The sequence below is a fragment of the Lepus europaeus genome, chromosome 11 (genome assembly GCF_033115175.1).
Source record: "Lepus europaeus isolate LE1 chromosome 11, mLepTim1.pri, whole genome shotgun sequence".
NCBI lineage: Eukaryota > Metazoa > Chordata > Mammalia > Lagomorpha > Leporidae > Lepus > Lepus europaeus.
Genome location: NC_084837.1, coordinates 51,410,387 through 51,550,456, shown reverse-complemented (window position 1 = coordinate 51,550,456; position 140,070 = coordinate 51,410,387). Strand labels below are relative to the sequence as shown.

The 140,070-nt window shown below is 49.9% G+C and overlaps 5 protein-coding genes and 1 pseudogene across 11 annotated transcripts in view; 5 read left to right on the top strand and 1 right to left on the bottom strand.

Annotated features, from left to right (window-relative positions):
- The window catches only part of LOC133770482 (olfactory receptor 6E1-like), a 23,170-nt gene extending 7,387 nt beyond the window's left edge, over positions 1-15,783 (top strand). The window contains exons 2-3 of the mRNA XM_062206589.1: positions 13,840-13,966; positions 15,707-15,783. Of these exons, the coding sequence (XP_062062573.1) occupies positions 13,840-13,966; positions 15,707-15,783 (204 nt within the window). The remainder of the gene's footprint in view (positions 1-13,839; positions 13,967-15,706) is intronic.
- Positions 15,784-32,959: 17,176 nt separating this feature from the next.
- Positions 32,960-33,072, top strand: LOC133770853 (U2 spliceosomal RNA; annotated as a pseudogene).
- A 15,203-nt stretch (positions 33,073-48,275) lies between these two features.
- On the top strand, positions 48,276-54,840 carry OXA1L (OXA1L mitochondrial inner membrane protein). Its single transcript, XM_062205465.1, has 10 exons — positions 48,276-48,357; positions 48,775-48,936; positions 49,550-49,760; positions 51,451-51,594; positions 51,836-51,921; positions 52,086-52,250; positions 52,428-52,532; positions 52,614-52,776; positions 52,859-52,939; positions 53,017-54,840. Exons 1-10 carry the CDS (start codon positions 48,295-48,297, stop codon positions 53,160-53,162), a joined length of 1,326 nt encoding a protein of 441 aa, XP_062061449.1. The 5' UTR covers positions 48,276-48,294; the 3' UTR covers positions 53,163-54,840.
- Positions 54,841-54,966: 126 nt separating this feature from the next.
- Positions 54,967-108,251, bottom strand: SLC7A7 (solute carrier family 7 member 7). Of its 5 annotated transcripts, none has more exons than XM_062205460.1 (11): positions 108,138-108,251; positions 89,611-89,729; positions 88,023-88,566; positions 63,988-64,113; positions 61,991-62,135; positions 59,179-59,302; positions 58,484-58,587; positions 58,101-58,197; positions 56,045-56,194; positions 55,664-55,847; positions 54,967-55,448 (listed from the first exon to the last, which is right to left on the bottom strand). In XM_062205460.1, the coding sequence occupies exons 3-11, from the start codon at positions 88,519-88,521 to the stop codon at positions 55,342-55,344; spliced, it is 1,536 nt and encodes a 511-aa protein (XP_062061444.1). In that variant the 5' UTR covers positions 88,522-88,566; positions 89,611-89,729; positions 108,138-108,251; the 3' UTR covers positions 54,967-55,341. The 5 variants fall into 5 exon arrangements, with proteins under 5 accessions (XP_062061444.1, XP_062061443.1, XP_062061447.1 ...); XM_062205459.1 differs by lacking the exon at positions 108,138-108,251 and adding an exon at positions 107,331-107,537; XM_062205463.1 differs by lacking the exon at positions 108,138-108,251 and adding an exon at positions 91,042-91,083.
- MRPL52 (mitochondrial ribosomal protein L52) lies at positions 107,616-111,704 on the top strand. 3 transcript variants are annotated; one of them, XM_062205468.1, is made up of 6 exons: positions 107,616-107,916; positions 108,024-108,081; positions 108,160-108,227; positions 110,856-110,926; position 111,148; positions 111,536-111,642. In XM_062205468.1, the coding sequence occupies exons 1-6, from the start codon at positions 107,706-107,708 to the stop codon at positions 111,640-111,642; spliced, it is 516 nt and encodes a 171-aa protein (XP_062061452.1). In that variant the 5' UTR covers positions 107,616-107,705. The 3 variants fall into 3 exon arrangements, with proteins under 3 accessions (XP_062061452.1, XP_062061450.1, XP_062061451.1); XM_062205466.1 differs by lacking the exon at position 111,148 and having other exon boundaries at positions 107,821-107,916; positions 110,856-110,920; positions 111,536-111,704; XM_062205467.1 differs by lacking the exons at positions 107,616-107,916; positions 108,024-108,081; positions 108,160-108,227; position 111,148 and adding an exon at positions 108,314-108,396 and having other exon boundaries at positions 110,856-110,920; positions 111,536-111,704.
- A 2,107-nt stretch (positions 111,705-113,811) lies between these two features.
- Positions 113,812-123,108, top strand: MMP14 (matrix metallopeptidase 14). The gene is made up of 10 exons (XM_062205458.1): positions 113,812-114,212; positions 117,830-117,978; positions 118,247-118,369; positions 118,701-119,008; positions 119,510-119,671; positions 119,836-119,996; positions 120,159-120,297; positions 120,425-120,575; positions 120,997-121,112; positions 121,371-123,108. Exons 1-10 carry the CDS (start codon positions 114,105-114,107, stop codon positions 121,700-121,702), a joined length of 1,749 nt encoding a protein of 582 aa, XP_062061442.1. The 5' UTR covers positions 113,812-114,104; the 3' UTR covers positions 121,703-123,108.
- The last annotated feature ends 16,962 nt before the right edge of the window (positions 123,109-140,070 follow it).

Below are 140,070 nucleotides of genomic sequence, written 5' to 3'. Positions count from 1 at the left end.
TGGCAATTTGTTTAGCTGTACCTTAGAAGTGAGTCTTTAGGAAAGTATGTAGGACTATACTGCTTTAGTTATGAACTTCATACATTTCAAAATTACAGGTTTAGGATCTTGGTAATTCTTCCCACCATGCCCGTCCTCCCACCTACACTCCCAGCCCCCTTTCTCTTCCCTTTCTTATTCTCTTATTCTTTATTAAGATCTATTTTCAATTTACTTTATACATATATGATTAACTCTAAACTAAGTATAGAGTTCAATAATTCATATGAAAGAAAAAAGATAAGGAAAATATTATAAAGGAAAAGATAACCAAAAATATAGAAAAGGGGTTCCTCAACAGTGAAGAGAAGGGCTGTTCAAAATCATTGCTTCTCATAGTGTCAATTTCATTTCTACATGTTGCCTTTTAGGTGCTCTATTAGTTATCACAGGTCAGGGAGAACATATAGAATTTATCCCTTTGAGACTGGCTTATTTCTCTAAGTATGATGTCTTCCAGTTTCATCCATTTTGTTGCTAATAACCAACTTTTTTTTTACTGTTGTGTAGTATTCCATGGTGAACATATCCCATAATTTATTTATCCAGTCTTCAGTTGATGGGCATTTCCTATTGCAAAATGAGCTGCAACAAACATGGAGGTACACATAGCTCTTTCATATGCTGATTTCATTTCCCTTGGGTAGATTCCCAGGAGTGGGATGGCTGGGTCATATGGTAGGTCTATGTCAGATCTCTGAGGTATCTCCACACTGTCTTCTATAGTGGTTTTACCAGTTTACCTTTCCAACAACAGTGGATTAGGGTATTTTTTTCCCCACATCCTCACCAGCATTTGTTGTTTGTTGATTTCTGTATGAAAGCCATTCTAACTGGGATGAGGTGAAACCTCATAGTGGTTTTGATCTGCATTTCTCTGAAGGCTTGCAATCCTGAGCATTTTTTCATGTGTCTGTTGGCCATTTGGATTTCCTCTTTTGAAAAGTTTAAGTACTTTTCCCATTTCTTAACTGCATTTTTTTTTATTTTGTTGTTGTTGAGTTTCCTGATCTCTTTATATATTCTGGTTATTAATCTTTTATCAGTTGTAGAGTTTGCAAATACTTTCTCCCATTCTGTAAGTTGTCTCTTTGCTGATTGTTTCTTTTGCAGTGCAGAAGCTTCTCAATTTGATGTAATCCCAAACTCAATGTCTTGTAGGGTTTCCCCAATGTCCTCAGATAATTTGATGGTGTTGAATTGTAGATCTAGGTCTCTAATCCACTTTGAGTGGATTTTGGTGAAAGGTGTTAGACAAAGGTCTTGCTTCATGCTTCTGCATGTGGCAATCCACTTTTCCCAGCACCATTTATTGAAGAGACTGTCCTTGCTCAGGGGTTATTTTAGCACTTCTGTCAAAGATTACTTGGTTGAAGATGTTTGGATTGATTTAGGATATTTCTGTTCTGTTCCATTGGTCTATCCATCTGTTTTTGTAACACTATCAGGCTGTTTTGATGAAAACTGCCCTGTAATATATCTTGAAATCTTTTGTTGTGATGCCTCTAGCTTGGTTTTTGTTGTATAAGATTGCTTTAGCTATTCGGAGTCTCCTGTGTTTCCATATAAATTTCAACATCATTTTTCTTGTATCTAATAAAAATGTCTTTGGTATTTTGATTGGTATCACATTGAATCAGTAAATTGATTTTGGTAGTATGGACATTTTGATGATATTGATTCTTCCAATTCATGAATACGGAAGATTTGCCCATGTTTTTGTATCCTCTTCTATTTCTTTCTTTAATGCTTTGTAATTCTCATAGTAGAGATCTTTGACATCCTTAGTTAAATTTATTCCAAGGTATTTGATATTTCTGGTAGCTATTATGAATGGGCTGATCTTGGAAGCTCTTTCTCTGCTGTAGCATTGTCTGCATAGAGAAAGGCAATTCATTTCTGTGTGTTGATTTTATATCCTGCTACATTTCCAAACTCTTCTATGAGTTCCAATAGTCTTTTAGAGGAGTCTTTTGGATCCCCTATATATAGAATCATGTCATCTGACTTGTTCCTTCCCAATTTGTATCACTTTGACTTCTTTCTCTTGTCTAATGCTTTTGGATAAAACTTCCAGGACTATATTGAAAAGCAAAGGTGAGAGTAGGCACCCTTGTCTGGTTCTGGATCACTGTGGGATTGCTCTCAACTTTTCCCCATTCAATAGGACACTGGCCATGGGTTTTTCATATATTACTTTGATTGTGTTGAGAAATATTCCATCTATTCCCAATTTGCTTAAAGTTTTATCATGAAAGGGTGTTGTATTTTGTCAAATGCTTTCTCTGTGTCTGTTGAGATAATCATATGATTTTTATTCTTCAGTTTGTTAATGTGATGTATCACATTGATTGATTTGCAAAGTTGAACCACCCTGCATACCAGGAATAAATCCCACTTCATCCCAGTGGATGATCTTTCTGATGTGTTGTTGGATTTGAATGGCTAGTATTTTGCTGAAGATTTTTGCATCTATGTTCATCAGAGAGATTGGTCTGCAGTTCTCTTTCTCCTTTGTATTTTTTTCAGGTTTAGGAATTAAGGTGATGCTGGCTTCAATTGTTTTGAATAGCTTGAGAAGAATTGGAGTTAGTTCTTCTTTAAACATTTGGTAGAATTCAGCATTGAAGCCATCCAGTCTTGAGCTCTTCTTTGTTGGGAGGGTCTTTATTATTGATTTGAGTTCTGTTTGGTTATTGGTCTGTTTAGGTTTTCTGTGTCTTCATGGCTCAATTCAGGGAGGTCGTATGTGTCAAGGAATCTATCCATTTCTTCTAGGTTTCCTGATTTATTGGCATACAGCTCTTTGCAGTAATTTCTGATGATTCTTTTTATGTCTGTGGTGTCTGTTGTTAAAATTTCTTTTTCATTTCTGATTTTGCTAATTTTGGTCTTCTCTCTCCTGTTTTTGGTTAATTGGGCCAATGGTGTGTCAACTTTATTTTTTTCAAAAAATCAGCTCTTCATTTTGCTGATCTTTTGTTTTATTGGTTTCTATTCTGTTGATTTCTCCTCTAATTATTTCTTTCCTACTAGTTTTGGGTTTCATTTGCTGTCGTTTTTCAAGGTCCTTGAGATGCACTGGTAGCTCATTTATTTGGTACATTTCCAATTTCTTGATATAGGCTCCAATTGCTAGATACTTGCCTCTTAACACAGCTTTTGCTGTATCCCATAAGTTTTGATATGTTGTATTGTCATCTTCATTTGTTTCCAGAAATTTTGATTTTGATTTATTTTGATTTCTTCAATGACCCCATTGTTTGTCCATGAGCACCTTGTTCAGTCTCCATGTGTTTGCATATGCTCTAGGGATTCCTGAGTTGTTGATTACCAACTTCATTCCATTGTGGTCAGACAATATGCATGGTATGATTTCAATTTTTTTGAATTTGCTGAGACTTTACAAACTTTTAACAAATTATATCCAATATATAGCAAAAAGATAATACATTTTTGACCAAGTGGGGTTTATCCCACAAATGTACAATATAATATTACTTTTTAAAAATCAGTGATTGATTTTCCTACGTGCTAACAATAAGGAATCAGAAAAATGAAAACTTTTTGAATACCATTTATAAAAGCATAACAACATATGAAATGAGTGAATCTGACAAAAGATGTGCAAACCTTATACATTAAAAAAAAAACTATAGTACTGAAAGAAATTAAAGACCTTAATAATAAAAGGGAAATATATATGTTCATCTGTTGGAAGAAATAGTATCATTAAGAAGCCATTTTCCCCAAGTTTATCTATGAATTTGACATATTCCAATTAAAACTGCAGAAGGGTCTTTTTTTGTAGTTTTTGGCTTTTTGTATTTTTTGAGAGGCAGAGAAAGAGAGATATAGAGACAATGCTCCTCTTTGTAGATTCATTCCTAAAATGCCCACAAGAGCCAGGAATTCAATCTAGGTCTCTCACACGCATGGCAGGAATTCAATTACTTGAGTCATAACCACTGTTTCCCAGGGTTTGCATTAGCAGGAGGTTTTTTTGTTTGTTTGTTTGTTTGTTTGTTTTTTGGACAGGCAGAGTGGACAGTGAGATAGAGAGAGACAGAGAGAAAGGTCTTCCTTTACCCTTGGTTCACCCTCCAATGGCCGCCGCAGCGGGCGCACTGTGCCAGTGCACTGCGCTGATTCAAAGCCAGGAGCCAGGTGCTTCTCCTGGTCTCCCATGCGGGTGCAGGGCCCAAGCACTTGGGCCATCCTCCACTGCACTCCTGGGCCATAGCAGAGAGCTGGACTGGAAGAGGAGCAACCAGGACAGAATCCGGTGCCCCGACTGGGACTAGAACCCGGTGTGCCGGCGCCGCGGGTGGAGGATTAGCCTATTGAGCTATGGTGGCACTAGCCTAACCAGCATCTTAACCACTAGACTAAATAAATACCCCGAGAAGTCTTTTTTTTTTTAAATTAATGATATGATTCTAAAATTTATATAGAAATTAAAAAAATCTAGACTAAACCAATTTCAAAAGATTACAGAATTTTGATAATTATTTTGGTGATGGTTTCTTGGAAATATATATATAATGTCAAAATTCATCATATTATGAATTTTAAGTAAGTGAATTAGGGCACAGGTATTTGACTAGCAGTTAAGCCACCAGTCAGAAGGCCCACATCCTATAACAGAGTGCCTGGATTCAAGTCATGGCTTTGGTCCCTGATTCTAGCTTCCTGCCAGCATACACCTTGGAAGGCAGCATGTGATAGCTCAAATAATTAACTCCCTGCCACTCACATAGATAAGTTCCTAGATCCTAGCTTTGGCCCTGCCAAGTCCTGCCTTTGCAGGCATTTGGGGAATGAATCAGCAGATGGAAGCTCTCTCTATCTATAATCCATCTATATATCACCTCCCTTGTGTGTCTCTCTGTGTCTCGAATTAAAAAAAAAAAAAAGGCATTCAAACTGTGGTTAAATTCACAAAGACCAAACCCAGATAGTTTTAAAGGCAGGCTTTATCATTTGTAGCAATTTTTTTTTATATTCCCAAAATTCTATGGCACTCCTCCCAGCAAGTAACGGACTCTGTTCTATCTCTTCCCCTTGAACCTGGGCTCTGGATCCTTGAGTAACAGAACACATTAGATGTGACACTATGCCTGTGTCAGGCCTTTTTTTTTTAAAGCTTTTATTTAATGAATATAAATTTCCAAAGTACAGCTTATGGATTACAATGGCTTCCCCCCCCCCCATAACTTCCCTCCCACCCGCAACCCTCCCCTTTCCCGCTCTGTCTCCCCTTCCATTCACATCAAGATTCATTTTAAATTCTCTTTATATATAGAAAATCAGTTTAGTATATATAAAGTAAAGATTTCAACAGTTTGCCCCCACATAGCAACACAAAGTGAAAAATACTGTTGGAGTACTAGTTATAGCATTAAATCACGTTGTACAGCACATTAATGACAGAGATCCTACATGATTTTTTTTAAAAAATTGATTAATTTTCTATGTAATTTCCAATTTAATACCAAGTTTTCTTTTTTCATTTTCAATTATCTTTATATACAGGAGATCGATTCAGTATATACTAAGTAAAGATTTCATCAGTTTGCACCCACACAGAAACACAAAGTGTAAAAATACTGTTTCAATACTAGTTATAGCATTACTTCACATTGGACAACCCATTAAGGACAGATCCCACATGGGACGTAAGTACACATTGACTCTTGATGTTGATTTAACAATTTAACACTCTTTTTTATGGCGTCAGTAATCCCCCTAGGCTCTAGTCATGAGTTGCCGTGGCTATGGAAGCCTTTAGGGTTCGCCGACTTCGATCTTATTCCGACAGGGTCATAGTCAAAGTGGAAGTTCTCTCCTCCCTTCAGAGAAAGGTACCTCCTTCTTTGATGGCCTGTTCTTTCCACTGGGATCTCACTCACTAAGATCTTTCATTTAGGTCTTCTTTTTTTTTTTTTTTCCCAGAGTGTCTTGGCTTTCCATGCCTAAAATACTCTCCTGGGCTCTTCAGCCAGATCTGAATGCCTTAAGGGCTGATTCTGAGGCCAGAGTGCTATTTAGGACATCTGCCATTCTATGAGTCTGCTGTGTCTCCCACTTCCCATGTTGGATTGTTCTCTCCCTTTTTGATTTTATCAGTTGGTATTAGTAGACACTAGTCTTGTTTGTGTGATCCCTTTGACTCTTAGACCTATCAGCGTGATCAACTGTGAACTGAAATTGATCACATGGACTAGTGAGATGGCATTGGTACATGCCACCTTGATGGGATTGTATTGGAATCCCCCTGTGTCAGGCCTTGACCTTGAAATCCTGGCAGCTTTCCCTCTCTGTCTTGGGAATGCTTGCTTTTGGAACTCAGCCACCATTCTGAGACAATGCCAAGTGGCCACACAGAAGGGTTACATGTAAGTATGCAGCCAACAACCCCACTGAGGTCCCAGCCAACAGACCATCAACTGACAAGTAACGAAGCAAGCCTTGGGATGATTCCAGCTGCATCTTCCCCATCCTAGCCTCTGAGCTGCCCCAGCTGTGGTTACCTGGAGGAAAAATAAGCTAGCCTACTAAGCCCTGCTCACATGACAGATCCTTTTACTCAGTGTGAAGAGGTTGTTATGCAGTAAGAGGTAACTGAAATGTTATTCTGTTCCTACCCGCTGTCCCAGACGAAAAAAAAAAGAAAAAAAAAAAAAAGACCAAATAGGGAACACTTTCTGTCTCAGTCCATTTTGTGCTATTAAAATAGAATATCTAAGGTCACTTATAAAGGACAGAAAAATAAAATTCTTGAAAGGCAGAGTTACAGAGAGAGAGAGAGAAAGAGGGAGAGAGAGAGAGAGAGAGAGATCAGAGATCTTCCATCTGTTGGTTCACTCCCCAAATGATTGCAATGACTGCAGCTTGGCCAGTCAGAAGCCAGGAGCCAGGAACTTCTTCCAGGTCTCCCATGTGGGTTCAGGGACCCAAGTACTTGGACCATCCTCTGCTACTCTCCCTAGCACATTAGCAGGGAACCAAATAGGAAGTGGAGAAGCTGGAACTGGAACCAGTACCCATATGGGATGCTGGCGCTGTAGGCAGCGGCTTTATCTGCTACACAATGCTGGCCCCAGAAATTATTTCTGACAGTTCTGCAGGCTGGGAAGTCCAAAGTCAAGAGGAGGCCTGCACCTGGCAAGAGTCTTCTTATCGTCATCCCATGGCAGAAACTGGAAGGGCAAGAGAGTACACAGGAGAGAGATCAAACTTGTAGCCTCCAGCTATTTTATAATTGACATTAGTCCATTCGCTGAGGGTAGTGTCCCTGTGACCTAAACACCTCCCATTAGGCCCCATCTCCCAAAACTGTTGCATGGCAGCTAATTTTCCAACACTTTTTGGGGAACACATTCAAGCCATAGCCTTCCTCCATCACATTTTATAAGATTAGCCTAAGATTCAGTATGTTTCCAATAAAACCCTCAAAATAATATTTTTTTTCTTTTTCTTTTTCTTTTTTTTTTTTCTGACAGGCAGAGTTAGACAGTGTGAGAGAGAGACACACACAGAGAAAGGTCTTCCTTTTTCCATTGGCTCACCCCCTAAGTGGCTGTTACGGCTGTTGCGTTGCAGCCAGCACGCTGCGCCGATCCAAAGCCAGGAGCCAAGTGCTTCCTCCTGGTCTCCCATGCGGGTGCAGGGCCCAAGCACTTGGGCCATCCTCCACTGCCTTCCTGGGCCACAGCAGAGAGTTGGACTGGAAGAGGAGCAACCAGGACAGAATCCAGCGCCCCAACCAGGACTAGAACCCAGGGTGCCAGCGCCACAGGCAAAGGATTAGCCTAGTGAGCCACAGCACCAGCCAAAATAATATTTTCAAGAAACTTGACAAGCTTACTCTAAAATTTGGATGAAAGCACAAATGAACTAAGGATAGCCCTAAACTAAAAACTAGTGGATACAACCTGCTAGAAAGTATTTATTGTGTTGCGAATTTTAGTAAGTGTGATATTGGTACAGAGATAGACAAATGGAACAGAATATAAAACCCAGAGGCATCATAATATTTTCAGAAACTTAATTTCAGATACAGCTAGTACTATAAAATTATAGGGAAAAAAAGAGTGCTGAAACCATTTATTTTAAATGGTTTCAGAATGGTGGCTGAGTTCCAAAAGCAAGCATTCCCAAGACAGAGAGGGAAAGCTGCCAGGATTTCAAGGTCAAGGCCTGACACAGGGGGATTCCAATACAATCCCATCAAGGTGGCATGTACCAATGCCATCTCACTAGTCCATGTGATCAATTTCAGTTCACAGTTGATCACGCTGATAGGTCTAAGAGTCAAAGGGATCACACAAACAAGACTAGTGTCTACTAATACCAAAGAATTAATAATAAAAAAAAAGAAATTAATTACTTAAACATAAAAGAAAAAAATGAAACTTTAGAAGATACTATGGAAGAATGTCTTCATACTTTGATGTAGGGACCAATTTCTTGGGACAATCACAATCATAAAGAAAAAAATACATTAAGTTCAGCTACAACAAAATTGAGATAATATTCATCTAATGACAGAGAGAGAGTACACCAACAAGGGTGGGCATTTGGCATGGTCATCCCTTGGGATGCCTGCATAACCCACAGCCTAATAAACTCTGCAGAAACACATGCACAGCACATGCACCCTGGAAACATGCAACAATACTCACAACAGCACAGATAGAAATGGGGGGGAGGGGATAGCAGCCACTGAGGGCAGATATTTGAAAACAATCCAAATGTCTGCCCACAAAGTAATGAATAAAGTCATTTCCACACAGTGGAATACTATACTCATACAGCCATGAAAATGAATTAATTATAGCCAAACACTTTAACGTAACTGACTTTCAGGAACATAATACTGTAGTTATAGAACAATATACACAATTTGATGCCATTTATATAAAGTTAAAAAAATTTACGATTTATTTATTTATATGAAAATCAGAGTTACACAGAGAGGAGAGGCAGAGAGAGAGAGAGAGGTCTTCCATCCGCTTGTTCACTACCCAATTGGCCGCAACGGCCGGAGTTACAGACAGTGAGAGGGAGAGACACAGAGGTCTTCCTTCTGTTGATTCACTCCCCAGATGGTCGCAATGACTGGAGCTGCACTAATCTGAAGCCAGGAGCCAGGAGCTTCTTCTGGGTTGTTCTTTTTTTTTTTTTTTTTTTTTTTTTTTTGAAAGGCAGCGTGAGAAAGAAAGAGAGAGAGAGAAAGAGAGAGAGAGAGAAACAGACACAGAGGTAGAGAGACATTTTCTCTCTGCTGATTCATTCCCCAAATGCCTGTTATCTCCAGGGCAGGGCCAGGCTGACACCAGGAGCCTGAACTCCATCTGGGTCTGCCAGGTGGGACTTGCAGGGGACCAAGTCATTGAGCCATGCTTCAGGCCAGCGCTTCAGGCCAGAACGTTAACCCACTGCGCCACAGCACTGGCCACAAAAAAATGTTTTAAAAATGGGGCTGGCGCTGTAGCGCAGTAGTTTAATCCTCCGCCTGCGGCACCAACATCCCATATGGGCGCCGGTTCAAGTCCCGGCTGCTCCTCTCCAGTCCGGCTCTCTGCTATGGCCTGGGAAAGCAGTAGAAGATGGCCCAAGTCCTTGGGACCCTGCACCCACGTGGGAGACCAGGAGGAAGCACCTGGCTCCTGGCTTCAAATCGGCACAGCTCCAGCCATTGCAGCCATTTGGGGAGTGAATCAACAGAAGGAAGGCCTCTCTCTCTGTCTCTCCCTCTCACTCTCTGTAACTTTACCTCTCAAATAAATAAAACCTTTTTAAAAAAAAGTTTTAAAAATAAAAATATGTTGTTTAGGAATATACACACATGTATATACAGAAAAACTATAAAGGCATATGTTATGGCATGGCAGGTTAAGCTGTCATCTGCAACACCTGCATCCCACATCTGAGTGCCAGTTCAAGTCCTAGCTGCTCTGCTTTCCAATCCAGCTTCCTGCTAACTCATCCTAGGAGGCAGGGAAGATGGCTCAATGACTTGGTCCCCTGCAAGTCCCACCTGGCAGACCCAGATGGAGTTCAGGCTCCTGGTGTCAGCCTGGCCCTGCCCTGGAGATAACAGGCATTTGGGGAATGAATCAGCAGAGAGAAAATGTCTCTCTACCTCTGTGTCTGTTTCTCTCTCTCTCTCTTTCTCTCTCTCTCTTTCTTTCTCACGCTGCCTTTCAAAAAAAAAAAAAAAAAAGAACAACTCAAAAGGAAAACTTAGGGAAAGATAAACACAAATCAAGATTGTAATTAGCTTATGTTGGAGAGGAAAGTGGGCCTGGGAGAGGAGCCACATGGGACATTAACAGTGCTGATAATGTTCTATTTCTTCAGTTCAGTGGTAGGTAAGTGTGTGCTCACTTTACTCTTGTTCTTTTATCTTATCTCTAAAATATAACATTTTTTGTTATTATTTAATGTTTAGGAAAAGAATTTTAAATTAAAATCCCCAACAGAGGCATTTCAAGCCAAAATAAATAATGGTGTAAACCTTACTGAGAACTTACTTAATCACACAAGAAAATTTCAAAAAATGTTTATGAAAATGGAATTTTAAAAGTTTATTTTCCGGGGGCCAGTGTTATAGTACAGTGGGTTGGGCTGCTGCCTGTGACACCAGCATCCTTTGGCCAGCGCCACGGCTCACTTGGTTAATCTTCCACCTGCGGCGCGGGCACCCCGGGTTCTAGTCCCGGTTGGGGCGCCGGTTCTGTCCCGGTTGCTCCTCTTCCAGTCCAGCTCTCTGCTGTGGCCCAGGAAGGCAGTGGAGGATGGCCCAAGCACTTGGGCCCTGCACCCGCATGGGAGGCCAGGAGGAAGTATCTGGTTCCTGGCTTCAGATCGGCGCAGCATGCCAGCCGTAGCAGCCATTTGGGGGGTGAACCAACGGAAGGAAGACTTTTCTCTCTGTCTCTCTCTCTCTCTCTCACTGTCTAACTTTGCCTGTCAAAAAAAAAAAAATTCACCAGCATCCCATGTGGGTACTGGTTCACATCCCAACTGCTCTACTTTGATCTGGCTCCTTGCTGGTAGCCTGGGAAAAGCAGAAGATGGCCCAAATGCTTGGGTCCCTGCACCCACGTAGGAGATCTGGAAGAAGCTTGAGGTCATCTGAGGAGTGAACCATAAGATGGAAGATCGATCTATGTCTCTTCCTCTTTCAGTGTAATTCTGACTTTCAAATAAATAGATAAATCATAAAAAAAAAAAAAAAAGTTTCTGGGGCCGGTGCTCTGGCATAGAGAGTAAAGCCGCCACCTGCAGTGCCAGCATCCCATATGGGCGTCGGTTCAAGTTCCAGCTGCTCCACTTCCGATCTAGCTCTCTGTTATGGCCTGGGAAAGCAGCGGAAGATGGCCCAAGTCCTTGGGCCCCTGCACCCATGTGGGAGACCCAGAAGAAGCTCCTGGCTCCTGGCTTCAGATCAGTGCAGCTCCGGCTGTTGTGGCCAATTGGGGAGTGAACCAGCAGATAGAAGACTTCTTTCTCTGCCTCTCCTTCTCTAACTCTGACTTTCAAATGAATAAATAAGAGAAAGAGAAGAGAAAAAAGAAGAAAAGGCAGTTACACAAGCAATGTATCATTTGAGCCTTGTAACACCTGTTTGACATGCCTTTTGTAGCATTATGAACCCCCATTTTTCAATATGAGACAGAATCTCAGAGGTTAAGGAAACATGCCTAAGATCACACACAGCTGTTGGTAGGTGGCAGTCAGAACTTGAAGCTAGACCTTCCAATTCCAGGTCTGGCACATCCTCCAGTGTATAGTGCTCCTCACCTTTAGAGCAGAGCATGGAGGCCAGGGCAGGAAAGGGGCTACTAGAGGGGATATAGCTTCAGGGGAGGAAATGAAGATGATTTTAGCCATTTTCATGGCTTTGTCCAGCACTAGGCCTGAATCAAATTCACTGCAGGCTCCCTGCCTTTGCCACCAGGAAAGAGAACCCTCTAGCAGCCAGGGGAGTACTGTTCATGGTGCTACTCATTAAGAGTCAGAAAGCAACACACCTATAGGCATTAAAATGCTATGAGAGGGGGCTGGCACTGTGACACAGCATGTTAGGCTGCCGTCTGCAGTGCCAGCATCCTAATGGGTGCCAATTTGAATACCAGCTGCTCGGTTTCCAATCCAGCTCCCTGCTAGTGGTCTGGGAAGGCCTTGCAGAGGATGCCCCAAGTCCTTGTGCCCCTGTACCCACTTAGGAGACCCAGAAGAAACTCCTGGCTCCTGGCTCCTGACTCTTGGCTTTGGTCTGGCCCAGCCCAGACTGTTGAAGCCATCTGGGGAGTGAACCAGCAGATGGAAGATCTACCTATCTCTTTCTCTCTCTCTCTCTCTCTCTCTCTCCCCTCCGTCTCTTTCTGTAACTCTGCCTTTCAAAAAGTAATTTTTTTAAAGATTTATTTATTTTATTTGAAAGTCAGAGTTACACAGAGTGAGGAGAGGCAGAGAGAGAGAGAGGTCTTCTATCCGATGGTTCACCCCCCAATTGGCCGCAATGGCCAGAGCTGCGCCGATCCGAAGCCAGGAGCCAACAGCCAGGAGCCTTCTCCGGTCTCCTACATGGGTGCAGGGGCCCAAGGACTTGGGCCATCTTCCACTGCTTTCCCAGGCCATAGCAGAGACCTGGACAGGAAGTGGAGCAGCTGGGTCTTGAACCGGCAGCCATATGGGATGCCGGCACTTCAGGCCAAGGCGTTAACCTGCTGTGCCACAGCGCCGGCCCCAATAAACCTTTTTTTTTTAAATGCTATGGGAGTTCATTTTGTCAGGAGTAGACTTTCAAATTTGTTGATAATATTCGATATGCAAAATCCCAACCTTTCTCCAGAGACAATATTTTAACTGTGCACAAGGGATACAGACCCAAAGGGCCTGTTGAGACATATACCGAAGATAAGAAGCAGCCCCATGCCTCCAACTCAAAATTATCTCCACTCACTTGCTATTGAAGAATCCCTGGTTTTCACAAGCTTTTCTTTGGGAAATTAATACCCATATTTAATATCTCTAAAAGACATTGTACTAATCACAGAATTGCAATGAAAATTGCCCTAATCACAGAATTTATCATAGAAAAATGTTAAAAGAGATAATCTGGCCTTTGCTTTGAAAACAGCCAGGGCAAAGGACTCTCTAGTAGGGAAGCAGACTCGCTCACTGTTACACAGGTCATTTAATTGCTAGGGTCAATAGACAGAGTGTGGCTCTCGGGTCTCCAAAGGAGACCTAAGGAAATACCACTCTGTCCATAAACATCTATCAGAAGTACAGCTGCCAATCCTAACTCACATGGTTCCCTCAGCCTCCAACTGACTTTAGCCTCGGATTTACCAAAAACTGACCCTGAAATTTGCTGGACAGGAGCTTGGCATTCCCTGTCGAGTTGCTTCTGGATCTGGCCCAGTGCTCATCCTGACTCTACTTTTCCTGCTGTAGCAATGAACCATTAGCATCTTGCTCCAGCCAGCGTCCAATGTGTGCATGAACTAGTTTTTACTTCTTTATTCTCCAGTGACATCTACCCATGGTCTTGCTTTGCTGTGGTGGTCAGAGTGATATACATCTCCCTAGCTTGAGTTAAGGATGTCCCAACTCTTGCCCTCTAGAGTTACACAGAGTCAATCTGAGCACAACAGCCATCAATCCTTTGAGAACAGCTGCCACGCTCTCCCACCATCCCGTAAGGCCTGCCACTGAAGACTGGACTTCATCGGGCCCAATAAGAATTTCGATGACTTTGTGATTTTTGTCCTTATACAGTCTGAAAAGGGAACAGTAAACACATTTGTGCCCTCTTTGCCCCAGCATCTATTCAGCCTTACTATTTCGACACCAGCACCTTCTGATACTACTTCTCCAGCACAGCTGAGGACTTCTCTGGCCATAGGTACTGTTCTATGCAGGCTCCTGTCACAGGAAGCTGCTACTCATGAAATCTCCTTTAGGGAGGTTGCATTCAATGCTACTTGGGAGGCTTCTAAGCAAATGCCCTTAAGTGAGTCCAAAGCATTCATCTTTCCAGGACAAAGTCCTGAACAGACTGAGAAGTACCTAAAGTCTCCTCCTGTGAGAAATCATGGCATAGCAGCCTGCCTTCAGTTATTCCCAGTAACTTAAAAAAAATTTTTTATTTATTTATTTAAGAGGCAGAGTTACAGACAGAAAGGTCTTCCATCCACTGGTTCACTCCCTAAATGGCCACAACAGCCAGGGCTGAGAAATCTGAAGCCCGGAGCTTCTTCTGGGTCTCCCACACAGGTACAGGGGTCCAAGCACTTGGACCATCTTCCCAGGCCATAAGCAGAGAGCTAGATCAGAAGAGGAGAAGCTGGTACTTGAATCGGTGCCCACATGGGATGCCGGTGCCACAGGTTGAGGTTTAGCCCATGACACCACAGCACTGGCCCCTCCCGGTAGCTTTTGACCTTACAGATTTTCTACCACTTCAAAAAAAAACACATAAATTTAACTTTCATCAATTTTCCCTTGAAAATGAATCTCAATATCAATCTCCTCTCTCCACCTCCATTGCTCCCACCTAGTTCAAGTCTCTAACAGTTGTCATGGATGATTGCAAATGGTCTCCACTTCCTCTTCCTCACCCTCTTGTGTCCATCTCCAACCCATCCTCCACACAGCAGTCAGAGTGAACTTTATAAAATGTAACTGGGTCCAATCACTTCTCTGTCTAAAACTCATTAGCTTCCCTTTGCTCTTCAAATAAAATGCAAATGCTTTACCTTAACCCTCAATGTGCTTTGGTGATTCTCAGGTCATTTGATTTTCTAAGAAAGATGCCCCAGTTGACCTCAATTCCTGCCTGGTCTGGCCCAGGGCTAGCTGTCCAACAGCAGCTCCTGTCCTTGCCCCCTCACCCACCACCCTCCAGCCACACTGGGGGACTTTTCACCTGCTTTGCTCAAGTCAGGTGCTTTGTCCCCAGCTCTCATAGCATGATGTGTTCAGCTCACTCTTCAGAAATCAACTTAAATGTCATTTCCCAAGGAAGTATTCTGTAACCCTATATTTATATAAAATCCTCTCCTCCATTATTTTCTATCTCAATATCCGTTTGTTTCACTTAAAGCACTTCAAATTTAGAGCTCTAAGCCCATCACTGCAGCTCAATAGGCTAATCCTCCACCTGTGGCGCCAGCACACCGGGTTCTAGTCCCAGTCAGGGCACCGGATTCTGTCCTGGTTGCCCCTCTTCCAGGCCAGCTCTCTGCTATGGCCCAGGAGTGCAGTGGAGGATGGCCCAAGTGCTTGGGCCCTGCACCCGCATGGGAGACCAGGAGAAGCACCTGGATCCTGGCTTCTGATCAGCGTGGTGCGCCAGCCGCAGCACGCTGGCCACAGCACGCCGGCCACAGCATGGCGGCCACGGTGGCCATTGAAGGGTGAACCAACGGCAAAGGAAGACCTTTCTCTCTGTCTCTCTCTCTCACTGTCCACTCTGCCTGTCAAAAAAAAAAAAAAAAAAACCACCAAATTCAGAGCTCTATAAACTCCCTAAATACAGCAACTTATTTCAGGTATAGCATAAAGTTGATACCCAATAAATTTTAATGAATGGTGTGACTTCGTGCTATGTAAATATCTGTTCACTCGGTTATTGTTGTTTCAGCATTCTTTTGCTTCCTACAGACAGGAAAACAAGCTCCCCCTTCGTCTGTTTTTACCATTGCCTACTTCATCTCTTAGGGTTCTCTTCTCTCAATTTTTTTTTTTTTTTTTTTTTTGACAGGCAGAGTGGATAGTGAGAGAGAGACAAAGAGAAAGGTCTTCCTTTTTGCCATTGGTTCACCCTCCACTGGCCGCTGTGACTGGCGCATCGTGCTGATCCGAAGCCAGGAGCCAGGTGCCTCTCCTGGTCTCCCATGCGGGTGCAGGGCCCAAGCACTTGGGCCATCCTCCACTGCCTTCCCGGGCCATAGCAGAGAGCTGGCCTGGAAGAGGGGCGACCGGGACAGAATCCAGCGCCCCAACTGGGACTAGAACCTAGTGTGCTGGCGCCGCAAAGTGGAGGATTAGCCTGTTAAGCCACAGCGCCAGCCTCAAATGTATTTTAAAGTTTCAACAACTGAGTGGAATACCTCTCAGCTTAATCCCCAGAGACCTATTATTTTACTTCTGCCTTAATCATATAAACAACTTAGAGAAGAAAACTCAAGTCAAGGCCCAGCTAGCTACTCAGTCTAGCAGACTTTTTCCCTACTGGGTTGATCCTACTGGGGCAGGAGGCCGAAGGACAGAGTGGCTCTCTTTCCCCACTCCGCTGCTCACTCTTGTCTGGTTGGAGTAGACCCCAGGACAGGAAAGAGAATTGGCACTGAGGAGACTCACAGAGACACTACTCTGGGTTCTCTGCCTAACACATTCCTGAATCCTGGCTCCATCAATAACATCTAGGTGGGAACTTCCCTCTGGATTAAGTGTCCCTGCCCCCAGAGAACTGTGTGGAATCTGCAATCAAAAATGTCATTCAATCCTTGGAAGTAGGCCCTATACCCCATGGTCTTTACCAACTACATGTAAACAAAACCTTCCCTGCTCAGTCAACATTTATCCCATGTTTTTAATATAATCATTGCATAATATAATCCCCAACTTGTAGAGCTGAATATAATTTATAACCAAAATTATAAAATATTCTTAGATATTTCCCAGTGCCTTAGTCTTCCCTCCATACCCTCCTTTTTGGCCCCTCTTTTAAGCCATCTAACCCTTTGATGTCCAATCACTGTGCAAGATGGGGGACAGGAAACAGGAGTCAGTGCTGGAGGAAGACATAGTGGGAGGTTGAGCGGTATAGTTTCTTTTCTTGTTTGTTACTTTCATTTTTACTTATTTGAAAGGCAGAGCTACAGAGAGAAGTTGTTTCATCTGCCGGTCTACTCCTTAAATGCCTCCAACAGCTGAGACTGGGCCTGCCTGAAGCCAGGAGTCCAGAACTCCATCAAGTCTCCCACAGGGGTGGCAAGAAGCCAAGTACTGGTGCCCCCACCTTCTGCCTCCCAGGGAGGCAGACTACAGGCGCTCCACGTGGCAGCTTAACCCTGCACCACAATGCCTCCACCTGTGGAGTGTGACTTCTAACTGCATCTCTGCAAACAGTACTGCCCAGCATCAAAACGATGACACTGTGAACAAAGTTATCTAGTTACTTCCTACAATGGTCCCGCAACCAACTAATCGACATTTACTCATTGAGTATCTGTGATATGCCTAACATTCATTCAACAAAACTACATGTTGTCAGGACCCGTGTTAAGTGCTGAACACAAAAAGTATTAAAACATGGTCTCTACTCTCAAATAGTTCATTTCTGCAAGGAAAACAAGATGGACCATCAATACAGTTAACTGAAGTGCAATCTAAGTTAAATCCTGTGGTACTAGCAATGCGTGTGTGTAGACAGTAGAATCTAAAATACACTGAAGTTGTTTAAAAAAAAAAAAAAAAAAAGCTTCTTAAAAGAGGGAGCGCCTGAACTGAGCCTTAAAACAGCAGTGAATAACAGATAAGCAAAAGAAAGGAAGGCAGGCACCCTGGGCTGTGGGAACAGCGTTGGCAAAGGCCAGAGGCTGAAATAAGCCCTAAGAGCTTTGAGAGCAGTGAGGAGATGGAAGGGACAAACAGGCTCTTCATTAGAGCCACAAACCAGTTGAAATCTCTTCGAAAGGAACGGGCAAAATTTGGTTCAGATATTGTGTGTGGGTTATGACTCTTTAAACTGTGGTTCGCTTATAATTAAACCATTGTCTCTAGTCATTGTTAGAGGCTACTGAGAAAAGCCAGTTACCCCATGCTAATGTATAACTGCTTTGTTTTATGCAAAATAGCAGCTCCAGTCTAAAAAAAATAGCTTCGTGCCTCTATTCAAGTGGAAATGAATACCTCCCTCTGGTTGGATAAGAGAAATTCAAAGGCTTTAAGATCACAGAGCCTTTCCTGGACTCACACAGGCACAGCACCATGTAAAGTTCTCTCTCCCTCCTGCAGCACAGGGAAAGGAAGAAAAGGCTCAGCGTGCAGGGAGGCCTAAGATTAGGCCCTGCCAACCCTGCGCAGGCAGCTGATGCAGGCAGAGGCCCCCACCACTCCGGAAGACAGAGGAGAGGGGGTGCCTGAGCTACCCTGCTGAGGTGGGGGGAACAGAAGGGCTTCTTCCAACAAGAGCCAGACTGAGAGGAAAGATACACCACGAGGAGATGCTTTCCTCTACAAACCCAGAGTGAACAAATAAAGAGAAACATACAAATAAGAGAAACCCACAAACATATTCTACTCATTTTTTAAGACTTAAATAACAAAGATAAAATCACTGACATATAATGGCTACTTAACTACCAAGGCTGTCTAAAGAAGAGAGTGAAAAGAAGTCGGAGTGTTGAGTATGTTCAGAGAGAAAATGGCAGGGATTCAGCGTTCTCTGTGCCTCCACAGGAGAGCTCCTTAACAGGGTGTCTGTTATAATGACTCTTAGAACGAAACATTTTCTGGAGCTTTCACAGTAAGGAAGATCCACTCAAAACAACCCACTGTGGTAGGGAAAGCAGAGTGTGCGTGTGAAAGATGCCATGAAAGCTATGCATAACTAGAAGTTATATGCATTGCTAATAGGACCACAAAATGATACAATCACACTGCAAAACAGTTTGAAGGTCTCAGAAAGGTAAACATACACGGCCAGAAACCGAGGCTCATTTGGCTAATCCTCTGCCTGCGGTGCCGGCACCCTGGGTTCTAGTCCTTGTTGCCCCTCTTCCAGGCCAGCTCTCTGCTGTGGCCCGGGAGTGCAGTGGAGGATAGCCCAAGTGCTTCGGCCCTGCACCCACATGGGAGACCAGGAGAAGCACCTGGCTCCTGCCATCGGATCAGCACGATGCGCCGGCCGCAGTGGCCATTGGAGGGTGAACCAACGGCAAAGGAAGACCTTTCTCTCTGTCTCTCTCTCACTGTCCACTCTGCCTGTCAAAAAAAAAAAAAAAAAAATTAAACATACACTTATCATACAACCCAGCAATCTCACTTTGGGGAGGTGAACCAGCAAATAGAAGATCTCTCTTTCTGCCTCTGCCTCTCTGTAACTCTTCTTTTAAAATAAATAAATAAACCTTTTTTAAAAATCCTACATTGTAAAGAACTCAAAAAAAGATACATGCAGGGCCAGCACTTTGCTGTAATGGGTTAAGGCACCATCTGCAGCACCAGCATCCCATATGTGCACCGATTCAATTCCCAGCTGTTCCACTTCCAATCCAGCTCCCTACAAATGCACCTAGAAAAGTACTGGAAGATGTTTGGGCCCCTACACCCACATGGGAGACCCAGAAGAAGCTCCTGACTCCTGGCTTCAGTCTGGCACAGCCCCACCCATTGTGACCATTTGGAGAGTGAATCAGCAGGTAGAAGATCTCTCACTCTCTGTTTCTCTGTCTCTCTCTGTCTCTCTCTCTGTCTCTCTGTCTCTCTCTCTCTCTCTCTCTCTCTCTAACTCTGCCTTTCAAATAAAATAAATGAATCTTAAAAAAAAAAAGGGGGGGGGGGAGGAAAGAGGAAGAAGAAAAGTTGTTGGCTGGCTAAGTCTACTAGGCCATAAAATGTCTGTGGCTAATCCAGCATTTAAAACAAAACAAAACAAAACAAGGCCGGTGCCGTGGCTCACTAGGCTAATCCTCCGCCTTGCGGCGCCGGCACACCAGATTTTAGTCCCGGTCAGGGCGCCGGATGTCCTGGTTGCCCCTCTTCCAGGCCAGCTCTCTGCTATGGCCCTGGAGTGCAGTGGAGGATGGCCCAAGTGCTTGGGCCCTGCACCCCATGGGAGACCAGAATAGGCACCTGGCTCCTGCCTTCAATCAGCACGATGCACCGGCCGCAGCGCACAGGCCATAGCAGCCATTGGAGGGTGAACCAACAGCAAAAGGAAGACCTTTCTGTCTCTCTCTCTCTCACTGTCCACTCTGCCTGTCAAAAAAAAAAATTGAGAGAGGCAGAGAGAAAGAGGTCTTCCATCCGCTGGTTCACTCCCCAATTGGCCGCGACAGCTGGAGCTGCACCAATCCAAAGCCAGAAACTTCTTCCAGGTCTCCCACATAGGTGCAGGGCCCCAAGGACCTGAGCCATCTGCTGCTGCTTTCCCAAGCCATAGCAGAGAGCTGGATAGGAAGTGGAGCAGCTGGGTCTCAAATCGGGACGTATATGGAATGCCGGCACTGCAGGTGGTGGCTTTACCGGTTACACCACAGCACTAGCCCCTAAGAGTGACTTTAACTATTCTCCTTGTATATCTGTATTTTCTAGCTTTTTCACAGAACTACATTGTTTTGCCAAGCAAAGGAATTCATGATTATTAATAGTATATACTTTTCTCAAAGAGTTGCTATGAGGATAAAATAGGATAACACACCTGAAAACCCTTTTAGTACAATAAAGCACCATACAAATGTGGGGTGTCCTTCCCAGCCACTTACTTAAAGAACCCATCTTCCTGCTGTGCTCTACTTTAGGTTATCTCACAGTGAAGAAACACCAAACAGTTCAATCTTCTAGTAGCCAATCTATAGCAGACCCATTTCCCCACCTATCCATCTTGACCTTCACTCTTTTTTTTTTTTTTTTGACAGGTAGAGTTAGAGAGAAAGAGACAGAGAGAAAGGTCTTCCTTCCATTGGTTCACGCCCCCAAATGGCCACTACAGCCGGTGCTGCGCCAATCCGAAGCCAGGAGCCAGGTGCTTCCTCCTGGTCTCCCACGCGGGTGCAGGGGCCCAAGTACTTGGGCCATCCTCCACTGCCCTCCCGGGCCACAGCAGAGATCCGGACTGGAAGAGGGGCAACCGGGACTAGAACCCGGTGCCCATATGGGATGCTGGCGCCACAGGCGGAGGATTAACCAAGTGAGCCACAGCGCCGGCCCCGACCTTCACTCTTAAACGTATGCTCCTGGGTCCGGCGCTGTGGCACAACGGGTTAATGCCTTGGCCTGAAGCGCCGGCATCCCATATGGACACCAGTCAAGACCCAGCTACCCCACTTCCGATCCAGCTCTCTGCTATGGCCTGGGATAGCAGTGAATGATGGCCCAAGTCCTTGGGCCTCTGTACCTGCGTGGGAGACCCAGAACAAGCTCCTGGCTCCTGGCTTCAGATCAGCACAGTTCCAGCCATTGCAGCCAACTGGGGAGTGAACCACCAGATGGAAGACCTCTCTCTCTCTCTCTGCCTCTCCTCTCTCTGTGTAACTGTGACTTTCAAATAAATAAATAAATAAAAATCTTTAAAAAAAACATATACTCCTATAGTGAGCAAACCCCAGTGCGTTTCATTTTCTAATATACCAATACATGAGAAACCCAGTGATATTCCTGTAATAAAGGACTAAATTTCCAATTCTCCCTCTCCTTTTCCTAACCCCTCCAATGACTCTGCTATGTCACCATTCACATCCTACCCTCTCCACTGCATCCACATCCCCATTCCATTACAGATCTGCCCATCTATAACCTCTCGTTTTTATTATTTATTTATTTATTTAAATAGCAGAGTTAGAGAGAGGGAGGGACAGACAGAGATATCTTCAATTGGTTGGTTCACTCTCCAAATGGCCACAGTTTATTTGGGCCATCAGCAGCTGCCTCCCAGGGTGTGAACTAGGAGGAAGCTGTATTGGAACAGACCCAAGACTAGCACCCAGACACTCCAATATGGGACGTGGGCATCCCACCTAGCAATCTTAACTACCACACCAAACACCCTGGGTGGATCTTTTTTTAATGAGAATTAAATATGAATTTTTTTTTTAAGATTTGTTTATTTACTTGAAAGTCAGAGTTACACAGAGAGAAGGAAAGGCAGAGAGAGAGAGAGGTCTCCATCCAATGGTTCACTCCCTAATTGGCCAGAACAGCCAGAGCTGCACCAATCTGAAGCCAGGAGCCAGCCGCTTCCTCCAGGTCTCCTTCGCAGGTGCAGATGCCCAAGGACTTGGGCCATCTCCTACTGCTTTCCCAGGCAATAGCAGAGAGTTGGATCAAAAGTGGAGCAGCCAGGACTCGAACTGGCACCCATATGAGATGCCAGCACTACAGACAACGACTTTACCCACTACACCACAGTGCCAGGCCCTAAATATGAATTTCAAATAGCTTAGTTCAATTTTTCTTGGCAGGTAAAACTCTCTGGAGTAAGAAGAATTGAGCCAATCACAATGAATGAAAAGCTCTCGCAGATACTGGGTCACATCAGTGGATTGTTAGTATCCATGAAGAGCAGTTTAAATTCTGCAGTAGGGTGCACAGACATTGGCAATGACCAAGACTGCTCCAGCTCACAAAGCAAATTTGTTAGATAGGATAGGCAGAGACTTCCAGACCCTGGATAGGCAGGGCCTGCACTACGCCCCTCATAAGCAGGAAGCAGTTACAGAAGAGATGATTCAACGTCCATCAACTTCTCTTAGGATTAAGGGATAAAGTCTCTGAGGGGGAAATGAAGTAGGCAGGCATACAGGTTAAAATCGATTAGGTTTGTGAGCTGGAAGACCACGCCTTCGCCATGCCCCTGTGGGACCTCATGCCTTTGCCATGCCTTCACCATGCCCCTACCTGGCCACACCTGAGTGCCCACTGACCAATCAGGTTAATAACCACTCCCCTGTGGAGTGGGTTAAAAGCCTGGGACACGGTGTGTCTGCCCTCTCTTTTTTTCCCTGGCCTCTTGCCAGGAGGGGGCTGGCTGTAGCCCTGCACCTCCAGGGCGCATGGCCTTCAGACCACCTGCCCTAGGCTTCCTGGCCTAGATGCTCCTCCACGTGGCTGGTCCCTGGTGCTTAGTATGATCCCAGATTTACTCCTTTCTCTTTTAGATAAAGCTCTCGCTCTCCTATGCATCTTTCTCACTAAATAAAGGCTTAAAATGTAACAAAAAATAAATAAAATAAAAATAAATTCTGCAGTGACGCCATGGTGAATTCATAAATGGGACTGAAGAGAGAACGTTAGCTGGACTCAGAAGTTATTTTTATTTATTTTTCCCCCAGAAACCTGGTATTTAAGGTATACAAACTTCATGCATTTCATATATACAAATTTAGGAACATAGTGATTCTTCCCACCATACCCACGTACCCACTCCCACCCTTCTTCCTCCTCCCTCTCCTAGTCGCATTCTTATTTTTTACTATGATCTATTTCCAATTAACTTTATAAACAGAATATTAACTCTATACTAAATAAATATTTCAACAAATAGTATAATAGTATAAAAAAACTGTTCCTCAACAGTTTTTTTATTTCTCTTTTGATTTCTTCTATGACCCACTGTTCACTCAGGAGCATGCTGTTCAGTCTCCATGTGTTTACACATGTTCTGGACTCTCAAGTTGTCTATCTCCAGCTTCATTCCACTATGATCAAAGAATATGCATGGTATGGTTTCGATTTTTTTTAATTTACTGAGACTTGCTTTATGGCCTAGCCTGTGGTCAGTCCTAGAGAAAGTTCCATGCACTGGTGAGAAGAATGTGTATTCTGCAACTGTACGATGAAAAGTTCTGTAGATACCCGTCAGGACCATTTTGGTCTGTAGCATCAATTAACTTGTTTCCTTACTGATTTCTGTCTGATTGATATGTCCATTGCTGAGAGTGGGCTATTGAAGTCCCCAATATTATTGTACGGGAGTCTATGTCTCCCTTTAGATCCATCAACATTTCTTTTAAATAGCAGGTACCCTGTAATTAGGTGTGTATACATTTATTATTATCACATCTTCCTGTTGAATTGATCCCTTAATCACTGCATAGTGCCCTTCTCTGTCTCTTAACAGTTTTTGTGTTAAAGCCTATTTTGTCTGATATTAATATGGCTATAACAGCTCTTTTTTGGTTTCTGCTAGCATGGAATATCTTTTTCCATCCTTTCATTTTCAGTCTGCGTGTATCTTTGTTGGTGAGCTGTGTTTCTTGTAGGCAACAAATAGATGTGTTTTTTTTTTTCCATTCAGCCAGTCTGTATCTTTTTTTTAAAGATTTATTTATTGGCCAGCGCCGTGGCTTAACAGGCTAATCCTCCGCCTTGCGGCGCCGGCACACCGGGTTCTAGTCCCGGTTGGAGCGCCGGATTCTATCCCGGTTGCCCCTCTTCCAGGCCAGCTCTCTGCTATGGCCCAGGAAGGCAGTGGAGGATGGCCCAAGTCCTTGGGCCCTGCACCCGCGTGGGAGACCAGGAGAAGCACCTGGCTCCTGGCTTCGGATCAGTGAGATGCGCCGGCTGGATGCGCCGGCCGCAGCGGCCATTGGAGGGTGAACCAACGGCAAAAAAGGAAGACCTTTCTCTCTGTCTCTCTCTCTCTCTCTCACTATCCACTCTGTCAAAAACAAAAAAAGATTTATTTGACAGAGTTACACAGAGAGAGGAGAGGCAGAGAGAGAGAGACAGAGAGAGAGGTCTTCCATCCAATGGTTCATTCCCCAGATGGCCACAATGGCCGGAGCTGCACTGATCCGGAGCCAGGAGCCAGGAGCTTCTTCCGTGTCTTCCATGTGGGCACAGGGACCCAAGGACTTGGGCCATCTTCTACTGCTTTCCCAGACCATAGCAGAGAGCTGGATCGGAAGTGGAGCAACTAGGACTCAACTGGTGCCCATACAGGATGCCAGCACTGTAGGAGGTGGCTTTACCCAACATGCCACAGTGCTGACCCCTAGTCTGTATCTTTTAACTAGAGAGTTGTGGTCATTTACACTGGTAAGTAATGACTTGTCCCTGCCATTTTTCCATAAATATTCCTATTGTTTACTTTGGATTTTCTTTGTACCTTTACTGTGAGATTTTCTACCTTCATCTTCCTTCATAGTTATGACCGTGTTTCTGTGTGTAGCACATCCTTGAGCATCTTTTGTAGGGGTGGTGACACATGCTTTCAATTTCTGTTTGCTATGAAAGGTCTTTATTTCACCTTCACTCATAAATGAGAGCATTGCAGGGTACAGTATTCTGGCTTGATAGTTTTTTTCTCTTAAGACTTGGAATATATCTCACCATTCTCTCCTACCCTGTAGGGTTTCTAATGAGACATCAGCTGTGAGTCTAATTGGAAATCCTCTGAAAGTAATCTGGCATTTCTCTCGTGCACATTTTAGAATCTTTTCTTTATGTTTTACTGTGGAGAGTTTGACTACAGTGTGTTGTGGTGAAGATCTTTTCTGGTCACGTTTATTAGGAGTTCTATGTGCTTCCTGTACTTGGATATCCCTTTCCTTCTCCAAATTAGGGAAGTTTTTTTGTAATTATTTCACTAAAAAGGGCTTCAAATCCATTCTCTCTTTCCACACCTTCAGGAACTCCTAAGATCCATATGTTGGGCTGTTTGATAGTACCCTATAGATCTCCAACACTGGCTTTTAGTTTTCTAATTTTTTTGAGTCTGACTGTAAAATTTCCAGCAATTTGTCTTCTAACTCAGATATTCTTTCTTCTTCCTCACCAATTCTGTTGTTAAGGCTTTCCACTGCCTTTTTTATTTGTTCTATTGTATACTTCATTTCCAATATTTCATTTTTTATCTTTAAACTCTCAATTTCATGAAAAAAATTTTCATTCATGTCATATACGGATTTCTTTAGTTCATAGATTTGCTTCTATCTAATCCTACAATCAATTTTTTGAATTCTATTTCTCGCATTTCTTCAATCTCTTCATCTTCACATTCCACTGTTGAAATGTGGTTGCGTTCTTTTCGTGGCTTCACCTTGTCTCCCTTATTCTTGTTTCTTGACTTGCTACCCAGAAGTAATTTTTTATTTTTTTTAAGATTTATTTATTTATTTGAAAGTCAGAGTTACACAGAAAGAGAAGGAAAAGCAGAAAGAGAGAGAGGTCTTCCATCCACTGGTTCACTCGACAGTTGGCCGCAACAGCCAGTGCTGCACCAATCAGAAGCCAGGAGCTTCCTCCGGGTCTGCCATGTGGGTGCAGGGGCCCAAGGATTTGGGCCATCTTCTGCTGTTTTCCTAGGCCATAGCAGAGAACTGGATCAGAAGTGGAGCAGTCAGGACTTGAACTGGCACCCAAATGGGATGGCAACTTTACCTGCTATGCCACAGCTCCGGCCCCCAGAAGTTATTTTTCCAGAATGGACCAGCTCAATCTCACCCATCTCAAACTAATGTAGAGGAGAACAAGAATGCTCTCCATACATTTTTATTAGTAACTAATAATAGGCTAATGCTGTCTATTGGAGGATCAAGACAAAAAGCTGATTAAATTTATTAGGGTAGTTTTGACTAAGGAAGTCACTGCAGCCTAACTGATGATAATAATCACGACCATAAACTGATATTTATTAGATGTTTATCATGTACCAGGTACTGCTAATAAACTTAATGTGCTGAGGGCAGTGACTCTACTTTAGAAGTGAATAGATGTCATAATACATTTGTCCAAATGCTTCAAATGCACAACACCAAGAAAGAACCCTAACGTAAACCGCAGACTTTGGGACATAATGATGTATTCATGTAGATTCATCAGATGTAATAAATGTATCCTTTTTCAGGATATTGATATTGAGGGAAACTACGCAGGCATGTTAGCAGGGGAAATCTCTGTATCTTTTATTCAGTTTTTCCAACTAAAGAAACTAAAACTGCTCTAAAACATAAAGTATATTCAAAAAACAAACAAAAAGAAGGAAAGAAAACAATAAAGTAGCCCATGAGCATAATGAAATAGAGGTTAGGGGCAGGCACTGCAGCATGGCAGGTTCAGTCACCACTTGGGATGCCCACAACCCATGTTAGAGACCTAGTTTGAGTCCTGACTACTCTGCTTCCAAGCCAGCTTCCTGCTAATGTACCTAGGAGGCAGCAGACAATGGCCAACTATGTGAGTTCCTGCTACCCACAAGAAAGACCCAGATAGAGTTCCTGGCTCCTGGCTCCTGGCTTCAGTCTGGCCCAGGCCCAATTATCATGGGCATCTGGAATTTATGGAGGAAACAAGCAGATAGAAGATCTATTTCTCTCTCTCTGTCTCCTCAACCTCTCTCTGTCATTCTTTCAAATAAATAAACTTCTTTAAAAAGAAATAGGATTTAGAGACTTTTAATTTTTGTTGTTGTTATAACTAATTATTTACGTGAAAATCTTGATCTTGTTAATGCTGACATAATTACTTACCTATTTGATGTATAATGGTCTCAGAAAAATGATCCTAATATTATTAGTAATAATATAAGGATTGAACACAAATACAAAAACAAAACTTTGTTATCTCACTTAGACCATATCACAGCCCCATGAGGTACTTTTACAGACTGAACAAACAAGGGAACTGAGGTGCCTAAAAGGTAATTGACAGGGCCGGCACTGTGGTATAGCAGGTAAAGCTGCCACCTGAAATGCCAGCATACCATATGGGCACTGGTCCAAGCCCTAGCTGCTCCACTTCCAATCCAGCTCTCTGCTATAGCCTGGGAAAGCAGTAGAAGATGGTCCAAGTCCTTGGGCCCCTGCACCCGCATGGGAGACCTGGAAGAAGCTCCTGGCTCCTGGCTTCAGATCAGCACAGTTCCAGCCATTGCAGCCAATTGGGGAGTGAACCTTTGGATGGAAGAACTCTCTCTCTCTCTCTCTCTCTCTCTCTCTCTCTCTCTCTCTCTCTCTCTCTCTCTCTGCCTCTCCTCTCTCTGTGTAACTCTGACTTGCAAATAAAATAAATAAATAAATCTTAAAAAAATTTTTTTAGGCCGGCGCCGCGGCTCACTAGGCTAATCCTCCGCCTTGCGGCGCCGGCACACCGGGTTCTAGTCCCGGTCGGGGCACCGATCCTGTCCCGGTTGCCCCTCTTCCAGGCCAGCTCTCTGCTGTGGCCAGGGAGTGCAGTGGAGGATGACCCAAGTCCTTGGGCCCTGCACCCCATGGGAGACCAGGAGAAGCACCTGGCTCCTGCCTTCGGATCAGCGTGATGCGGCGGCCATTGGAGGGTGAACCAACGGCAAAAGGAAGACCTTTCTCTCTGTCTCTCTCTCACTGTCCACTCTGCCTGTCAAAAATAAATAAATAAATAAATAAATAAAAAATTTTTAATGTAATTGACATCCCTAATGACAAACACCTAGTAAGTAGGTGGTACCTTCTAGATACAAACCCAGAAAGTCTGAGACCATCCTAAGGCTTAGCCACTGTTCTACACAGCCAGACATTTAGTTCCTGGGTGATTCCTACCCACTGTTAGAAACCAATAACAGCATTTTACGGACTGTTAGTTACAACTACATAAAAAAATCATTCTACTTAATATATGCTAATTGGTGACTTTGCTAATTGCTGTTATCTGTTTACTGGTATGATCAAAGTTTTTATAATGATAGATAAATGTCACTAAACTTTTTTGATTTTGACTCCAGATGATCAAACTCTTTCTAGTTTATTAGCTAAAACGTGGGGTTTCAGAAGTTTATTGACAAATGAAGAAAGCAATGGATATCATTACAGTGAGCTGAGGAAAGATCGCCTGGTGTTCTTCTGCCCTCCAGAGGCCATTTTGACTCTAGGCTGGGGCTAAGGGCCTGGTTAGGGTTTGAAGATGCCAGAGAAATCTAACCTGAACACAGGGCATCTGGGAAGGTCAAATTGATTTCTAACCATTCTACAATGTGCATCCACTCCAGGACGGATCTGAAAACCCAAATCCCATCTACACTCCAACCAACCCAGCTTTTCTATGGCAAGCTCACACTCTGGGAAGCAGCACTGATGAGAACCATGATCCCCACAAAAGTAAGTTGAGCTTTTTCTATCATGATGGTTTACCATTTCTATTATTTCCCCTTCTTGTCTGGTCCTGCTGATTTCTTCTCCCCTATTTTCACTGAGCAACAATAAATCCTGCAAGCATTAGTCATTTTAAATTATAAAATAGCCCAACATACTGGAATATCTTAAGGTACCAGACTTAGCATGCGTATTCCAAAAAATGTAGAATTCTAAGGATCCAGAAGAATATCAGAATGGCTCTCCCACTTCCCTCTTTCCAGCCATCATCCCTTGAAAAAGGCAGCATAGCCACAAAAGAGACAGCCACATGGAGACAGAGAGCCTGGGCAAATGCTAGCCATCAGTGCTGGGACTGAGAAGTTGACAGTACCAAAAAGGGTGGTCAAGGAGGTCATCTATGTGATTAGGAAATAGGTTACATACATGAAGATTAAGCAAATAAGTATATATTGAGGATGAAAGCCAGAATTAAGATGATTGAGGGGGGCCAGCGCCATGGCTCAATAGGCTAATCCTCCACCTGCGGCACCGGCACACCGGGTTCTAGTCCCGGTCCAGGCTCCGGATTCTGTCCCGGTTGCCCCTCTTCCAGGCCAGCTCTCTGCTGTGGCCCAGGAGTGCAGTGGAGGATAGCCCAAGTGCTTGGGCCCTGCACCCCATGGGAGACCAGGATAAGCATGGCTCTTGCCTTCGGATCAGCGCGGTGCGCCGGCAGCAGCACGCCAGCCACGGCGGCCATTGGAGTGTGAACCAATGGAAAAGGAAGACCTTTCACTCTGTCTCTCTCACTGTCCACTCTGCCTTTCAAAAAATAAATAAATAAAAATTTTTAAAAAGATGATTGAGAGAATATTTTTGGACCTAATGAGTGAGTGAAGCTGAGATATTAACTTAGAATTGGAAACATCAGTGTGAATTCAAATATGATATATGATACACAGATGGATGGATAGTTGAAGAGAGAGAGAGACGAATGTTAGGTAGAATCAATGCACATGATACCCTGGTCATTCTAGTCACAATGAGAATACAGATTTTGGTGGTTTTTTTTGTTTTGTTTTGTTTTGTTTACAGGCAGAGTTAGACAGAGAGAGAGAAAGGTCTTCCTTTTTCCGTTGGTTCACCCCCCAAGTGGCTGCTATGGCCGGTGAGTTGCAGCCGGCGCGCTTTGCGGATCTGAAGCCAGGAGCCAGGTGCTTCCTCCTGGTCTCCCATGCGGGTGCAGGGCCCAAGGACCTGGGCCATCCTCCACTGCACTCCCGGGCCACAGCAGAGAGCTGGAATGGAAGAGGAGCAACCGGGACAGAATCTGGCACCCCGACCGGGACTAGAACCCAGGGTGCCGGTGCCACAGGCGGAGGATTAGCCTAGTGAGCCACGGGGTCCTGGCTTCGGATTGGCGCAGCACACCAGCCGTAGTGGCCATTTGGGGCATTAACCAACGGAAGGAAGACCTTTCTCTCTGTCTCTCTCTCTCTCTCACTGTCCACTCTGTCAAACAAACAAACAAACAGAAATGGAAAGGTTGAAACTCAGAGAAATGAAGTAGGTTGGACATGGTTTATCCAGCAAGTATTGTTCAGGGAAGAGACATATCAGGAGTACTAGTTTCTGATAAGATAGTCTACTTTGGGAGCAGCACTGTGGCATAGCAGGTGAAGTCACCACTTGCAGTGCTGGCATCCCATTTGGGTGCCAGTTTGAGTCCCAGCTGCTCCACTTCCCATCCAGCTCCCTGCTAATGTGTCTGGGAAAGCAGCAGAAAATGGCCCAAGTCCTTGGGCCTCTGTGCCCATGTGGGAGACCCAGAAGAAGCTCCTGGCCCCTGGCTTCAGACTGGCCCAGTTCCAGCCATTGCAGCCATTTGGGGATTGAAATCAGTAGATGGCAGACCTCTCTCTCTCTCTCTCTCTCTCTCTCTCTCTCTCCTCTGCCTCTGCTTCTCTGTAACTCTGCCTTTCACATAAAATAAATAGATCTTAAAAAAAAAAAAAAAAAAGGAAGACCTTTCCTTCTGTCTCTCTCTCTCTCACTATCCACTCTGCCTGTCAAAAAAAAAAAAAAGATTGTCTACTCTGACCAGTTTCCGACACAACTAAATATCCAGACCTCCCAAACTGAGGACTATTCCCTGGTTGATTTCAACAACACAGGACAAAATTACACAAAGCCTCTCTGAGCAGCAATCAGCTTTGGGTGACACCACTATTTCTTCATGCTCCCATCAAATTGCAGTTGAAGTGTTAGAAATGAAGTTCAGTGGAGTTACTTAAGCTGTTCTGGAAAGGTTAAAGGATGGGAAGAAAATCACATGTTATACTAAGAACACCAAGAAGAGAGTTTAAGAAAGAAGGGTAACCAACAATGTCAAAAGCCATGGAGAAATCTCAGAGAATGAGGGCTGAGAAAGATCCACCACAACTTATAATTAGAAGAGAAATGCCTTCGGTGATCAGAATGAGTGACAGGGACAGGGGCTGAGGGAATAGCAGAGGTCAAGAGACCAGAACAAGGAGTGACTGCACTGAGAAAATGGAATTGTGTCCTTAAACATGTAACAGTAAAAGGATGAGAAAAACAGGATAAAAGTTACAGCAAGGTCATTGAAGGCTTTTTGGTTTGGGAGGTTTTGGTTTGTTTGTTTAAAGCAAGGGAAAGAAAAATGATGTCCACATACAGAGGAGAAAAAGGAAATTAAAGATACTTAAGCTAGGGGCTGGTGCTGTGGCACAGCAGGTAAAAGCCCCACAGGCAGTGCCAGCATCCCATATGGGCACTGGTTCAAGTCCCGGCTGCTCCACTTCTGATTCAGCTCCCTGCTAATGTGCCTGGAAAATAGCAGAAGATGGCCCAAGTCCTTGGGTCCCTGCTCCCACATGGGAGACTAGAAATAAGCTCCTGGCTTCAGATTGGCTCAGGTCCAGCCATTGTGGCCATTTGGGGAAGGAACCAGGAGAAGGAAGACCTCTCTCCCTCTCTGTCTTTCCCTTTCTCTTTCTGTAACTCTACCTTTCAAATAAATAAATAAAACTTAAAAAAAAAAAAGAGTAGATTACAGGGGCTGGCGTTTGGTGTAGTCATTAAGGCACCACTTTGTATATCCATACCCCATATCTGAGTACCTGGGTTTGAGTCCTTGCTCTGCTTCCAATACAGTTTCTTGCTGATGGGTACCCTGAGAAGCAAAAGATATTGGCTCAAATACGTGGGTCTGTGCTGCCCACCTGGAATGGAGTTCCTGGCTCTTGGCTTTGGCCTAGGCCAGCCCTGGAGTAAACCAAAGGATGAAATAACATTTTCTTTCTCCTTCCCCCTCCCCCTACTCCCTCCCCTCCCTCGCCCTCATGCTCTGCCTATCAAAAAAATAAAACAAATGAATGAAACAAGAGTGACTATAAAAGGGACTGGTGCTGTGGTGTAGTAGGTTAAGCCTCCACCTGCAATGTCAAAATCCCATATGGGCACCAGTTCATGTCACAGGTGCTCCTCCTCCAATTCAGCTCTCTGCTGTGGCCTGGGAAAGCAGTGGAAGATGGCCAAGTACTTGGGCCCCTGCACCCACATGGGAGACATGGAGGAGACTCCCGGCTCCTGGCTCCTGGCTCCAGCCGTTGTGGCCATTTGGGGAGTGAACCGTAACTCTGCCTCTTAAATAAATAAATAAATAAATAAATAAATAAATAAATAAAGTGAGTACAAAACAGAAAAGACTTAGAACTATGTAAACTTTACATGTAATGGAGACCTAAATTTGTATATATGAAATGCATGAAGTTTGTATTCCTTAAATCAAATTTAAAAACAGAGGCCAGAGCTATGGTACAGCAGGTTAAAGTCCTGGCCTGCAGTGCTGGCATCCTATATGGGTGCCGGTTCAAGTCTCGGCTGCTCCACTTCCAATCTAGCTCCCTACTAATGTGCCTGGAAAAGAAGCAGAGAATGGCCCAAGTCCTTGGGCCCCTGCACCCATGTGGAAGACCCGAAAGAAGCTCTCTGGCCATTGCAGCCATTTAGGGAGTGAACCAGTGATGGAAGACCTGTCTGTCTTTCAAGTACATAAATCTTTTTAAAAAATTTTTAAATATAGAAATATGACACACATCGCTTCTCGGCCTTTTGGCTAAGATCAAGTGTAGTATCTGTTCTTATCAGAAATATGACACAAAGCCAGCAGTTAGCAGACGTTTGAATAAATTGATCACATGCACACACACGCTGCCAAGTATAGAGAGAAACAGTTCATCAATAAAAAAAAAAAAAATCTCTCATCACGTGTACAAATTTCTACATACCACTCTGGCACTGGTAGTAGACAAGTAGAACCCAAAGATAGAAGGGGATGAATCACTATTCAGTGTGACCTGGAGGCTTTTCCCAGTGGTCCTAGAGGAAAGGGCAAGAGCTCCGAGGAACCTGAGTTTGTACTTGTAAGGATAGCCCCAATGTTGGATAGACTTTGGAACATAGGCTGGGCAAGAATTTAAGAGTAGCCAGAAAAAGAAATTGGTATGAGCTACATTTATCAATGCTTTCTCACAAATTGATCAGTGTATCTTCAAATCTATGAATTGTTAAACCTTTTGCTGCCTCTTCTTCATGAGGCTATTTGTAACTATCAGCTCATCTTACCACACCATTCACCCACAAGATTCAGGCAGTTGCATAGTTTGTCATTGAATCAAGACTGGCAGTGTCAAAAATATTTTGCTATCTCATCTCTCCCACAAATGCCAGTGCTGTATCTCTACCTTTCTTCAAGGAAAGAACCAGCCCATCCTTGGATAGGCACTGTCACTGCAAATTCAATATATTCAAAACCAAACTTGACACCTTTCCAAACAAAAATCATCTCTACTTCTGTAACACTCAAGGTCCATTTAGAGACAGAAATCATACCAATTATTTGAACAGAGAGAATTTAATATAAAGAAGTAAATAGATATAAAGTTGTCAACTATGTAACTGAACAGATTAAAACAGAACTTTAGGGGGTAGGCATTGTGGCACAGCGTTGGCTAAGCCAACACTTGGGACACCTGCATCTCCTACTGGAGTATCAATTCAGGTCCTGGCTAGTCTACTTCCAATCCAGCTTCCTACTAATGTGCCTGGGAGGAAGCAGATGGCGACCCAAGTACTTGGATTTCTGCCACTCACATAGACCTGAGTGGAGATCCAGGCTCCTGGCTTCCACTTGACCCAGTTCTGGCTGCATAAGCATTTAGGGAGTGAAACAGTGGATGGAAGATCAAGGTCTCTCTCTATCTCTGTGACTCTGTCTTTCAAATAAGAAATAAATATTTTAAAGAGAGAGAGAGAAGACTCTAAAGGACCACAAAAGTAATAACTGCAGAAAGCAGCTACCACTCCTAAGGAGAGGAAGGTAGATTTATTAGGACTTGGAAACTTAGAGAAGGGTCCCCACAGAACTGAAACTCAATAACCTGAGGAGGGGGCACCAGCCACCATGTATTGATATCTCGGGGGGTGTGGGGTACATGACAAGACTGGTTCTGCAAATGTTGGGAAACTTGGAAAGGAGATGGCAGCTACTGCTGCAACAAGCACTGCTGGTGTGAGAAGTGCTGCGGGGATGCTGCTCACGGGAAATGCAATTAAAGAGGAAGCCCACACGGAATGAACAGGAGGGAGCAACTCTCTTCTCCCTCCTCTAGCTTCTGAGTCTCCCTCTAGCACCCCTCATTAGCAGAGTTGAACAGGCAGCGAGCTGGTAAGGCAGAATACCAGCCCCAACATCACAGAGCAGTTGGGTTTGGAGCTAAGAGACAATAACTTCACAACTGATACAGCTTCTTAACTGTATTAACCCGGGTTTAGCCAAGAAACAGAACCACTTGGCCGGTGCTGCGGCTCACTAGGCTAATCCTCTGCCTGCGGCGCCGGCACCCTGGGTTCTACTCCCGGTTGGGGCGCTAGTTCTGTCCTGGTTGCTCCTCTTCCAGTCCAGCTCTCTGCTGTGGCCCGAGAGGGCAGTGGAGGATGGTCCAAGTGCTTGGGCCCTGTACCCACATGGGAGACCAGGAGAAGCACCTGGCTCCTGGCTTCGGATCGGTGTAGTGCTGGCCATAGCAGCCATTTGGGGAGTGAACCAATGGAAGGAAGACCTTTCTCTCTGTCTCTCTCTCTCTCTCTCACTAACTCTGCCTGTCAAAAAAAAAAAAAAAAAAAAGAAAGAAAGAAAGAAAGAAAGAAAGAAAACCACTCAAAGTATTTCAGAGGAATTTTACTACAAGGATTTTGTACATGGGTAATAGGAGAGCTAAGAAGCCAAACAGGACATGGTGAAGCAATCAGAAATTGGCAACAGCAAGCAGCTACTACCTTCTAGCCTAGATGGATAATGGGAGTCATGGGATTACAAGAGCCCAGAATCTAAGGGCATCCAGAGGGCACCAGAATCATGGCAAGGTGCACATGCAGGAAACTGGGATCACGGAGAGAAAGGCTGCCAGGCCAAGGAGAAGGAGCTACAGCTGCCAGGAGTGGAATAGAGGAAGCAGAGAGAGTGGGAGAAATGCCCTAGATTCTCTCTGCTCCCTCTCCACATTCTTTTGCCAGGGACTTTCATCGCCAGAACCCATCCAGAAGCCAGAGGACACGAGAACCTGGGCAATGAAGTTTCCATGCAGTACAAGAGAGAGAGCAGAAGGGCAGAAAGGGGGCCAGTGCTGTGGCATAGCGGGCTAAGCTGCCACCTGAAGCACCGGCATCCCATAAGGGTGTTGATTTGATTCCTGGGTCCTTCATTTCCAATCCAGCTCCTTACTAATGTGCCTGGGAAAGCAGCAGAAAATGGTCCAAGGGCTTGGGCCCCAGCACCCACATGAGGGACCCAGAAGAAGCTCTTGGCTCCTAGCTCCAGCCTGGCCCAGTTCCAGCCATTGCAGCCATTTGGAGAATGAACTACCAGCTGGAAGATTCTCTCTGTAACTCTGCCTTTCAAATAAAAATAAATAAATCTTTAGAGAGAGAGAGAGAGAGAGAGAGCGAGCAGAAAGGGATGAGAGCACTCAGGAAAATAAATGACCAGTTCACTAATGTATTCATTTGGGTCAGTGGCACCACCATTTTCCAAACTTCCCTGCTCAAAATCCCTAACATCTTTAGTTTTCTCAACTCCAAGTCCCACATTCAGTTAGTCACATGATCTGAATTGTTCTTCTTTTTTTCTTTTTTTTTCTTTTTTTTTTTTTTGAGATTTATTTATTTATTTGAAAGGCAGAGTTACAGAGAGGCAGAGGCAGAGAGACAGAGGTCTTCCATCTGCTGGTTCACTCCCCAAATGGCTGCAAAGGCCAGAGCTGGGCCGATCTGAAGCCAGGAGCCAGGAGCTTCTTCTGGGTCTCCTATGCAGGTGCAGGGGCCCAAGCACTTGGGCCATCTTCTACTGCTTTCCCAGACCATAGCAGAGAGCTGGTTGGGAAGTGGAGCAGCCAGGACTGGAACGGGTGCCCATACGGGATGCCAGCACTGCAGACGGTGGCTTCACTCACTACACCACAGCACCAGCCCCTACCAATTATTATTTTTTTTTTTGACACCAATTACTTTTAAAACAATGTATAGGGGCCAGCACTGTGGCAAAGTGGGTAAAGCAACCAACCGCCTGTAATGCTGGCATCCCATATGGATGCTGGTTGAAATCCCATCTGTTCCACTTCCAATCCAGCTCCCTGCTAATGCACCTGGGAAGCAGCAGAAGATAATCCAAGTCCTTGGGTCCCTGCATTCACGTGGGAGACCCAGAAGCTCCTGCCTCCTGGCTTTGGATAGGCACAGCTCCAGCCACTGCAGCCATTTGGGGAGTGAACCAGCAAATGGAAGACCTCTCTCTCTCTCCCTCTCCCTCTCCCTTTCCCTCTCTGCCTTTGAAATAAATAAATCTTAAAAAAGAATTATAGACTGAATTCTGTCTCCCTCAAATGCATGTGTTGAAGTTCTAACACCCAATATCTAAGAATATAACTGTATTAAAAGGTCTTTAAAGAGATAACTGAGGGGTTGGCACTGTAGTGTAGCAGGTTAAGCCACCGCCTGCAGCACCGGCATCCCATATGCATGCTGGTTCAAGTCCTGGCTGCTTCACTTCCAGTCCAGCTCTCTGCTAATGCACCTGGGAAAGCAGTGGAAGATGGCCCAAGTGCTTGGGCCTCTGCATCCACATGGGAGACCCAGATAAAGCTCCTGGCTCCTAGTTTCCACCTGGCTGAATACGAACCATTGCAGCCACTTGGGGAATGAACCAGTGGATGGACGATTTTTCTCTCTCTGCCTCTGCCTCTGCCTCTAACTCACCTTTCAAATATATACGTAAATCTAAGAGAGAGAGAGATAACTGAGTTAAAATGAGTGGAGTTTTGTTTTGTTTTGTTTTGTTTTGTTTTTTTAAGGTTAGGCCCTAACCCAATATGACTGGTATTCTTATAAGAAGAAATTTGGGGGCTGGCACTATGATGTAGCTGGTAAAGCCACTGCCTGCAGTGCCAACATGACATAAGGGTACCAGTTTGATCCCAGTTGCTCTACTTCAAATCCAGCTCCCTGCTAATGCACCCAGGAAAGCAGCGGAAGATGGTCCAAGTCCTTAGGTCCCTGCACCCACATGGAAGACCCAGAAGAAGCTTCTGGCTCCAGGCTTCAGACTGGCCCAGCTCCAGCCACTGCAGCCACTTGGGGAGTGAACCAGCAGATGGAAGATTTCTCTGTCTCTCCCCCTCTGTGTAAATCTAAATCTCAAATAAATAAATAAATCTTAAAAAAAAAATTTCAGCTGAGAAAATAGTGGGTAATCTTATTGAGGCTCCCTTATATATGATGAGTTGCTTCTCTCTTGAGCTTTCTAGACTTTTTTTAAAAAATATTTAATTTATTTGAAAGACAGACTTAAAGAGGGAGACTATCTCTCTATATATATATATATCTCTGTCTGTCTCTTAATCTCTCTCTGGATCTCTTTCTTACACTCTCCTTCTCCTTTTCCTTCTTCACTCCCTCCCTCCAGTCTGTTGGGTTTTCCCCAATAAACTCTTTCCCTTAAAAAAAAAAAAAGAAAGAAAGAAAGAAAGAAAGAGAGAGAGAGAGAGAGAGAGAAGGAGAAACAGAGAAAGAGGTCTTCCATCCGCTGGTTCACTCCACAAATGGCTACAACAGCCAGAGTTGGGCTGATCCAAAGCCAAGAAACAGGAGCCAGGAGCTTCTTCTGGGTCTCCCATGTGGATACAGGGGCCCAAGGACTTGGGCCATCTTCTACTGCTTTCCCAGGCCACAGCAAAGAGCTGGATCAGAAGTGATGCAGCCAGGATTCGAACTAGCGCCCATATGGGATAACAGCACTCCAGGCTGGGGCTTTAACCCCTGTGCCACTGCACCGGCCCCTAGACTATCTTTCAACAGTTTGATCATAAAGTGTGAGTCTTTTTAGATTTGTTCTAGTTGTAATTCACTGAGCTTTTTTGATTTTTTTTTTTTTTTTTTTTTTTGACAGGTAGAGTGGACAGTGAGAGAGAGAGACAGAGAGAAAGGTCTTCCTTTTCCATTGGCTCACCGCTCAATGGCTGCTGCAGCTGGCGTGCTGTGGCCGGCGCACCACACTGATCCAAAGCCAGGAGCCAGGTGCTTCTTTCTCCTGGTCTCCCATGCGGGTTCAGGGCCCAAGCACTTGGGCCAGCCTCTGCCTTCCCGGGCCACTGTCCAGAGCAGAGCTGGACTGGAAGAGGAGCAACCAGGACAGAATCCGGCGCCCCGACCAGGACTAGAACCCGGGGTGCCTGCGCTGCAGGCGGAGGATTAGCCTATTGAGCCACGGCACCCGCCTAGATTTTTTATAATTTATTTATTTATTTACTCGAAAGGCAGAGCAACAGAGAGAGAATTTTATGGCCACTGGTTAACTCCCCAAATGACTACAACAGCCAGGTCTGACCCAGGCTGAAGCCAGGAGCCAGGAACTCCATCCTGCTCTCCCACATGGGTGGCAGGAGCCCAAGTACTTCAACTATATTCTGTTGCCTTCCCAAACGCATGGGAAGAAGCTGAGTGGCCAGGACTTGAACCTGCACTCCAATAAGGAATGACAGCATCATAAGCAGTGGGTTAACCCACTGTGCACACAGCAGCCCTAGCTTTTTGGATTTTTAAATAAGTGTCTTTCAGTCAAATTTGGGAAGTGGTTAGCCATTATTTCTTCAAATAATCTTTCTGTCCCTTTCACTTATCTCTTCTTTGGGACTCCCCAAATGCACACATTGGTCCATCTACTTTTAAGATTTATTTATTTATTTATTTATTTATCTGAAAGGCAGAATTACAGAGAGAGGGAGAGATCTTCCATCCACTGGTTCACTCCCTAAATGATGGCAACAACCAGGGCTGGGCCAGGCTGAAGCCAGGAGCCAGGAACTTCATCCAGGTCTCCTACGTGGGTGGCAGGGGCCCATACACTTGGGCCACCTTCCACTACTGCTCCCAGGCACATTAGCAGGGAGCTGGATCAGAAGCAGAGTAGCCAGGACTAGAACCAGCGTCTCACATGGGATGCCGGCATTGCAAGAGGTGTTTTACTCACTACGTCACAACGCAGGCCACATTGTCTTTGTTCTTTTTTCCTCCTTATCTTCTTTTTCTTTTTATATTTGATTGAATGTTTTTAGTATTTTATTTATCTCCTCTATTGGCTTATTAAATATACTTATCTTTTCTTTTTTAGTGTTTGCCCTAAGGAATTTAACACACTCATAACAATATGTGCATCTGTCACGGTGACCATCATGCCCGTTCACACGTGATCTAAGCACACAACTATGATTTGCTTCCCTTCCCTGACCTCTTATGTGCTCACTGTTGGCACACATTTTAATTCTACACATGAGAGATCTTCAAAAAGAGTATGAACGATGCATATTACGAAAAAAAACTATAGGAGGATTTCAAAATTCTTGCACCAAAATAAACTGATCTTTTAATCCCATTTTCCCATGAACTCTCTGAAATACACTCAACTACATTACTCCCCGCCCCCCCCCCCCATTTAATGCATTTCTATACACTCCTGCATTCTCTGTCATGAAACATCTGAAAATCATTGTTTCATGTTTCATCCACTTTACTAGTTCTTTTTGGATAAGTCTCTTCCACCATGACCCGAAATACATGTCTATTTACTTTTCATACATTTATAACCTCTTTTATGTTTATGTTTAGTTTCTGGCTTTATTTTTTTTAATTTGTTTTATTTTTTGGAAAGGCAGATTACAGAGAGAAAGGGAGAGACAGAAACAGAGAGGTCTCCCATTGGCTGGTTCACTCCCTAGATATCTGGCCACAACAGCCATGGCTGGGCCAAGCTGAACCAAAGAGCCAGGAGCCAGGAGCTTCTTCCAAGTTCTCACAAGTTGGTGCAGGAGCCCAAGCACTTGCAACTTTACTCACTATACCACATCAATGGCACTCAAGTCTGGCTTTAAAATATCAAGGTCTGGGGCTGGCACTGTGGCATAGTGGGTAAAGCCACTACCTACAGTGCCGGCATCCCATATGGGCACCAGATCAAGTCAGGGCTGCTCCAATTCCAATTCAGCTCTCTACTATGGCCTGGGAAAGCAGTAGAAGATGGCCCAAGTCCTTGAGCCCCTGCACCCATCTGGAAGACCTGGAAGAAGTTCCTGGCTCCTGGCTTCGGATCGGCGCAGCTCCGGCTGTTGTGGTCAACTGGGGGGTGAACCAGTGGATGGAAAACCTCTCTCTGCCTCTCCTCTCTCTGTGTAACTCTAACTTTCAAATAAGTGAATAAACCTTTAAACAAAAAAAATCAGGGACCAATGATTTCCAAGTCATTTACTCTAAAATATGAGACGGAGGGGCCAGTTCTGTGGCCTAGTAGGCTAAACCTCCCTCTGTAGTGCCAGCATCCCATAAGGGTGACAGTTTGTGTCCCAGCTGCTCCACTTCTGATCCAGCTTTCTGGTATGGCCTGGGAAAGCAGTGGAAGATGGCCCAAGTCCTTGGACCCCTGCACATGCGTGGGAGACCTGGAAGAAGCTCCTGGCTCCTAGCTTTGGATTGGCCCAGCTGTTACCATTGTTTCTATTTGGGGAGTGAACCAGCGGATGGAAGAGCTTGCTTTCCATCTCTCCCTCTCTCTATCTGTAACTCCACCTCTCAAATAAATAAATAAATCTTTTAAAAAGACATTTGTCTATTTTAAAAATATAAGACTGAAGAAGTCTGGCAGATAGAAGATGTCCTTAAATAGATTTTGGTGATCGTTGTAAAATTCTCTGAATGTACCCAAAAAATTAAATTTTACACTTTAAATAGGTAAACCGTATAGCAGTAAGTGAATTATGTTTTCAAAAAAACTGCTACATTTTAAGGTATACTAAATAAAACCCAGCTCCCCAAAATATCAGCCTCAATATTTTCAATCTGGTAGCATATGAAAAATTATAAATTTAAGTAACAGAAATCCTCCCCCACTCTAAGGCAAGCCTGAACCGTGAAGTCTGCAGCCGCCTCTGGGCAGTAGCAATTACTACAGGTTCTAGGTTCCTAAAGTGGTTGCACAGGCTGCTCCCCCCAGAAATCGCACTTGCCTTAACCTCTGCAGGTTGAAGGCTATACTGGATTCTTGTAGGCTGGCTGCTTAACCTCCTTCACGGGGCATTGCTTGAGGAAAGGTGTAGGGGGAAAGGTCAGTGTAGCTATCTGCTATTGCTGGTTCTCTCCTCCTAAATTCTGAAACCATGTATGAGTTCTTTTTTTTTTTAAGAGTTATTTCTTCATGTAAAGGCAGAGTTACAGAGAGGCAGAGGCAGAGAGAGGTCTTCCATTCACTCATCCCCTCCCTAGACGGCTGGAACGGCAGAAGCTGGGCCAATCTGAAGCCAGGAGCCAGCAGCTTCCTTTGGGTCTCCCACATGGGTGCAGGGGCCCAAGGACTTGGGCCATCTTCTACTGCTTTCCTAGGCCATAGCAGAGAGCTGGACTGGATATGGGGTAGGCGGGACTCAAACCAGTGCCCATAAGGGATGCCAGAGCTGTAGACCCATGGCTTTAACCCACTGCACCACAATGTATGAATTTTAACACAACTTTCTATCCCCCCAATCCTACCTTCAACTTCACACGTACATATGCACATACATACACACACACATGCACTCTCTGCAGTCAAGTCACATCAACTGCTATTTTTAAACTACAGTGAGGGGCCGGCGCTGTGGCTCAACAGGCTAATCCTCTGCCTAGTGGCGCCAGCACACCGGGTTCTAGTCCCAGTCGGGGCGCCAGATTCTGTCCCGGTTGCCCCTCTTCCAGGCCAGCTCTCTGCTGTGGCCAGGGAGTGCAGTGGAGGATGGCCCAAGTGCTTGGGCTCTGCACCCCATGGGAGACCAGGAGAAGCACCTGGCTCCTGCCTTCGGATCAGCGCGGTGTGCTGGCCGCAGCGCACCGGCCGCGGCGGCCATTGGAGGGTGAACCGACGGCAAAAGGAAGACCTTTCTCTCTGTCTCTCTCTCACTGTCCACTCTGCCTGTCAAAAAAAAAAAAAAAAAAAAAAAAAAAAAACCTACAATGAGGACTGTCAAAGTCATGGCTGTCTTTTTTTTTTTTTTTTAAGATTTATTTATTTTTGGGGCCGACACTGTGGCACAGCAGGTTAAAGCCCTGGCCTGAAGCGCCGGCATCCCATATGGGTGCCAGTTCTAGTCCCAGCTGCTCCTCTTCTGATCCAGCTCTCTGCTATGGCCTGGGAAAGCAGTAGAAGATGGCCCAGGTCCTTGGGTCCCTGCACCCATGTGGGAGACCCGGAAGAAGCTCCTGGCTCCTGGCTTCACTCTGTCTCTACCTCTCTCTGTAACTCTGTCTTTCAAATAAATAAAACAAATATTTTTTAAAAATTTATTTATTTGAAAGTCAGAGTTACACAGAGAGAGAAGGAGAGGCTGAGAGAGAGAGCAAGATCTTCCATCCAATGGTTCATTCCCCAATTGGCTGCAACAGCCAGAGCTGCACCCATCCAAAGCCAGGAGCCAGGAGCCTCCTCCAGGTCTCCCAAATGGGTACAGGGGCCCAAGGCCTTGGGCCATCTTCTACTGCTTTCCCAGGCCACAGCAGAGAGCTGGATCAGAAGTGGAGCAGCCAGGACTCAAACCAGCGCCCACATGGGATGCTGACACTGCAGGTGACGGCTTTACCCACTACGCCACAGCGCCAGCCCTATGGCTGTCTTAATTTGTGATCCCCTGCCCATAGCTAAATGAAAGTCAGTCAGTCAGTCACTCTTGAAAAGGAACATAGGCCGGCGCCGTGGCTCAACAGGCTAATCCTCCGCCTTGCGGCGCCAGCACACCAGTTTCTAGTCCCGGTTGTCCCTCTTGCAGACCAGCTCTCTGCTATGGCCCGGGAAGGCAGTGGAGGACGGCCCAAGTCCTTGGGCCCTGCACCCACATGGGAGACCAGGAGAAGCACCTGGCTCCTGGCTTCGGATCAGCGAGATGCGCCGGCTGCAGTGCACCGGCCACAGCGGCCATTGGAGGGTGAACCAACGGCAAAAAAGAAGACCTTTCTCTCTCTCTCTCTCACTATCCACTCTGCCTGTCAAAAAAAAAAAAAAGAAAGAAAGAAAAGGAACATACAAAATAAAAATTTAAAAAGAGTTGCAAAAATAGGATACAGTCTGTGCTTCTAGAAATAATCTAAAAGGGAAAATAGGATGATCCTCTCCCCCCAAAAATAGACACATAGAAATGAATCAGAAATAATTACAAAGTAATATAAGATATACCTCATTTAGCTCAAAAGGTAGGAAATGCTCTTTTCCCAAGTATGGATACTCATTCACTCAACATTAAAGTATATTTGGGTTACCTATTGCTGTGCAACAAAGTACTCTGAAACTTAGTAGTTTAAAAGAACATAATCGTGGCCGGCGCCGTGGCTCAACAGGCTAATCCTCCGCCTTGCGGCGCCGGCACACCAGGTTCTAGTCCCGGTTGGGGCACCAGATTCTGTCCCAGTTGCCCCTCTTCCAGGCCAGCTCTCTGCTGTGGCCCAGGAGTGCAGTGGAGGATGGCCCAAGTGCTTGGGCTCTGCACCCCATGGGAGACCAGGAGAAGCACCTGGCTCCTGCCTTCGCATCAGCGCAGTGCGCCGGTCGCAGCGGCCATTGGAGGGTGAACCAACGGCAAAGGGAGACCTTTCTCTCTGTCTCTCTCCCTCTCTCTCTCTCACTGTCCACTCTGCCTGTCAAAAAAAAAAAAAAAAACAAAAAAACATAATCGCTTATTTATTTCCTTGAAAATTTGCAACTTGAGCAGATCTGACAGACTGTCTGTTCCATATGGAGTGGAGAATCCACTTCCAAAGTGGCCTTTTTCACACGGCTGGCAAGTTGGTACAGACTCTGTTAGCCCAGACCTCAGTGCTCCTCCACGTAGGCTGGGCTCCCCACAATATGTAAGTCTGAGAAGCTAACCTTCTAGAGAGCAGCTCACTTCCCCCTAAAAGTACAGCAGAAGCTACCGGGCCTTCTTAAGGACCAGGCCCATGTGGGGAATCCCACAGGAGTCCCAAAAATAGAGTCACAGATCACCACTTACCAGACAAGCAGAAGGAGGTGAACTGTGGAAACTCCACAGAGAAGCCTAGAGTCAAAACTACCACTATCCACAAAGTGAAAGTAAAGACAAATGGAGTCACTCATGTCAAGCCAGAGACTGATGACATCACTTACGTCAAGCTTAGTGCTTGCCAAGAAAGATGCTCCTCATCAGACTGAACAGACATCCCTGGGCAGTCTGATAACGTGTGTGCTACAAGAACGATACCCTTAAGTTACCTTCCTACTTGCACGATGATTGGACGCAACCTGAGAATGAGCTGGAAACACCCAATCCTAAACAACAGATTGGTGGCCCCCTGGGAAACTCCAAGAGGGAGCACAACTGACCGGGAACACCCGAACTGAACAAGCAGGAGAGTTGCCAGGAAAATTAGGATAAAAGGAGAGCCTTTGGCACTACTCTCCATCCTCTCGAGGATCATGGCCCCGTGTGTGAACCTCTGGATCTCCACACATCTGGAGCTGAAGAGGCAGCCCGTTACTCTGCGAGGAGCAGGTAACAGCACAAGCCAATAACAGATCAAAGGCCCGGTGTGTGTGAACCTCTGGATCTCCACACATTTGGAGCCGAAGAGCCAGCTCGCCAGCCCCCTTGCTAAGAGACACAAGGCGACTATGGGATCAAACTCCAGTGGAGCTGTCACCTCGCCACTTCGCTTGGACATTTTATCAGCCTGCTGCCAGACCTGACCACAGAGCCGAACCAGGCCTCTCAGCAGGGGACATCTCCAACTCCTTGCCTTGCCATCCACCTGGGAACTCTGAGCCCACTGCCCAGAATGACAGCCTTCCCACAACTTCCTGCCTGTAAGTGACTGATCCGAGATCCGTTTCTGCCAAGACATTGAGCTCTGCACTTTGCACATTGACTCTTTTTCGTGCCCATGATGCGAGCCTTGAAAACGCAGCTTTTATAAATGACATTAGCCATGTGTAATGTAATATGAATATGCTTTGACCCTGCGACTAAAAATGTTAGCTACCTTGCTGTACATATAGTATTATAACTGAATAGCCCTCAAAGTTATTTTAACACTGTATACTGTGATCTGTGGATTAATGAATAAGCTCAAGTAGTATTATTGATATTGATATTAATGGTATTGATTCCAATAGTTCTTTAGTCATTAAGGAAATAGTGTTATTCTGATAGTTGTGTTATTATAGTAAGTTAAGTAGCAGTTAAGCTATAGATTAGACTGTTAAGTATATTGATAAGTATGGATTGATAAGTATATTGATACTGATAAATGTATTGACCTCAATGAGCATGCTGATTAGTAGTGTGATAAAAATCCCTGGTGTGTAAGCAATAAAAATCTCTCATTGTGAAGGCAGTCTTGTGTCCTTGTATTCCTTTCTTCCCCGTGCTCTGACACGTCGCTCTTAAGCCCTGTCAAGCTGTGTGACAGCATGCACTTGCGACAGCCCAGAACCGGCACAGCATCATTTCCAACACATCCTATTGGCTAAGACAAGTCACAGGGACAGCCTATAATAAAGAAGAGTACAAATACTGGGAGGGATGGTTCCTTTGGGGTCACAAAACTAACAGCCTACCATTGGCTAGTTCCAGCTGCAGAACTTTTTTAAATAATCTCTAAAAAGTTTGTTTACAGTAACATTATTTTTAAATTTTTTTTTTACTTGACAGGAAGAGTTATAGACAGTGAGAGAGAGAGAGAGAGACAGAGGTCTTCCTTCCGTTGGTTCACTCCCCAAATGGCTGCTACAGCCGGCGCACTGTGCCGATCCGAAGCCAGAAGCCAGGTGCTTCTTCCTGGTCTCCCATGCGGGTGCAGGGCCTGAGTTCTTGGGCTGTCCTCCATACAGTAACATTCAATACATGTTGCGTCATACCACTAATTATCACCAAATCTGTATTAAATCTCTTTGCCTCCTAGTTTTCACTATTTGTCAGGTACATTCATAACCTTCTAAAACTAGCAGGCTACTAGATCTTTCCCAGACTATGTTGTTCAGACAGCACTCTGTACTTAGGACTTTGTAAGGGTTTAGTGTAATCAACTCTAACCTCCTTAGTAGTTTTTTTCCTTGGAGGAGGGAGATTTCATCTTATGTATCTTTAAGAATGCTTTCAGTGGGGCTAGCGTTGTGATACAGTGGGATAAGCTGCCACCTGTGATGCCACCATCCCATATGAGTGCTGGCTGGTTCAGTCCTGGCTGCTCCCTTCTGACCCAGCTCCACACTAATGTGCCTGAGAAAGCAGTGGAAGATGGCACAAGTACTGAGACTGGTACAGCCTAATGGAGAGACCAGGGTAGAATTACAGGCTCCTGGCTTCAGCCTGGCCCAGCCCTGGCCATTCCAGCCATTTAGAGAGTGAACCACAGGATGGAAGATATATCTCTCCCTCTCTCCGTCTGTATCTATAACTCCACCTTTCAAATAATTTTAAAAGGAGGATAGGACCATGTGCTGGCTAGGCCACCACCTGCCATCAGCAGAGTTGAGTCCCAGCTGTCCCACTTCTCATCCAGCTTCCTACTGGTACACCTGGGAAGGCAGCAGAAGATGGCCCAAGTACTTGGACCCTTGCCACTCATATGGGAGAACTGGAAGGAGTTCCAGGCTCCTGGCTTGGGCCTGATCCAGTAGCAGCCCCAGATGTTGCATCCATCTGGGGAGTAAACCAGTAGATGGAAGAGTTTTCTGCCTCTCCATCTCTGTAACTCTGCCTTAATCTTTGGAAAGAAGAATGCTTTCAGCTTCATGAAACAACACTCAAGCAACAGACTTAGAGCCTAAAGAATAAAGAACTTTTAAACTATCTTACACAACCAACTCTAGAAACAGTGGCTCCAGAACCACAAATCAATGACATCATCAAGTATTTAGGTATTTTTCTTTTTTTTAGCCTTCAAGAAATTAGCTTTTCGTCTTGAGACCTGCCCCTCAACATCACAGTCCCACACAACCGCACTTAATTAAGGGGAAAGGGAGCCATGGAGTTTCCTCCTGGTGGTTTATGCTTTTATCTGGGAGGAAAGCATCCCCTAGAAGCTGCCTTTCCTGCAACTCTATCAGACTCCACACTACTCTCAAATTTTATTGCATAAGCAACTACAACACTATCTAGCAAAAAGAATCAAATACCAGCCGAGGTTAACCCTCTGCCTGCGGCACCGGATTCTGTCCTGGTTGCTCCTCTTCCCATCCAGCTCTCTGCTGTGGCCCGGGAAGGCAGTGGAGGATGGCCCAAGTGCTTGGGCCCTGCACCCCATGGGAGACCAGGAGAAGCACCTGGCTCCTGGCTTCCGATCGGCGCAGCACCAGCCCTGGCGGCCATGTGGGGAGTGAACCAACGGAAGGAAGACCTTTCTCTCTGTCTCTCTCACTAACTCTGCCTGTTAAATTAAAAACAAAAATCAAATACCATGGAATGGGAACAACCCACATCAAACACGGCCGCCAAGACTGGAGGCTATTTTCAACCCAACAAATCACAACGCACAATCGCGACTCTGGAGGACAGAGGCATAGACCCCGGGTTCACGCCGTCGCTAACAAGCGCCGCGAACATTATCAGACGAGCTGAGGTGCGTTCAGGGCTGTAGACACATTTCCTTTCAAATTCGGAAAAGCACGAGTCCGTTAGCGTCGCCCTTGGATTCTTCTTACCCGCCTCAAGTTCAGCCGGCAAGCTCCGGGCTCCTTTACCACGTGACCTCGGGCCACGCGCCGGCTTCCTGCCTTTCCCAGAGGGAACGCCTCCCGCCGGGCTACGGTCCTGAGTGCGCAGGCGCGGACGCCAAGCCTCTTCCGGGCAAAATGGCGATGGGGTTAATGTGCGGCCGCCGGGAGCTTCTGCGCCTGCTGCGACCCCAGCGCCAGGTAAGCGTGGCCCCGGGGCCGAGCGCCCGCGTACTGCCTTGTCCCTGTGACTGGAGCTGGGGGCACTAGCAGACGCTGACCCGCTCACTAGGACCTGTGTGTCATGACCTCGGAGCGCGTGAGGACGCGGGAGGGTTACGTCCCGGCGCCGTGGCGTTGTTCGTCCCGGGGGACTGGCTGCGCTCCTGCCCCTCAGAATCCTTCAGCCTCGTCCTCTGAGCGCGGCGCGGCTTCGGGGTAACCGCGGTGCCGGAGAGCCCTGGGCTGGCCCCCGTTGCACGCCCTCGGGCCGATGGTCTGCGCGTGGAGTGCAGCAGTGGCCTCACCTGTGGGAGCCGGGCGCCCCGCTTCCCGGGACGCTGAGCTCTGGGGCTTCGCTCGCGGTAAAGGGGCTCCACCATCCTTCTCCCCGCTCAGTTCCACAGCGTCGCAGGGCCCTCGCAATGGCCCCGGAAACCGCTGACCCCCGGGCTCCTGTTCCCAGCCGGCCGGGGCTTGGGGCGCCCGCGCTACGTGCTCATCGCGGCCGCCGGCCCCCGCTCGCTCAGTGTCTCTGCCGTCTCGTTTGCAGGAGCCCAGGTAAGAGGCCTTTTAATTCCTGGAGGCCGGGAGCGGTGCTTCTTGCTTGGTTTTTTTTTGTTTGGGAGGAGGGGCAGGAACGAGTTGTCCACACTTCCCACAGTGCCCCAACATGTTAGCGTCTGTGCTCGGGAGTAAGTTTTCAGTTCACTGGGGGGATGATTGGAAAGTACAGGAGGAATTTATGTGAAAGGCATTGTCTGACACAGAGGTGGACAAACCACTGATGAGGGAAGATTTGATTCAGAGTGTGTGTGGTAGAAAAATTACACCGTGGGTACCAAGTGCATGATTTTGGGGTGCTGTCTCAGAAGAGGAGATCAGCTAGGTGTTTAGGTCTTAAAAATGGAGTTGTTTTAAAGAAAAGTCTAAGTGTACTAGTTTTACTAAAACCATAATCATCATATTCAAAAGGCTAAATTTTGGGAAGCTGCTATGAGAAGTAACTTCTCTTCCTGCCTAGAGGCAAAAATAAGTTGTCCTTTTTACACATGAAAGCTGTGGGTATTGCAGGCTGCCCCAGAAAAACAAAAGTAAAGAGCACTGGTTGTTGTAGGACATTTCTACGTCTTCCCCCCCCGCTGAGTATCACACCTGACTTCCTTTTGCACAGGTTCCACCTGCTCCTGTTGTCCCTGCAACTCCTTCAGCCTCAGTGGTACCTGAGGTGCCTTCCGAGACTGCGGATGTAATCCAGGCTGCTGCAGAACAGAGCTTCACTGAGCTGGGCCTGGGGTCGTACACCCCAGTGGGACTGATTCAGAATTTACTGGAATTTATGCATGTTGACCTGGAGCTACCATGGTGGGGGGCCATTGCTGCATGTAAGGGAACTTGGGAATAGAACCTTAAAGGTGGTATTTCAAGGGGTGAGCATCCGGTCTAGCAGTTAGGATATCTGTGTCCCGTATCATAGAGGCTGGGTTTCATACACAGCCGCCTGACTCCGGCTTCGTGCTGGTGCAGCCTCTGGAGGCAGCAATGATGGCTCAAGTGATTGAATTCTTGCTACTCATGGTAAATCCAGATTGAGTTCCTGGCTCCCAGTGCAGCCCCTGGCCCTACCCAGACCTGCTGGGGACATTTGGGGAATGAACTGGGAGAAGGGATCTGTGTGTCTCAGATTCTGTCAGTGGGCAGCGGAAATAGTTGGAGAAGTTCAGGAGTCAGAAAAGCAGATGATTCAAATGAGGGCCAGAGGCTCGTGATACCTAGCGGCACTCTGTTTCCTGAAGAACATTATAGAACCACTGGATCATCTGGCACTCAAGAAGTAGAGATGATTGAATGGGAGAGTGCGGTTGGTATAGAGGGGCCTTTTTCACAGTGATGACACTACCCTTGTTGGGGAGAGTAGAAGGTTAGATCAGGCACCTGAAACCCAGAGTTGGGAAAGCACTCAGATTGTTCTTACAAAGGCTAGAACTGTGCTTTGAATCGTTTCTTCCACACCTTGCTACGTCCTTATCTCTTCTGTCCTGTGTCTTCAGCATCTAACTCCTTACTGCCGTACTTTGAGCGTAAACATGTTCAAGCATACCCATGTGGTCCTTCTTCCTTTCATAGCTGTTATTTAAAAACAGGATTCTGCCTCTGGTGGTGCTGCTTCTTTCCATTTACTCTTTGACCCTCAGCAGTCTGGCTTTTGGTAATATCACCTGAGTTCTGGTTGTCATAGGACATTATATTTAGTTATATAACTGCCAGTGATGACATTGCTAAGTCAGGTTTTCCTGGCACGTTTGGCCTTTCTGCATTAGGCATTTTAGAAGTTGAAGCCTACCCCTTGGCTTCGGTAACAGTGTTTCCTGATTTCCTTCCTCTAGTCCTGATCTTACCCTCCCGTTGCCATTACCGGTACTCTGCACACCCCTTCACTGCTGCTGTCCTGAGTTCCCGTCTTGGCTCACCCTCCGCTCCACGTCACCACAATGTTGATAGAACCTAAACCTGTCTCTTCTCAGCCTAGGCCTACTTGTATGTCTACAGAGACTATGAACTAAATACTTGTCAGAATGATTGGGAAACGTGAAGTGTAAGAAAATAAATAGCAAGAAACTAAAACAGTCACCAGGTCACTTCCTATGCACAGTTTCCATGACAGCTTCCCAGTTTATTCCTGGCAGCCCAAGAGCTCCATAAAGTGCGCTCTGAGCAAGGGGAAGGCCAGAGCATCTCCCTTCGTTCAGGCCAACCTGATTTATTTGTTTTGTGTATTTGGGCCCTGCCTATGGGTAAAAAAAAGAAAATTCCATTGATAATAGAAAGCTTTAGAAGGCACTGAGCTTCGGTCAGCTTTGTGTTCAGGAACAGGAACAGCTTAGAGGAGGTGACTGAGTCTCGTGTGTGTCTGAGCAGAGGACTGAGCAGTGCCCCTGCCCTTACCTCTGGGCATCATGGCACAGAGCACGGGAAAGGCTGAAGTCAGACCCTTTCGGGGGGGCAGGGGACCTAAAAAGCCTTCAGCCACAGAACTGCTTCACTGTCACTCCAGTCCTAGTTTGTGTTTTCCAGGTACGGTGCTTGCCCGCTGCCTGATTTTTCCTCTCATCGTGAAAGGCCAGCGGGAGGCAGCCAAGATCCACAACCACGTGCCTGAGATCCAGAAGTTTTCCGCTCGAATCCGAGAGGCCAGGTTGACAGGAGACCACGCCGAGTGTAAGTTGCAGGGTGCTGTGGGGGAGGATCGCATTCGCACTTCTGACAGTGGGCTGGGGGAAGTCAGGAGTTGCTACTGTTGGGCCAGTTCTAAAGACTGATCTGCTTCTTGGGCCCCATGCTTCCAGGGGTGGCCAGGGTCGGTTCAGACTTTCATGGGCCTGGTGATGAGGACGTTCACACACACACACACACACACACCATAACTATTAGCCCAACCATTGATGTTCTCTTACCTCAGTGTACAAGGCCTCGTCAGAGATGACACTTTACCAGAAAAAGCATGATATTAAACTCCTCAGACCTCTCATTCTACCTCTGACTCAGGTAAGCCAAAACCTTTCCCTCTACTTCACCCAATTGCCTTCTCTGTGTTTCCCATGCCCCAGGCCCCTAAAAAGGCAGGCGGTGGTGACACAGTGGCTTTCAGTCATGGAGTAACAGAAATGTCTCTGCTAACGTATGCCCCCGCTGTGTATCCTGTGAAACAGGCTCCGATCTTCATCTCCTTCTTCATTGCCTTGAGAGAGATGGCCAACCTTCCTGTGCCCAGCCTGCAGACAGGCGGCCTTTGGTGGTTCCAGGATCTCACCGTGTGTGATCCCACCTACATCCTGCCGATGGTGGTCACTGCTACGATGTGGGGTGTGCTGGAGGTAAGCCCTGGCTGGCCAGGCGCCAGGCCCATAGAGTGACCAGGTGTAGGGAAGAAAGCAGTTGTGGACCATGGTGATCCTTCACTCCCTGGTGGGTGAGAGGCAGTTTCACTAAAATGGCACATGTCACTCTTTTCTTCTGCTGCCCCAGCTGGCCTGGTTTCTTCCCCTTGACAGCTAGGTGCTGAGACAGGCATGCAAAGTTCTGACCTTCAGTGGATGCGAAATGTTCTCCGAGTGATGCCCCTGGCAGTTTTGCCCATAACCATCCACTTTCCCTCCGTAAGTAATGGCTTAGGGGCTGCCTCCTGGCAAGCTGACCGGGGATACAACGTCTGAGACCTTCTCTTTATTCTCTCCCAGGCAGTGTTTGTGTACTGGCTCTCCTCCAACCTGTTTTCCCTGGGCCAGGTGGCCTGCCTCCGGATTCCTGCCGTACGCACTGTACTTAAAATCCCCCAGCGTGTTGTGCATGACCCTGACAAATTACCTGCACGAGAGGGCTTCATAAAGAGCTTCAAGAAAGGTGAGGGCCTGCCCTGTACAGAACAGAAGCAGGAGACAGTGGTCTCAAAGCAGGGACAAGACTGCCTCTTGTCTTTCTCCAGGCTGGAAGAATGCCGAGATGGCGCATCAGCTTCGAGAGCGCGAACGACGCATGCAGAACCACTTGGAGCTGGCGGCCAGGGGTAAGTAATCCTCTCAGGCCAAGTCCTTCTCTTGGTTCTTGTTTTCCTGTTACTGAAATTTCTTTTCTTTCCCCCAGGTCCTCTAAGGCAAACCTTTACCCACAACCCTCTGCTACAGCCTGCAAAGAACCACCCTTCCAACACCCCCAGCAGCAGCAGCAGCAGCAGCAGCAGCAACAGCAACAAACCAAAGTCAAAACCCTGGAGTGACACGATTGGCTGAACTGTGCTGCCTCCTCATTCTGGCAGGAACTGTGTCTCTTCAAAGACTCATCCTCAAAACGAGGCTTAATGCCATGTCCTTGTCCCAGACCTAGGAACCGTGGGACATGGAGATGTTCACTTTTACGTCCATTTTTAGAGTGGCTCCCACTACAGACTTTAATGCCTGCATGTAAGAGAGTGCACTGGGGAGCCAAATGATCTTCCCATCCACAGGGTTAGTAAACCTCTGTACTACGTGCTGCTTCCTGACACTTTTCTGTGTGCCACAGAAAAAAAGGATACATTTGGTCATGACTGCTCTCGCTGACCTGTGCCCTTTGGGGAAATGTCTTAGTCTTTAAATTAAGCATTGAGCATAAACCTCTACTCCATAGATGTGTCTCTGTACCCACATTTGCATCACAGTCATGGAAGTATAAGATTATATTAAAAAGGGATGGCGCTGTGGCGTATTGGGTAAAGCTGCCACCTGCATGGCCAGCATCCTATATGGGCACTGGTTCGAGACCCAGCTGCTCCACTTCTGATCAAGCTCTCTGCTATGGCCTGGGAAAGCAGTGGAAGATGGCCCCAGTGCTTGGGCTCTTACACTCATGTGCGAGACCCAGAAGGAGCTCCCAGCTTCAGATCAGCCCAGATCCTGCTGCTGCAGCCATTTGGGACGTGAACCAGCAGATGGAAGATTCTCTGCCTCTAACTCTTTCAAGTACATACATAAATCTTATTTTTAAATTTTATTGCATTATTACCAATGAGTGTCAATACTACTTTTTGGTGTTTTGTTTTTATTGTTGTTGTTTTTTTTTTGACAGTTATAGACAGTGAGAGAGAGGCAGAGAGAAAGGTCTTCCTTCCGTTGGTTCACTCCCCAAATGGCCGTCACGCCAGTGCTGCGCTGATCCAAAGCCAGGAGCCAGGCGCTTCCTCCTGGTCTCCCATGCGGATGGAGGGCCCAAGGACCTGGGCCATCCTCCACTGCCCTCCCAGGCCACAGCAGAGAGCTGGACTGGAAGAGGAGCAACCGGGACAGAATCCAGCGCCCACATGGGATGCCAGTGCCACAGGCAGAGGATTAACCAAGTGAGCCACAGCACTGACCCCAACAAATTATATTTAAATGTAGTAACCACATTTTCTTAAAGATTTATTTATTTGGAAGGAAGAGTGATAAGGATGGAGAGAGAGATCTTCCATCTACTTGTTCACTCCCTAAATGCCTGCAACAACTGTGCTAAGCCAGGTGTCAGGATGTGAGTGGATGACAGAGACCCAGGCACCTGAACCATCATCTGCCACTTCCCAGAATGTGCAGTAGAAGAAAGCAGAAAGGGAAGCGTAGGTTGGACTTACTCCCAGGCACCCTAAGCAGCAGCTTAACCTGCTGTGCCACACCTGCCTCAGTAACTATACTATTTAGACCCCAAAATTTTCCTTTAAGGAGTAGATTTGGGGCCGGCATTGTGACATAGGAGGTAAAGCTGCCACCTACGATGCTGGCATCCCATAGGAGCACCAGTCCCCAGCTAATGGCATGGGGAAAGCAGTGGAAGATGGCCCAAGTGCTTAGGCCATCCTGGCTTCTGGCTCCAGCCTGGTCCAGCCCTGGTATTGCAACCATCTCAGGAGTGAACCAGTGGATGAAAGATCTCTTACTGACTTTGAAATAAATCTTTAAAAAAAAAAAGAGATGTGTTCAAATTCTTAATGATAATTTTCAAAAGATTGTGTTTAGTCTTCTCTCTTTTCAGACTAATGGGAGCTTCCCCGAGACTGTATAAGATGAAGCCACTCGGACTTTAGGAACATAACCGTTTTATTTTTGTCCAGCACACATGACAGTTTCGTGTCTCTAAGGAGACAGGAGGTTTGGAGCAATGTTGGCCCTTTTCAAGAAAAGGAGGAGTGGGTAGGCACACCCAGAGATGCTACTAGACCAAGCCCACACCTGACATGCCCCACCACAGTCTGCTTTGTCCTCTCTCTAAAAAGTCTGGAGCAAAGGTAGCAGAACAAATAAATTACTTTTCATGTCTCAAGAAGCAAATTCAGGGGCTGAAGCTGCCTTCACTAGGCTTCTGGGTGGATGCCTCCAAAGAAGTGAGTTTTTCAGCTTCCTTGACTCCAGCTGGTAGGAAACAGAGGCCTCATCTGCCCCATCTCAGGATTCCAGCAGGTATTTAGTTAGACTTGGGATCCCGTTGCTTAGGCATCTCTCCTCCATCTTCCAAATCCATTTCTGCAGCAACTGATATACACAGGACCTGGAGGTACCGGGTGGTGGACGCTACAAAGAAGTTTGAATCAAAACAAAATTGATAAACTGAGCTGAGTTCAAGTGGCACTGAATGAGACAGCCTGAGGGGAGTGATTCAGTTAGTAATAAGGTTAAGTAACAGGCTATAGCAAAGGTGACACGAGAGCTCAAATCTCCAGAAAAGCAAAAAAAAAAAAAAAAAAAGCCATAGACTAGCTGAGGTAACTCATGGATCCAAGGCTTACCCACAATCCTTCGGAGGCAAAGAGGTCGTTTTTGCTCGGGCACTCGGATGATGAGGAAGTAAAAGGGCAGGCCCGAGAGGGCGATGGCGATGCCAATGAGGGAATTGATTGTGTCACTGTAAAGCGGAACAGCCACCAGGAAGATGGTGCAGAGGCAGAAGACAATGGGGAAGAAAAGGCTGAGCTATGGGCACAGACAAAACAACTGGGTGTTAGCTCAGGACTCTTGACAGCCACAATAACCCCACCTCCCGTAACGATCCCAGCACACTACCACCGTCAAGCCCTAGGCAGAGGTTTCTGAGTAAACTTGTGAGAACACCCAGTAGCTGCAGCGCTAGCTGTTCTGAGGGACCAGAGGTAAGGACAGAGGCGAGTTACCTTGAGAGGACGAGGTCGATCGGGCTCCTTCCAACGCAGGTAGAGCTGACCCAAGATAGAGAGCCCCACAAAGAACCAGTAGCTAAAGCTGTAGTAGTTAATGAGCTGGAAGATGTCCTCCACACACAAGTAGATCAGTGCCATGATGCCCTGCAGGTGCGATCCAAGTCAGCTCTCGGGGCCTTTTCATCTCAAGGCATATCATTTCTTCCTCCCCTCCACCCCTACAGATCCATTCCCTGTCAAGTCCTGAGTCTCTACTGTTCCCACCTGAGTTAGCACCTGTTTCAGGATCTCATTCCCTGTCAGTCATTAGCCTTTCAACTGGTTCTTCAAACCTTTGTCAAGTTAACCTTCAATAAAGTACAGCCCCTCAAAAAATACTTCACATAGGTGTGGGTGTTCAGCTGCGTGGTTAAGATGACAGTTGCGACACCCACGTTCCCTATCAGAGTGCCTGGACTGAATTCCCAGCTGGGGCCCCAGACTACAACTTCTTGGCACCAGACCCTGGGAAGCAGCTCTGGTGGTTGGGTCCCTGCCATCCACATAGGAGACCTAGATTGGGTTTTCAGCCCAGTCATTTGCAGAGTAAATCAGCAAACAGGAGCTCTCTGTCTCAATTTTATTTTTTAAAGAATATTTTGTGGGTCTGGTGCTGTGGCATACCAGGTAAAGCTACCACCTGCAGCACCAGCATCCCATAAAGGTGCCAACTCAAGTTTCAGCTGCTCCATTTCAAATCCAGCTCCCTGCTTAATGTACCTGGGAAAGCAGCAGGAGAGTGCCCAAGTCCTTGGGCCCCTGCACCCACATGGGAGACCCAGATGAATGTCGTGGCTTTGCCCAGCTCTGTCTGACCTTTGCAGCCATTTGGGTGAGTGAACCAGCAGGTGGAAGCATGATTTCTTTCCACCCTCCTTTCTGTAACTCTGCCTTTCAAATAATCATTAAAAAAATTTTTTTTTGTGGCAGGCATGTGATTAAATCACCACTTGGGACCGGGCATCCCATATTGGAGTGCCTGCTTTGTGTCCCAGCTTCCTGCTATTGTGCACCCTGGGAAGCAGCAAATGATGGCTGAAGTACTTGGGTCCCTGCCACCCACATGGGAGACCTGGACTGAGTTCTGGGCTCCCAACTTCAGCCTGTCCCAGCTCTGGCTATTGCAGGCATGTGGGGAAGTGAACCAACAAAAGACATCTGCCTGCCTTTCAAAGAAAATTTGAAAAAATTTTTTTAAATGGTGAGTCCATTTGAAATGGATTCTGAAAATTAAGATTGCAAATTATAGAGAAGAATTTTAGGTAAGAGAAACAGCATCAGAGAGTCCTGCAAAAAAGCAACGCGGAGTTGAGTAGAAAGCAATGAGCTAAAAATGTAGGTTGAAGCCATCTGGAGAGGGCCTTCTGCAAGATTTTTTTTTAATTTTAATTTACAATTTCATTTATTTGAAGAGCAAAAGCAATCATTTCTTCTCTTAAAAACTACATCACTCACTGAATGGCAATCAATCACTGCAATGATTCCTGTACTTGATCTTTTATCTTAGGCCAGGGTGATTACCATTCTTGAGAAGAGTCTCAGGAAACACTGCAGCAGTTAGAAAAACTTTGCTAAGGCACTACACTATCAATCTCCTTTGAGGAACCAGCCCCGTGTCTCAGTGGGTAAAGCCAACTGCGGCATCAGCATCCCATATGGGCACCAGTTCGAGTCCCAGCTGCTCCACTTCCAATCCAGCTCCCTGCTAATGCACCTGAGAAAACAGTGGGAGATGGCCCAAGTACTTGGGCCCCTGCACCCACATGGGAGACCCAGAAGAAGCACCCAGCTCTTAGCTTCATATCAGCCGAACTCCAGCCATTGGCAGCCATTTGGGGAGTGAACCAGCAGATGGAAGATCTTCCTCTAACTCTGCCTTTCAGATAAATAAATAAATCTTTTTTTAAAAAAAAAATCCTTTGAGCCTCCTGGAAACTAGAACAGCTGGCATCCACTATTACCAAAGTCTCCCCCCACAATCCGGCTTCCAGTCATCCTTGAAATCACTTACATTGAAGAGCAGAGAAGGCACTGGTGTAAACCGCTTCACATGAATCATGCAGATGGCATCAGGGAGATGGCCTTCCCTTGATCCCACAAAGAACAGCCTGTTTTAGGAAAAACAAGAGAGACTGAGATAGTTGTGAGACACTGGGTGTAACTTGGTTCACCTGCCATGTGGCCCTCCCTCTCTGCTATCCCTTCAAAAGAGTGAATAAGATGGAATGGAGTTCAGTGTTGAGATTAGTGACAATTGGAGACTGCTGATGGGAACAGCAAGACAAAAGGTGTCATCTGGGGGACACGGGCAGTTAAAATCCAGGTTCTAGAAGTTCTACCATCTCCAGCCATAACTCTTCACAAAATGAACCCAGCAAAAGATGCCAGTGTTACCTAGAAGCAGCCACAATGGAGGCATTGAGGCCACCAAAGCAGGATAATGCAACTGCAAGTGGAATTGTCCAGTTGAATACTCCAAAAATCTGGTCTGCAAAAGTCTAAAGGGAAATAAATGGAGAGGTCATTACCAGGAAGTCAAAGGGATGATAGTAGTGGAGAGGCATTCCCCGGAAACCCAACCCTTCCACTGCAGTGGGGGTCACAGGACCTTCTTGCAAGCCCGGCATCCTACACGTACTCCTCTAAGGCTGTCTACCCCCTTTCCAAGAATTTCAAGAGCTGGCCGGCACCGTGGCTTAACAGGCTAATCCTCCGCCTTGCGGCGCCGGCACACCAGGTTCTAGTCCCGGTCGGGGCGCCGGATTCTATCCCGGTTGCCCCTCTTCCAGGCCAGCTCTCTGCTATGGCCCGGGAAGGCAGTGGAGGATGGCCCAAGTGCTTGGGCCCTGCACCCGCATGGGAGACCAGGAGAAGCACCTGGCTCCTGCCTTCGGAACAGCGAGATGCGCCGGCCACAGCAGCCATTGGAGGGTGAACCAACAGCAAAAAGGAAGACCTTTCTCTCTGTCTCTCTCTCTCTATCCACTCTGCCTGTCAAAAAAAAAAAAAAAAAAAGAATTTCAAGAGCTGAGAGATACCCAGAAGCCCAACACACCCTTAACCTTCTCCTGCTAGTGAAAATCCTTTACCACAGCAACAGCATCACTGGCCAAGATGTCCCTCATGTCTAGCACAGTGTAATAGGCCACATTGGTCAAGATGTAGATGATGGTGACAACAGGCATGGAAATACCAATGGACAGGGGCAGGTTCCTACAGCCAAACAGAGTAAAGGATATATTAGTCCCACAGTCACATCCCTGTGCCTCCTTCCATCCTGACTGTCCCTGCCACGCCAATCTTTCCAGGGACAGAGATTCTTGCTGCATTTTCCAGTGCCTCTGCCCTCAGCCTAGGACAGTGACTGAAGCTCTGAACTCTTTAGAACTAAAGAGCATTAGGGGAAAGGAATATCACGGGAGAAAATGCTACAGAAAGAAAAAGAGGGTTAATGTACCATATCACAGCAAACAGCATAGCAGATGGAAGTTGTTTTTACATCCAAAGTTCTCACAGTATCAGGATTCATTCTCTAATATTATCAATACTGGAAATTTTAAGATTAAAACTATAAGAAATTATGGAGGCAAACTGTGAAATCTAACATCTCCAGAGAATAAGCTAGGCCTTCGGTGGGAAGAGCAACGTGTGTTTCTGAACAAGCAACCTGGGAGAGAGAGTGTCCACTCACCCTCTCTGTTTGAGAACCTTGGGTGCCAGCCTCGCTCGTGGCCAAGAGAAGCGCACAAAGACTTCTCACGGTCCCTGTAGCCCAAGAAAGCCATGATCTGTATAAACATCCTTGACGTTGTCACCAGAAAAGCAGAGGGGCAAGTACTGGAGTCATTCAGCTTCTGTCCAGTAGGTGGAAGCACCATCCAGGCCTCTACCCAGCTTCTATCACCTCTGCTCCCAAGGTAGCCACAGCAGATGTAGGCCAGCAGTGCTTTGTTTCTCAAAGCCAAAAGAGTTTATTGGTATAAGAATTGTTATTCTTTTGACCTTGAAAATTTACAGACACTCTACCCACTGGCAAAACGTAGTTCCCAGAATCATGGTGTTTTAGAGCCAGGAAAAGCCCTGGAGATACTATAATTCAACCCCCTCAGTTACAGATAAGGAAGCAACCAGAGACTTTTTGGATGACCTTGAAGGAATCACTCACAATCAGTAAAAAAACACAGGTTCTTTGACTCCCTATCCAGTGCTCCTTTCACCCTGCAAGACTACAGGGCAATTTAGAGAAAGCATGGGGTGATCTGCTTGAATGACAAACAACATAATGCCAGGATGAACGTGGGAATCAAGGAATTGGGAAACAAAGGAAGGTTTCCATAGTTTAAAACCTAGGTTATCTATGTGGGTAAAAGATATACCAAGTAAAATCTATTTTTTTTTTTAAGATTTATTTATTTATTTGAAAGAGTTACAGAGAGAGAGAAGGAGAGGCAGAGAGAGAGAGAGAGGTCTTCCATCCACTGGTTCATTCTTCCCAGTTGGCAGCAATGGCCAGAGCTGTGCCAATCCAAAGCCAGGAGCCAGGAGCTTCTTCCGGGTCTCCCACGTGGGTGCAGGGACCCAAGGACCTGGGCCATCTTCTACTGCTTTCCCAAGCCAGAGAGCTGGATAGGAAGTGGAGCAGCTGGGACTTGAACCAGTGCCCATATGAGATACCAGCACTCCAGCCAGCATCTTTACCCGCTATGCCACAGTGCCAGCCCCGTAAGATCTATTTTTAGAACATACATAAGCACATGGTACAATCTGCTCTAATTAATGCAAGAGTAAATGAACGAGTGTGAAAAGGACTTTTTAGAAAAACTTTACAAGGGTGAGCATTCAGCACAGCATTGAAGATGCTCCTTGGGATGCCCACATCCCAAATCTGAAGGCCTGGGTTCGAGTCCTGACTCCGCTCTGATTCTAGCTTTCTGCTAATGTGCTCCCTGAGAGGCAATGGTGACAGCTCCAGTAGTTGGGTTGCTTCCACCCCTCTGAGATACCCAGATTGAATTCCAGGCTCCTGGCTTTGGTCTGGCCCAGCCCTGGCTGTTACAGGCCTTTGGGGATTAACCAGCACAAGGAAGATCTTTGTCTCTGTCTGTTTGCCTTTCAAATAAAGTGAGATAATAAATTAAATGGAGCTAGTAGGGGCAAGCATTTGGCACAACAGTTAAGTTACCAGTGGGAGCACCCGCATCACATATTAGGGTGCCTGAATTCAAGTCCTAGCCCCTATCCCAATTCCAGCTTCCAGCTGTTATGTATGCTGGGAGGCAGCAGTTGATGGTTCAGGGAGTTGGGTCCCTGGGAGACTCTGGGTTCCTGACTCCCAGCTTTGGCCTGGCCCACTCTCAGCTGTTGTGGACATTCAGGGAGAGAACCAGCAGATAGGAGATCTTCATTTTTCTGTGTGTGTGTGTGTGGGTGTGTGTGTGAGACTTTCAAATAAGTTTTTAAAAATTTTTAAGTATATTCATTGGACAGACATTGATACACAGATGGCTCATATCAGAATGCTGGTTCCAGTCCCAGCTGTTCCACTTCCAAAGCAGCTCTCTACTAATGCTTTTGGGAAGCTCAACTACTTGAGTTCCTGTCAACCACATGGGAGACCCTTATGGAGTTCCCAGCTCCTGGCTTTGGCCGGGCCCAGCCCTGACGGTTGTAGCCATTTAGGGAATGAATCAGCAGATAAAAGACCTCTTTCTCTCCACCACACCAGCTCCCTCAACCCCCATCTCTCTGCCTTTCAAATAAATATGTCATTTTTTAAAAATTAAGATGGAGCTGATAAAATCAATCCCATAGGTGTTTGTGATGTACTGTGTCTGGCACACAGAAGGAGTTCAGTAAATGATGGCCAGCATTGCTGTGGAAAGTTAGCCGTGAGGTACCTACCTCTCGGGATTCTTGATCTCTTCAGTGACATAGTTCAGAGTGTCCCAGCCCGAGTAGGAAAACAGAGCTGAGTACAATGCCAGGGCAATGTCACCCATTGCAAATGATGAGCCCTCAAAAGAATTCTCAAAGTGAGTCGTGCCTCCTAGAACCCAAACATTGGAAGGCAGAAAGATTAGTGGCTTGTTCCCCAACTTCCAGATGGTTGAGTTAAGGAGTAGAATACAGCAGTTGGCCGGCGCCATGGCTCACTAGGCTAATCCTCTGCCTGCGACGCCAGCACCCCAGGTTCTAGTCCCGGTTGGTGCACCGGATTCTGTCTCAGTTGCTCCTCTTCCAGTCCAGCTCTCTGCTGTGGCCCGGGAGTGCAGTGGAGGATGGCCCAGGTCCTTGGGCCCTGCACCCACATGGGAGACCAGGAGAAGCACCTGGCTCCTGGCTTCAGATCAGCGAAGCACGCCAGCAGCAACACGCCAGCCGTAGCGGCCACTTGGGGGGTGAACCAATGAAAAAAAGAAGACCTTTCTCTCTGTCTCTCACTGTCTAACTCTGCCTGTCAAAATAAATAAATAAATAAAGGAATACAGCAGTAATAGCAGGTAAGTGGCTTTGAACCCATTTGGCAGCAAGGGTACCACTGAGGAAACACAGAACAGGGGGTGGGCATTTAGCCTGGTGGTTCAGACACTGGTCAAGACACCTGCTTCCCACATCATTGTGCCTAGGTTCAATTCCCAGTTCCAACCCCTGACTCCAGCTTCCCACTAACATAGACCTTGGGAGGCAGTGGGGATGGCTCAAATAAGTGGGTTCTTGTCACCCATGTGGAAGACATGATTGAATTCTCAGCTCCCAGTTTTGGCCCTGGCTGTTACAAGCATTTGGGGAGTGAACTAGTGGACTGCAGTTCTTTCTCCATGTGTCTTTCTCTCTCTGTCTCTGTCTCTGTCTCTCTCTCTCTCTCTCTGCCTCTCAAATAAATAAAATGCTTAACAAGAAAAGAAGCAGGAAACAGAAAAAACACATCTACAAGAATGGGCCAGAATGCAGACAGTGGCGTGTGTGGGGATCCTGACCGAAAGGACCCATGACAGATAGGAAAGGACAAGAATCCAACAGGGAGGGGCCAGCGCTGTGGTGTAGTGAGTGTCCCACATGGGCTGCTCCACTTCCAATCCAGCTCTCGGCTATAGTCTGGGAAAGCAGTAAGAAGATGGCCCACCACTTGGGCCCCTGCACCCGCATAAGAGACCCCCATAAGAAGCTCCTGGCTTCAGATCAGCCCAGTTCCAGCCACTGCAGCCATCTGGGGAGTGAACCAGTGAACAGAAGACTTCTCTCTCTCTCTGCCTCTCTGTGGCTCTGCCTTTCAAATAAATAAATAAATCTTTAAAAAAAAAAAAAAAAAAGAATCCACTAGGGAACAGAAGGGCTGGAGAACAGAAGTGGTGCTACTCTGCGCTGCTCTGCAGGCTGCCTGGGTCCCACCCCCTTCCTAACACCAGCCAGGGCTGACCAGGGTAGAGGGAAGCCTGGGCTCAGTGCGCCCAGGTAAACCGTGATTGTAGGGCAGGTGTTCGTTCATACCTGGAAACTGCTGAGGATTAGGTACAAGGCGTTTGTTTCTGACCTTGCCAGAACAGTCATTACCATAATATTAGGCTTGTCACTCTGCAAACACCAGCTCTCAGTGCACAGCTGTCAGCCCTTTTGCCAAGAGCGGCCTCCTCTGGGTGGCAGCACGCCTAACAGGTAAAGGACAGTCTGCCTGGGTACAAATTTCAGCTCCACCACTTACTGCCCGGGACTTGGGCAGCAAGGCACTTAATTCTGCAGCCATTTCCTCATCCATAAAATCCATGAAATGGGAAAAACAATGATGCCAGCCAAATAAGGTGACTGTGGCAATCCAACGAGATGACGCACAGAGAGCACTTAGACAAGTGTGGCTGCTGGCAAATGCTTGACAAATGTTAGTTGCCGTTGATATTTCTTACCTTGGCCAAGCTTAACAATGCCTGCAATGATGACCGCAATCAGTGCTAAAACTTTAGCATAGGTGAAAACGTCCTGTACCAGAGTTCCCCACTTGACATAAGCACAGTTTACGAAAGTCAAGAGACCTGAAAGAAAAAGAATACTGATTGGTGGCTGGTCCCTTCCCACCCAGCAGCCTTGGGCTCCCAAGTTTTTCCAGGTCCAGTCACCAAGACAGATGCTTCGGCCAGACAGCACACGCTTGGGCCTTTACTGGCTCTTTACTGGAAACCTCCGCCTCTCTTCACCATCATCAGCACCCAAAGGCACCTGCTGAGCACCCTGTACATAGCACCAGCACACTCCCTGCCCCCAGCACCTGAGGTGGAGACACAGAGGGACTGTGCATTTGCTCGCAGACAAAAGTGCACCCAGACTCCCAATCACAGCAGCAGGAGGCAACCGAGAGCTGGATGGGATCAGCGGTGCCTTCCAGCTCTCGGCTCTGAAAAGTCGCAGTCTGCCCCTCCCACAGGACCCAGCACGCCGACTCTGGTATTACTGCTAACCTTGACACGTCCTGTTGCGACTTGGCCAACATCTGGACCAGCAGGTCAGGACGTGCGGCCAGATTTCCTGCCCACTGCCTGCCAGTTCAGCCGCTTGTTTTTGTGCTTGCAAAGACTCCTGGAGCTAAAAGCAGTTCCCATAGAATGGGGACAAGGCATTTTTCCTGACCAGACTCCGCAGAAGTATGGGCCACAACATTGCTCAGTCCCTTCTCCTCCTCTGGGGTTGAGGCAAGGTGTTCACCTGATGAGCTACAGCAAAGTTCATGGTCACCCTTAAGAGCGGGGGGTTGTTGGTTTGGTTTCTTTTTGTTTTTTCCTTAAAGTTTGTTTGTTTTTGGAAGGCAGTAACAGAAAGAGATCTTCCATCTGCTGGCTCATTCCCCGAATGCCTATGACAGCCAGGTCCAGGCCAGGAACTTCATCAGGATCTCCCACACGGGTGGCAGGGACCTAAGCACTTGGGCCATCCTCCACTGCCATTCCAAGCACATTAGCAGGAAGCGGGATCAGATGCAGAGCAGCTGGGACTTAAACCGGTGCTCCCGTTATGAGATGCTGGCGTCAGCTTCACCTGCCACACCACAGCGCTGGTCCCTGCATGTGTTTCTCAGAGTTCTCATTACAATCTCAGAGAAAGTCATTACAGCTGCTCTCAAAAAATGCTACAGTCACTCATTTAGAGGAAGCAATTTGAGAAGCGAAGGCCTCACAGGCTGTGAGGTTGACCAGCAGTCCCAGGATGCGGTAGGGAGAACATTAGAAGAGCTAACTCTGGAGATCTGAAGTGTTCATCAGATCCCTGGGTAGCACCTGGCCAGGTGGGCGGATGGACACAGCCTCACACCTTCCCCACAGGTGGTACAGCAAGTCGCTTCACCGCGCCGCCTCCCAGCACAGCAACCGGAACACTGTATGGAGAGCTTAACTCCCAAGGACTCCGAGGACAAGGCTGGCGCCACCCTGCCTCACCAGTGCAAAGCGAGGCCCAGTGCCCAGCGTGCCTGCTCCAGGCCATCACAGTCGGGAGCCAGGCTCAGCCACCCTGTGTGGCCCTTGGTGGCCCCGCTCCTCCTGTTTTGTGGTGTCCTGGCCTCATCCCCTATAACCTCCTCCTGAGAGGCAGGAAAGGCCGGCCTCCCTCATCTGCCCTTGCTCCCCCAGCTCTCCTCCTGGCCAAGATTCTCTGCTCTGCCTCAGAAGGAACCTTCCGGTCCTGCTCAGACGCTGGCCTCGTAAACAAGACAATAAACAACCAGGCTTTATCGCAGGGCAGGGCAAAAACACACCCACAGCTCCAGGCCATCCCAGTGCTAAGTTAATCATTAGAACGGACCACGTCTTTAGCAGGCACCCCCACAAAGCACCGCAGGGCCCAAGTCTTGCCCTCCACAAATCTTTCAAGTCTGTGGGTCCTCGGGGTACCCATCCTTGACGCCCAGTGGACTTTCCCCTCCAGCCCTCTGGCCCCTACCGCCCATCCTGTGACCTCTACCCTTGCCCTCAGACTCTGCCCCACGTGCCAGCTGTCAAGAGCCCACACAACCCACCCTGCCTGTGCTGGGGCAGTGGGATCCCCTGATAGAAACTGCTGGCCAGCCTGCCGGTCACCAGAGCAAATTGCCGCAGCCTTCAGGGAGCAGCTCGGGGTCAGAGGCTGTGGCTGTGTGCCCCAGAATCTGTCCTCGGCTCTGGCCAGGGACAGCGCGAAGACGGTGGAGCAACCAGTCCACCACCCTTCACTATGGCAGCTTCGGAAATGAAAACTCGTGGCCTGCTCCCCTGCCACTTCTCTACACCACGTGCTACCAGGGGCATTCCTCCTCTCGCCCACCAGCCACGGCCCTGTTCCACTCCTGAGCCCGATTTCTGTCTTCGTCCCACCTTCTTGCCCTGATCTGCTGCCTGCCCTAAGTACAGGGGGCTCCGACTGAGGAAGGGAATCCAACAGAAAGAAGCCAGGAGGAGAGGAACTGCCTACAGCGAGCTGGCCCTCCGCTTCGCCAGAGCCCAGCTTCCGCCTGGGCCTCTCGGCCTCAGCAGCAGGAAGTGGGTAGGCAGGCAACAGTGCTGACTGGGCTCTTTGTCCCGCCCCAGCCCCGCTGGATCCAGCTGACCGGCGCCCTGAGCCCAGCCAAGTACACCGCTCTGGAAGCCGAGGCCAATTTCCTGCTTCAGAGTCAGAGCCAGGAGGGGACCGTGGGGTTAGATTTAATAACGTGGAGGCAACCTCAAGGTAAGAGGACAGAGATGCCCTGTGTTTCCTCCTCTGGGGACAACCCAGTCCCCACTCAACAAGCGCACAGGAGAACAGCCTGAAATCACCTTTGACCCTCCACCCAGGTACAGCTGGAAGTCTCCTATAATCAGCTAAAGAGATGCTCCTGAGTGAATCACTGAACCCAGCCCAGGCAGGGTCCCCCGGAGTGAGAGGTTAGTTCTGGCACCAAGACCCAGCACCAGCAGAGCCAGGCGGAACGACACGTGCAGCCCCGCTCTGGATCAACAGTCCCTGAGAAAGAACATTAAACCCACAACCCTCCAGCACCATTAGCTTTAAATGCACACAGCACGTAGGCTGCCAGTCCATGCATTTTATACTTCAAATTTCCAGCAACTGTGAAACCCCAATACTTTCCCAGACGATTCATCCCATCTTCAAAGACAGCTATGGCTCTTCCTTCCACTGAGCCAGAAGCTGCTTCCTCACAACTCCCACCCCATGCTCCTCTGCTCTGGGGCCACACAGAAACAAGCTAAGCCTTCTTCCCCAACAGGGGCCCTTGGTAGTGGTAAAGATTAATGTCCTGTCTCCCTCTGGTCTCTTCACCCCGCTGTGAGGCAGGCATGGCTGCCAGGCCACCCAGCAGCCCAGGCCTGGCCTCTGCATATTCTTCACTCAGTGTCTCCCCAGAAAGGGAAACTCCAGATGCAGTCACACCCTGGACTCATTATCCACAGCCTTTCTCCACCTCAAACTAATGCGTGCGCTCTCTTCCCCCCCACCTCTCTTCCTGCGCCCTTAAAAATGATTTTTCTGTCATCTCAGATACAGGACTTAATATTGATTCTTAGTCATTTTCCTCTGAGTTTTTATGCAGTATCTTCACCTATTGGAAATGGCTTTCTCTCCCCCTTGATTTTGCCAGTTCAAACTCCTTCCGTTTTAGGAAATGTGCAAATTTGATTAGTACACCTCCTGGATTTCACAGAACTCACTGCAAGAATGTGGACTAGGATCCGCAGAGCCCTGTAGCTGGTCACTACAGACCTTCCTCCACGTTGTCAGTATTCCACATCAATCAACTAGGAGCCCAGCAGGGGGCAGGCGTTGTGGTGCAGCAGCTTAGGCCCTGACTTGAGATGCCTGCAATGCCTATCAGAGTGCCAGTTTGAGTCCCAGTTCCTCTGCTTTCCATCCAGCTTCCTGCTGATGCAGATGAGGGCTCAAGTGCTTGGACCCTTGCCACCCACATGGGAGACCCAGATGGAATTTCTGGCTCCTGGCTTTAGCCTGGGCCAGCCCTGACTGTTACAGGCATCTGGGGACTGAACCAGCAGATGAAAGATCTCTGTCTCTGTCTATCTATCTGTATCTGCATCTCTCTCTCTCCATCTCTGTCACTCTGCCTTTCAAATAGATGACAATAAATGAGTAAACATTTAAAAACAATAACAAGAGGGGCCCAGCACTGTAGTGCAGCAGGTTAAGCCACCGCTGGGAATGCAAGAATCCCATACTGAAGCGCCAGTTTGTCCCAGCTGCTCCACTTCGGATCCAGCTTCCTGTGAATGCTCCTAGGAAGGCGGAAGATGGCTCGAGAGAGAGATCTTCCATTCACTGGTTCACTCCCCAAAAGCCTGCAACAACCAGGACTGGGTCAGGTTGAAGCCAGGAGCTCCACTGGGGTCTCCCTCATGGATGACAGGGACCCAAGTATTTGGGCCTTCATCTACTGCCTCCCAGTAAGCTGGATAAGAAACAGAGGCAGGACTCAATCCCAGGCACTCCAATCTGTGGCAGCTTAACCCACTGTACCGCAACACTCGCCCCAGGGAGCCAACTGCTTAATGTGGATACTAGTTACACATGTGTTCAGTTTGTGAAAATTCATTAAGTGGTACACTTATGATGTCCACTGTTCCAAATGTATACATGAATTTAAAAATTAAAATTGAATCAAAAATTAAAATTACCTGCTAACCAACTTTAACCAACATGCCTAGAATTTGGGCAAGAAACAATTTATCAAACCAGAGTGTTCAGAATCCACTTTTTTCAGAAAGCTGGGTATCACTTGGGGTAGGCAGAATGTCGCCCAGAAGATGTCTACATCATAACCCCTGGAACCTGCAGATACTATATTGTGTGGCAAGGAAGAATTAGAGTTGCAGAGAGAATTAACATCAGCTGATTTTAAAATAGGAAGATTGGGGCCAGAGCTGTGGCACAAAGAGTTAAGCCACCGCTTCCAATGCTGGCATCACTATTGGAGCTCTGGTTCGAGTCCCGGCTGCTCCACTTCCAATCCTGCTTCCTGCTAATGCACCTGGGAAGGCAGCAGAAGATAACTCAAATACTTGGGCCCCTGACACCCATGTGGGAGACCAGAATGGAGATCCTGGCTTCCGGCTTTCACCTAGCATAATCTTGATCATTGCAGACACTTGGGAAGTGAACCAGTGGATGGGAAGATCTCTTTCTGTCTCTCCCTCTCTGTCACTCTCCCAAATCAATACATAAATCTTAAAGGGGGGGGGGGGTGAATCCTCTGACGTGTGTGTGTACCTCCATGTACTGAAATTTCCCTCTCACTACAATTTAAAGAATCAAAATGTGACCTTGCCCAGAGGCAGCAGCATCCCTTGTCAGATCAGATCCTCATAGGGAGAACCTCACCCTTTGAAATGTCAATCCCAGCTCTTCCAGCAAACCCATCACTTCTGAACCAATATACTCTCACTAGCATATCCTAATCAAATGTCACTGATAGCTATGAAATTGTTTCCTCCTTGCAGTTGAGGTCATATATGTTCACTGGCCTTACTTGCAATATTTAGATATATAAAGTCCAAAGCTTCTTTCTGATTTTCCATTCTATTTTCTGCCAATGCATTACTGAGCAACTCCTCTGCCTTTATGCCTGTTATGTAATGTTTGACAGCCTCCAGCACACCCAGATTTATACTTCTATCTCTGCATTTTTCTCCTTTCCTCTAAAATTTCATTTTAAAGCCTTATTAAACACATCTCTCCCTAATTCCTCTGAAGTCTGCTCTCTATCCCTTGCCAGGAGGTCTAACTTTCTGGTATCTTAGAATTTACAGGCAAGTCCTCTGTTCTGCATTTTTTATTCTTTCACATACACCGCTTCACACACATAGCCTCCCATTGACAGAAGAAAATTCCACCTGCCACTCAGTTTGCTACCTTGAACCTCAACGTCACCAGTGACACATCTTGGGTGTCTTCTGACTGGTGACATCATTCATTCCACAGCAGTCAGTGGGAGGGCAGCAGCAGTCTGGAGGCTTAAGTGGCGTGAGCAAGCTCTTCAGGTTGCTTGGAAAAACTGCAGCTCTCTACACCGGGCTGGTCTGTGTAACAGGCACACCGTCCAGGGCAGAGGCCAGCCCCTTCATGCTATGCTCAGGCCGGCCAGCACGCCGATGTCTCCAGGACACAACCACTGCTGCTTGCTCAGAGGGTCCCAATTTAAGCCCTCAGGGAAAGCCTCCCATTTGTTGCCTAAACCCAGAGACTTCATTTCTTCCTGCTTTTTCTCTGCTGCATCTCTTTAAGATTTTTTTTTTTTTAAGATTTATTTATTTGAAAGTCCGAGTTACACAGAGAGAGGAGAGGCAGAGAGACAGAGACAGAGAGAGACAGAGAGAGATCTTCCATCTGATGGCTCACTCCCCAATTGGCTGCAACGGCCAGAGCAGTGCCGATCTGAAGCCAGGAGTCAGGAGCTTCTTCTAGGTTTCCCATACGGGTGCAGGGGCCCAAGGACCTAGGCCATCTTCTATTGCTTTCCCAGGCCATAGCAGAGAGCTGGATCGGAATAGGAGCAGCCAGGACTAGAACCGGCGCCCAGGCTAGGGCATTAACCCACTGCGCCACAGTGCCGGCACCCTTTAAGATTTATTTATCTATTTATTTATTTTAAAGGCAGGAGGAGAAATAAGGAGAGGAGAAGGACAATTATCTGCTGGTTCACTCCCCCAGATGCCCACAACAGCCAGTGCTGGATCAGGCCAAAGCCAGGAGCTTGGAATTCCATCCGGGTCTCCCATGTGGGTGGCAGGAACCCAAGTACTTGGGCCATCATGTGCTGCCTCCCAGGCACATTAGCAGAAAAGCTGGATCAGAAGCAGAGCAGACAGGACTTGAACCCACACTCAAGTATGGGATGCAGGTGTCCCAAGTGGCAGCTTAAGCCACCACATCACAACGCCAGGCCCCCAATTTGTTTTGTCTAATGTTGATTTGGAATACATCTCTTGACCTCACTTCTTGTTCCTGGCTTCCTTGCTGTATTTTCACTCCCACCCCAGGGCTGTTGTGCCCTCAGGTAGCAGGTGGCCCTCAGCCTCTTCCCTTGCAGCACCAGGACCATTTCACCTTCTCAGGCACCACAGACGGGGGCCTCTGGCACAAACCCATGGGTCACTGGACTGGATCCCACCCCTGTGTCCTTCTGGGACTCGGTCAGCACTTTAGTCCCTTGGCTCTCACCCTTCAGAGGGGCCAGCGTGCAGTCCGCCCCCCGACCCTCTCGGCCTAACAACCCCTCTGCCCCTTGCTCGAGCCCCCTTGTCCTTGTGAACAAGGTCCCAGTCGGTCTGCTCAGCTGGATTCAGTTCAAGTCCTCAGGAGCCAGACCATGCGCTTGAGTGAGCTGCAGGATCACCAAGGAACCTGTCAGCCTACAGAGCCAGGGTTCCACTCCCAGAAGTCCTGACTCAGGAAGTCTGTGCTCGGGGTTCCAGGAGGCCTGGGGAGCCACCTGCTCCAGGAGTGCTCCCTCAGGTAACCATCATAAAATTACCGCATACAAAACAACTTCAGTCAGAGCGAGCCTAAAGCCTCCGCTGAGCCCGGGGCTCCTGCACCCAGCTGCACATCGGCACCACAGGACAAGCTCTAACAAAGACAGCGTGCAGGCTCCAGCCAGGCCAGCCAAGTCAGAGGCTCTGGCATTGAGCCCCGGCATCAGTATATTTGCTAAGCTCCAGGTGATTCCGAAGTCAGGTGACAAGCAAGAACTGCTCTGCCCAGCCCCGCAACACAAGACCCGCATCATGTTTCCTGCTTCCCTAATTCTTGTCCTTCAAGCCAGGTCCCATTCTTCTCTCCGGTGGCTCGGATTCCTTCAGCCAGCTAGTGGGGTGACGAGTGTTTGCCTGTGCCTCTCCGGGTGACGCCAGTGTACAGCGGTTAGGACCCACTGTCCCCAGCTCCTCCAGGTTACCCCTCATCTGTCTCTGAGGCAGAGAAGAGAACAGGAGGAGGAGGAGCCCACAGGTGAGCCCAAGAGTCTTTTCCGGAGACCCCACCCTAGAGATCCCAGGGCCCTGACTCCCGCCCATTCGTCAAGGGGAATGTGGGACAAGGGATGTAAACTTCCTCACCTCCAGCGTAGAAGGCTCTGAGGAAAATCCTTTAGAGAAGTGACTAACCTCCAAATAGAAAGTTCAAAGGGCAAAAGTCAGTCAGGGGTCGGGCACCTGGCTGTTCCACCTCATTAGCCACAGTACACCAGGTCAGTCATTCCGGACCGGGAGAAGTTACTTGCAGACACGTGGCCAAAGTTCTCAGAGAAACACACGGAGATCCGAAGTCCTTCGAGGTCCGCAAGAGGCTCTGGCGGACTGAAGGGAGCTATCTGCTCCTCCCCCTGCTATGATCCCACGGCAACCCCAGACCCTCCACCTCCACCCTGAGAGCCAAGAGCACGAAACACTCTGCTCAGCCAAGTTCAAGTTCACTCTGCGACCACAGCTTCCGTGCTCTCATCCCGCTGACGCTTCCTGAAGAACCCACGACATCAGTCCCTCCTCGTCCACGGGAGGTCAGGGCCAAGACCGCAGCGGATGGCTGAACCCACAGACAGTGCCAAACCCTGTGCACACGATGCTTTCTCCTACTCATACACACCTAGAGAGGTCAATTTAAATTAGGCATAGCAAGGAATGAAAACAATACTATATAGGAAAAAGGGAAAAAGAAAGAAACCACACACAAGGCTCAAGACTCAGTCAACTCCAACGAATCAGTATCACAGAGACCATCCTCTCTGGCCATGAAATTAAAAATGATAACAAACATCAAAGCTTAAAAAATTTCCATATGGGTAGAACTTTTTTAAAAACCTAGTAAAATGTTTAAAATACAAAGAAGTGAGTGACAATGAAAACACAACATGTCAAATTTGTGAGGCATTGACTGTTGAGGAACAGGTTTGTTTTTTTTTCCCCATACAATTTGTTGAACTCTTAGTATAATCTTCTGTGTATAAAATTAATTGAAAATAAATCTTAGTGAAAAATAAGACTGGGAATAGGAGAAGGAGGGAGAAGAGGGGTGGGCATGTGGGCGAGAGGGTGGGTACGGTGGGAAGAATCACTATGTTCCTAAAGTTACATTTATGAAATGCATGAAGTTTGTATTCCTTAAATAAAGGTTCCTTTAGGAAAAAAATTCTATTTGTAGATCAGTCGTAACAATATACTATAATAAAAACAGGACAACAAGAGATTTCATTGTGCTACTCAGAACAGCACGCAACTTAAAACTTACAAATTGTTTCTGGAACTTTCCATTCAATATTTAGATCACAACTGCTTGCAGGTCACTGAAACGGGGGGGGGGGGGGGGAGCTAATACACAGTTCTCTGGGGCCACATGTGAAAGCATCTGGGATCTTCACCTGATTCCTAAAGAACAGTACTTGACTCCCAGGGGGCCTGAGCAAGCCAGACAGCAGGCTGAAGACACAAGAGGACAAACACTAGACCAAGGGCGAGGGCAGGCAAGAGAACAGAAACGTCCGACAGCAGCAACGGCCAGGAATTCTTGGCTCCGAGGAAAGGACAGTCAGGTAGAACTGGACTTCTAGAAATCCACCCACCTCTGCCAAGAGAACGGCTCCACCTCTCCTGCCAAACAGGAAGTCACTCTCAGGCCTCGTTTCTGATAGCGCCTGAGCTGCCATCAAATTTAAACTGCTCTGAAGTCATCCAAACGCACAATGTACAAAGCAAACTTTGTAGAAATCAGGAAGATGCATATGATTGGGAATACAATTTGCAGTGCTAGATACCATTTTTTACTAACAATTTTGGGCTTCATCACTTACAAATCTACATATATCCTTTAATTTAATCTTTATGATCTTTATTTTACAGTTGAGAAAACTGAGGTCACTCAGCCAGTGTCCAGCCCCAAAGACTACATCCATTCTACCACACCAGATACCTTCCTAGTTGTGTACAGGGATATGGAACTGGGAGAGGGATTTATCTACGCATCTATACACTGTGTATTATTATCTACTGTCTCCCTATGGTAACGGAGATACTTCTGCAGTCTACAAGAGCTTTGAGAAGCCAGAATAACCAGCTTCAGGAGGGACCATCCACACACTGTTCGCATCAGGAAAACCAACCATGTCTAGGACCCTGGGCAGGACAGCAAGGTTCCTCCAGAACTCAGAATTCATTCACTCACTTAACAAGCATATATGGAGTGCTTCTGTGTTCCAGGCCCTGTGCAGGCCCTGAGATTTAGAACCAACCCCCAAGCTTCACGGGAAAGTGAACATGGACAGTTACAAGAAGTAAGTGCTAGGAAAGTTCACTGAGAGGCAATCTCCAGGCTAGGGGAGAGAAGGGGGTGCAGGTGGGCGCCAGGACAGGACTTGGTATATGGAAGCTAGCCCTGGGGTGAGGATGAAGAGGCAGAAAGGACGACATGTGATTACTCTGACAATGAAATCAGCAATGAGTGAAGTCAGCCACCCGTTCAGAAAACTTGCCTAAGCAATTATCAGTAAATGATTTCAAGGTTGATTAGCAATCCAGGGCTGCAGGTCAGCAGTTCTAAGGGAAGACCACGCCTTCCAAGGGACAGTAAGGAGCAGAAACTCTTTGATCCCTTAAAACTGTCACTGTTTGACTAGAAAAAGATGCACATGCAGAGGAAGTATAGATCAAGACTCTAAGACGGGGCCAGCGCTGTGGTACGGTGGGTAGGACCACTGCCTGCAGTGCCGGCATCCCATATGGGCGCCAGCTCGAGTCCCGGCTGCTCCACTTCTGATCTGGCTCTCTGCTATGGCCTGGGAAAGCAGTGGAAGATAGTTGAATTCCTTGGGCCTCTGCACCTGCATGGGAGACCTGGAAGAAGCTCTGGCCATTGTGGCCAATTGGGGAGTGAACCAGAGGATAGAAGATCGATCTCTCTCTCTCTCTCTCTCTCTCTCTCTCTCTCTCTCTCTCTGTAACTCTGACTTTCAAATAAATAAATCTTTAAAAAAAAAAAAAAGACTATGAGGTAGGAATCCAATTCTATAGAAGAAGAAACTGAAGCTAACAAATCTGACCTAGGACTGAACCCAGTCCTACCAGATTCTTTTAACCAGTATTTCTACTGCTGCCTCCCAAAAGCATGAGGGCATGCCCTGCACCGTTCTAGAAAAAAATCCTGAGTCAGGGTACCCAACCATTCCAACCAGAGAGGGCCTTATGGTAGGGTAGGGGTATTTCCTCAACTTCCCCAGAAACATTCCCCAATACTAACCTAAGGCTGGCTTAAGTCTTTTCCCTCAGCCATGGTCTCTCCCTAACAACTACCCTCCTTGCTTACACTCAATCTTCCAGAAGGCATACCTATGTTCCCTCCCCCAACCCACACCCCTACACACACACACACACACCACCTTCTCTGTGTCTACAATGCAGCCTGAGTTCCCTTTCCCCTCCTCCACTCCACCGAGTTTCCCATGACCTCCCAGTTACCAATTCCAAATGTCCTTCCATTCCTTATTTTACTTTACAGTTCTTCCTGAAAGGCTACTTTTGAGTGTAAACCCACCTCCCCCAGGCATGCTGCCCTTCCTCTGTGCTCCCACCTCCCCACACTAAACACAGTGCACTAGAATAGTTTACCTACCAGTCCATCCCACCCCCCTTGAGCTATGTGGGTAACAATTATCCTCATGCCCCCAGGGGCCTATCCCAGAATGCAGCACATAGTACACATAGACTACCAGATCTGATTCAACTATCACTGCCCTGAAATTTCATTGCCTTAGGCAAAAACCCTCATGGAAAGTCACCAGTGACCCACTCTGATAAATCTAATCAAGTTTACTCAATCAGTATCTAGATTTACAAACTCCCGGCAGATAGGACACTGTGGGTCATTCATTCCTTCTTGAATTGCTCTGTTCTACTCCTCTTCTAGATGGTCTTTCCCCATCTTTTTGCAGAATACCTGACCCTCAAATGTGAGTCTTCCTTAGAATGCTATTCTAAGCCCATTTGCTTCCCCACCCCGTTTTATAATTTTTAGATTTATTTATCTATTTGAAAGTCAGAGTTAGAGGGAGAGACAGAGACAGAGAGATCTTCCATTTGCTGGTTCACTTCCCAAATGGCTGCAACGGCCAGGGCTGGGCCAGGCCAAACCCAGGAGCTTCTTCTGGGTCTCCCATGTGGGTGCAGGGGCCCAAGCACTTGGGCCACCCTCTGCTGCTTTCCCAGACACATTAGCAGGGAGCTGTATTAGAAGTGGAGCAGCCAGGACTTGAACCAGTGTCCATATGGGATGCTGGCACTGCAGACAGCAAATTAACCCCCTAAGTCAAAGTGCCGGCCCCTTGTTCTCCCTTTTTATAACCTGACCCAAGATCATCTCATCTGCTCCCATGATTTCAATTATTACCATCTATACAATAATGATTCCCAAAAGCATATTACAAGTCCAACTCTAAAAACATACGACTATCCAATCACCCACTGGATATCACCAGGCACATCAAAGTCCCCAAATGCAAAACTGAGCACATCAATTTCTCTCTCTCAAACCGAGTATTCTCCATATAAGCAATTGGCATCACCATCTACCCGTTTACCTAAGCCAGAGACCTGGTCATCTTATCAACATCTTCCACCCATTACTGAATCAATGTCCAAGTCATAACCAGTCCCTTACACCCCAGAAATGTCTCTAGTCCAAGTCACCACCATCTCTCATCAGGAGGAACATGGCAACAGCTTCCTAACTGGTCTCTCTGCTTTCCATCCTGCATGCTAAAGACAGAGTTATCTTTTAAAAAATCACAAATTCTAAAGCTTAAATCACAAATGTCACTCTCCTGCTTTAAAAAGGCTTAAGAGAGGCAAAAGTTAGCAGAGGTTAAGATGCTCACATCCCACATCAGAGTGCCTGGGTTTGAGTCCTGGCTTCCTACTGTTGTACGCCCTGAGAGGTAGCAGATGATGGTTCAAGTATTCGGGTTGCTGCCACTCACATGGGAGACCAGACTGAATTCCTAGTTCCTGGTTTTGGCCTGGGCCAACCCCAGCTGTTGTGGGAATTTGAGGAGTAAACCAATGGATGGAAGCACAAGTTTCTCTCTCTCTCTCTCTGTGTGTGTGTGTGTGTCTCTGTCTCTCACTCTCTCACAAATAAATAATCTTTGTTTAAAATAAAATTAAGGCCGGCACCATGGCTCACTAGGCTAATCCTCCGCCTTGCGGCGCCGGCACACCGGGTTCTAGTCCCGGTCGGGGCACCGATCCTGTCCCAGTTGCCCCTCTTCCAGGCCAGCTCTCTGCTGTGGCCAGGGAGTGCAGTGGAGGATGGCCCAAGTGCTTGGGCCCTGCACCTCATGGGAGACCAGGAGAAGCACCTGGCTCCTGCCTTCGGATCAGCGCGGTGCGCCGGCCGCAGCGCGCCTACCACAGCAGCCATTGGAGGGTGAACCAACGGCAAAAGGAAGACCTTTCTCTCTGTCTCTCTCTGTCCACTCTGCCTGTCAAAAATAAAAAATAAATAAATAAATAAATAAATAAAAATTAAATTAAATTAAAAACCTTAAGGTTTTCATTGCCTTAGGAGAAAGCCCACTACATTCCTCAACACCATTCACATAATAGATCATACTTTCCAAAGAGGTCTCGGCAACAGCTCCCATCTCACCAACTCTTCTTTCTTCTTTTTTTTTTGACAAGCAGATTGGACAGTGAGAGAGAGAGACAGAGAGAAAGGTCTTCCTTTTTGCCGTTGGTTCACCCTCCAATGGCCACCGCGGCCAGCGCACCGCGCTGTTCCGAAGCCAGGAGCCAGGTGCTTCTCCTGGTCTCCCTTGCGGGTGCAGGGCCCAAGGACCTGGGCCATCCTCCACTGCACTCCCGGGTCACAGCAGAGAGCTGGCCTGGAAGAGGGGCAACCGGGACAGGATCTGGCGCCCCGACCGGGACTAGAACCCGGTGTGCTGGCGCCGCAAAGCAGAGGATTAGCCTAGTGAGCCGCGGCGCCGGCCACCAACTCTTCTTACAGTGTGACTTTGACACCCACCGGTTAAGAGGCAGGGTTTATCCTGTCCTTTTGAAACTGGGTGATCTGCTGTGAATGTTTCTACCTACAGAGTATGGCAGGATTGATACCACGTGACATCAAGGCTGGATTATACAAGGCAATGTAGTTTTCTACTTCGGCTGATGGATGACTCCTCCTTGGAGCCTTCAGCTGCCAAGCAAGCAGCATGACCGCCCTGAGATCGCTGTGTTGTGAGAAGCACACACCCGCGCACACACACACAGAGGCACAGCTCCGTGAAGACAACAACCAGTGCCGGGAACATGGCCAGTGCTTCAGGAATATTGCTGAATATTCAGTCTCCAGCCCTATCTCTCTCCTAAGCTCCAAATGGGCACATCTACCTACCAGCCTACAAAAAAATTTCCAATTCAACATGATTCCATCGTCCTCCTCCCTATAAATGCTACCACTACTTATCAGTTGCCCAAACTAGAAACCTTGTCCCTTTATTCAGAGAATATTTGTCCAACTCCTCTCTTTGTTCCTTTGCTAAAGGTACAGCGGCTCGTAACACAAGCAGAGCCCTTGCTGGCGAGAACTTGCAGGCTGGTAGCAGCATTCCTGACAGCTTCCTCTCACATCCAACTTCCAAATAAGTCTCATTGGTTGCACCCATGACTAAGTTGCTCAGGTCTTTGCCTCCCTGTCTACCCAAGTGCCACCACCCTCGCTCAGGCAGTTGTCATTTCCTGCCTGGATCGCTGTGAGAGCTTCTGAATGTTGTGTCTGCCTCCAGCCTTGTCCCCTCAGTTCCACCCCAGCTTTGTCACTTCCTGCTAAAATCTTTCAGTGACTGCTCACAGAAATCCAAAGCCCCTGGGAAGGGAGGCCTTGCGCTCTCGCCTCTTGGCTGCCACATTTTGCCCCTCATAGCTCCCAATCCCCCCGCACACCTCAGACCCCAGTCTTCTTCCTCACCTCTGCCCTTTATGCTGCCTTTGCCTGGGCCTAGAATGTTCTGCCTCCTTCTTCACTCAACACATGTTGACTGAGCACCTAGCAGATTCCAGGACCCGTTCCAGGTGCCAGAGATCCAGCAGTGAGCAAAACAAAGTCCTACTCTCACAATGCTTCTACACCAGAGCAAGAGGCAGACAATCACTGTGACGCGTGCTAGAAAGAAACAGCACAGGGCAGGGGACTGAGAGGGACCGCCTGAGATAGGACAGGTCTCTGGGAAGGTGGTCTTTGTGTGAAAGGAACGAGGGAGTAAGTTCTGAAGGCATCTGGGCAAAGGCAAGAAGGCTGGTGCAGCTGGAGCAGAGGGAGACAGGGGAAGAGTGTCCCGGATCAGTCAGAGACGCCAGATGGGACAGGGCCTTGTAGAAAACAGAGCGGCTTGGGTGCTTCAGTCCAGCTTGACCGCTTTCATGCAGACAGATGCCCCCAGGACACGGCTCACTACCCCTCCCAGCCCGTCACACACAGGTGTCACACACAGGTGCCGAATGGACAGCCTGGCTTCTCCTCCACACAGCTCTGTGTCTGATGCAGCCCCCCACCTTCATAAACTTTTCACAGATAGTCCAACTTTCTTCCTTTGTCCCAATTCCATGTGCTCCTGATTACTAGATTGGTTTCCCAGTGACTATGATCCCAGGAAGGGGATCCCCAAGTAGTAAACTCCCACACATCCTGGTCATTAGAAATCGCACACACATATGCCCACCATGGCGCACACATAAACAGGCATTAGCATTCGTACAGGAGCTGCTTGTTAGGTAAGTGTGATTCAGCTGCTGGGAACCTGATGCAGCTCACAGTCATGATGCCCCAAGACAGCCACTGCTTGGGAGAGCCACAAGGCTGGCACTGTGGCAGAGTAGGTAAAGCTCTCATCTGCAGTGTCAGCATCCCATATGGGTGTGGGTTCAAGTCCCGGCTGCTCCACTTGCGATCTAGCTCCCTGCTAATGTGCTTGGGAAAGTAGCAGAAGATGGACAAGTGCTTGGGCCCTTGCATCCACGTGGGAGATCTGGAAGAAACTCCTAGCTTTTGGCTTCAGCCTGGCTCGGTGCTGGCCGTTGCAGCCATGAGGGTAGTGAACAAACAGATGGAAGCTATCTCTCTCTCTCTCTCTGCCTCTATCTCTGCCTCTCTGTATCTCTGTCTTTCAAATAAATAAATCTTTTAAAAATAAATTAAATTGAAAAACTTAAAAAGGGGCTGGCGCTACGATTTAGCAGGTAAAGCTACCACCTGCAGTGCTGGCATCCAACATCAGCACCAGTTCCAGTCCCTGCTGCTCTGCTGCTCCACTTCCAATCCAGCTCTCTGTTGTGGCCTGGGAAAGCAGTAGAAGATGGCTCAACTCGTTGGGCCCCTGCACCCGCGTGGGAGACCCGGAAGAAGCTCCAGATTCCTGGCTTTGGATCAGCCCAACTCTAGCCATTGCAGCCATTTGGGGAGTGAACCAACAGATGGAAGACCTCTCTCCCTCTCTCCGCCTCTGCATAACTCTGACTTTCAAATAAATAAATAAATCTTGACACCAAAAAAAAAAAAAAAAGAAAAAAAAAAGGAGGGCCACAGGTACAGCCCAGTGAACCCCTAGATGCCTCCTCTGCCTTGCTCAGTCTACCTTTCCTACTCCCCATGGTGCCCAAGCTCACACCCTTACCTGCACTTCTGAGAGTTCCCGTATTCTACATGCAGAATTCCTAGAAATTCCACCCTGTCATTATTTCTTTATCCGTTCCCTCATCTCTGGTCCCGAGGTCACTCCACAGTGCAGGTTCACGTGAACTCTCGGGTTTCAGGTCCCTAAACCGGTCCCTCCACCTTCTATCTCCCATTCTTTCCAAAAACCCTCTCCCCTTGGCCACCAGAGCTCTCCCTCTGAACCAAATCTGATCATTTCACTAGCTCTACCTCCCCTCACCTTGCTGTGACCATTCCCCTGCGCCTTCAAGGTGAAGTCTAAGTTGTCTATTCTGCACATATAAAACCCTCTTCTGGGGCCAGAGCTGTAGCATAGTAGGCTAAACCTCTGCCTGCAGTGCCAGCATCCCTTATGGGCGCCAGTTCGAGACCCAGCTGCTCCACTTCCAATCTAGCTCTCTGCTATGGCCTGGAAAGCAGCAGAAGATGGCCCAAGTCCTTGGGCCCCTGTACCCACGTGGGAGACCCGGAAGAAGCTCCTGGCTCCTGGCTTCAGATTGGCCCACCTCTGGCTGTTGAGGCCATTTGGGAGTGAACTAGCAGATGGAAGACCTCTCTCTACCTCTCAAATAAAATTTTTTTTTAAAGTCCTAAAAAAAAAAAATGAGAGAGAAAGATCCTCCTCTCCCTGGGCTGCACCTTTGCCCTTCTCCCACCCTACATTCCAGTCATACCAACTACCTGGAATTCTTGGAACATTCTGTGCCTTTTCACACCTCCACATCTTTGCACATGCAATTCCCTCTGCGAGAAACGTCCTAGGTGCATCGCTTTCAAAATTTGGCTCACATATCATGTTCTCTGGGAAGTTTCTGCAGGATGAAAATATCGCTGTCCCACTCAGTCCCATGGTGTCCCGATCGCCGCACTCATTACACTGCAGGGTAGTTGTTAGCGGGTCCTCCTCTCTCCTGCACTGACTCCTTGGGTGGCCAGGACCCTGTGTTTCTTCTCAACATAAAGTCTCTACCACACAGCACACCCTAAACAAATGTCTCCTGAGAGTACAAAACAATGAAAGCCCTGTGTCAAAGCCCTTCTTTTTGCTAAATCCGAAGATTTCGCCTAAATCCTCACTTAGGCTAACCAGAATATCCTCACAGGTCTCAGCATCTGACTGGTGCCAGGGGCTCACGAAAGAGAGGCTGAAGGAATGCATCCATACATTACATGCCACTAAATTCCTACAATCACGGTCGGCCTTCTGAGCCCTCCTCCAGGTTGCAATGCCTCTCAGAAGTTATTAAAGATAGGACAAACTCCAGATCCTGTCTCTGCAGGAATATCACAGGCATCTAACCATCACCACTCGCGAGAAGCTTGGCAGCAAGAAGATAAAAAAGCCCATAAGCAGCCAACCAAAAAGTTTGTAGTTTAAACATAATAATCATCCATACCTTACTCATGGATTTGTGGTTTTCATTCTCACCCTGGTTTAGAAGTACATAGTCAGGGGCCGGCGCTGTGTGTAGCAGGTTAAGCTGCCACCTGCAGCACCAACATCCCATATGGGCACAGGTTTGAGTCCCAGCTGCTCCACTTCCAATTCAGCTTCCTGATAATGTGACTGAGAAAGCAACAAGATGACCCAAGTCCTTGGGCCCCTGTCACCCATGTAGGAGACCCAGAGGAAGCTCCTGGCTTTGAAGATCTCTCTACCTCCCCTTTTCTCTAACTCTGCCTTTCAAATAAATAAATTAATCTTAAAAAAAAAAAAAAAGTACACAGTCACTGTCCGCTACTGCCCCCTGCATAGGGTCACACAGCTATTAAGCAAAGCCTCAAACACAGGACAGAAGCACTTTTCCCTCAGTGGGAATCCTCTCAAACAGACACCATAGATCCATGCACAAAACTACATGCTCAGGGCTAGCGCTGTGGCATAGTAGGCTAAGCCTCTGCCTGCGGGCCGGAATCCCATGTGGGCACCAGTTCATGTTCCAGCTGCTCCTCTTCCAGTTCAGCTCCCTGCTTAAGGACTGGGAAAGCAGCAGAGGATGGTTCAAGTGCTTGGGCCCCTGCACCCGAAATGGGAGACCTAGAAGAAGCTCCTGGCTCCTGGCTTCGGATCAGCCCAGCTCCAGCAGTTGTGGCCATTTGGGGAGTAAACCAGAGGATGGAAGACCTTTCGGTCTCCTCCCCTCTCTGTAACTCTGCCTCTCAAATAAATAAATAAAATCTTTAAAGGGGGGGGGGGGGGTGGTGGTGGCGGCACTGTGGCACAGAAGGTAAAGCCACTGCCTGCAGTGCCGGCATCCCATATGAGCACCAGTTCGAGATCCAGCTACTCCACTTCCAATCCCTCTCTCTGCTATGGCCTAAAAAAGCAGTGGAAGATGGCCCAAGTCTTTAGGCCTCTGCACCCACATGGGAGACCCAGAGGAAGCTCCTGGCTTTGGATTGGCACAGCTCCAGCCATTGCGGCCATCTGGGGAGTGAGCCATCAGATGGAAGGCTTCTCTCTCTGTATCTACCTGTCTCTGTAACTCTTTCAAATAAATAAAATCTTTTTTTAAACAAATACCTACTTGCCTCCACTTTCTGGGGAGCACTGCAGACTCAGCCATAACCATGGCCACTTCGCATGTATTCTGACAAGGCTGGACGTGTCTGTTTGTGGACGTGGCTGTTCAAGGGTTTGATTATGTCTCTACTCCCAAATTAGAAGCAGCAAGTTGAAAAGGGGTGACTGGTGGAGGTGGGCACCATGCCAGAACCAAGGAGCAACAGCTGTCAGAGATGACACAGACAGAAACCAGAGGAGAGCAGAAAGGAGGAGAGTCAGGCCCCAGCCTGAGAGCCCAAAGAAGCACCTGTCCCAGGGGCCCAGGGAGGCCTCATTGTCACAGAAGAATCGAGACTGTCACAGTGACCTGGAATCACCAAAAGAAATGTCAAATTACGCAGACAAGCAAACACGTCACTGGGTCTAAAGATTTCAACAAAGATGTTAAAATAATAGAATCCCAGTGCTTAAAGTGATGCCACCATCTTGGAAATGCTAGAGGAACTAAGCCTTTTCTACACAAGATGGAAAAGTCCCCACCTCCATTTGAGGGGCCCCAGGGCCAACAGATCCTAAAATTAGCTCTGCCTGTGATCAGCCTTTCAGATCATCTGCAAATGCTGCAAGAGAAACTACAGATCACATGTAAGACCGCGGGGAAACCCCCATTGCAACACAAGGCAGAGCCTGCTACCCGTCTCCGACCGTCTCCATGCACCGCAAACATCCCATCCACAGAGAGGAGTCGGAGCCCCACACATGGACCCAGGCAACCCAGGAGGACCTCACAGAGGACAGCCAGTTCTCTGCCCAACAGCAAACCAGGGAGGTGGGAGAGGAAGCTGAAGAGTAAATGCAGCAATAGAGAAACCGAAAGAGGAAAGGACACAAGGCTGATTGGAGAGAAGTGACCCAGTGATCCACTGCACCTGTTGGGAAATTCCTGCATCCGCCCCCACCACTGCTGCTGCCGCCCCTTCAACTGACAAAATGCCTGAGCTTCACAGCTGAGGGATGGGGGGGCATCTCCAAGGGTCCCAGGCTAGAAAGGCACTTCTCTAGAACAGAGGCACCAGGGAGGTGAGACTGTAGAAGATCATCCTCTCAAGCACCTCTAATGGGAGTCTGTCTGTTCATTTGTTTCTAAGATTTTATTTATTTATTTGAGAGGTAGAGCTGCAAACAAAAAGAGGGAGAGACAGGGAGAAAGCTCTTCTATCTGCTGGTTTGCTCCCCAAATGGCTGGAGCTGAGCCAATCCAAAGCCAAGAGCTTCTTCTGGGTCTCCCACATGCGTACAGGGGCCCAAGCACTTGGCCCATCCCATTGCTTTCCCAGGCCATAGCAGAAAGCTGGATGGGGAGTGGAGCAACCAGGACAGGAACTGGTCCCCCTACGGGATGCTAGTGCCATAGATAGAGGCTTAGCCTACTACATCACAGTACCAGCCCCCACCCCGCCTTGGGACTCTGCTGAAGGTACAGATTTAGATAATATTTTACTGATGAGATGGAGAGAAAGCCAAGGTAGACTAAAATGATGCTTTCAAGAATCTAGCCCTTGGGGTGGGTGCTGTGGTGTGGCAGGTAAAGCTGCCACCTGCAATGCCAGCATCCCTTCTAGGTGCCAGTTTGAGTCCAAGTTGCTCCACTTCTGATTCAGCTCCCTAATGTGCCTGGGAAAGCAGTGGAGGATGGCCTAAGTGCTTGGGCCCCTAAACCCACGAGAGAGACCCAGATGAAGCTCCTAGATTCTGACTGGCCTGGCCCCAGCCATTGCAGCCATTTGGGGAGTGACCAGAAGATGGAAGATCTCTTTCTCTCTGTAACTCTGCCATTTGAAAGGCAGAGTTACAGAGACAGAGAGAGAGGGAGAGACAGAGAAAGAGAGGGAGTGAACTTCCATCTACTGGTTCACTCCCCAAATGGCCACAATAACCAGAGCTGGGCCTGTCAGAAGCCAAGAACTTCTTCTGGGTCCCCCACATGGGAACATGGGCCCAACCACTTGGGCTATCTTCCACTGCTTTCCCAGGTGCATTAGCAGGGAGATGAATCAGAATTGGAACACCTGGGACTGGAGCTGTGGCATAGGGGGTTAAGCCGCCGCCTGCAGTACCAGCATCCCTTATGGGGGCCAGTTCAAGTCCTGGCTGCTCCACTTCTGATCCAGCTCTCTGCTATGGCCTGGAAAAACAGTGGAAGATGGCCCAAGTCTTTGGGCCCCTGCACCTGCATGGGAGACCAGGAAGAAGCTCCTGGCTCCTGGCTTCAGATCAGCTCAGCTCCGGCCATTGCAACCAATTGGGGAGTAAACCAGTGGATGGAAGACCTCTCTTTCTCTCTTTCTTTCTCTCTTTCTCTTTCTTTCTCTCTTTCTCTTTCTCTTTCTCTTTCTCTTTCTCTTTCTCTCTCTCTCTCTCTCTCTCTGCCTTTCCTTCTCTGTGTAACTCCAACTTTCAAATAAATAATAAGTAAATCTTTAAAAAAAAAAAAAAAAGTGGAACAGCTGGGACTCAAACCAGTGCCCACATGGGATGGGGCCATCAAAGGCATCTTTACTCGCTCCACCACAGCAGTGGTCCCAATAAATTCTTTTTTTTAAAGAGCAAGCCTACTTTATTTCTTTTTAAAAGATTCATTTATTTATAAGGCAGAGGCAGATAAAGAGGTCTTCCAACACTGGTTCACTCCCCAAATGGCCATGTCCACCAGCCGGAGCTGGGCCGATCCGAAACCAGGAATCAGAAGCTTCTTCTGGGTCTCCCATGTGGGTACAGGGGCCCAAGCACTTTGGCCATCCTCCACTGCTTTCCCAGGCACATTGGCAGGGAGCTGGATTGGAAGTGGAGCAGCCAGGACTCAAACCAGTGCCCATATGGGATGCCAGCACTGCAGGCGGTGGCTTTACCCGCTATGCCAAAGCGCTGGCCCCCCAATAAAATCTTTAAAAAAATCTAGGTGCAGGGTCGCTGCTGTGGTGAAGCGGGTAAAGCCACCACCTGCAGTGCCAGCATCCCATATGGGCACCAGTTCGTGTCTTGGTTGCTCCACTTCCAATCCAGCTCTCTGCTGTGGCCTGAGAAAGCAGTAGATAGCCCAAGTCCTTGGGTCCCTGCGCCTATGTGGGAGATCCAAAAGAAGCTCCTGGCTCCTGGCTTTGGATCACTGCAGCTCCGGCCGTTGCTGCCATCTGGAGAGTGAACAGGCAGATGGAAGACCTCTCTCTCTGCCTCTCCTTCTCTCTCTGTGTAACTCTGACTTAAGTAAAAATAAATAAATCTTAAAAAAAAAATCTAGGCCAGCGCCGTGGCTCAATAGGCTAATCCTCCGCCTGCAGCGCCGGCACACCGAGTTCTAGTCCTAGTCCCGGTTGGGGCGCTGGATTCTGTCCCGGTTGCTCCTCTTCCAGGCCAGCTCTCTGCTGTGGCCTGGGAGTGCAGTGGAGGATGACCCAAGTCCTTGGGCCCTGCACCCGCAAGGGAGACCAGGAGAAGCACCAGGCTCCTGGCTGCAGATCAGTGCAGTGCGCCGGTCGCAGCGCACCGGCCGCAGTGGCCATTGGGGGGTGTACCAATGGAAAAAAGGAAGACCTTTCTCTCTGTCTCTCTCTCTCTCACTGTTCACTCTGCCTGTCAAAAAAAAAAAAAAATTAAAATTAAAAAATCTAGGGGCTGGCACTGTGGCATAGCAGGTAAAGCCACCGTCTGCAGTGCTGGCATCCCATATGGGCGCCAATTCAAGTCCCGGCTGCTCCACTTACAATCCAGCTCTTTGCTATGGCCTGGAAAAGCAACAAAGAACAGCCCAAGTCCTTGGGCCCCCGCACCTGCATGGGAGACCTGGAAGAAGCTCCTGGCATTGGATCGGCCCAACTTTGACCATTGCAGCCATCTGGGGAGTGAACTGGCAGATGGAAGACCTCTCTCTGCCTTTCTGTAACTCTGCCTTTCAAATAATAAATAAATAAACCTTTTTAAAAAAATCTAGCCCACAGAAATACTCATGCAAGTGCAAAAGGATATTCACTGGAACATTATCTATAAGGCTGAAAAACTGGAGCCACATACGTGGCCATTAGCAGAGGGCTGGGTGGTTAAATAAACTACAGTTTTAAAATTAAGAAGGAATAACATGAAACTTTCTTTTTAAAAAAGTAGATCTGGAGGGGCTAGCATTGTGGTGGAATGGGTAAAAAGCTACCACCTGCGATGCTGGTATCCCATATGACTACAGGTTCAAGTCCCAGCTACTCCACTTCGTAACCAGCTCCCTGCTAAATGGCCTGAGAAAAGCAGCAAAAGATGGCCCAAGTGTTTGAGCCCCAATTACCCACATGGGAGACCTGAAAGAAGCCTTTGGCTTCAGCCTGGCCCAGTGCTGGCTGATAAGGCCACTTGGGGAATGAACCAGTGGATGGAAGATCTCTCTCTCTCTCTCTCTCTCTCTGCCCTAAATCTGCCTTTCAAATAAATTAATATTTAAAAAAAAAAAAAACCTTTATTAAAAGACTCAAGAGCATGCAAACTGCTTCTTACCATGGGAAGTTGAGGAAAGGCAAGTTGCTATCATTTTTGTTTAAACTCTATGGTAAACTGAATTTCTACACAAACTTGGTTTTGTCAGAGGCATTCCTTCCCATCTTCTTGTTGCCTAACCAGACTCGCATCCCAGCCTCCGCCCACTGCCTCCTGCCCAGCCCCACTTACAGATGCAGGCAGCAGCCAGCAGGCGGCTGGCAGCATAGGGGGCAAAGCAGCTGGGGAAGAAGGGCTGCACCAAGTAGTTGGCGAAGGTGATGGCAATGATGGCCTGGCCGGTGGGCTCGATGATGAGCAGGGAGGTCCAGAGGCGGATGAAGGCGAGGAGTCCCCCGAAGGCTTCCAGGATGTAGGCATAGCTGGCTCCAGATTTCTTAATGGTGGTGCCCAGTTCCGCATAGCAAAGGGCCCCGAACACAGAGAAGAAGCCCCCAACAGCCCAGATGACCAGGGAGAAGCCAAAGGAGGCACTGTACATGAGCACACCCTTGGGGGAGACAAAGATGCCCGAGCCGATCATGTTCCCCACAATGAGGCTCACGCCGTTAATCAGGGAGATCTCCTTCTTCAGCTTGACCTGCTCGGACCCCGGGCTGGCCCCATCTTCCAGAGGGCCGCCATCCGGCTCGTGCTGGGAGGCCGCTTCGTATTTGACGCCGTCGACCATGGTGCAAGAGGACAGGAAAGCCTTCACCAGCTTCTTGGCATGGCCCTCCAAGGAAGAAAGAGGAGACAGATTGGATAGCTGGATGGTAATTATCCAGCACCTCTCCCCTGGCACGCACAAGAGCCGGTACAGGCGGCCCACCCACCACTTCTGAGACCTCCCTCCTGCTTCCCATCTCTGAGCAACCTCCTCCTCTCCAGCTGGCTCATCAAAATGACCCCAACCCAAATTCTGAAGGGAAGGCACTCACTCCCCCAGAAAGACAGCATCTGTCTCTTATCACCAGGATGGTACCGCCCACCTGATTTGCCAAGAGAAAACGAAATCCTAGTTCTGTCGGAACCTCCAGTGAAACAAGACAGGCACGTGGGGCCGCTTGGCAGATCCCAGGTGTAACCAAAGCACTTTGAATCGGAGTTTTCAGCCTTACCCAAAAGGTCTGTCTTCCCTCCCAATTTCAGCCTCACTCATCACCTGTGCTAGATACACTATCAGGAACCAACTTTGAGAGCAGCCACTCTGTGTGGCTCCCCCCACGGTGCTTTTTCCCCCCAAAGACCCTAGCTCTGGAAAACTGAAAGGTTTCCCGGATCACCTCCTGGAACCCCACAAGCTGGTCACTGCCCAGGGAGCATCCCTCACACCACCCCCAGCTGGAGTCAACAGCCCTGGCAAAGCCCAGCAGCTTCATTCTCTTTGTCTTGTTCTCCCTCTCCCCGGATGCCTTGCCCAGTCTCTAGGACCCCAGGTCTCCCGCCACCAAAGCCTTCACATCAGCACAGTCACACCACCCGAAAAGAGAAGGACGACCCAAAGGCTGAGCAGAACCCAGAGACGACCTGCGGCAGCTGCCGACCGGCTCCCCCACTGGGGGCTGCCGTGGCAGACACACAGCCAAAGCCCAGGCAAAGAACCAGCTGAAGCGAAGGCTGTGGATCTCGAGAAACACAGCACGGGGCGGCTGGGGGAGAAACAGGGTCGGCTACTCAGGCAAGCGGAGACAGGGCCGGGCCAGAGGCGCCCAGGGAGCAAGAGACTGCAAAGTGCAGAGCAGCAGAGAGACCGGCAAGGGCAGTGGGCTACACTTACTCCCTGGTCCTGGACGCGAGCAGGTTCCCAGGGCCGTGGCGTAGAGACGCGCCTTCCAGGAAGGGCCAGTCCAACCGCTCCTCTTCAGCCAGCAGTGGAAGGGAAGACCAGACAACCGCCTGGGGATTTAAGTCAAGAAGGGTGGAGGGGTTGAGGGAGGGGGAAGGAAGGGGTGAGGACGGGGGAGGGGGTGTTAAGCAACCGTCTGGGTCCAAGGTTCATTGGCCCTTCACATCTGCAAAAGGGGCAGCCAGGAGCTCTTGGCTCAGCACTTTCTGGCGATAAGAAGGCGAGGCTCTCGCAGGAATCTCCTTTGTCAGCTCTGCTCGGGGGACAGGGGGCGCAGAAGGAAGGACAGTCAGCAGGGCACCCAAGCAAAGCTGTCCCCCAAGCAAGTTAGCTGAGGACAGGGAGGGGGCCGCTGAGGGCGCCACCCTCGCCTCACTTCTCTCCTACCCAAACCATGAAGAGGCAGGAAGGCTGCACCCTGAGACACAACGCCTTGCTCACAGGCGAAGATTAGAGGAAGTTTAAGCGCTGTCGCTGCGCCTCGTGACTGGGTAACTGCGCACACTTCCCCACGCGGGGCCGGAGGCTGCCCCAAAACCAGGATCATCGGGACCTCCAGCAACTTCTAATGGAATGAGGTCAAGGAATGAGCTTAAGCCTCACCCTGCCCACGTGGGTTTTCATCCTTAATAAGGCAGACCAAGGTCCCTGGGGGTAGGAGGAACTTCTATAAACACCTTCCCCCAATACAAGCTTCCTTCAATTTTTTTAAAAACATGGGGAAATACGACTTCACTGAGCTATCCTGGACAGACAGGCCCAGAACCAGCAGAGGAAGCGAAGCACTTGTTGGAAAGCAGAGTTTATTCTATCTCCGTAGCCTACTTGAAACCCTCTGTTCTCAGTCTCTTTTGCGGTTGTATCTGTCCTGAAATCCATCAGCCCGCCCCCTCCTTACCTGCTTCCTCTACGGTTATTCTACAACCGGAGACCAGCAGGGATCTAAAAACCCCAGGGAGAGTTATCTCTGCTCCACACCCCCTCGCCGGCTAGCCCCTTGCACATTTTGTTTACATCAGGAGGGGGTCACCCGGTGCTAGCCCTATGCAAAGATCCTGCTTCCGCCAACAAAGCTTCACAAATACCTGAAATCGCTTTCCTTTCCTCCCAGCACCCCCAAAAACTCTCCTGTAATAATAATAGCTGGCTTCCTCCAGCACTCACCAGACCACAGCCGCCTAAGCACTCGAGCACATTATCTCACTGGGGCAGGCACTCAGTCACCCACGGGGTGGGGGGACCCCACTCCAAACCCAGAGCCCCTCCTACCCACCCCCAGTCACCCACTCCTCCGACCTGCCCTAGTCTCCAGGCCTGCCTTGCACACAGGAAGGCGCTGCAGGCGGCTCCCTCATGAATCACCTGGGGGAAGATGTGATTAGATGAAACAGAAAGGCTGTGCCGTCCTCCAGCCAGTAGCCTAGGCTGAGGCTGGTTCACTTCCTTCCCGGCCGCTCCTCCCCCTTCTCATCCTCGGGGGGCGGGGAGGAGAGGTAATTACTAGTCCTCTAGATCGCGGGGCTGTGCTAAGGATACCCACTTGTGGAGCAGGCACAGGCACAGAGAAACACATTCATCACGCCAGTCCTTTAAAGACCAATGCACCGGCACCAACGGTGGACATGTAGCCTAACGTGAGCGACGGAAGGGAGAGCCGGGAGGCAGCGCTGGGGCAGACCGGGCAGGGCTTCGTTCCCGACCGGTGGTGTCGGACAAGTGAAGTCCTCTTCTGGGATCTTGAGACAGAAACCAGCCCCGGCGAAACCCACACGCCAGCAAACAGCGTGCCCTAGTGGTCTGGCCAGGAACTGCGAGCGGGACTCCCTCCCAGCCCACTCCAGCGGCCCACGCACGCGGCCGGGGAGGCTGCGCAGCGTGGAGAAGCCCTCCTCTTCTCTCAAGCCCTGCCTAACACGTGGGCCAGAGGCACTCCTGCGGCAGCTCACGTTCTTCCCCGGGCGCCTGGAGGTCCGGGCAATGCCTCCGGCCAGTCGGGCAGCCCAGGACCAGCAGCGCCTGTAGGCTCATCTAAAGGGGCTCTGGCAGACTTTCTCCAGACTTTGCAAGAAAAACCGCCCCCTGGCCATCTTCCGCTGCCGAAGGCGCACTCCTCTCTGAGGAACTGGGGAGATTATAGGACCACACACTCAGGGGACAGCCTGGGAAAGTTTTAGATTCAGGGCTTTGAGCAAACAAGCAGCATGAGCCCCCGGCGTGCTGAGCAGCCAGCGGAGCCCCACATGCTGCCCCTACCCACGAACGGCAAAGACCCCCTTAGTCTAGGAACCAGCACGCAGGTCAGGGTCTTGGCTCTCCATTCCCTCCCCCACGCCCCACCAGACCCCTCGTCCTGCCTTCCTGGCTCCAACTGGTATGCGCTGCCTCCCTTAATAACAGAAACAGAAAACACACACACACACACTTTGGGATGGCTCCATTCCCCCATCACTTCAGGCTAGCCGCTAGGCCCCGCCCTCTACAGTTCTCCATTTGTTTTTCTGTATTCCACTGTGGCTAAGAGAGTCCCTCAAAAAAAAAAAAAAAAAGTGAAACAAGAAAGAAATTGTTTACTCCTGTGGCCAGGGCTTCCATTAGCGACAGTCTGGGCAGAAGCTCCTGCCTAGATTGGGCTGGGTCGGTGACCAGGAAACAGGCAGCTCTTGGGTCTCCCTTTGGCCGATTTTTTCAGGGCTCGCTCTATTGTCCTCCAGCAAGTCCCCTCTCGCCCCCTCCCACCTCTTACCTGTCCCGTGACCTTTGGGCAGGTGCGGGGAGGAGGGGCTACAGCGCGCTGGGGGGTGGGGGCTGGTGCTGGTTAGGGGAACCGGGGGCTATGCCTCGTGCTGCAGCTTGTTGGCTCTGAAGAGCAGAAAAGGCAGAGGGTGACGGGGACCGAAATGGAAAACAGGAAAACACATGTGCGACTCTGGCCGGCAGTGGGGAGGGGCCAGGGGACGGGCTGGAGCTGCGACTGACTGCCCGTACAGATCCAGAGGACCTCCACGCCTGCTGGCCTCCAGGCACTTTCTCCTCTCCGCGTCTCAGCTCCTCCTCCTCCCTCCCCAGCCTCTGCCTCTTCCCAGTAGCCCAGCACTGAAGACGCGTTTGAGCTTTGCCTGTGGTGGACGTCGCCCCCAGCCCAGGCCCCTGACAATTCCCCTCCTCCCTCTCTCACTCCCGCGCTATCCTTAGTTCTGCAGAGGGCATGCAGCAGCTCAGTTAGGGCAGCTTTTGGTGCCATTTCTGCCCCTAAGGCAAACCAAGGAAGGGTACCTGTGGGGGTCCAGCCAAGCATCAGGTAAGGCCGCCCAGTGTTCAGCTCCCCAAGTCGTTCAGCTGATGCTGACACGTGTGTCACCAGATTGAGAGACCAGTGGAAAGGTGGGCGTTTGGTGCAATATATAAGACACCACTTGGGACACTGGGTCCCAGAAGTCTGGGTTGGAGCTCCCCTCCAGACTCTAACTTCCTGTTAATGCACACCCTCGGAGGCAGCAAATGAGGGCTCAAGTAGATGGGTCCCTGCTACCCCTGCGGGGAGACCTGGAAAGAGCTCCCAGCTCCCAGTTTTGGCCTGGCCCAGTCCCAGCCATTGTGGGCATTTGGGGGAGTTCTGTCAATCTCTCTGAATTTTTTTTTTTTTTTAATTTGTCAGATAGAGTTAGTGAGAGAGAGAGAGAGAGAGAAAGGTCTTCCTTCCATTGTCACCCCCCAGATGGCTGCCATGGCTGGAGCTGCGCCCATCCAAAGCCAGGAGCCAGGTGCCTCCTCCTGGCCTCCCATGCGGGTGCAGGGGCCCAAGCACTTGGGCCATCCTCCTCTGCCCTCCCAGGCCACAGCAGAGAGCTGGACTGGAAGAGGAGCAACCGGGACTAGAACCTGGCACCCATATGGGACACCAGCGCTGCAGGTGGAGGATTAACCAAGTGAGCCACGGTGCCAGCCCCTGAATTTTTTTTAAAAAAAGAGACAATTGGGCCGTGGTACCCTGGGCAAGCTAATGAATGGGTGTCCCTTCAAACCTGTGTTATTTAAATATCTATTGAATGTTTACTTATCAGACGTGGGGAGAATACTGATTTTTTTCAGAATAAAAAAACTATGTGGGGCCATATAGTGTGGTGTGGTGGGCTAAGCCTCTGCCTGGGGTGCCAGCATCCCATATGGGCTCCAGTTTGAGTCCTGGCTGCTCCACTTCCGGTCCAGCTCTCTGCTATGGCCTGGGAAAGCAGTAGAGGATGGTCCAAGTCCTTGGGCCCCTGCACCTGCATGGGAGATTCGGAAGAAGCTCCTGGCTCCTGGCTTCAGATCAGCGCAGCTCCAGCTGTTGCAGCCAGTTGGGGATGTGAACCAGTGGATGGAGGACCTCACTCTTTCTGCCTCTCCTCTCTCTGTGTAACTCTGACTTTCAAATAAATAAGTAAATCTTTTAAAAAATTATGCAAGCTCCTTTATATTCAAAATTAGAGAATGAAGGACATGCAATTTTCCCAAGCAGACTTCTTAGGAGGCACATTAAACCACTCAGAATGTAGACAACCGCATAAATATCTGTCCTCAGGGAGTGGCACTTCACAGAATTCCAGCGGTGACTGCTGCCTTGAGGCCAAGGTCAGCTTGCTGGTCGCAGGCCACACCCTGCAACCTGCATCTGCCTGCTGCCGAATTACTGAGGGAAGGAGTACTCAGGGATTCTGCCAACTTACACTGCACCCAGAGACAGAGAAATCCAAGTTCACTGGCACCAAATATCCGAATTATTCCAAGGACACGTTCGTGCCCTTGTAGACCCAGGCTGCTCCCCAGCTGGCCTCACTGTCTCCCTCACTCCATCCCAGCCACACTGACCTCCCTGCTGTGGCCACACCACAAACCTGCCTTGGGACATTCTTCCCAGTGACCTTGACCTTGGGTGTGGTCAGTTGTCACCTCACTAGAGGGTAGCTTCAGGAGAGCTTCGTTCACCACTGCATCACCCAGCGCAGGGCTCAGGTAGTAAGTGTTTGCTGCATGAACAATGAAATAATGACGGTGGGCTTCCTCCTTGCCTGACTTTCCAGCTGGCTGGACTCCTGGGCAAGTCCTTGAATTTGACCTCCAGGAGGCCCCGCCACCCCGCCACCCCCCCCCCCCCCGCCCCTAGCTTCAGAGTTATTTATTCTTCTGAAAGTAACAAAGGGAAAGCAAGCAGAGTGAGGCTTTCAGGCTTAGTAAGAGGCCTTCGATGGTTTGGGATTGACTTTTTGTTCTGTAGATGGAAGAAAGAAAGCAAAACGAAAAGGTCCTCATCCAGCGCCCTTTCCCGGCTCTGGGAGCCTCCTGGCTGCTCTACCCCACACCCAGATGTGGGAGACCCCAGTGGAAGTGCCGAGAGCAATGCGCTGCGGCCACGAAAGGAAAGGTAGGAGGAGGCGCGCGCTCAGGTTCAGGACGAAGCAGGTGCGCCCAGGCAGCCAGGACCGCCAGGCCAGTGGCGCGAACTCCGCCGGACCCCGCCCCCGCACTCCCCGAAAGTGATCCCTCGCGCCTTCCCCTCCCCCCTCCGCCCCCGCTCGCCGGCTCACCTTTGTCCCTTTGTCCCACTCTGCCCCTACCCCGCATTTCCGGATCCCCTGTCGGTTCAGTATCTGCGGCTCTAGGGTCTCGCTTTCCCAAGCCCCAACCCAGCCACCGTCTGCGCTCAAGAGTCCCTCTGAAGAGCTGACCCTCCCCAAAAGTCCAGGTATGACCACGGGGCCAACCAGGGCTCCGCTCTGGGGGGACCACGACCCCACCACGTCAGGCTTCCCCTCCAGGGCCTTCGCCTGGTCAAGCAGCCCCCACCCCCACTGGAAGAAGGGGTTGCGGAAGATGTAGGCGATGGGAGCAAAGGTCCGCGAACCGAGGGGCCCCGCAACCCCAGCCCTCTCCTGGCTCCGCCACAGCTGCACTGCCCGTGGAAATGAAAATGACCGTGGATAGCCTTAGAGACGCGTCCTCCGCCCCAGGAACGCGCACTCCACCCACCCAATCCAGCTCGAGCTGGCGGCGCGAACGGGGTCTGGGCAAAGGGAGCCCCAAACCCTGGTGACCTCTGCATCCAGCCCGTAGTCACTCGGCTGAGAGTTCAAAAGGACCCTGTTCTGGAAAGCCCCAAGGGGACGGGGGAGAGGAGGCGGCGCCTGCTTGGAGCCGGGGGAGGGGTCTCTTCCCCTGGTTTGCGACTCCCGCCCCCTTGGGGAGCGATTGCATCAGCTTAGCGATCCCAAATTAAAAGTGGTCTCCACGGGTCGGAAAGGTGTCGGGCTGTAGCGCCGCCGCCAGGAGGCAGCACTCAACCAAGAATATCCCGGGCGATGGTGCCAGGGAGGCTGGAATCTCCTCCTGAGCGCCTTTCATCTGATTACCGCGGGAGCGTGGACCCTGAGAAAGAGGGAGCTCGTGGGCTAGGTCAAGAAGGGATCTGGCAATGCTTCACCACGTAGTAAAGCTAAAAGATGGCTCGTAAATAATTGTTACCTTTTGTATACCTCCTGAATAGGCTGGCTTTGCCATTTAGATTTTTTTATTTTTTGAGAGACCGATCTTTCATTCTCGGTTCACTCTCCAAATGTCCACATCAGTTGGGGCTGGGTCAGGCCAAAGCCAGAAGTACAGAACTCAATCCACATCACCTACGCAGATGGCAGGGACCCCAAGTACTTGAACGATCACCATTGCTTCCCAGGGCGCACACCAACAGAAAGCTGGAATCAGAAGTGAAGATGGGGGCTAGCACCGTGGCACAGGGTTAAAACCCCAGCCTGCAGCGCAGGCACCCCATATGGGTGCCAGTTCCAGTCCCAGCTGCTCCACTTCCAATCGAGCTCTCTGCTATGACCTGGGAAAGCTGTAGAAGATGGCCCAAGTCCTTGGGCCCCTGCACCAGCATGGGAGACCAGGAAGAAGCTCCTGGCTTTGGATTGGCTCAGCTTCAGCTGTTAGAGCCATTTGGGGAGTGAACTAGTGGATGGAAGACCTCTCTATGTCTACTTCTCTCTGTAACTTTTTCAAATAAATAAAATAAGTCTTGAAAAAACAAACAAACAAAAAGCAGTGAAGACGGGACTCAAATCCAAGCACCCTGATAGCAGATGTGGCCCCAGCGGTGTCTTATTAACCGCTTCACCCAACGCCTGCCTTTAGCTTTGGCATTTCCTAAACCAATATTGCTGCTGTGCAGAGATCCACAAGGAGCCATCTGCCTTCAGGACCAGTCTAATGGAAAGGCACAGAGCTTGAAAGATTTCCCAGCTATGAGACAAGAAGGAAGAGTGGAGCCAGAGGTCATAATTTACCGGTCTTGACTGGGTCATGTAATACAGAATTTAGCCACTACAGGGTTAGCAAGGACTTGACAGCTCTAGGAAAAATAGAGGAATGGTTAAAATGCTTTATGTAAGTGACAAGGGAGTGTAATACACAGCAGTGTATTGTGAGGGTGACTGACTGGTTTCTAGCCTTCAGTTCTCACATTTCTTGCATGGAATGACAGTGATGTGACCTCTGAACTGTTCTAAAGAGGAAAATAAAGAATTCTGGAGACCGGCATTGTGATGGAGCAGGTTAAGCCCCTACCTACCTGTACGGACGCCAGTGCAAGTCCTGGCTGCTCCACTTCAAACCCAACTCTCTGCTAATGTGCCTGGGAAAGCAGCGGAAGATGGTCCAAGTGCTTGGGCCCCTGCACTCATGTGGGAGACCTAGATGAGGCTCCTGGCTCCTGGCTCCTGGCTTTGGCCCGGCCCAGCCCAGCCCCAGCTGTTGCACTCATTCTCCCTTTCAAAAAAAAAATCTTTTTTAAAAAAATAATTCCCGGGGCCAGCACTGTGGCATAGTGGGTAAAGCCACCACTTGTACTGCCAGCATCTCATATCGGTGCCAGTTCAAGTCCCGGCTGCTCCACTTCCAATCCAGCTCTCTGCTGTGACCTGGGAAAGCAGTGGAAGATGGCCCAACACCTTGGGCCCCTGCACCCACGTGGGAGACCCAGAAAAAACTCTGGCTCTTGGCTTCGGATCGGCCTAGCTCCAGACATTGCAACCATTTGGGGAGTGAACCAACAGATGGAAGACTTCTCTCTCTCTCTCTCTCTGTAATTCCGCCTTTCAAATAAATAAATAAATCTAAAAAAAAAAAGAATTCCCAAACATTCTTGCTTGTCTCCACAATTTGTTCAACCTTGAACTCTTTTTTTTTTTTTTTAAGATTTATTTCTATGAAATGCAGAGTTAGAGAGATCAGTCTTCCATCTGCCAGCTCACTCCCCAAATGGCCACAAAGCCAGGAGCTGGGCCAAGCCAAAGCCAAAAGCCAAAAGCTTCATCCAAGTCTCCCATGTGAGTGGTAGGAGCCCAAGCTCTTGAGCCATCTTCTGCTGTTTTCCCAGGCACATTAGCAGGGAGCTGGATCGGAAGTGTAACAGCGGGAACAGGGACATCGCAGGCAGTGGCTTAACCTGCTATGCCATGGCACCAGCTCCTCTTCAACCTTAGACATGCAAGATAGAGACGCAGCTCCACATCAAGGTGGAAGTAGCTTCCAGAGCTTGCTTCACTCATAGTCCTTCTCCAACGGCAGCATGCATGAAAAGGCACCTACTTTCCCAGAGCAGTGTACTCAGACAAAAGCAACTGCATCTAGACCTACAGGAGAGAAAGATGTGTGAATAAACCTGTCAGACAAGAACATAAATGGCTAACAAAATGTTAAAGCCAAGTACAGGGCACAATGCCCCTGAAAGGCAAAGGCGTCCAGGAGAGGAAGGACACGAAGCTTAGATCATGAGGCGTCACATCACTCCTAACTCCAGTCTTTGCCAGATGAAGTCCAGAGGTTAAAAGGCATCCAGTTTGGGATGATGAAGCCACTTTCCTGTGGTTTATAGGCTGATGAAGTCATCGAGGAGCGCTGTCCAGGTGCCAGACCCCTTCCCCACAAGAGTGTTCCAGGAGGTCCCTGAGAATGCTGATGATGTTAGCTGTCAGCACTGTTTGCTTTCTCTCCCCGCCCCCCTTTCTCACAAAGTCCTAACCCGTATTTCCTGCTATTTACAGCCCATGGATTGTCCCCCCCGCCACATCACACTAACCACGTCAAAGGCTGAACTTGTCTTCCTTCCAAAGACTCTTCCCCTCCCAGATTTCCCAGTTCCAATCCAACTTCCCGTCCTGCCCGCAAAGTCCTTCGGCACTACTCCTTGGCTTGCACAGCTATGAACCACTCGCACGTGTCCTCATTATTGTCCACTTAAATGCATGTGCCCTTTTCTATTTTGTGAGCCAATGATGCTCCGTTCATGTGTGAGCTACTGGGGGACAGGAGTGATGCTGGTCCAATTCCTTTATGTAGCGTATTAGTGATAGCCTGTCATCTCTCCTGTCAGTCCTGAATGCTGAAGCCCAGGTTTTTCTTTGGTGTCTACTTCCTGATTTTCCAACTATAAACTATGAGGTTCCACTGCTACCTACTGTCTATGTCAGGATCAGAGCCTCAGGGATCCAAGTTTGGGAAAGGTGTCACTTACTCTATATCCTGCCACTAACTATAAAACAATAAAAGCACAGCCACATTTTGTTTCAGTTTCCTGGACTCTGAAAACTACAAGCAATCTTCAATGATTACTTCCTGCACTGTCTTGTTGACTTTACAGGTTTATTATGAAAATCTTGAATCCAGCGTTTTGATAAAAAAAAAATTATATGTGAACGCAAAATAGCAATGGTATTCCCTGTTTTATGTCCCTTGTTTACTTTTGTGGGTCAAGCTGTGGCTTCTAGCCAAGTTGCTTTTGTTCCCATCCCCTCTTCTCAGTCAGCCCTCACCTATACTATTCTTATTGTTATCAAAATAGTTGCTTTTGCTCCTTAAACCAGGATCCACCCTTCCCTTCTTTCAAAGCACAACCCAGAGCCACCTCCTGTGGAAAAACTCCCCAGAAGGAAATGATAAACTTCCAGATAGGCCATCACACCACTCCCTCAGGTTCCCCGTCAGCATGTGTTTAAGTGTCTAGCCTAGCACGCAGTAATGGGCACTTTCATAGAAACCTCACCGTAAAGCACTTTCACTCACATTATAACCCTTTCAATGTTTTCACAAATGTGATATATGAAACTTTTTAAAATTAAGATGAAATGGCTTTCCTCAAGCAAAGACTCACTAGCAAGAGATAAAAGGGAGGGGACAGGCATTTGACCCAACCTTTAAGATGCCTGTAGCCCAGATCCAAGTACCTGGGTTTGATTCCAGTTGCAGCACTTGGTGGGTGAATCAATGGATGAGATCCCCCTCCTCCCCTTGAAAAAAATAAAAATAAAAAATACATTTAAAAAAAAGGGAAAGGAGTCACAGATTTGGGTTTATCACTTAACTAGTCCAAGCTGAGTATCACTTATCCAAAATACTTGAGACAGACATGTTTCTCAGGTTTTGGAATACTTACATATACATAATAAAATACCTTGAAATTTGTATTTTACATACATTTTAAACACAGATCCCAAAGGGAGCGTCACACAATATTTTTAGTGTTCCTATATTCTGTGAACAATTACACAGAGTAAGGTGTACAATTTTGCACTTTTGGCATGTTGGTGCTAAAAAAATTTAGATTTGGGAGCATTTTGGATTTTCAGATTAGGGATGCTCGGCCTGTACCTACCTCACAGGATTGTCACAAGGGCTATATTAGAGTAATGTATAAGGGAATCTTATAATAATGGAGTCACATTTTAGCCCCTCCCTCAAGAAAATCTTCAATGGTGCACTCAAGTTCCCACGATATAGCTTCCTTTCCCAGTGCTCAGCTGTGCATGGGAGACCCAGAAAAAGCTCCTGGCTCCTGGCTTCAGATCGGTGCAGCTCCAGACATTGCAGCCAACTGGAGAGTGAACCAGCGGATGGAAGACTTTTCTCTCTCTCTCTCTCTCTCTGTCTCTCCTTCCCTCTTGGTGTAACTCTGACTTTCAAATAAATAAACAATTCTTAAAAAAAAAAGTTAGAACCAGTCTTAACTCTTCGTCAGGAGAAGGTTCTGGTTGCGGGCTCCTTAAGAGCACGCTCTAAGTAAGTGACCCTCCAGCCCCATCGTACCTGATCCATGCGCTCCGAAATTTCTAGCAATCCACCTGACTCCTCTCTGGCCCGTCTGTTTAAAAACCTGGGTGAGGTGGGCCAAAGGAGGGAAATAAGGTCAAAAGGACTAATCTTCCTTTGTATTAAGGCCTGGTCTGAACCTACATTGGAAAATTATTGTAAGTGTCCAGAATTCAGCACTTTTTTTTATTTTTTATTTTTTTTATTTTTGACAGGCAGAGTGGACAGTGAGAGAGAGACAGAGAGAAAGGTCTTCCTTTTTGCCGTTGGTTCACCCTCCAATGGCCGCCGCGGTAGCGCGCTGCGGCCGGCGCACCGCGCTGATCCGATGGCAGGAGCCAGGTGCTTATCCTGGTCTCCCATGGGGTGCAGGGCCTAAGGACTTGGGCCATCCTCCACTGCACTCCCTGGCCACAGCAGAGAGCTGGCCTGGAAGAGGGGCAGCCGGGACAGGATCGGTGCCCCAACCGGGACTAGAACCCGGTGTGCCGGCGCCGCAAGGCGGAGGATTAGCCTAGTGAGCCGCGGCGCCGGCCCAGAATTCAGCACTTTTGACCTCCAAATTCTCCGTGATCTTAGTAACTTTACACAGAGAAATGGTCAGAGGTTCCATATACCCAGGCTTTATTTTACCCCCGAGCCCAACTTTCCTCAGTCCAGGTCCTCCTCAAGCAGGAAAAAGGCCTGGAGCTTCTCCCCGTATTCTCCCCTCCTCAGGACCCCAGGAACATAACCTTCTCTTCACACTCAATCGTGGCCCCTCCCCCTCTCACTCTCTATACAATCCTCTTTACCCTCTTTACCAATCTCCTTAAACCCTCCACCATGACCTCCCTCAGCCCCTCTGTGATCCTGATGGGATGACCCTCCCCCGTACCTGCCCAGGGCCCCCTCGAGCCACCATCTGGTGATTTCTCCCAGGCCAACCCACCTGATTCCTCATCCTATTCTCCCTTCTCTTCTCCTCCTGTCTTTTCCCCTCCTCACACATGCTCCCAAACTATAAAACCCACTGAGGGAGGAGGCTAGCCAGGAAGGTCCAGCTAGGGCCCTTGTACCTTTCTTTCTAAAAGACCTTAAAATCAGATTGAAGAGCATCTAGGCTCATTCTCAGAGAACCCTCCAAATATCATAAGGAATTTCTTCACCTGATTCAGTCCTATAGCTTGACCTGGCAAGATCTCTATCTCATCTTGTCCTCTGTCTTAACTCCAGATGAATCGGAACTATCAGGCATGCTGCTCAACAGCATGCAGATGCGATGCACCGCTGGGCCCCAAACAGACACCCAGAGGCTACTTGAGCTGTCCCAGAGACACTCCTTACCCAGTCTGGACTCACCAACCCAGAGACCCAGGGCTACAGGCCCTGAGATCATGAAGATCATATGATCACCCGCCTATTGGTGGCTATTGATAAAAACAGCCATAAAAAGGTTAACTATAAGATCCGGGAGATCACCCAGGGCCCTGATGAAAACGCTGCTGTCTTTTTGGCCAGCCTTACAGAGGCAATGACAAGACACACCAACCCAGATCTCAATTCTCCAGAAGGGCAGCTGTTTGAAAATACCCACTTTATGTCCCAATCAGTCCTGGGCATCCTGCACAGACACCAGAAACTAGATAATGGTCCACAAATCCCTTAGAGAGACCTCACAAATGTGGCTTTTTGCATCTTTACAATAGAGACAAGGAACTAAGGACTTGGAAGGAAAAAACAAAAAGTTCAGACACCAGCCTCCAAAATCCAAGTTGCAACCCAAGTCCCAGCCCTCAGGGGGCTTGCTATCTGATGTGGCAACACTGGGCACTGTGCCAAGGACTACCCTAACCCAAGGCCTCTCACCAGACCATGCCCCAACTGTGGACAGTGGGGCCACTGGAAGATGGACTGTCCCCAGAGAGGACACCCTCCCTATCTGGGGCGGTCTTCTTCCCTGCCACCCCCGACACAGGACATCTCATCTCTGCTAGACTTGACAGAATGAAGGAGCCCAGGTTCCACAGCCCATCACAGATGAGCCCATGGATCAGGGAGTAATAGGGACAGTGTGTCTCGCAAGCGAATTTCCTTTCTGGTGGACACTGGGGCTAGTTTACCTGTTTTAACTGAATATTATGACCCTCTCCTTCCTTCCTCTGTCTCTGCTGTTGGCATGAAAGGCCTCATTGGGAAGTCCAATAGGACTCCTCCTTTCTATTGCTTCTTTGAGATATTACTCCTCTACACTCTTTCCTAGTTCTGCACAACTGCCCCACCCCCTTTTAGGCAGAGACCTTCTCCACCACTGGAGGGAACACTTATCCTTCATATCGGTGACCTTCCACCCCTCACCTTAGTCAGTCTATAGTATGGGACACATCACATCCTGTAATCACCACCCACCATAGTCCTGTTCATATCTCCCTAAAGGATCCCACAAAAGCTATTCAGTTGTTCCCCGATATCCTTTAAGTCCAGAAGACCACAGAGGTCTAGAACCTATCACAGACCACCTCCTTCAGGCTCACATATTCATCCCAATTCACACCCTCTATAACACACCCACACTTCCTGTCAAAAAACCCAATGGCTTCTATAATCTAGTACAGAACCTCTAACACATTAATGCTTCTCTCCAACTCACATATTTAGTTGTGTGTAACCCCTACACTCTTCTCTCCAAAACACCCCCTACAACTTCCTTCTTTACTATCTTGGACTTAAAGGATGCCTTCTTCATGATTCCTCTCAATCTAGACACTGCCTAGACACTCTGCCTTTACCTGGTCTGGCCCTGATTCTTGCCTTATTCAACAACTCACCTGGACTGTGTTACCCTAACATTTTCTTTTTTTAAGATTTATTTATTTATTTATTTATTTAAAAGTCAGAGTGACAGAGAGATAAGGAGAGGCAGAAAGAGAGGTCTTCCATTCACTGGTTCACTCCCCAACCAGCCACAAGGGCCGGACCTAAGCTGATCTGAAGCCAGGCATCTGGAGCTTCTTCTGGGTCTCCCACGTGGGTGCAGGAATCCAAGGACTTGGGCTATCTTCTACTGTTTTCCCAGGCCATAGCACAGAGCTTGATTGGAAGCGGAGCAGCCAGGACTCGAACGGGCGCCTATAAGGGATGCCAGCACTGCAGGCAGCGGCTTTACCCACTACGCTACAGCGCCTGTCCCACCCTAACATTTTCAAGACAGCCCATACCTCTGTGGGCAGGCCCTGCAGGCAGACCTCCCCTCTGTTAACCTTTCACCCAGCACCCTTCTTCAATACTTTGATGATCTTGTACTCTGTGGCCCTGCCCGAGAGACCCGTCTCCAACATACCAGTAGTCTTTTTAATTATCTAGCTGAAAAAGGCAATAGGGTATCAGAAAAAAGTGCAACTAATCTCTACCTCTGCTACCTTTTGGGGACTTCTTGTGATCCCGCCCACGTAATTCTTCTGGCCCCAAAACAGGCAACACATCCCCTTCCCTTACCATGCACTAATCAAGACCTCCTTTCTTTCCTGGGACTCATGGGATATATTTTCGCATCTGGATTCCAAATTTTTTTTTTTTTTAAGATTTATTTATGGGCTGGTGGTGTGGCGTAGAAGGCTAAGCCTCCATCTACAGAGCTGGCATCCCACAGGGGTGCTGGTTAGAGTCCCTGCTGTTCCACTTCCCATTCAGCTCCCTGCTAACGCACCTGGGAAAGCAGCAGCAGATGGCCCAAGTCCTTGGGCCCCTGCACCCATGTGGGAAACCCAGAAGCTTCCAGCTCCTAGCTTTGGCCTGGCTCAGCTCCGGTCTCTGAGACCATTTCGGGAGTGAACCAGAGGATAGAGGATATCTATCTCCCCCTCTATTTTTTTTTAAATATTTACCTATTCATTTGAAATGACGTAGAGAGGGGAGTGAACCAGCATATGGAAGACCTCTCTCTCTCTGCCTCTCCATCTCTGTCTGTGTAACTCTGACTTTCAAATAAAATAAATAAACCTTTTTAAAAAATTCTATGTTACTCAAACCTAAACTCTGTTCTTCATTTTCTAAAATCACACATACACCTAACTCCTGCCATACAAGAAATTGCGCAACCTATCTCAGACATGTAGCATGTGCCAAACCACTAATCCCAATTCTAACATTAGACTACCCCCATTCCCTACTCACCAGGCCCATGGGTCACTTCCAGAAAAGGACTGGCAGAGTGACTTCACCCATATGCCACCAGTTAAGTGGATACATTACCTTCTGGTGATGGTGGACACCTTCTCTGGTTGGGTGGAGGCCTTCCCCACCACTAATAAAAGAGCTTCCCTGTCTCTACTATATTACTAAAGGATATTGTCCCCAGATTTGTACTTTCTGCTTCCATTCAATCAGATAACAGATAAGAATTTAACTCCCGGCCGGCGCCATGGCTTAACAGGCTAATCCTCCTCCTTGCGGCGCCGGCACACCGGGTTCTAGTCCCGGTTGGGGTGCCGGATTCTATCCCGGTTGCCCCTCTTCCAGGCCAGCTCTCTGCTATGGCCCGGGAAGGCAGTGGAGGATGGCCCAAGTCCTTGGGCCCTGCACCCGCATGGGAGACCAGGAGAAGCACCTGGCTCCTGGCTTCGGATCAGCGCGATGCGCCGGCCGCAGCGGCCATTGGAGGGTGAACCAACAGCAAAAAAGAAGACCTTTCTCTCTGTCTCTCTCTCTATCCACTCTGCCTGTCAAAAATAATAATAATAATAATTTACCTCCCAAATTACTCAGCTAGTATCAGCCTCTCTTCATATCTCATGGCATTTTCACATTCCCCATCACTCCCCTGCCCCTTCAGGAAAAGAACAGATGAACGGAATCTTAAAATAGGCTCTAACCAAACCCTCCACACAGGTCCACTTAAGACTGGGTAAAGCTCTTTCCTTCCCCTCTCTCCAGAAAATGGGTTCATTTCCCCCACGAAGCCTGTAACCAGGGGCTGGCGCCATGGCGCGATAGGTTAATCCTCTGCCTGCGGCATCAGCATCCCATATGGGCACCAGTTCTAGTCCCAGATGCTCCTCTTCCAATCCAGCTCTCTGGTATGGCCTGGGAAAGCAGTACAAGATGGTCCAAGTCCTTGGCCCCTGCACCCACGTGGAGACCAGGAAGAAGCACCTGGCTCCTAGCTTCAGATCTGCGCAGCTCCGGCTGTTGCAGCCATTTGGGGAGTGAATCAATGGAAGGAAGACCTTTCTCTCTGTCTCTCCCTCTCAATGTCTGTAACTCTACCTCTCAAGTAAAATAAACAAAATCTTAAAAAAAAAAAAAGTTTGTAACCAGACTGTCATTCTCCCAACCCAAAGTAGCTCCACTCTCAGCCATAGGTTGAGGCTGGCAGAATTGGACTGGAAGGTAGATACCCACAGAGTGTACCAAACATCAATAAGCACAGAACCTACCTACTTCCATTTAGTAGCATGCATGGGACCAGAAACAGGAGCATTCATTCTCTGTAGCAACCAGGCATATATCTTTCTTCCTACTAACTGGACAGGGACATGTATACTCGTATTTTTTTTTTTTAATTATTTGACAGATAGAGTTACAGACAGTAAGAGAGACAGAAAGAAACGTCTTCCTTCTGTTGGTTCACTCCCCAAATGGCCGCAACAGCCAGAGCTTTGATCCAAAGCTAGGAACCAGGTGCTCCCCCTATCTCCCATGTGGGTGCAGGGGCCCAAGCACTTGGGCCATCCTCCACTGCAGGCCACAGCAGAGAGCTGGACTGGAAGAGGAGAACCGAGACTAGAACCCAGCACCCATATGGGATGCCAGCACCGCAGGTGGAGAATTAACCAGTGAGCCACATCGCTGGCCCCCTCTACTCATATTCTTATCTCCCTCTTTGTCCTATGCTCTAGACCAGACTTTATGCCCTGTCCCTCTAACCAGATATGTGATGAAGGATTTTGGGTTTACCCTCTTGTTAATTACACTAGGTATCCTGGCAGGAGTTGGGAAAGGAGTGGTCAGACTAACAGTCTCAGCAGGCAAGGCAAACACAACTGAAGACATATCTCGCTTGCTCAAGGAAAACCTAGATGACCTAGCACAATTCTCTCATCTCCAAGACCAGGTTGGTTGCCCACTTCCTGGGCAGCAGTGGTCCTTCAAAACCATCAAGGAGGGGCTGGCACTGTGGCCTAGTAGGCTAAGCATCTGCCAGCGGTGCCAGCATCCCATATGAGCGCTGGCTCATGTCCCAGCTGCTCTTCTGATCCAGCTCTCATGTCTGATTTCACTATGGCCAGAAACCTTTAAAAAAAAGATTAGAGTCCAGCCATCAGCCTTAGCAGCCTCTCCCCACTATCCAAAGAGTTCACTCAAAGCTTTCCCCATGCAAGCCACAACACTCCCAGCCCTCTCCACCCCTCCCAAGCTCTCTCCCCAAGTCCAAACCCTAGATACGGACCCAGCCCAAACCCTTCCAAATCACACCCAGTCCCTAGCCCAAGGTCTCCCCACTATCTCAGCAGCTCAGCCTTAGTCCAGACACCGCCCTAACAAGCCTTCCCACCTACCTTACACTATATAAGCCACTAGGCTGTGTGGGAGGGTGCGCTCTCCACTGTGTATTCACCAGGAGTGAGCCCCTCCCAGGCTTTTTCTCTGAGTAAACCTGGTCTGGCTCTGAGTTCATGTTCTGTCTCCTTCCCTACAGCCTTCTTACACACACAAGTGAGGGCTAAAGCCAAATTTTCTGATTCACTCCAGGTTTCACCGCATGTCTTAATCCAGAAAAACTCTGCTAACGGTGATGCAGGAGATTGGAATGAAATAACGTGGATGCTGCTACTCTTAAGTTGCTATAGATTTCAAAGAACTAGAGACCACTGTGGGTCTTGGGGCAACAGTTCAGGACGGCTCAGTCTTAGAGCAGACTGCCACCACTGAAGATGCCTTTGACGACAGTTTGTTCTGGACCAAGGCTTCGGTCGCACTTTCGCGCCACTTCCGTACAACCCAAGATGGCGGAGCCCGTGATTGAAACCAGATTCAAGATGGCGGCTTCCGGCTTCCCCCGCAGAACTGCGCACGGGCGACGAGGCCACGCCCACTTCCGACTCCTGCGTCCCAGCATGGCCGCTTTAGGGACTCTCCTTCAGAGTGAGTGACTGTCGGATGAGTGGACTGGGGCGCTCGTGGGCGGGGCGGAGCTGGGTCTCCTGGGCCGCGCGCGCCCCTCAGCCAACTCTGCCCTGTTTCTCCTGCAGGTGTTCGGAGGCTGCACTGCAGCGCGTTGGCTCGGGCGGGCGGCCAGTGGCGACTCCAGTGAGTGCTGGGGTCGGGGGGGAACGAGGGAGCAAGAAGCCTGGCTGGGTCCTCACCGAACTGTTTCTCTCCACGCAGGCAGGGCCGGGCTGCGAACCCCTCCGACTACGGGCCGCTCACGGAGCTCCCAGACTGGTCTTTCGCCGGTGAGCGCGGCCTGGGGCACTGCTCGCGGGCGGTTTCGGCGCGGTGGGAACGCCCGGGGCGGGGCGCCGGGGGCGGGTCCGGTGCGCAGCGCTCGGAACTCAGTCCCTGGAAAACGGGGTTTGGGGAAAGGCACCCGCTTGCTTGATTTGGCACGTTAAACTACGGAAGGTAATTCCGACTGGGGGCGCCCTGGGGTTGCGGAGGGCTCCGTTCCTCCAAGGGGGACACGCTTTTTATCAAGTTAGGAAGAGGAAATAAAAAGTTAGGAAGAACTGCCCTTCGGTGCGGTGAGTACGGTTTGAGAATTTGGTGCCTGAGGCTGCGGAAATGAGCCTCTCAGAGGGCAAGGGTGAAGATGGAGGATAGCAGGCTCCCTTCAGCAAAGTCTTTTTCCTCTACTTGAGAGAGAGAGGATCTATAATTGACCTCAGGGAAGATGAAATCACTCCCCACTGCCCGTGTTTGCAGGCAAGAAAATTGAGGCTTACAGAAGTGAATTGCTCGTGATCATACAAGGGGACTTTAAAAAAATTCATGAAAAAATGGACTTAGCGGATCTTTATTTTGGCACAAAAAAATGTTCTTGTAAAATATGTACCATGGACAAACTGCCTAGATTTCAATTTTCTTTCCCCTACAAATAAATATCTTTTGATCTATTTTTCTACAAACTTGTTGATGTACCTGATACAGCTAGGTGTAGCAAAACCAGGACTAGAACTGGAGAGGGGCTGGGCCTCTGTGACAGCACAAAAGCCTGGGCATTATTACCTCCTGGGGTCTCTATTAGCATGATGGTGCTTTACCAGATACTTGGTAACTGAGGAAGACTGATTTTTTTTTTTCCCCATCTGTTATGTACTGTAGGATGACAAAGATCTTGTAGTGTAGAATATGAAGAAGTCTAGAATGATATACACCTGATTTTTTTTTTTTTTTTTTTTAATTTGAAAGGCAGAAAGAGATCTTCCATCCGTTAGTTCACTTCCCAAATGCTGGGAACAGCCAGAGCTGGGCCAGGCTGAAGCCAGGAACCTGGAACTCAGTCTGGTTCTCCAAATGGGTGACAAGTACCCAGGTACTTAGGCTGTTGTCTGCCGCTCAGGTATATTAGTAGAAAGCTGGATCAGGAGTAGAGTAGTTAAGTCTCCAGCCAGGCACCTTGATAAGCAATATAGGCATCCCAAACAGCCATTCACCCACTGAACTTCAACACCTGCCTTTATACCTGACTTTTTTTTTTTTTTTTGACAGGCAGAGTGGACAGTGAGAGAGAGAGACAGAGAGAAAGGTCTTCCTTTTACCGTTGGTTCACTCTCCAATGGCTGCTGCAGCTGGTGCGCTGCGGCCGGCACACCACGCTGATCCAAAGCCAGGACCCAGGTGCTTCCTCCTGGTCCCTCATGTGGGTGCAGGGCCAAAGGACTTGGGCCATCCTCCACTGCACTCCCGGGCCAGAGCAGAGAGCTGGCCTGGAAGAGGGGCAACCGGGACAGAATCCGGTGCCCTGACCAGGACTAGAACCTGGTGTGCCGGCGCTGCAGGCGGAGGATTAGCCTATTGAGCCACGGCGCCGGCCTATACCTGATTCTTACTCGCTGCTTCCCTACTTGCTAACTTTGTGGCCTTGGACGAGTTACTTACTTTCACCTAATTCTCAGTTATTTGTAAAATATACCTATCTCGTGATTCCTGTAAGGACAGACTGAAATAGCTCATGTAGAGCACTTGGCATACACAATATTAGTTTCTTTTCCCAAAACACGTTGCTGCTTTTCTGCCCTGCCTTAAAAAAAAAAAAACCTTTGGGCAGAATTTTTATTGTTTCTTTACTGGAGTTTCTTACTTAAGTGTTGTTTCTCCTCATCTCTGTTGTAAAGTAGTTGAGGTCAGATAGTGCATCTTTCCAGGAAGTCAGCAGATACTTTATGGAATTTGTATTACATGCTTATGTGCCTACATACTATGAATAGCAAAAGCTGGTGATACAGTCCCTGATCCCAAAGAATTTAGTCTGGCTGGGAAAACAAAGTGTGGACATTTTAGGAACTGAATAATATTTCAGTACTCTGTTCTTTTCCAGAAGGATCTAAGATAGCTCAATGACGCTAAAAAACAATAGTATGGTAAATGTCCCAGGACAAACAGTTGACTATTAAATGATATATGCTTCTTTCAGAGGAGAGAACTGATGGAGTTGAAGAGGTTACAAAAGGGTATCTGGGAAAGTTAGGGTTCCAGTGGAGCTGAGGGTAAGGATTGGGCTGCGAGGGAAATGAAAAAGGGCAATTTCATTGCTGAGTGAGCTGGAATTTAGCAGGGGACTCAGAGTAGAACAATGATCACACTGCTTGAGGGTGGGGTTTCTGAATATGAAAATAAACCAGTGGACTTGGCATTGCAGAGGACCTGGAATGCAGGCTAATGAGCAGTAAGTGAAACGGAGAAGGAAGTGCCTACAAACTTATTTTTGGTGGGTCTGCCATCCCTCACCCTTGAAGAGGAGGGACGCGATTTAGGAGAGTTAAGCCACAGCAAGTTTGAAACGGAAGAGAGAAGCTGAAAGCTGATTCTTCTTCGCACACGGTGCCATCCCAAATGCTTGCTTTTTTCTCACTTCTGTCTAGATGGCCGCCCGGCTCCCCCAATGAAAGGCCAGCTTCGAAGAAAAGCTGAAAGGGAGAAGTTTGCAGTGAGTGTCTAGAGCCGCAGCCAGGGCTACCTGTTTGTCATCAGAGGGCGTGGGGAGGAGAGTTTTTTTATTCGGGATATTGATAACTCCCACCTCTGATTCACCCCCAAATGCCCACAGCAGGTGGGACTAGGCCACATCAATGCCAGGGGCCAGGACTGGAGTCCAGGTCTCCCATATTAGTGGTAGGAACCCAGTTAACTTGAGCCATCACTGCTACCGCTTAGGGTTTGCCTGGGCAGGAAGCTGGAGTAAGGCGCTGAAACCCAGGTCCTGTGATGTGGGGTGCAGGCTTCTTAACTACTAGGCTGAACAGCTGCTCCCAGAGGGGGAAAACATAGTTCATAATTCGTCTTGAACTGTGGTGCACCTAAGATACTGAGGTATTAACAGCCACGGGTTTAATGACACTGTGAGAAGGGAGGACAGTGGTGCCCTCCTAAGGCAGGACCAGCAGTAGACATTCTGCCTCCCTTTTGCTTCCCAGCCCAAGGCTCAGTCCCACCCATTCCCCAGTGAGCAGTCGTTTTCCAGCTAGGGCCTGGGATTTGTGAGTGAGGATAGAGCCTCGGCGCACACGTCCCAGATGTTGCCCACACTGTTTTCCTCTTTCAGAGACGCGTTGTGCTGCTGTCACAGGAAATGGATGCTGGATTAGAGGCATGGCAGCTCCGGCAACAGAAGTTGCAGGAAGAAGAAAGGAAGCAGAAAAACACTCTTAAACCCAAAGGGGCTTCACTGAACAGCCTGCTTCCACGTCAATAAAAGCAAACCCTGCCCTCTTCCCCAGCGTCTGGCTTGCTTTTGTATCCCCTAGATGCCTCATCTCAGCCAGAAGACAGCCTCGCTGCCCCTCATCTAACGTCAGAGCCAAAGAGCTCAGACTCCAGGAAGAATAGGCTGTACCATCACTGTCCCGGAGGCCTGGCTCAGCACCCTGACCCCTGGCTCCATTCCAGTTCAGCGGGATCTTGCCCTGGGATTTTTACGCACTCCTTTGCCAGCCATAGGGCTAGCCCAACTAAGCAGGAGCTGCTCTGTGGACATAAAAACTGAAGAGTGGCTTCCACCAGGCACTCAGGCCTCTCACAGCCCACCCATTCACAGCTCTGCCACGTGCATGCAGTTGGGATTTAATAAATATTCTTGATGAAAAAGGCTTTCAAACTGAGCTTGCTTTTTTTGAGATTTGTTTATTTCAAAGGCAGAGTTACAGAGAGAAAGGGAAAGACAGAGAGCTTCCATCCGCTGGTTCATTCCCCAAATGGCCACAGTGGCTGGAGCTGGGTTGATCAGGAACCAAGAGCTTCTTCCCAGTCTCCCACGTGAGTGCAGAAGCCCAAGCACTTGAGCCATCTTCCTCTACTTTCCCAAGCATATTAGCAGGAAGCTGGGTTGGAAGTAGAGTATCTGCAACTCAAAGCAGTATCCCTAGGAGATGTTGGCACTGCAGCCTTTAACCACTATGCCACAGCACCAACCCATGAGCTTGCTTTCTTGGCCAGCAACTTGTGTTGATTTTCCTGAAGTTCAGATACTTGGTCCAGGAGGATACCCAAAGACTGATGAGAAGAACAAGAATTAGATGTATGTTCTGCTAAGTTCTGAGTGGCCATGGTTCTGGTTCAATTCCAGAGGTTGGTTGAAGAGAACCTAGCATCTCCCTGCCCGGGTGTGTAGATGAGCCCTACCCAAGGGTCTCAACCCTCTATACACCTCCCTCTCACAAACCCGGAAGCCGCCCAGCACCTGGGATGCCTTTCGTTTTACTCATCAGGGCTCCTCCCATGAATTCAGGGGGCAAAAAAGCCTTGTTCCCAACACAGAGCACTTCCCCTCCACTCTGCCACAAACGTGAAAGGTGCTGGAGCTTTCCTACCTGACACAGTTTCTGCCCACCCTCTGTCAGGCCTTTGCTTGCTTTCCCTCCCTTCCTCTCCCACTACCTCCTTCCTCTGGCTGACCAAACTCAATTCTTGGGTCTTAGATTTCGCTGATGGTCGAGTTTTCTGTCTCCCACACTTTTCCTGCTTCTGTTGTGCGGCATGTCCAGATCTGGTTCTCACCCTCTTATCTGCCTCCCGTTCTCAGAGGCAGCTCTGGCCTGCCCTCCCCCTTCCCTGCATACCTCCACCTTTTATTCCCGGAGCCCAGGAGATCTCAGTCTAGGTGGAATAGTCTCCTTTTCCAGTGCGGAGGCAGAACAAAACACCAAGGTCCTGACTCCTAGGCCTCCCGGCTTCCTAGTAGTTTCACCAAAATCGATTTGCTTTTTCCCAGATGTCATGGCCTGGCACCCCTTTCTGCCCCAGCCAGTTCTAATTATGGAGCAGCCCAATTGCAAGGGACAATGATAAAGCGAGCCCATTGGTCCTTCTGCAAAGATGACCCCAGAACCGGTGTGGTTGCCGGGTGTGTTGGGTGTTTGGGCTTTGTCGCGGTCTGGGGCTTTTGGCAGGAGAGGGGAGGGACAGAGATGGTTGTTCACAGGTTCCAGCCGTTGATTCCCATAACTGCTAGTAAACTGGCCCTTTCTCCCAGCCGAGGTCTCACCGGCAAGGCAGGCCCACCCTGGCCACCATCCCAGCCCTTGAACTCCTTGTCGGCCCTAGCCACGGGCTTCCAGTGCTTCCCACTCGGTGTGGAAACACATGCTGAGACACCAGAGCAATCAAGCCACCCAAATTATGCTTAGGGCAAGAAAGTCTCCCACATCCCTCCCCTGGGTCCCCCTACAGCCCCCTGCTGTCCCCTGTGGCCTCAACCCCTGCAGATGGCAGCCTGCACCACAGAAAGGCAACTTTGGATTTTTTTTTTTTTTCCTCCAGCTCTTGACTGTAATTGGATTCAGGCTGAAACAACCACGTCCCCACCAGGAAAGGAGGGCATTGGGGCGGGGGCGGAGGAGCGGCTGCGGGAGAAGGGAGGGACCAGAGAAGAGAGACGAGAGGGCTCCCGACCCAGTTCGCCGACTAAGCAGAAGAAAGACCAAAAAACGGGAAAGAGAAGCGCAAAGAGGCACTTCAAGAACAGTCCTCTCGCCTGCTGGCCCGCAGCGCTCTAGGAATCCAAAGTCGGTGCCTCCGGAAGACAAAGGCGCCCCCGAGGGAGTGGCGGCGCGACCCCAAGGCGAGGGCCCCGCCGCGGAGCCCGCCCAGCCCGGCTGCCCCGACGGTCGCGGACCATGTCTCCCGCCCCACGACCCTCCCGCAGGCTCCTGCTCCCCCTGCTCACGCTCGGCACCGCGCTCGCCTCCCTCGGCTCGGCCCAAAGCAACAGCTTCAGCCCCGAAGTAAGTGAGCTCCTCCGGCCCGCCGGGGAGGCGAGCCCGGGGGTCCCCCGGGGGACAACCCCATTCCGACACGAGGGGATCTCCGGATCTCCGCTGCTCAGGCCTGCAGGATTCTCCTCCTTTTCTTTCCCTCCTCATCTCCAAACTTCCAAGTCGGCGCAACTTTTGCCTGCCTCCAGCCACCCCACCCCACCCCCCACCCGCCGCCGCGGCCGCCGAGTTTCTTTCGCGTTCCTTCCTTTCCTTGCAAGAACCGTGCAGCGGGCAGCCGCCCTCCCCGCCCCAGGACCCCTGGGCCCTGCGCTCAGTTCCAGAACCAGTGGGCGAGCCTGCTAAGCATCTGGACTCCGCTCCAGGACCGCGCGGCCCGGCTCCTGGTCCCGTGCGAGTTTGTGGTTCCTGCCTCTTCCCAGCTCTCTGGCGCTCTCTCACGCGAGCCGCGAGCCGGGGCCCCAGCCGACCCCTCCGCGGCCAGGTGGGGTCCGAGTCCAGGTGGGCGGCCAGGGCGCCCAGCCCCCGCCTCACCGAGACGACCGTGTCCCGTCCGGAGCGCTGGCGTCGAGGGTCCCGGCGCGGGCCGCCTCTGCGCACACAAAGCTCCCCTTGTAATCAGGGTTGGGGGGCTCAGCCGGCCACGGCCGCCCTGTGCCCACCCGCGTCGTCGGCGCCCTCGGCCCCTTTTTGTTGTAAATGGTTTTTCTGCATTAGTGGCAGGGGGCTGGGAGCCTCTCACGGGAGTGGGGAGGGGGCCAGCCCAGAGTGCCCTCACTGGTCTCAATGGCCTGCGGTGCCGCTGCCCCCACCCTTTCCCTGACCGTGGCCCACGGGGCCCAGGAGGAAGCCGCGTGGGAGTTGTCTCAGGAGGTTTTTTCCTCTGTCTTTTATTTTGGGGTGAAGGTGGGAGACGGATTTGATCAGCTTCTTATTTTGGGCCATCCCAACCCACTCAGCCGGGCAAGGGCCTGGGTGCGGTCGGGAGGAGCCAGGAAGGACCCAGGAAGGGGGGATGGGTTCTGGATTTGGCTTCCTCTGCCCTGGGCCCATCCCCCTTGGAAAAAAGAAGAACGTGGTCCGTCTGTGGCCCTGGGGTAAGTGTGGCCCGGGAGACAAAATCTGCCCTGCGGCCCACCACTCAGCCTGCTGCTCCCGAAGGAGTCACTGCTTCCCTGGCCTGGAGCACTCCTCTGAGTCTGACAAGGGAGAGCTGCTAACAAAAGGAGCCTGGGCATCTGTGGGCTGCCCACTGCCAACTTCACTGCCCTGCCTTTTTTCCCTGGCCTGGCCCATAAGGCCCCCTAGGGAGGGGCGGCAGCCCTGGCTCTGTGTTAATTGGGTCATGAGCTCGCCCATTGCCAGAACCCACCCACCCACCCCCTTTTTTTTTTTTTCTTTGCTTCTGGGCCCTGGAAGGGTGGCAGGCAGAGAGAGGGAGGAGCAGGCCCAGAGGCTAGGATCCAGGCCGTGCTGCAGAGCTGGCTGGCTGGCTGGCTGGCCGGCCCCCACCTCTGCAGGACTCAAGCAGAGGCCTGGCTCTGGCATAGGCCTAGGGGAATGCCTTGCACCTCTCATTCATCAAGACAAAGCAGCCCGCTGAGCTCTTTGACCCAATGCAGTTTCCCATTCTCCAGGCCCAATAGGATGGAAAGCCGGGGTGGCCCAGGCCTCAGGCTGCATGGCCCTGCACCAGCTCCAGGGCAGCCCCTCCTCGGCCTGGCTGGCACTCACCCCCCCCCCCCAACACACACACCCAGCCGCAGACACAAGAGTCCTCTCTTCTGCGGTTCCGACCTCAGAGTCGCTGTGGTTCCTGCTTTGCTCAAAGCCTGCCCCCGGGAGATGGAGGAGGAGAGAGACAGGGCACTTCCTTTCCAGGCCTCGTGGCTCTCTTGACTCCAGGGAAGTCCTGTTCTTAACTGAGCCTTCATTTTTCTCTTTGGGCTAGGGGGTGGAGATGGTGGGTGTGTTTGCACCTGCTTCCTCTCTTGGAAGACTCACAGGGGAGGAATGTCTCTGGGAGCTCCTGGACATGGATTCTCACTCCCTCCTGCCATCTGGCCCCTGGATCTCTCCCTCACCTTTGCTGTCTGAGGGTTGAGGGAGCCTGGTTCATCCTTCCCCCAAGTCCTACAAGCTAGTGCTCCTCCAGAGGCCTGAGGCGTTGACTATCCTACAGGTGAGGAAGGGGTAAAGGGAGTTTGCTGCATACTTGGGCACGGGCCACAGCAGGCCTCCGGAGGGTACAGGCTGTGGCATCAGCCAGCACAGGTCAGGGCAGGCCCAGCTTCCAGGGAGTCACAGGGGACTGGCACACCCTGCTCGGCTGCCCTCTGGCATAGCAGAGGTTAATCTTCATACACCCTCCCCCATCCCTGAGGAGGGGTGCTCTGCAGTGCTGGGCGCTGGGCCGTGCTGGCCAGGCCCATTGGCTGGGTTGTTTATATCTCGTGCCTTAACTCTTGTCAGCCTTGGGGGATCACTTCCCAAAACCATGTTGCAATTCTTACCCTTGTGCACGTAGGTCTGCAGTCAGCTGCTCTTGAATCACCCCAGCCCCCATGCCTGCTGATGACCCTGGATGGGGCCTGCAGCAGCCAACAGCAGCCATTCCCACTCTCCCTGCAAGCACCCCCCCCCCCCAGCCCACCCCTCAGGACTCCTTAAGAAGGCAGAGCTGGAGCCAGGGAGCAGAGCTGTCTGGGTGGTGTCTTCCCATAAAAGAACCCAAGCATCTTCATACTCCATATATATCTTGACTTGTTTTGTTTTTCAGGCTTTAGGAAGATACTCCATTGTTCTTACAATAAAGGCTGACTTTGTCAAAACTCAACAGGGCTTTGCAGTGTGTGTGCCTTCCAGTCAAACACCAAAACCCTTGCTTTAATGTAGGGCAATATGCCAGCCTTTATATTACGAACAATTCACTGCATATCTGAAATACAAGACAGTCGCCAGGTCTCCACCACCACCCCATCTCCCACTCACTCCACTGAGAACTGTCAGTGGGCCTTCAGGTGCCAAGCCCTGGGTCATAAGGTGCTTGGATGGGAACAGGACAGGATCCCGCTCTGTGGCTGGGTCATACCTCACCACCTCCCAGGGCCCTGCTTCTGACAGCAGCCAGCCTCAGCTCTAGCTCCTTCCTAAAAAGGTCTCTGGTGACGGTGCTGGAGGCCTGGCAGCCCTGTGTCAGGAGAGCCTGGTGTTGGGCCAGAACTAGAGCCCCTTCAGCCCAGTACCACCACTGCACCCGTCATAGGCACCACTCCTCCTCGAGGTGTGTGTATGGACACTGACACCCAGGAGAGAAGCGCTATGAGGAATTGCAGCTCCGAGTCCACATCCCGGAGCTCTGATAAGCACCAGGGCTGGAGCCAAAGTCTGGAGCCGAGGCTCCCAACCCCGTTTCGCACTCACACCCCCAACAGGATAAACCATCCTGGGACCTGGGCCAGCGCTCCGGTCAGCCTGGAAGTTTCCAGGTCTGTTGCCAAGGCCAGGCTCGGAGCCTAGAGCCTGTTCCTCACCAAGCCAGGACTGTGGGCCAGGTACCAGTGGGGAGGCAGAGGCATCCCCTGGGCCAGGTGGGAATGCTCTAAGCCGTGCCCCTTTCCTCACAGGCCTGGCTGCAGCAGTATGGCTACCTGCCTCCAGGGGACCTACGCACCCACACACAGCGCTCACCTCAGTCACTGTCAGCTGCCATTGCTGCCATGCAGAGGTTCTACGGTTTGCGAGTGACAGGCAAGGCTGATACAGACACGATGAAGTAAGTGCTAGACCCCGGCAGGGATTCTGCCCAGCACCCACTGACAGCCCTGAGCAGCAGAAACGTTGCTGCCTGCATGCCAGCCGGCCTCCCACCTCCGAGTCCCACGTGCTCACCCTGACTGCGAGCTTGCCCTTTTCCCCAAGTGCCACACACCATGAGCCCCACCCGACACAGACCCAGGCCCAGAGCTGCTCTTCAGCCCCTGCAGAACTTTCTCTCTCATTCACTCCCCTGAGTCTGATCCTCCCATCCCAACCCACCCTAGGGCCATGAGGCGCCCCCGCTGCGGTGTTCCAGACAAGTTTGGGGCTGAGATCAAGGCCAATGTCCGAAGGAAGCGCTACGCCCTCCAGGGCCTCAAATGGCAGCATAATGAGATCACTTTCTGGTGAGTGCAACAGGCAAGCGACCTTGCTCACATCCGGTGCCCTTCCAGAATAGTTGTGCGGATGTGGGAGACTCGGAGATGTGGGAAGCATCTTTGGGAGTGGGGAGGAAGATGGCTGTAACCCTAGAGAAAGGTGCAGCTGTTGGGGAAGGGGTGGGGAGGGCCGGGCATGCCACCCCCTGCCAGAGAGGCCTCAGCTCTTGGGGCCAAGGTAGAACCAAATCAGGCAGAGGTGGCTGGGCAGTCGGTCAGGCCTGGGAGAGTACAGGAGAATTTGGCCCCTCGGTATCCTAATATACCCCCATCCTCTCCCCGCGTGGCTGGACCTCAGCATCCAGAATTACACCCCCAAGGTGGGCGAATATGCCACATTCGAGGCCATTCGCAAGGCATTCCGCGTGTGGGAGAGCGCCACACCGCTGCGCTTCCGCGAGGTGCACTATGCCTACATCCGCGATGGCCGTGAGAAGCAGGCCGACATCATGATCTTCTTTGCCGAGGGCTTCCATGGCGACAGCACGCCCTTCGATGGCGAGGGTGGCTTCCTGGCCCACGCCTACTTCCCGGGCCCCAACATCGGAGGGGACACCCACTTTGACTCCGCAGAGCCCTGGACTGTCCGGAATGAGGACCTGGATGGTGAGCTTGGGGCAAGACAGCCCCCCGGGGCCTGCTCTGGGGAGAGCTGGCAGTGGTTTGGAGGAGGGTTCTCCTTCCTTCCTCCCGCAGTGTCAGGGCTGGAAGGGGCCGCAGGGATGTCCTGGTCTCAGCCTGCTAACAAAAGCGGAAAACCCGAGCCAGGCTCTTGACAGCGAGGGGATCCCTTCTCTCACCCACCGACTGCTGTTCTAGTCAGATTTCAAAGCCCATCGTCACCCCTTCTCCAGGCAAATGTCCTGTCTAGCCCCAGAGAGAGCCAATGTCCTGGGATGGGGATCCTGCCCCCGCCCCCAAGCACTTCCTCACCTCCACCCAGAAGAGGTTGTTGCCTGGCTTTGTGCTTTGTGTACCAAATAGGAAGCTGGACCTCAGGATGCGTGGGCTGGGGTGTGGGGCTGAAGCCTCTGGCGGGGGTCCCGTGGGAGAGGGAGCCTGCGGGAAGGCACCAGGCTGCCATCGTGACTGTCCCTGTGCCTGCAGGGAATGACATCTTCCTGGTGGCTGTGCATGAGCTGGGCCATGCCCTGGGCCTGGAGCACTCCAACGACCCCTCAGCCATCATGGCACCGTTTTACCAATGGATGGACACAGAGAACTTCGTGCTGCCTGATGATGACCTCCGGGGCATCCAGCAGCTTTATGGCAAGTGACCCCTCCTGAGCGCCCTGCTCCCTGCCGTCTCTGCACCTCGCACCCCAGCCCAAGGCCTTCCACGCCTCTCCGAGGGAGGCGTCTGCCCATCTGCCTGTCCTTCCCCTCCCCTCTGCTCCGAGTATTAAGTGCCCCCTTGTGTTTCCCCGCTGCAGGGAGCCATCCGGGGTCCCCCACAAAGATGCCTCCTGGACCCAGGACAACCTCCCGGACTTTTGACCCCGATAAGCCCAGGAACCCCACCTACGGGCCCAACATCTGTGACGGGAACTTTGACACCGTGGCCGTGCTCCGAGGGGAGATGTTTGTCTTCAAGGTGAGAGGCAGGAAGAGGCTCTCTGGCACGGAGGCTGGGTGGAGATAGCAGCAGGTGAACTAAAACCTCAGATGGAGGAACAGGGCTGCGGTGCTTTGGGGACTGAGCTCAAGGACCAAGCCACAAGCGCTCATGTGCCCCTCCCACCCGCCTGGCTTCCAGGAGCGCTGGTTCTGGAGGGTGAGGAACAACCAAGTGATGGACGGCTACCCAATGCCCATCGGCCAGTTCTGGCGGGGCCTGCCTGCGTCCATCAACACTGCCTACGAGAGGAAGGATGGCAAATTCGTCTTCTTCAAAGGTAGCGGGGCCCTCGCACTCCCCCCTTGGTCTTTGGGAGGAGGAGCTGATCTGCTTGACACCCCCACCCCCAGCCAAGCCCCTGGAGCCCACGTGGAACCCAGCTCCGCCCTCCCCTCTCCTCCCAGGAGATAAGCACTGGGTGTTTGACGAGGCTTCCCTGGAGCCTGGCTACCCCAGGCACATCAAGGAGCTGGGCCGAGGGCTTCCCACCGACAAGATCGATGCCGCTCTCTTCTGGATGCCCAATGGAAAGACCTACTTCTTCCGGGGAAACAAGTAAGACCCGGAGCCTGAAACCCAGGCCGTCCCCCTCTCCCTGCAACCCGGAACCACTCTCCTTCCTCCCAGCCCACCACTGCGTCGTCTCCTTGGGGACAGAGCTGCCTGAGCCTCCACTAAGTGGGATGTGACCGGGTCACCACTGCAGACCTGGTCATTTGACGCCTCCTGCCCCCAGCACCGTGCCTCCGCCCCAGCAGCCAGGCACTGTCATTAAGGGCTGCTGGTGGCTCCTTGCAGCCTGGGCCCTCCCTTCCACCCCCACCTTCCGCTGCTTTCAGCTGCAGGCCTTCATTACTCAAACCCCCAGTCTCCCACCCTGTCCACAGCCGCCCTCTGCTCCCTGGCGCCCCCATCCCGGGGCCTGCTGGCCTCTGGGGACGCGCTCAGTGCCCCACCACCCCCTCCTCTTCCCCAGGTACTACCGATTCAACGAGGAGCTCAGGGCAGTGGACAGCGAGTACCCCAAGAACATCAAAGTGTGGGAAGGCATCCCCGAGTCTCCCAAAGGATCATTCATGGGCAGTGATGAAGGTGAGAGGGGCCTGCGATGGGGAGGCGAGGAGGAGCAGAGAGGAGACCGAGAGGGCGGCGTGGTGTGGGAGGCAGTGACCGTGAGCATGAAGGCAGGCATGCGTGTGCCATGTATGCGCCAGGCACTGGGCCAGTCGCCGCCACTCTTCCCACCTGGTGCTCCACGTTTGACAGCGGAGGGGGCTGGGGCACGCTGAGCTGGCAGTCCCACTCACGGTGTCCCCTGCCCCTCTCCCCACCTCATCTCTTGCCCTCCAGTCTTCACTTACTTCTACAAGGGGAACAAATACTGGAAATTCAACAACCAGAAGCTGAAGGTGGAGCCCGGCTACCCCAAGTCCGCGCTGCGGGACTGGATGGGCTGCCCGGCGGGGGGCCGGCCGGATGAGGGGACTGAGGAGGAGACGGAGGTGATCATCATCGAGGTGGACGAGGAGGGCAGCGGGGCCGTGAGCGCGGCCGCCGTGGTGCTGCCCGTGCTGCTGCTACTCCTGGTGCTGGCCGTGGGCCTGGCGGTCTTCTTCTTCAGGCGCCATGGGACTCCAAAGCGACTGCTCTACTGCCAGCGTTCCCTGCTGGACAAGGTCTGACCCCCACCGCTGGCCCACCCACTCCCACCGCGAGGACTTTGCTCTGAAGGCCAGTGGCAGCAGGTGGTGGTGGGTGGGCTCTCCCGCCCATCCCCAGCCCCCTCCTTCCAGCCTCCCTGCTCTTCTCTGTCCCCCGACTGGCCACTCCCACACTCACCCCTGCCATTGCTTCTTCCCTAGCGGGGTCCCCTGAGGACTGAGCAGGAGGGCAGGCGGCCCCTTCCAGCCTCTGGCCCTCAGCTTGGTGTGTGTCCAGCCCCATGCAAATGTCTTGGGGGCTCTGCACTTGAAGGCGAGACCCTCAGACCTCACTGGTAAAGGTCACATGGGGTCATCTGCTCCTTTGCTACCCCTGACATATACCTTAAACCTCTGAACTCTGACCTCAGGAGGCTATGGGCACGCCTGCCCCCAGGAGCCCCAGGTGTAAGCAGTGAGCACTTCCCGGGACCCCTTCTGGCAGGAAAGGGAATCCACTCTTTTTGGGGATGGAGACCGTGAGGGTGTGAGGTGGTGGGGAGTGCCCAGCCACGCTAAAATCCCGGGAAGAAGACCCAGAGAGGATCTGTGTGGCTTAGTCAGTGTCAAGTTCCTCTCACAAACGTGTGCCTCTGCCCCCCATGCCTGCCCCCCGCTACCCCAGAGACCTTCCAAGGAAGGAGCCTGAGCCATTAAAGGACTAAACTGGGGCTGAAGAAACCCTTGGCCAACCCCCCCAATGTCAGCCTCAGGTGGGGTGTCAAGGCCAAGGGTTGTGCTTCCCCGGGAGCGGAGAGTTCAGAGGAGGCCCCGGGGTGAGCCTGAAGCCACAGAGAAAGAACCTCACTCTAATGCAGGCAGCTGGGGCTGGGACCAACAGGCAGAGCAGTCAGGGGACACAGGTGGCAGCATGGCAGCAGCGGATGGCTGTGACTGGGCAGGTCGGACCAGCAGGGGCAGCACAGGGTGGGCGCTAGTTCCCAGGGAAGGTCTCAGGAAGGGCCCTGAGGAAGGCGCACTGGCTCCTCCTGGGCCCCTCCTCCCTGACAGGCAGCGTGGAGGAGAGCGTGGGGATCCCGGAGAGAGGGGCAGAGGACACACATAGAGGGCTGGGGACCTGGAGACCCCAGAGAGAGAGAGGCCTCGGAGTTGCTGGGCCAGAGGAGGGTCCGGGGGAGCCCAGCAGTGCCCAGCCTTAGCCACCGCCTGCCTGCCTCCAGGAGTGGCAGGGGCCCGGCCCTCTCCTGGCCGGGTCAGCCTCTCACTTCCCGGATGGCCACACTCCTCTGTCTAGCTTCCGGTGTCCTGCCCTCCCTCTCCCCCAACCCGGCCCACCCATTTGAAGTTCCCTTCAGCCACCGAAGGTGGTCATGGTACTGGGGACTTGGGAGAGGGAGACTTTGTAGAGGGAGGAGAGGAGAGGGGTGGCAGGGGGGTGGGGCACGGGTGGGGGAATTGAAGTGAACGGTGCTGGCAGTTCGGCTAAATTTCTGTCTTGTTTGTTTTTTTTTTGTTTTGTTTAATGTATATTTTTATTATAATTATTATATATGAATTCCATTCAAATCGTTCCTTTTTGTTAACAAGGGGCTTGGGGAGGGGTGGGGGCGGGGGGAGCAGAGGCATCTGACCCCAGGAACCTGCAGGGCGGGGCTGGGTCGGTGCCCTCTATGGACATTTTTTGACCTTGTTCAACCTTTCCACAAAGAATAAACTGTGTTTCACATTCTTTGCGTGGCCGCCTTTCTGTTGAGGGGTGAACGGGCTGTGGTTTGCGAGGAGACTGGGAAGGCGCGTGTGCACCATGAGCTGTGTTTTCCATGGGGTGGGGGGCAGGTATTTTCATAAAGACGTTCCTTCTTGGTGGAGGGGCAGGACTCAGGGGGCCACAGCTGGGGAGCAGGGCAGACCCCTTCGGGAGGTCAGGGCCACACTTGGCAGATCCCCCAGCAGCCCTGCCCCAACCTGGCTCCAAAGACCACCGTTGGGACCCCAGGGTGCCAGAGACAAGAGGAAGTGGTGAAGCTGAGGCCTCTTGGAAAATCTTCCTGAATTGCATTAGCCTGCCGTGTGATCCAGCCGCAGACCCTCCGTCTCCTCGTCTCCTCGTGCGCTCAGCCTGCGGCTGGGGGATCCCCAAGATCGTGGCAGGCTCAGGCTCCAGGACGGATGGACGGAGGGGACAGAAAGAGGAGTGGCCTGCCTGACAAAACAGAGATCTCACTGCTCAGTGTCCCAGGTTGGAGGGGCAGAAGAACGAGGTTTTGTTTCCTCTTTCCTTAGAAACTGCTGCCCCAGACAGGGTTCCCAGGCTGTCGGCCCACCCTTCCTCTACAGCCAGCCTGGAAGGATTCTGCTCACTTGCTGAGTCAGCTCAGCTGGAGGGGAGCAGCCCCCCTCTCCTCCCCCCTCCCTTCCTGCTGCAGCCCTGCCCACCCCCGGGCTCCAGCCCAGGCCCCCGCGGCAGCGCCCTGGCCCCACCTATGGTGGGTCTCTCCAGCTGCTATTCCGGGCTGGATGGTGTGATTGCTTTGGCAGAAGGGGTACCCCTCCTTCCTGCCAGCCAGGAACCCTGACCCTGTGCCTGGCCTCCTGCACCGCCCCTGCCAACAGCTGTTTGGCAGGGTCCGGGTGTCTCCGTGGAGGCAGATGCCAGTTCCCCAGCACCCTCACGGGAGGGGCCGGGCACCTGGGGAAGGCAGCACGAGGAGGTTGGGGGCATCTGGGGGTGGCGGGGCCTGTGTGTGTGTGTGTGTGTGTGTGGCAAGCAAGTCGAAGATGAGCTCATGGCCCTTTGTGTTTTTGTGGTGCGCATCTGGAGGCAATTACAGATGTTATCCAGTGGGAGTTCTGCAAAACACAGCTGGAGCCAGTGGAGGAGCCCGGGGAGCGGGGGCTGCCAACGGCAGGGGAGGGGAGCCCAGGGCTCCCGCGGCTGGAGTGCGGTTTCCCCATCACGAGGAAATTGTTTGGCCCTGGCTCTGGAATCACAAGATGCTCTCTGAAGCCAAGCGGGGAGAGACGGGAATGGAGGCCCTGGGGACAAAGTGGGGAGAGGTGGAAGATGGCCTTCCAGCCTTCTGCGGCACTGCAGGGTGGAGGCTGCGTCCAGTCCCGTGCTCCTCACGTGCTGGGACCTGCCCGGCCCACCCTGCTGAGGCTGCCCAGAGACCCTGGGAGGGGCCTCAGCGATCACAAGGCCCCACTTCAGGGAACCACTGGGTCGGGCCGGGGGGAAGGGAGAGCAGGGGCCCGGGGGCTCCCAAGGACCTGCGGGCTCGGCTTCCACCGGCCCTGCCCTGATTTGTCCATTGGGTCTGACCCAGTTTCTGTGGTTCCAAGTTCCTTTATTCGAAAGCAGCGCATGTGAGTCGGAGCAGCCAGGAGGGAGCCAAGGGGGATCTGCACGGAGGTTTGGGCCAAACCCAGGGAAGCGGGTGTTAAGGAGGCACCGGGCCGCGGAGGGGCAGCCCCTTGACCACCGCCACTGCCCACCACCACGGATGCCCCCCGCCCACATACCCTGAGAGGGGCCTGGGCTTCCCTGTCTTCTCCTCCCCTTTTCCAGGGCTCCTGCCACCAGCTGGGCCCATGCCTCCAGGGCCGCCAGCCAGGCGTTGGGTCAGCGGGCTGGGAAGGGAAGGACAGGGAAGACCTCTAGCGGAGCCAGGTCCCTGTGGAAGACAGGGGACAGGAGAGAGTGAGCCCTCCCCCACGTAATTGGGCCGGCGCTGTAGCCCCTTGCTGTCCCTCCGCCCTCCTGATCCGCCCCCCCTGTATTCCTCCTTCCCGGTCTCGTGAAGGGGAAACATCTGGCGAGGTCCTTACAGCACAGAATAATTCAGGCACCAACCTTGCCCCTGTTTCGCAGATGGGAAAGCTGAGGTCCAGAAAGATGAGTGACTCGCCCAAGGTCGCAGCTGTCAGTCCAGATCTAACGTGCACATTCGGAGCAGCCGTTAAGACCACACTTGGGGGATCTCAGTCCATATCAGAGTCCCTGGGTTTGAGTACTAGCTCTGCTTCCCATTCCAGTGTCCTGCTAATAATGCACACCCTAGGAGGCAGCAGGTGATGGCACAAGTATGTGGGTTCCTGGCACCCATGTGGGAGACCTGGATGGAGTTCCATGATCCTAGTTTTGGTCTGGCCCTGCCCCAGCCCCAGCTGTTGTGGGCATTTGAAGAGTGAACCAATGAAAGCTTTCTTTGTCTGCTTGGCCTTTCAAATAAACAAAATCAATGAATAAATACAGGACCGGTGCTGTGGCGCGGTGGATTAGGCCACCACCTGGGATGTAGGCATCCCACACCCGGCTGTTCCACTTCCAATCCCGTTCCCTGCTAGTGCACCTGGGAAAGCAGTGGAAGCTGGCCCAAGTACTGCATCCACATGGGAGACCAGGATGGAGTTCCAGGTTCCGGATTTCTGCCTGGCCCGGCCTCAGCCACTGCAGCCCCTGGGGGAATGAACCAAAGGATTGATGCTCTATCTCTCCCTCTCTCTGTAACTCTGCCTTTCAAATAAATAAATCTTTAAAAAATAAAATAAAAAGACTAACATCCAAAAATAAATATATAAAAATGTAAAGCCCAGATCGACGGGACACTTCCTGCACAGGCAAATTGTGACAGTGAGGCGGCGAGAGGGGGAGGGGAGGGCGTGGAGCCGGTGTCCCAGGCCGGAGGTGGCCGAGTTTGGCCCTGCACACACTGGACGCACGTGCACTTGCATATTGGCTGCGTCAGGACCGGGCAGGAGAAGGGTCCTTCCCAGGAAGCCCACTCTGCCAGCCCATCGCCTTCCTCCTGGGAGGCAGGAACGGGCACAGCGAGGGAAGGCTCAGAAGCTACAGTGAGACCACGGCTGCAGCTGGTGGAGGGGCAGGGGCAGGAGTGGGGATGGCTGCACCAGGGCCGTGCCCATGCCCTAAGCCCCCAGGAACCCAGCCAGGGCTGCTCCGTGTGCCTGCACCCCCTGTCCCGACATTAGCTGCCCCCACCCCACCCCTGGAGGAGAGCAGATCTGCACATGCAGCCCCAGCCCTGGGGGCTCTGCCTCCGGCTGGAAAGACCCAGAGGCAGCCCCTGAGGGGGCTGGGCAGCCGAGGCCTGGAAGGGAGGCAGGCCGGACTGGCCAGAAGCCGCCTTCCAAATGAGCTCACACACATACTTTCCACCCTGGCCTCTCGCCGATGGCTCCTTCCAGGCCAGCCTTTCCCAGCCAGGCCCAGCCCCCTCCGCCCTCCCCTGCCACCAGTCCTGGCCTGCGGGGGAGGGGGGGCTCCACAGCAGGATCACTGGGTGACCCCATACCCTACCCCCAGCTGAGGCTGTCACATGTCCCCAGGGAGCAGCTTCTGGCCTCCATGCTCTGGACAGCTCCCCCCACTCCACCCCCACCCCCACCCACCCCCGCCGCAGGCCCTTATTCCTCAGCCTCCAGGGCCTTCCTGGTTTCCAGGAGGAGACCAACTCGCTGCCCCCAGAGGCCCACACCTGGGGAGGGAGGGACAGTGGCAGGGACAGCAGTGAATGGGCGGAAGGACTTCCTCTGAGCGCTCATTCACTTAACCCAGGGATGGAGCCGGTCTTCGAGCTGGCTCACCATGGGTCACATCCTGCCCACTCAATTTCCTCCCAGGGCCACTTCCCTGACCTGGGGCAGGATGGGGTGTGGGCAGGGCAAACTCAGGCTGACCACAGAAAGGGGCAAAGACTAGGGTCCCAGAAGGCCTGGGGATCCGCACACATGCAATGGGTGTTCCAGTTCCTTTGTGTGTGTTCTGTGGTCAAAGAGTCACCCTTCTCCCAGCATTCGGAGTCACGTGGCACCAGGCCAGACAGCAAGATCAGTTTTGCAAAATGCGTCCTTGCCTCTTCAGTGTCCGACTCTGTTGTTGGAGCCCTGGCCACTCTGACCCAATATGAAGGATCCCCTCACGTCTCTGAGGTTTCACGAGTCGGGACAGTCAGGCACAACAGACGGCTCTTCCCGTCTCAGGCTCTGTCATCACCGCAAATGGGAGTCGGTCCCACAGCTCTGTGATCCATAACAACACGGACCCCATCACTCACGGTCTAGCCTCAGCCCTCTCACCAGGGGAGTGGATGGTGCTAGCCCACAGGAGGTATGCAGTAAACAATCGTTGCATGGCCAGTGGCAGCTGGGAATACATAAGTATCACGCACATGCAGTAGCAAATATGTAAGGTTTTTTTTATTTTTTTTTAAGATTTATTTATTTATTTGCAATTCAGAGTTACATAGAGAGAGGAGAGGCAGAGAGAGAGAGAGAATCTTCCATCCGATGGTTCACTCCCCAATTGGCCACAATGGCTAGAGCTGCACCGATCTGAAGCCAGGAGCCAGGAGCTTCTTCCAGGTCTCCCACGTGGGTGCAGGGGCCCAAGGACTTGGGCCATCTTCTGCTGCTTTCCCAGGCCATAGCAGAGAGCTGGATCAGAAGTGGAGCAGTCGGGTCCATACGGGATGCCGGCGCTTCAGGCCAGAGCGTTAACCTGCTGCGCCACAGCTCTGGCCTCAGGTTTGTTTTTGTTTTTGTTTTTTTTAATATCATTGAGGCCGATGTCGTGGTGCAGCAGATTAAACCATCGCTTGCAAGCACCCCACATCGGAGCACCAGTGCATCCCAGGGGCTCTGCTCCCTTACAGCTCCCTGCTCATGCCCCTGGAAAAGCAGCAGAGGATGGCCCAAATCCTGGGCCCCTGCCCCCCCCCCCCCCCCCACGCAGGAGACTAGATAGAGTTCCAGGCTCCTGGCTTCTGCCTGGCCCAGATCTGGCTGTTGCAGTCATCTGAGGAATGAACAAGTGGATGGAAGATCTCTCTCTCTCTCTCTCTCTCTCTCTCTCTGTTGCTCTTTCAAATACAGAGTCCATGAATCTTTAAAAAAAAAAATCATTGAGAGGCCGGTGTCTGGCGCACAGGTTAAGACACAACTTGGGATATTCACATTCCATACCACCCTACCTGGGTGTGAGGCCCGGCTCCGCTCCAGATGCCAGCTTCCTGCTCACGCGCACCCTGGGCGGCAGCTGAGCTCCTGCCACCCGTGGGCGAGGCCCAGGCTGAGTTCGTGGCTCAGCAGTAGCTGTTACTGGCATCTGCGGAACGAACCAGGGACGGGGCTCTCACTGTCTCTGCCTTTCAAAGAAAAACAAATATACATTTTTTAACATTATATTTCAGAATAGTTTTAAATTTACGGAACAAAAAGTTGTCAAGTAGTAACACAAAAATTTCCCACATACTCCACTTCCCCTATTATTAACAGCTGATAGTGTATGTGTCACCATTAATGAACCATACCCTGTTTCCTTTTTTTTTTTTTAATTTATGTGAAAGAGTTATAGAGAGAAGGAGAGCCCCAAACCCTCTATCTGCTGGTTTACTCCCCAAATGGCTGCAACACCCAAGACAGCAGAAGCTAGCAGCCTGGAACTCCATCTGGGTCTCCCACATGGGTGTCTTGGGGCCCAAGACATGGGACCATCTTCCCCAGCTTAGCAGGGAGCTGGATCGGAAGTGGAGCAGCCAGGACAAGCTCAGACAGGATCCTGGTGTTGCAGGAAGTGGTCTAACCTGCTGTACTACAATGTGTGTGTGTGTGGGGGGGGGGATTGCTTCCCACTCTAAACATTTTTGTAGACACTTTTGAGGTGCTCACTTCAAAACTTCACCTTGGGGGCACTGGCGCAGCGCCGGCATCCCATATGAGTGCCAGTTCGAGTCCCTGCTGCTCCACTTCCGATCCAGCTCTCTGCTATGGCCTGGGAAGGCAGTGGAAGATGGTCCAAGTACATGGGCCCCCGCACCCACGTGGGAGACCAGAAGGAAGCTCCTGGCTCCTGGCTTCAGATCGGTGCAGCTCTAGCCATTGCAGCCCCCCCCCCAAAAAAAAAAAAAGAAAAAGGAAGAAAAGAAAAAAGATTGAGGTGAAATATAGTGAAATTCACAAGGTGAAGCTTTTTTTTAAGATTTATTTATTTGACAGTCAGAGTTAGGCAGAGAGAGAGAGGTTCAAACCGGTGGCCATATGGGGTGCCGGCACTGCAGGCGACGGTTTTATCTTACACCACAACGCCAGCCCTTCACCTCAATCTTTAAAAGGCTTTAAAGCAAGGAAAATATACCGAAAAGAAGATGTTCACGCCCCCAGTCCCCCTACTTTGTCCCCATGGCTCCCCTCTCCACATACACTACTTCTTTTTTTTTTTTTTTTTTTTTGACAGGCAGAGTGGACAGTGAGAGAGAGACAGAGAGAAAGGTCTTCCTTTACCATTGGTTCACCCTCCAATGGCTGCCGCGGCTGGCGCACCGCGCTGATCCGAAGGCAGGAGCCAGGTGCTTCTCCTGGTTTCCCATGCGGGTGCAGGGCCCAAGCACTTGGGCCATCCTCCACTGCCTTCCCGGGCCACAGCAGAGAGCTGGACTGGAAGAGGAGCAACCGGGACAGAATCCGGCGCCCCAACCGGGACTAGAACCTGGGGTGCCGGCGCCGCAAGGCGGAGGATTAGCCTAGTGAGCCGCGGCGCCGGCCACATACACTACTTTTGTGCCAGTCAGGCTGTGCTGTCCCAGCTCTCTGGAAATACCAAGCCTCCAGGTTGCACTCCCAGCCCAGCCTAGACCCTGGCCTGGAGGGCTGCTCTTTCCTCTCCTCCCTGTAAGCTCCGTGCCACAAGGCCCCAAACGCTCCCCCTCCGTCCCACGGGAAGGTACTCAGGAGGTACCCTCATCCCTACACAGGACCGCACATTAGCTCTGAGCGGAGGGAAGCTGGGGAAGGGTCGCCGAGGAACCCCCAAGCCCCCTCTGCAGCAGCGACCAGCCAGGCAGGGTTTGCATGCTGGTGGCGCCCCCTCGTGCCGGGTGTCGAGACTGCAAACCGAACCTAGGGAGCTGAGAGAGCAAGGGTCAAAGCCAGCCGCACCAGGGCCACTGCCAGCACCCGCCTGTCCCTTCCCCCTTCCCACTTCCCGTGTTTCCATGCTGGACACCTGTACTTAGAGGGGTGGGCCCCTGGGCGAGACAGGCAGACAAGCCGTTCTTGGCCCTCCAGCTGCAGAGGGGGACAAGTCAGAGTTTCCGTCGGCGGCCCCTGTGCGGGGGTTGGCGGACAGCCCTCGCTAACGCCGGGGAAGGGAGGAAGAGGGGGTGCTGGGGCTGGGGGTCCGCGGGAGCGAGCCAGAAAGGCGCTCCTGCACCCTCCCCTCAGAGCGCCTCCGAGTCGTCACACTGCCCCCCTGTGGACGCCTCAGGTATGGGCCACTCCGGGATAGGGCCGCAGTCCAGGGGAATGCGCTCCTGGGCTAGCCTGAGCTCCTTCTGGTCAAGGAAAGCAGGTCTCTGGGCTCCCCGTACCTACCCTGAAGCCTCTGGAAGCACGCCCCTGCCTCTTGGGGAGAGCTTTAAGCACCCACTCGCCTGTCTTCAGCCCTGGGGCCAGCCCAACCCTTTGTCCTAGTCTCCTGGTGATAAAGGCCCTTAAGTTTCTACCGCCCCCCACCCCCAAAAGAAATTCCTGTAGGTATCTTGTGAATAGCGCTGTATTATTGCATTCATTGCTCATTCGTTTGCTGAATGTAGATGTTCTTACTATACCCAGTATTTTAAGAGCCATGTTAGTAGTTCTTAATTTTGTTAATACAGACCGGAGGCTGTCTCAGGGAAGTTGGTCTCAAACCCCGAGGTAGAAGGCTGTGCTGCACCTCATTCCCCAGGAAACGGGCTCGGGGCCCATATGGTAAGGCCTTCAGCTCCCCCCCACACACACACACAGAGGTTTCCTGGCTTGCAAAGCTGGCTCCTGGAGCCTGCTGCAGCCCCCCCCCGTACTGCCCCCACTTGTTCCTTTTTGTCTCAAGCCAAAGGTTATAGGCACTGTCTGCATTCCTTCACGCTCCTTTCTTCCAACCCAGGCTGTGACTGAAGCTGCCCCCAAAGCGCCTGAGGGCCCCCTTCTTCCCACCGCCCCGGCCCTTCTCAGCCTCCTGTGCAGTCCAACCCCATGTGCCTGGCGAAGCTCTCTTTGTCTGTGTGTGTTCTGTGGAGGTAGCCACCTGCAACCTACCCGTGCCAGAGTTCCAGGGGGCACAGAGGGCCCCCGGCCAGGTCTGCCCCAAGTCAGCCCTCCGGCACCTAAAGTGAGGGGCAGGCCCCTTTTAATTCCAGCTTCTGCCCTTCTGATTAGACAAAATAAACAAGCGTCACTCTGCACTGCAGCCTGTCCAATATTTGCATCTATTTTACATACCTTCTCTCTCTCACTAAAATTAAGCTTCTCTTAGGTTGAAGACTTTCTAGTTCCCTAAACAGCTCACCATCAGACATGGCTTCAAAACCTCTCAACACCCCGTTCTTTCAGCCCTGGCTGTTGCAGCCATTTTCAGAGTGAACAGCAGATGGAAACTCTCTCTTTGTCTCTCCTTCTCACTCTGCTTGTCAATTAAATAAAATAAATCTTTTTTTTTTTTTTTTTGACAGGCAGAGTGGATAGTGAGAGAGAGACAGAGAGAAAGGTCTTCCTTTTTGCCGTTGGTTCACCCTCCAATGGCCGCCGCGGTAGGCGCGCTGCGGCCGGCACACCGCGCCTATCCGATGGCAGGAGTCAGGTGCTTCTCCTGGTCTCCCATGGGGTGCAGGGCCCAAGCACTTGGGCCATCCTCCACTACACTCCCTGGCCACAGCAGAGAGCTGGCCTGGAAGAGGGGCAACCGGGACAGGATCGGTGCCCCGACCGGGACTAGAACCCGGTATGCCGGCGCCGCAAGGCGGAGGATTAGCCTAGTGAGCCGCGGCGCCGGCTAAATAAAATAAATCTTTTAAAAATTAAATGCAGGGGCCAACATTGTGGCCTAGCAGGTAAAGCCACCACCTGCAGTGCCGGCATCCCATATGGGCGCCAGCTTGAGTCCCGGCTGCTCCATTTCCGATCCAGCTCTCTGCTATGGCCTGGGAAAGCAGTGGAAGATGGCCCAAGTCCTTGGGCCCCTGCACCTGCATGGGAGACCAGGAAGAAGCTCCTGGCTCCTGGCTTCAGATCAGCTCAGCTCTGGCCATTGCAGCCATTTGGAGAGTGAACCAGCGGATGGAAGACTCTCTCTGCCTCTTTGTAACTCTGCCTTTCAAATAAAATAAATAGACCTTAAAAAAAAAAAAAAGAACAAATATCTCTACTTACACTTTTTTTTTTTTTTTTTTTTTTTGACAGGCAGAGTGGATAGTGAGAGAGAGAGACAGAAAGGTCTTCCTTTGCCGTTGGTTCACCCTCCAATGGCTGCTGCGGCTGGCGTGCTGCGGCCGGCACACCACGCTGATCCAAAGGCAGGAGCCAGGTGCTTCTCCTGGTCTCCCATGGGGTGCAGGGCCCAAGCACTTGGGCCATCCTCCACTGCCTTCCCGGGTCACAGCAGAGAGCTGGCCTGGAAGAGGGGCAACCGGGACAGAATCCGGTGCCCCGACCAGGACTAGAACCCTTGTGCCGGCGTCGCAAGGCAGAGGATTAGCCTATTGAGCTGCAGCACCGGCTCTACTTATACTTTAAACTGAATAAACAGCTTTAAAAAATTTAATGCAATGGGGCCAGCACTGTGGCGTAGTGGGGGCTAAAACTCTGCTTGCAGTGCCAGCATCCCATATAGGCTCCATTCGAGTCTCGGCTGCTCCACACCCAATCCAGCTCTCTGCTATGGCCTGGGAAAGCAGTAGAAGAAGGCCCAAGTTCTTGGGGCCCTGCACCAAGTGGGAGACCTGGAAGAAGCTCTTGGCTCCTGGCTTTGGATAGGCCCAGCTCCGGCTGTTGCGGCCATCTGGGGAATGAATCAGCAAATAGAAGACCACTCTCTCTGTGTCTCCCTCTCTCTGTCTATAACTCTACCTCTCAAATAAATAAAGAAATAAATAAAATCTTTAACAATAAATGCAGTAAGTGAGTAAAATGTATAGTATATTGGAGAGTGATCTGTGACAAGGAGAAAAGCTAGTTGAGGCAGGGAGATAGAAAGTGTTGGAGCAGTGGTGCTAGATAAGAAGGCCTGGCAGGCCCCACAGAGCCTGAAAGAATGAGGGAACAAGCCGCCTGGTGTTCAGGAGGAAAAGCATTCCAAGCAAAAGAAATAGCAAATGCCAGGACCCCCACGGGGAGAGCACCTGCCACAGTCAAACCATAGGGAACCAGGTGTGTGGCTGGAACAGAATGAACAAGGAAGAGAGTAAGCGTAGCAGGAAGGTGATCAGACAGGCAACTGGACAAGATCCTCAGGGCCTCGGATGGGGTCGGCGTTGTAGCTCTGCCAGTTAAGGTGCTGCTTGCAATGCCAGCATCCGGTTCAAGTCCTGGCTGCTCCACTTCTGATCCACTTCTGCTCCAGCTCCCTGCTGGTGTACCTGGGAAAGCAGTGGAAGATGGCCCACGTGCCTGGGACCCTTCCAGCCATGTGGGAAACCTGGATGGAATTCCAGGCTCCTGGCTTCAGCCTGCTCCATACCTAGCCCCAGCCATTACAGCCGTTTGGGGGAGTAAACCAGTAGGTAGAAGACCCCCCTCCCTCTCTACCTTTCTCTCTGTAACTCTGACTTTCAAATAAAATAAGTCTTAAGGAAGGAAAAATTAACATTAAAATTTCTGTTTTATACATTTTTTTTTGACAGGCAGAGTGGACAGTAGAGGGAGATAGAGAGAAAGGTCTTCCTTTTTGCCGTTGGTTCACCCTCCAATGGCCGCCGCGGTAGGCGCACCGCGCTGTTCCGATGGCAGGAGCCAGGTGCTTCTCCTGGTCTCCCATGGGGTGCAGGGCCCAAGCACTTGGGCCATCCTCCACTGCACTCCCTGGCCACAGCAGAGAGCTGGCCTGGAAGAGGGGCAACCGGGACAGGATTGGTGCCCCGACCGGGACTAGAACCTGGTGTGCCGGCGCCGCTAGGCGGAGGATTAGCCTACTGAGCCACGGTGCCAGCCTGTTTTATACATTTTTAAGAAAAATTTTTAAAAATTTTATTTAATATCTGAAAGGTAGAGTTACAGAGAGGCAGAGCGAAAGCGAGAGAGAGAGAGAAGTCTTCCATCTGCTGGTTCACTTCCCAAATGGCTGCAACAGCTAGAGCTGTGCTGATCTGCAACCCGAAGCCAGGATCCAGGAGCTTCTTCAGGTCACCGTGCAGGTTCATGGGCCCATAGCTAGATCAGAAGTGGAGCAGCTGGGGCTTGAACCAGCACCCATATGGGATGCCGGCACTGCAGGCGGTGGCTTTACCAGCTAAGCCACAGTACCGGCCCCTATTTTATACATTTAAATATTTTAAACATTCAAATATACATTTTAATATTTAAATATTTATTTATTCGAAAGGTGATTGACAGAGAATGAGGGAAATACAGAGAGAGAGAGAGAGAGAGAGAGAGACTGAGCTTCCATCCACTGGTTCACTCTCTAAAGGCCCACAACATCTGGGGGTAGACCAGACTAAAGCCAAGAGCCCGAAACTCCATCCGGCTAGGAACCCAAGTGCTTGGGCTCTCATTCTGCTGGTTCCCAGGTGCATTAGTAGGAAGCTGCATCAGAAGCATGGAGTAGCGGGGACTCAAGCCAGCACTCCCAAATGGGGTGTGGGTGTCCCACGTAGTGACTAAACTCACTGCACCACAATGCCATCCCTATCCTGCATTTTAAGCTGTTGAAGTTTGGGGGTACTTTGTCACTCAGCAAAATATAACTAATATAGATTTGAGCACCAGAAGTGGTATGTTTCTGTGACCAATACTTAAAATGTGAGAGTTATTTGGAACAGGTCAAGAGCTGAAGCTGGAAAGACTAGAACTGTGTCAGTGAAAGTTGAAATGGCCTGGGATGGAGCAGGCATTGTGGCACAGAGGTTAAGCCACAGTGCATGCGGCATGGAAGAGCCTGGGTTCAAGTCTTGACTTCACTTTTGGTCCAGCTTCCTGCTCACATGCACACTGTGAGGCAGAAGTTAAGGCTCAAGTACTTGGGTCCCTGCTCCTACGTGTGACTTAGATGGAGTTCCAGGTAACTGGCTTTGGCTAGCGCAGCCCTAGCTATTAACAGTATTTAGGGAGTCAAGATATGGAAGATGTCTCTTTCTCTTTCTCTTTCTTTCTGTCACTCTACCTTTGGAATAAATAGAACTTTAAAAAAAGAATGCTGAGGGGCCAGTGCTGTGGGGTAGCAGGTAAAGCCACTGCCTGCAGTGCCAGCATCCCATATGGGCACCGATTCAAGTCCCGGCTGCTCCACTTCCAATCCAGCTCTCTGTTATGGCCTGGGAAGGCAGTGGAAGATGGCCCAAGTCTTTGGGCCCCTGCACCAGTGTGGGAGATTTAGAAAAAGCTCCTGGCTCCTGCCTTCGGATCTGTGCAGCTCTGGCTGTTACGGCCATCTGGGGAGTGAACCAACAGAAGGAAGACCTTTCTCTCTGCCTCTCTGTAACTCTGCCTTTCAAATAAATAAATAAACCTTTAAAAAAAAGAATACCAGAAAATGTTTTTAAAAATTTGAAAACCAAAATGCCTTGAAGTGACTGTGAGTAGAACCTGATGGCCTTTGGAGAGGCAGGCAGTGAAGATTCAAAAGAAGGGAGAAAAATGTTTTGAAACTGGCAGAAAGAGGATCCTTCTTCTGTAGCAAGTGCAGCCAGGGCAGTTAGCCTGTGGCAACACGGAAAGGAGGAAATGTAACTAATGAATGGAAATGCAGTTAAGGAGATTTGCATTAGAGCGCTGAAGGTGACACGCTTATGCGCTTACAGCAAAGTGTGAGAAGAGTTAGGGGAAAAACTACCGCTTAAAAGAAACCAGAAAGCTTTTGATTTTAAAATTCCAGGCAGCAGATAATACTAAAATTTTCAAATGGCTTCCAGGAAAACAGCAAGTTTTCAGGATACTCTCAGGCAAACACAGTAGAAAGATGAAGCCAAGATTGACTGTTACATCACTTTTTGTTAGGATTGAATACATCCAGGGTAGTACTCTGAAAGCCAATTAGTCACACAAGCGGGCTTTTAAGAAACTTAAGGGGGCTGGCATTGTGGTTCAATGGGTGAAACTGCTTCTTGCAATACCAGCATCCTGTATCAGAGTGCCGGTTCAAGTCCCAGCTGCTCCACTTCCAATCCAGCTCCCTGCTAATATGCCTGGGGAGGCAGCAGATGGTGGTCCAAGTACTTGGGCCCCTGCCACCCTTATGGCAGACTAACACGGAGTTCTAGGCTCCCGACGTTGGCCTGGCCCAGCCCTGACCACTGTAGCCATTTGGGGTATAAACCAACAGATGGAAATCTTGCTTGCTGTCTCTCTATCACTCTACTTTTAAAAAACCAAAAAAGGAGATAGTGAGGTAGACCAGAGATTAGCACAGCAGGAAGCTGGAGAACAAGGAGGTGATGTTACAGGTGCCTAACAGCAGGCTACCTAAGAGGAGTGGAACCATGGCAGACACACACCTCCTGGGAGAGACAAAGCTAAAGCAGGGGGAATGGGGCTTAGCCTGGCTTCTCCTCCCTTCCAGTCGCCCACCAGTGTCACCTACTGGCAGAACCTAGCCCCAAGTCACTCTGTAAAAGAGCACAGAACAGGAGACCACACAGGTGAACGAGCGGCATATTGCGCCTTCCCTCTTTGCATATTCACAAACCATCTGTTTCATAATCTATTCTAGCAATCAGCCAGGTGTTGAAGACCTTGTTCTGAAGATTCTAGAATCTATCACTTTGATTCAAGTCTTGGTTCTGGCACATGCTAATAGTTTGAGCTTGAGTAAGTTGTCCAAACTGTGACTCAAGTTTCCTCAATTATAAAACAAGGACACAAACAGCAACTGCTCCCAGAGACATGGTAAGCTAATTACGTGAGCTAATACGCATGAAGTACTTAGCATGGCATGCTGAGTACCCTGTATAAGTTAGGTATTTTCATTTTGAAAGCCAAACATCTATCCATTTTCCATACTTCCATTATTTTTTCTTCCTTTCTAAAATATTTATTTATTTATTTTGAAAGAGTTACAGAGAAAGAGAGAGGGAGAGACAGAGAGAGAATCTTCCATCCACTGATTCACTCCCCAGATGGCCACAACAGCCAGCACTGGGCCAGGCTGAAGCCAGGAGCTTCCTCCGGGTCTCCCATGACAGGGTGGTAGAGGCCCAGGCACTTGGCCCATCTTCCGATGCTTTCCCAGGCTCATTAGCAGGGAGCTGGATCAGAAGTGGAGCAGCCGGGACTCGAAGCAGCACTCATATGGGATGTTGGTGTCACAGGTAGTGGCTTTACCCACTATGTTGAAACACTGGTCCCTAAATTCTGTGTTTTGGGTTCCATCCCTAAGGTATCTCATTATGTATATGCAAATATGCCAAAATCCAAAAAGTCTGAAAAGTGAAACATTTCTGGTGCCAAGCATTTTGGATAAGGAGTACTCAACTAGTAAATGGTGACTTCAACCTCTCTGGCTCTGGACGGAACATACATTGGGATCCTTTCTCAAAGCTGCGTTCTGTCCATCTGTTGTTAGAGACCTCAGCAAGGCATGAAGCCATAGAGTTGGCCATAACAAGGCCCCTGGCTTCCTTCTGCTTGGACCTTGGTCCCACGCTCTGAGTCTCTCTGGATTCCTCACTGTTGCCTTCAAGGATTACCAAGGGACTCTGATAGTACCCTAAGGAGGCTGCAAAGGGAATCAGGCCAGAGAGAACGGGGAACTTGCAAAGGTTTAAGCCCTAACAGCAGTTGTGGAGGTTTTCATTAAGTGCTGGTTGTGTTGTCTGTGCTGGGCACCTGGCAGATGCTGAGAACTCTTCTTTGGACTTCATGCAGTTCAGTCCCAAGGAGCTTACAACCTGTTTAGAAAGGGAGGTCAGCCATATAAGGGAGAAATGCCAGACAGCCCCAGGAAGTCCGTGGGGATGGGCTGTGTGGGGGAGCAGGGACTTTGAGAAGGGAGCAGGAGAGGTGGTGGTGACATAGGAAGAGTGGCAGGTGGCTGGGAAAGGGAGGAGAGAGCCCTGCTGGGGGAAAATACAAAAAATGTACCAAAGGTCTAGATTGTTGGGAGCATTCATCATGCATGAAAATACTTTTTCATTCTCTGAATATTTGAGTGCTTTCCAAGTTCAAGGCACTGTCGTAGGCACTGGGGGTTATTATTTAAGAGTGAATTCAGGCCGGCGCCATGGCTCACTTGGCGGCTAATCCTTTGCCTGCGGCGCCAGCACCCAGAGTTCTAGTCCCAACTGGGGCACCGGGCACTAGTCCAGTTGCTCCTCTTCCAGTCCAGCTCTCTGCTAGGGCCTGGGAAGGCAGCGGAGGATGGCCCAAGTGCTTGGGTCCCTGCATCCGCATGGGAGACTGGGAAGAAGTACCTGGATCCTGGCTTCCGATTGATGCAGCACCGGCAGTGGCGGCCTTAGGGGAGTGAACCAACGGAAGGAAGACCTTTCTCTCTGTCTCTCTCTCATAGTCTATAACTCTCTCTCTGTCTCTTTCTCACTGTCTAACTCTGCCTGGCAAAAAAAAAAAAAAAAAAAAAAAGAGTAAGAAGGAAATCAGAGGGGACCAAGGTATTTACAATAAGTGTGGGTTTAATTAGTTTATTTTTATTTATTTATTTATTTATTTATTTGAAAGGCAGAGTTAGAGAGAGAGAGAGAGTATTCCATCTGCTGGTTCACTCCCACAATGGCCGGAGCTGCGCTGATCTGAAGCCAGGTGCCAGGAGCTTCTTCCTGGTCTCCCATGCAGGTGCAGGGGCCCAAGTACTTGGACCATCTTCTACTGCTTTCCCACGCCATAGCAGAGAGCTGGATCGAAAGTGGAGCAGCAGGCGCCCATATGGGATGCTGGCACCACAGGCCAAGGCTTTAACCTGCTGTGCTACAGCGCTGGCCCCAAGGTTTAATTCATCTTTAACTATCCAAGACCATATAAATCACATCCTAAACCATTAAGAATTTTTGGGAATGGGCCTGAGGAATGTTCTTGAATGTTTTTGAGGAATCATGAAAAATAATGGAAGGAAGCCACCACCTGTGACACCAGCATCCCCTGTCCTGGCTGTTCCACTTCCAAACCAGTTTCCTGCCTGGGAAAAGCATCCAGAGATGGCCCAAGTGCTTGTTCCTTTGTCAAGTGTGTGGGAGACAGGGAAGAAGCTCTTGGCTCCAGGGAGTGAATCAGGGGATAGAGGATCTCTCTGTCTCTCTCTGTAACTCTGATTTTTCAAATAAACAAATCCTTTTCTTTTTTAAAAAAATTTTTTTTGACAGGCAGAGTGGACAGTGAGAGAGAGAGAGACAGAGAGAAAGGTCTTCCTTTTGCCGTTGGTTCACCCTCCAATGGCCGCTGTGGCCGGCCGG

Excerpts from the sequence above, each read along its gene's own strand:
- SLC7A7 (XM_062205460.1), bottom strand. The coding sequence starts at position 88,521 with ATGGTCGACGGCGTCAAATACGAAGCGGCCTCCCAGCACGAGCCGGAT. Across the intron at positions 58,588-59,178 it reads CCAGTGATGCTGTTGCTGTG|ACTTTTGCAGACCAGATTTT; the intron begins GTAAAGGATTTT and ends ATTTCCCTTTAG. Across the intron at positions 58,198-58,483 it reads TCCATTGTGGCTGCTTCTAG|GCTGTTCTTTGTGGGATCAA; the intron begins GTAACACTGGCA and ends TTCCTAAAACAG.
- MMP14 (XM_062205458.1), top strand. The coding sequence starts at position 114,105 with ATGTCTCCCGCCCCACGACCCTCCCGCAGGCTCCTGCTCCCCCTGCTC. Across the intron at positions 114,213-117,829 it reads GCAACAGCTTCAGCCCCGAA|GCCTGGCTGCAGCAGTATGG; the intron begins GTAAGTGAGCTC and ends CTTTCCTCACAG. Across the intron at positions 118,370-118,700 it reads CATAATGAGATCACTTTCTG|CATCCAGAATTACACCCCCA; the intron begins GTGAGTGCAACA and ends GCTGGACCTCAG.
- MRPL52 (XM_062205468.1), top strand. The coding sequence starts at position 107,706 with ATGCCTTTGACGACAGTTTGTTCTGGACCAAGGCTTCGGTCGCACTTT. Across the intron at positions 107,917-108,023 it reads TTTAGGGACTCTCCTTCAGA|GTGTTCGGAGGCTGCACTGC; the intron begins GTGAGTGACTGT and ends TTTCTCCTGCAG. Across the intron at positions 108,082-108,159 it reads GGCGGCCAGTGGCGACTCCA|GCAGGGCCGGGCTGCGAACC; the intron begins GTGAGTGCTGGG and ends CTCTCCACGCAG.
- OXA1L (XM_062205465.1), top strand. The coding sequence starts at position 48,295 with ATGGCGATGGGGTTAATGTGCGGCCGCCGGGAGCTTCTGCGCCTGCTG. Across the intron at positions 49,761-51,450 it reads GTGGGGGGCCATTGCTGCAT|GTACGGTGCTTGCCCGCTGC; the intron begins GTAAGGGAACTT and ends TGTGTTTTCCAG. Across the intron at positions 52,251-52,427 it reads CGATGTGGGGTGTGCTGGAG|CTAGGTGCTGAGACAGGCAT; the intron begins GTAAGCCCTGGC and ends TCCCCTTGACAG.